The 144,179-nt window shown below is 37.1% G+C and overlaps 3 protein-coding genes across 4 annotated transcripts; 1 reads left to right on the top strand and 2 right to left on the bottom strand.

Moving 5' to 3' along the window:
- Window positions 1-31,218: 31,218 nt before the first annotated feature.
- plxdc2b (plexin domain containing 2b) lies at window positions 31,219-90,732 on the bottom strand. 2 transcript variants are annotated; one of them, XM_077509452.1, is made up of 15 exons: window positions 90,648-90,732; window positions 90,278-90,450; window positions 66,213-66,454; window positions 58,549-58,695; window positions 56,581-56,650; window positions 50,800-50,922; window positions 47,488-47,606; window positions 46,725-46,824; window positions 44,643-44,738; window positions 44,449-44,530; window positions 40,512-40,572; window positions 39,463-39,601; window positions 37,451-37,489; window positions 33,572-33,738; window positions 31,219-33,494 (listed from the first exon to the last, which is right to left on the bottom strand). In XM_077509452.1, the coding sequence occupies exons 2-15, from the start codon at window positions 90,357-90,359 to the stop codon at window positions 33,375-33,377; spliced, it is 1,587 nt and encodes a 528-aa protein (XP_077365578.1). In that variant the 5' UTR covers window positions 90,360-90,450; window positions 90,648-90,732; the 3' UTR covers window positions 31,219-33,374. The 2 variants fall into 2 exon arrangements, with proteins under 2 accessions (XP_077365578.1, XP_077365577.1); XM_077509451.1 differs by having other exon boundaries at window positions 90,278-90,653.
- Window positions 90,733-94,798: 4,066 nt separating this feature from the next.
- malrd1 (MAM and LDL receptor class A domain containing 1) lies at window positions 94,799-143,786 on the bottom strand. The gene is made up of 34 exons (XM_077509711.1): window positions 143,739-143,786; window positions 142,976-143,246; window positions 139,266-139,397; window positions 139,108-139,196; window positions 138,526-138,684; window positions 137,248-137,338; window positions 137,049-137,186; window positions 135,614-135,766; window positions 135,191-135,296; window positions 134,456-134,823; window positions 132,820-133,268; window positions 131,317-131,404; window positions 131,069-131,248; window positions 129,951-130,107; window positions 117,262-117,418; window positions 117,081-117,191; window positions 114,095-114,308; window positions 113,780-114,024; window positions 112,103-112,394; window positions 110,384-110,629; window positions 109,982-110,139; window positions 106,990-107,170; window positions 104,477-104,605; window positions 104,232-104,393; window positions 101,776-101,933; window positions 101,188-101,389; window positions 100,232-100,510; window positions 100,022-100,147; window positions 98,335-98,401; window positions 96,617-96,711; window positions 96,458-96,554; window positions 96,305-96,365; window positions 95,183-95,263; window positions 94,799-95,098 (listed from the first exon to the last, which is right to left on the bottom strand). The coding sequence occupies exons 1-34, from the start codon at window positions 143,784-143,786 to the stop codon at window positions 94,988-94,990; spliced, it is 5,601 nt and encodes a 1,866-aa protein (XP_077365837.1). The 3' UTR covers window positions 94,799-94,987.
- On the top strand, window positions 126,753-128,882 carry LOC144009143 (uncharacterized). The gene is made up of 3 exons (XM_077508690.1): window positions 126,753-127,009; window positions 127,442-127,505; window positions 127,588-128,882. Exons 2-3 carry the CDS (start codon window positions 127,469-127,471, stop codon window positions 128,250-128,252), a joined length of 702 nt encoding a protein of 233 aa, XP_077364816.1. The 5' UTR covers window positions 126,753-127,009; window positions 127,442-127,468; the 3' UTR covers window positions 128,253-128,882.
- Window positions 143,787-144,179: the final 393 nt, after the last annotated feature.

Raw genomic sequence — 144,179 nt, 5'->3', positions numbered from 1 at the left:
TTTTTTTTCAAAAATAAAACGCCTTACTATACATGGTCGTTTTTTTTCCAAAAATAAAACGCCTTACTATACATGGTCGTTTTAAAAAAAAATAAAACGCCTTACTACACATGGTCGTTTTTTTTTCAAAAATAAAACGCCTTACTATACATGGTCGTTTTTTTTCCAAAAATAAAACGCCTTACTATACATGGTCGTTTTTTTTTCAAAAAATAAAACGCCTTACTATACATGGTCGTTTTTTCCAAAAATAAAACGCCTGACTATACATGGTCGTTTTTTTTCCAAAAATAAAACGCCTTACTATACATGGTCGCTTTTTTTCCAAAAATAAAACGCCTTACTATACATGGTCGTTTTTTTTTTTTCAAAAATAAAACGCCTTACTATACATGTTCGTTTTTTTCCCAAAAATAAAACGCCTTACTATACATGGTCGTTTTTTCAAAAAATAAAACGCCTTACTATACATGGTCGTTTTTTTTCAAAAAATAAAACGCCTTACTATACATGGTCGTTTTTTCCCAAAAATAAAACGCCTTACTATACATGGTCGTTTTTTCAAAAAATAAAACGCCTTACTATACATGGTCGTTTTTTTTCCCAAAATAAAACGCCTTACTATACATGGTCGTTTTAAAAAAAAATAAAACGCCTTACTATACATGGTCGTTTTTTTTTCAAAAATAAAACGCCTTACTATACATGGTCGTTTTTTTTCCAAAAATAAAACGCCTTACTATACATGGTCGTTTTTTTTTCAAAAAATAAAACGCCTTACTATACATGGTCGTTTTTTCCAAAAATAAAACGCCTGACTATACATGGTCGTTTTTTTTCCAAAAATAAAACGCCTTACTATACATGGTCGCTTTTTTTCCAAAAATAAAACGCCTTACTATACATGGTCGTTTTTTTTTTTCAAAAATAAAACGCCTTACTATACATGTTCGTTTTTTTCCCAAAAATAAAACGCCTTACTATACATGGTCGTTTTTTCAAAAAATAAAACGCCTTACTATACATGGTCGTTTTTTCAAAAAAATAAAACGCCTACATGGTTTTTTTTCTTCCAAAAATAAAACGCCTTACTATACATGGTCGTTTTTTCAAAAAATAAAACGCCTTACTATACATGGTCGTTTTTTTTCAAAAAATAAAACGCCTTACTATACATTGTCGTTTTTTTTCCAAAAATAAAACGCCTTACTATACATGGTCGTTTTTTTAAAAAAAAATAAAACGCCTTACTATACATGGTCGTTTTTTTCCAAAAATAAAACGCCTTACTATACATGGTCGTTTTTTTTTCCAAAAATAAAACGCCTTACTATACATTGTCGTTTTTTTTCCAAAAATAAAACGCCTTACTATACATGGTCGTTTTTTTTCCAAAAATAAAACGCCTTACTATACATGGTCGTTTTTTTTCCAAAAATAAAACGCCTTACTATACATGGTCGTTTTTTTTTCCAAAAATAAAACGCCTTACTATACATTGTCGTTTTTTTTCCAAAAATAAAACGCCTTACTATACATGGTCGTTTTTTTTCCAAAAATAAAACGCCTTACTATACATGGTCGTTTTTTTTCCAAAATAAAACGCCTTACTATACATGGTCGTTTTTTTTTCTCCAAAAATAAAACGCTTTACTATACATGGTCGTTTTTTTTCCAAAGATAAAACGCCTTACTATACATGGTCGTTTTTCCCAAAAATAAAACGCCTTACTATACATGGTCTTTTTTTTTTTTTTTAAATAAAACGCCTAACTATACATGGTCGGTTTTTTTCAAAAAATAAAACGCCTTACTATACATGGTCGTTTTTTTTCCCAAAATAAAACGCCTTACTATACATGGTCGTTTTAAAAAAAAATAAAACGCCTTACTATACATGGTCGTTTTTTTTTCAAAAATAAAACGCCTTACTATACATGGTCGTTTTTTTTCCAAAAATAAAACGCCTTACTATACATGGTCGTTTTTTTTTCCAAAAATAAAACGCCTTACTATACATGGTCGTTTTTTCCAAAAATAAAACGCCTGACTATACATGGTCGTTTTTTTTCCAAAAATAAAACGCCTTACTATACATGGTCGCTTTTTTTCCAAAAATAAAACGCCTTACTATACATGGTCGTTTTTTTTTTTCAAAAATAAAACGCCTTACTATACATGTTCGTTTTTTTCCCAAAAATAAAACGCCTTACTATACATGGTCGTTTTTTCAAAAAATAAAACGCCTTACTATACATGGTCGTTTTTTTTCAAAAAATAAAACGCCTTACTATACATGGTCGTTTTTTCCCAAAAATAAAACACCTTACTATACATGGTCGGTTTTTTTCAAAAAATAAAACGCCTTACTATACATGGTCGTTTTTTTTCCCAAAATAAAACGCCTTACTATACATGGTCGTTTAAAAAAAAAATAAAACGCCTTACTATACATGGTCGTTTTTTTTTCAAAAATAAAACGCCTTACTATACATGGTCGTTTTTTTTCCAAAAATAAAACGCCTTACTATACATGGTCGTTTTTTTTCCAAAATAAAACGCCTTACTATACATGGTCGTTTTTTTTTCCAAAAATAAAACGCTTTACTATACATGGTCGTTTTTTTTCCAAAATAAAACGCCTTACTATACATGGTCGTTTTTCCCATAAATAAAACGCCTTACTATACATGGTCTTTTTTTTTTTTTTTAATAAAACGCCTAACTATACATGGTCGTTTTTTCAAAAAATAAAACGCCTTACTATACATGGTCGTTTTTTTTCAAAAAATAAAACGCCTTACTATACATGGTCGTTTTTTCCCAAAAATAAAACGCCTTACTATACATGGTCGTTTTTTTTCAAAAAATAAAACGCCTTACTATACATGGTCGTTTTTTTCCCCAAAATAAAACGCCTTACATGGTCGTTTTTAAAAAAAATAAAACGCCTTACTATACATGGTCGTTTTTTTTTCAAAAATAAAACGCCTTACTATACATGGTCGTTTTTTTTCCAAAAATAAAACGCCTTACTATACATGGTCGTTTTTTTTTCAAAAAATAAAACGCCTTACTATACATGGTCGTTTTTTCCAAAAATAAAACGCCTGACTATACATGGTCGTTTTTTTTCCAAAAATAAAACACCTTACTATACATGGTCGCTTTTTTTCCAAAAATAAAACGCCTTACTATACATGGTCGTTTTTTTTTCAAAAATAAAACGCCTTACTATACATGTTCGTTTTTTTCCCAAAAATAAAACGCCTTACTATACATGGTCGTTTTTTCAAAAAATAAAACGCCTTACTATACATGGTCGTTTTTTCAAAAAAATAAAACACCTACATGGTTTTTTTTTTTCCAAAAATAAAACGCCTTACTATACATGGTCATTTTAAAAAAAAATAAAACGCCTTACTATACATGGTCATTTTTTTTCCAAAAATAAAACGCCTTACTATACATTGTCGTTTTTTTTCAAAAAATAAAACGCCTTACTATACATGGTCGTTTTTTTTTCCAAAAATAAAACGCCTTACTATACATGGTCGTTTTTTTTCCAAAAATAAAACGCCTTACTATACATGGTCGTTTTTTTCACCAAAAATAAAACGCCTTACTATACATGATCGTTTTTTCAAAAAATAAAACGCCTTACTATACATGTTCGTTTTTTTCCCCAAAATAAAACGCCTTACAATACATGGTCGTTTTTTTCCCAAAAATAAAACGCCTTACTATACATGGTCGTTTTTTTTCAAAAAATAAAACGCCTTACTATACATGGTCGTTTTTTTTCCAAAAATAAAACGCCTTACTATACATGGTCGTTTTTTTTCCAAAAATAAAACGCCTTACTATACATGGTCGTTTTTTTTCCAAAATAAAACGCGTTACTATACATGGTCATTTTTTTTCCTAAAATAAAACGCCTTACTATACATGGTCGTTTTTTTCACCAAAAATAAAACGCCTTACTATACATGATCGTTTTTTCAAAAAATAAAACGCCTTACTATACATGTTCGTTTTTTTCCCCAAAATAAAACGCCTTATAATACATGGTCGTTTTTTTTTCCAAAAATAAAACGCCTTACAATACATGGTCGTTTTTTCCCAAAAATAAAACGCCTTACTATACATGGTCGTTTTTTCAAAAAATAAAACGCCTTACTATACATGGTCGTTTTTTCCAAAAATAAAACGCCTTACTATACATGGTCGTTTTTTTTCAAAAAATAAAACGCCTTACTATACATGGTCGTTTTTTCCCAAAAATAAAACGCCTTACTATACATGGTCGTTTTTTCAAAAAATAAAACGCCTTACTATACATGGTCGTTTTTTCAAAAAATAAAACGCCTTACTATACATGGTTGTTTTTTTTCCAAAAATAAAACGCCTTACTATACATGGTTGTTTTTTTTCCAAAAATAAAACGCCTTACTGTACATGGTCGTTTTTTCAAAAAATAAAACGCCTTACTATAAATGGTTGTTTTTTTTCCAAAAATAAAACGCCTTACTATACATGGTCGTTTTTTCAAAAAATAAAACGCCTTACTATACATGGTTGTTTTTTTTCCAAAAATAAAACGCCTTACTATACATGGTTGTTTTTTTTCCAAAAATAAAACGCCTTTCTTTACATGGTCGTTTTTTTCCCAAAAATAAAACGCCTTACTATACATGGTTGTTTTTTTTCCAAAAATAAAACGCCTTACTATACATGGTCGTTTTTTTTTCAAAAAATAAAACGCCTTACTATACATGGTCGTTTTTTATCCAAAAAAAAAACGCCTTACTATACATGGTCGTTTTTTCCCAAAAATAAAACGCCTTACTATACATGGTCGTTTTTCCCCAAAAATAAAACGCCTTACTATACATGGTCGTTTTTTCAAAAAATAAAACGCCTTACTATACATGGTCGTTTTTTTTTTCAAAAAATAAAACGCCTTACTATACATGGTCGTTTTTTTTTTTAAATAAAACGCCTTACTATACATGGTCGTTTTTTTTTCCAAAAATAAAACGCCTTACTATACATGGTCGTTTTTTTTTTTTAAATAAAACGCCTTACTATACATGGTCGTTTTTTTTTCCAAAAATAAAACGCCTTACTATACATGGTCGTTTTTCCCCAAAAATAAAACGCCTTACTATACATGGTCGTTTTTTCAAAAAATAAAACGCCTTACTATACATGGTCGTTTTTTCCAAAAATAAAACGCCTTACTATACATGGTCGTTTTTTTTCAAAAAATAAAACGCCTTACTATACATGGTCGTTTTTTCCCAAAAATAAAACGCCTTACTATACATGGTCGTTTTTTCAAAAAATAAAACGCCTTACTATACATGGTCGTTTTTTCAAAAAATAAAACGCCTTACTATACATGGTTGTTTTTTTTCCAAAAATAAAACGCCTTACTATACATGGTTGTTTTTTTTCCAAAAATAAAACGCCTTACTATACATGGTCGTTTTTTCAAAAAATAAAACGCCTTACTATACATGGTTGTTTTTTTTCCAAAAATAAAACGCCTTACTATACATGGTTGTTTTTTTTCCAAAAATAAAACGCCTTTCTTTACATGGTCGTTTTTTTCCCAAAAATAAAACGCCTTACTATACATGGTTGTTTTTTTTCCAAAAATAAAACGCCTTACTATACATGGTCGTTTTTTTTTCAAAAAATAAAACGCCTTACTATACATGGTCGTTTTTTATCCAAAAAAAAAACGCCTTACTATACATGGTCGTTTTTCCCCAAAAATAAAACGCCTTACTATACATGGTCGTTTTTTCCCAAAAATAAAACGCCTTACTATACATGGTCGTTTTTTCAAAAAATAAAACGCCTTACTATACATGGTCGTTTTTTTTTCAAAAAATAAAACGCCTTACTATACATGGTCGTTTTTTTTTTTTAAATAAAACGCCTTACTATACATGGTCGTTTTTTTTTCCAAAAATAAAACGCCTTACTATACATGGTCGTTTTTTTTTTAAAATAAAACGCCTTACTATACATGGTCGTTTTTTTTTCCAAAAATAAAACGCCTTACTATACATGGTCGTTTTTTCAAAAAATAAAACGCCTTACTATACATGGTCGTTTTTTTTTCAAAAATAAAACGCCTTACTATACATGGTCGTTTTTTTTTTCAAAAATAAAACGCCTTACTATACATGGTCGTTTTTTCAAAAAATAAAACGCCTTACTATACATGGTCGTTTTTTCAAAAAATAAAACGCCTTAGTATACATGGTTGTTTTTTTTCCAAAAATAAAACGCCTTACTATACATGGTCGTTTTTTTTTCAAAAAATAAAACGCCTTACTATACATGGTCGTTTTTTTTTCCAAAAATAAAACGCCTTACTATACATGGTCGTTTTTTCAAAAAATAAAACGCCTTACTATACATGGTCGTTTTTTTTTCAAAAATAAAACGCCTTACTATACATGGTCGTTTTTTTCCCCCAAAAATAAAATGACTTAGTATACATGGTCGTTTTTTCAAAAAATAAAACGCCTTACTATACATGGTCGTTTTTTCAAAAAATAAAACGCCTTACTATACATGGTCGTTTTTTCAAAAAATAAAACGCCTTACTATACATGGTCGTTTTTTTTCCAAAAATAAAACGCCTTACTATACATGGTCGTTTTTTTTCCAAAAATAAAACGCCTTACTATACATGGTCGTTTTTTTTCCAAAAATAAAACGCCTTACTATACATGGTCGTTTTTAAAAAAAATAAAACGCCTTACTATACATGGTCGTTTTTTTCCCCAAAATAAAACGCCTTACTATACATGGTCGTTTTTTCAAAAAATTAAAACGCCTTACTATACATGGTCGTTTTTTTTCAAAAAATAAAACGCCTTACTATACATTGTCGTTTTTTTTCCAAAAATAAAACGCCTTACTATACATGGTCGTTTTTTTAAAAAAAAATAAAACGCCTTACTATACATGGTCGTTTTTTTCCAAAAATAAAACGCCTTACTATACATGGTCGTTTTTTTTTCCAAAAATAAAACGCCTTACTATACATTGTCGTTTTTTTTCCAAAAATAAAACGCCTTACTATACATGGTCGTTTTTTTTCCAAAAATAAAACGCCTTACTATACATGGTCGTTTTTTTTCCAAAAATAAAACGCCTTACTATACATGGTCGTTTTTTTTTCCAAAAATAAAACGCCTTACTATACATTGTCGTTTTTTTTCCAAAAATAAAACGCCTTACGAAACATGGTCGTTTTTTTTCCAAAAATAAAACGCCTTACTATACATGGTCGTTTTTTTTCCAAAATAAAACGCCTTACTATACATGGTCGTTTTGTTTTCTCCAAAAATAAAACGCTTTACTATACATGGTCGGTTTTTTTCCAAAGATAAAACGCCTTACTATACATGGTCGTTTTTCCCAAAAATAAAACGCCTTACTATACATGGTCTTTTTTTTTTTTTTAAATAAAACGCCTAACTATACATGGTCGTTTTTTCAAAAAATAAAACGCCTTACTATACATGGTCGTTTTTTTTCAAAAAATAAAACGCCTTACTATACATGGTCGTTTTTTCCCAAAAATAAAACGCCTTACTATACATGGTCGGTTTTTTTCAAAAAATAAAACGCCTTACTATACATGGTCGTTTTTTTTCCCAAAATAAAACGCCTTACTATACATGGTCGTTTTAAAAAAAAATAAAACGCCTTACTATACATGGTCGTTTTTTTTTCAAAAATAAAACGCCTTACTATACATGGTCGTTTTTTTTCCAAAAATAAAACGCCTTACTATACATGGTCGTTTTAAAAAAAAATAAAACGCCTTACTACACATGGTCGTTTTTTTTTCAAAAATAAAACGCCTTACTATACATGGTCGTTTTTTTTCCAAAAATAAAACGCCTTACTATACATGGTCGTTTTTTTTTCAAAAAATAAAACGCCTTACTATACATGGTCGTTTTTTCCAAAAATAAAACGCCTGACTATACATGGTCGTTTTTTTTCCAAAAATAAAACGCCTTACTATACATGGTCGCTTTTTTTCCAAAAATAAAACGCCTTACTATACATGGTCGTTTTTTTTTTTTCAAAAATAAAACGCCTTACTATACATGTTCGTTTTTTTCCCAAAAATAAAACGCCTTACTATACATGGTCGTTTTTTCAAAAAATAAAACGCCTTACTATACATGGTCGTTTTTTTTCAAAAAATAAAACGCCTTACTATACATGGTCGTTTTTTCCCAAAAATAAAACGCCTTACTATACATGGTCGTTTTTTCAAAAAATAAAACGCCTTACTATACATGGTCGTTTTTTTTCCCAAAATAAAACGCCTTACTATACATGGTCGTTTTAAAAAAAAATAAAACGCCTTACTATACATGGTCGTTTTTTTTTCAAAAATAAAACGCCTTACTATACATGGTCGTTTTTTTTCCAAAAATAAAACGCCTTACTATACATGGTCGTTTTTTTTTCAAAAAATAAAACGCCTTACTATACATGGTCGTTTTTTCCAAAAATAAAACGCCTGACTATACATGGTCGTTTTTTTTCCAAAAATAAAACGCCTTACTATACATGGTCGCTTTTTTTCCAAAAATAAAACGCCTTACTATACATGGTCGTTTTTTTTTTTCAAAAATAAAACGCCTTACTATACATGTTCGTTTTTTTCCCAAAAATAAAACGCCTTACTATACATGGTCGTTTTTTCAAAAAATAAAACGCCTTACTATACATGGTCGTTTTTTCAAAAAAATAAAACGCCTACATGGTTTTTTTTCTTCCAAAAATAAAACGCCTTACTATACATGGTCGTTTTTTCAAAAAATAAAACGCCTTACTATACATGGTCGTTTTTTTTCAAAAAATAAAACGCCTTACTATACATTGTCGTTTTTTTTCCAAAAATAAAACGCCTTACTATACATGGTCGTTTTTTTAAAAAAAAATAAAACGCCTTACTATACATGGTCGTTTTTTTCCAAAAATAAAACGCCTTACTATACATGGTCGTTTTTTTTTCCAAAAATAAAACGCCTTACTATACATTGTCGTTTTTTTTCCAAAAATAAAACGCCTTACTATACATGGTCGTTTTTTTTCCAAAAATAAAACGCCTTACTATACATGGTCGTTTTTTTTCCAAAAATAAAACGCCTTACTATACATGGTCGTTTTTTTTTCCAAAAATAAAACGCCTTACTATACATTGTCGTTTTTTTTCCAAAAATAAAACGCCTTACTATACATGGTCGTTTTTTTTCCAAAAATAAAACGCCTTACTATACATGGTCGTTTTTTTTCCAAAATAAAACGCCTTACTATACATGGTCGTTTTTTTTTCTCCAAAAATAAAACGCTTTACTATACATGGTCGTTTTTTTTCCAAAGATAAAACGCCTTACTATACATGGTCGTTTTTCCCAAAAATAAAACGCCTTACTATACATGGTCTTTTTTTTTTTTTTTAAATAAAACGCCTAACTATACATGGTCGGTTTTTTTCAAAAAATAAAACGCCTTACTATACATGGTCGTTTTTTTTCCCAAAATAAAACGCCTTACTATACATGGTCGTTTTAAAAAAAAATAAAACGCCTTACTATACATGGTCGTTTTTTTTTCAAAAATAAAACGCCTTACTATACATGGTCGTTTTTTTTCCAAAAATAAAACGCCTTACTATACATGGTCGTTTTTTTTTCCAAAAATAAAACGCCTTACTATACATGGTCGTTTTTTCCAAAAATAAAACGCCTGACTATACATGGTCGTTTTTTTTCCAAAAATAAAACGCCTTACTATACATGGTCGCTTTTTTTCCAAAAATAAAACGCCTTACTATACATGGTCGTTTTTTTTTTTCAAAAATAAAACGCCTTACTATACATGTTCGTTTTTTTCCCAAAAATAAAACGCCTTACTATACATGGTCGTTTTTTCAAAAAATAAAACGCCTTACTATACATGGTCGTTTTTTTTCAAAAAATAAAACGCCTTACTATACATGGTCGTTTTTTCCCAAAAATAAAACACCTTACTATACATGGTCGGTTTTTTTCAAAAAATAAAACGCCTTACTATACATGGTCGTTTTTTTTCCCAAAATAAAACGCCTTACTATACATGGTCGTTTAAAAAAAAAATAAAACGCCTTACTATACATGGTCGTTTTTTTTTCAAAAATAAAACGCCTTACTATACATGGTCGTTTTTTTTCCAAAAATAAAACGCCTTACTATACATGGTCGTTTTTTTTCCAAAATAAAACGCCTTACTATACATGGTCGTTTTTTTTTCCAAAAATAAAACGCTTTACTATACATGGTCGTTTTTTTTCCAAAATAAAACGCCTTACTATACATGGTCGTTTTTCCCATAAATAAAACGCCTTACTATACATGGTCTTTTTTTTTTTTTTTAATAAAACGCCTAACTATACATGGTCGTTTTTTCAAAAAATAAAACGCCTTACTATACATGGTCGTTTTTTTTCAAAAAATAAAACGCCTTACTATACATGGTCGTTTTTTCCCAAAAATAAAACGCCTTACTATACATGGTCGTTTTTTTTCAAAAAATAAAACGCCTTACTATACATGGTCGTTTTTTTCCCCAAAATAAAACGCCTTACATGGTCGTTTTTAAAAAAAATAAAACGCCTTACTATACATGGTCGTTTTTTTTTCAAAAATAAAACGCCTTACTATACATGGTCGTTTTTTTTCCAAAAATAAAACGCCTTACTATACATGGTCGTTTTTTTTTCAAAAAATAAAACGCCTTACTATACATGGTCGTTTTTTCCAAAAATAAAACGCCTGACTATACATGGTCGTTTTTTTTCCAAAAATAAAACACCTTACTATACATGGTCGCTTTTTTTCCAAAAATAAAACGCCTTACTATACATGGTCGTTTTTTTTTCAAAAATAAAACGCCTTACTATACATGTTCGTTTTTTTCCCAAAAATAAAACGCCTTACTATACATGGTCGTTTTTTCAAAAAATAAAACGCCTTACTATACATGGTCGTTTTTTCAAAAAAATAAAACACCTACATGGTTTTTTTTTTTCCAAAAATAAAACGCCTTACTATACATGGTCATTTTAAAAAAAAATAAAACGCCTTACTATACATGGTCATTTTTTTTCCAAAAATAAAACGCCTTACTATACATTGTCGTTTTTTTTCAAAAAATAAAACGCCTTACTATACATGGTCGTTTTTTTTTCCAAAAATAAAACGCCTTACTATACATGGTCGTTTTTTTTCCAAAAATAAAACGCCTTACTATACATGGTCGTTTTTTTCACCAAAAATAAAACGCCTTACTATACATGATCGTTTTTTCAAAAAATAAAACGCCTTACTATACATGTTCGTTTTTTTCCCCAAAATAAAACGCCTTACAATACATGGTCGTTTTTTTCCCAAAAATAAAACGCCTTACTATACATGGTCGTTTTTTTTCAAAAAATAAAACGCCTTACTATACATGGTCGTTTTTTTTCCAAAAATAAAACGCCTTACTATACATGGTCGTTTTTTTTCCAAAAATAAAACGCCTTACTATACATGGTCGTTTTTTTTCCAAAATAAAACGCGTTACTATACATGGTCATTTTTTTTCCTAAAATAAAACGCCTTACTATACATGGTCGTTTTTTTCACCAAAAATAAAACGCCTTACTATACATGATCGTTTTTTCAAAAAATAAAACGCCTTACTATACATGTTCGTTTTTTTCCCCAAAATAAAACGCCTTATAATACATGGTCGTTTTTTTTTCCAAAAATAAAACGCCTTACTATACATGGTCGTTTTTTTTTCCAAAAATAAAACGCCTTACTATACATGGTCATTTTTTCCAAAAATAAAACGCCTTACTATACATGGTCGGTTTTCCCAAAAATAAAACGCCTTACTATACATGGTCATTTTTTCCAAAGATAAAACGCCTTACTATACATGGTCGTTTTTCCCAAAAATAAAACGCCTTACTATACATGGTCTTTTTTTTTTTTTTTAAATAAAACGCCTAACTATACATGGTCGGTTTTTTTCAAAAAATAAAACGCCTTACTATACATGGTCGTTTTTTTTCCCAAAATAAAACGCCTTACTATACATGGTCGTTTTAAAAAAAAATAAAACGCCTTACTATACATGGTCGTTTTTTTTTCAAAAATAAAACGCCTTACTATACATGGTCGTTTTTTTTCCAAAAATAAAACGCCTTACTATACATGGTCGTTTTTTTTTCCAAAAATAAAACGCCTTACTATACATGGTCGTTTTTTCCAAAAATAAAACGCCTGACTATACATGGTCGTTTTTTTTCCAAAAATAAAACGCCGTACTATACATGGTCGCTTTTTTTCCAAAAATAAAACGCCTTACTATACATGGTCGTTTTTTTTTTTCAAAAATAAAACGCCTTACTATACATGTTCGTTTTTTTCCCAAAAATAAAACGCCTTACTATACATGGTCGTTTTTTCAAAAAATAAAACGCCTTACTATACATGGTCGTTTTTTTTCAAAAAATAAAACGCCTTACTATACATGGTCGTTTTTTCCCAAAAATAAAACACCTTACTATACATGGTCGGTTTTTTTCAAAAAATAAAACGCCTTACTATACATGGTCGTTTTTTTTCCCAAAATAAAACGCCTTACTATACATGGTCGTTTTAAAAAAAAATAAAACGCCTTACTATACATGGTCGTTTTTTTTTCAAAAATAAAACGCCTTACTATACATGGTCGTTTTTTTTCCAAAAATAAAACGCCTTACTATACATGGTCGTTTTTTTTCCAAAATAAAACGCCTTACTATACATGGTCGTTTTTTTTTCCAAAAATAAAACGCTTTACTATACATGGTCGTTTTTTTTCCAAAATAAAACGCCTTACTATACATGGTCGTTTTTCCCATAAATAAAACGCCTTACTATACATGGTCTTTTTTTTTTTTTTTAATAAAACGCCTAACTATACATGGTCGTTTTTTCAAAAAATAAAACGCCTTACTATACATGGTCGTTTTTTTTCAAAAAATAAAACGCCTTACTATACATGGTCGTTTTTTCCCAAAAATAAAACGCCTTACTATACATGGTCGTTTTTTTTCAAAAAATAAAACGCCTTACTATACATGGTCGTTTTTTTTCCCAAAATAAAACGCCTTACATGGTCGTTTTTAAAAAAAATAAAACGCCTTACTATACATGGTCGTTTTTTTTTCAAAAATAAAACGCCTTACTATACATGGTCGTTTTTTTTCCAAAAATAAAACGCCTTACTATACATGGTCGTTTTTTTTTCAAAAAATAAAACGCCTTACTATACATGGTCGTTTTTTCCAAAAATAAAACGCCTGACTATACATGGTCGTTTTTTTTCCAAAAATAAAACACCTTACTATACATGGTCGCTTTTTTTCCAAAAATAAAACGCCTTACTATACATGGTCGTTTTTTTTTCAAAAATAAAACGCCTTACTATACATGTTCGTTTTTTTCCCAAAAATAAAACGCCTTACTATACATGGTCGTTTTTTCAAAAAATAAAACGCCTTACTATACATGGTCGTTTTTTCAAAAAAATAAAACACCTACATGGTTTTTTTTTTTCCAAAAATAAAACGCCTTACTATACATGGTCATTTTAAAAAAAAATAAAACGCCTTACTATACATGGTCATTTTTTTTCCAAAAATAAAACGCCTTACTATACATTGTCGTTTTTTTTCAAAAAATAAAACGCCTTACTATACATGGTCGTTTTTTTTTCCAAAAATAAAACGCCTTACTATACATGGTCGTTTTTTTTCCAAAAATAAAACGCCTTACTATACATGGTCGTTTTTTTCACCAAAAATAAAACGCCTTACTATACATGATCGTTTTTTCAAAAAATAAAACGCCTTACTATACATGTTCGTTTTTTTCCCCAAAATAAAACGCCTTACAATACATGGTCGTTTTTTTCCCAAAAATAAAACGCCTTACTATACATGGTCGTTTTTTTTCAAAAAATAAAACGCCTTACTATACATGGTCGTTTTTTTTCCAAAAATAAAACGCCTTACTATACATGGTCGTTTTTTTTCCAAAAATAAAACGCCTTACTATACATGGTCGTTTTTTTTCCAAAATAAAACGCGTTACTATACATGGTCATTTTTTTTCCTAAAATAAAACGCCTTACTATACATGGTCGTTTTTTTCACCAAAAATAAAACGCCTTACTATACATGATCGTTTTTTCAAAAAATAAAACGCCTTACTATACATGTTCGTTTTTTTCCCCAAAATAAAACGCCTTATAATACATGGTCGTTTTTTTTTCCAAAAATAAAACGCCTTACTATACATGGTCGTTTTTTTTTCCAAAAATAAAACGCCTTACTATACATGGTCATTTTTTCCAAAAATAAAACGCCTTACTATACATGGTCGGTTTTCCCAAAAATAAAACGCCTTACTATACATGGTCATTTTTTCCAAAAATAAAACGCCTTACTATACATGGTCGGTTTTCCCAAAAATAAAACGCCTTACTATACATGGTCGCTTTTTTTCCAAAAATAAAACGCCTTACTATACATGGTCGTTTTTTTTCCAAAAATAAAACGCCTTACTATACATGGTCGCTTTTTTTCCAAAAATAAAACGCCTTACTATACATGGTCGTTTTTTTTTTTCAAAAATAAAACGCCTTACTATACATGTTCGTTTTTTTCCCAAAAATAAAACGCCTTACTATACATGGTCGTTTTTTCAAAAAATAAAACGCCTTACTATACATGGTCGTTTTTTTTCAAAAAATAAAACGCCTTACTATACATGGTCGTTTTTTCCCAAAAATAAAACGCCTTACTATACATGGTCGGTTTTTTTCAAAAAATAAAACGCCTTACTATACATGGTCGTTTTTTTTCCCAAAATAAAACGCCTTACTATACATGGTCGTTTTAAAAAAAAATAAAACGCCTTACTATACATGGTCGTTTTTTTTTCAAAAATAAAACGCCTTACTATACATGGTCGTTTTTTTTCCAAAAATAAAACGCCTTACTATACATGGTCGTTTTTTTTCCAAAATAAAACGCCTTACTATACATGGTCGTTTTTTTTTCCAAAAATAAAACGCTTTACTATACATGGTCGTTTTTTTTCCAAAATAAAACGCCTTACTATACATGGTCGTTTTTCCCATAAATAAAACGCCTTACTATACATGGTCTTTTTTTTTTTTTTAATAAAACGCCTAACTATACATGGTCGTTTTTTCAAAAAATAAAACGCCTTACTATACATGGTCGTTTTTTTTCAAAAAATAAAACGCCTTACTATACATGGTCGTTTTTTCCCAAAAATAAAACGCCTTACTATACATGGTCGGTTTTTTTCAAAAAATAAAACGCCTTACTATACATGGTCGTTTTTTTTCCCAAAATAAAACGCCTTACATGGTCGTTTTAAAAAAAAATAAAACGCCTTACTATACATGGTCGTTTTTTTTTTTAAAAATAAAACGCCTTACTATACATGGTCGTTTTTTTTCCAAAAATAAAACGCCTTACTATACATGGTCGTTTTTTTTTCAAAAAATAAAACGCCTTACTATACATGGTCGTTTTTTCCAAAAATAAAACGCCTGACTATACATGGTCGTTTTTTTTCCAAAAATAAAACGCCTTACTATACATGGTCGCTTTTTTTCCAAAAATAAAACGCCTTACTATACATGGTCGTTTTTTTTTCAAAAATAAAACGCCTTACTATACATGGTCGTTTTTTTCCAAAAATAAAACGCCTTACTATACATTGTCGTTTTTTTTTCAAAAAATAAAACGCCTTACTATACATGGTCGTTTTTTTCCCCAAAATAAAACGGCTTACTATACATGGTCATTTTTTTTCAAAAAATAAAATGCCTTACTATACATGGTCATTTAAAAAAAAAATAAAACGCCTTACTATACATGGTCATTTTTTTTCCAAAAATAAAACGCCTTACTATACATTGTCGTTTTTTTTCAAAAAATAAAACGCCTTACTATACATGGTCGTTTTTTTTCCAAAAATAAAACGCCTTACTATACATGGTCGTTTTTTTTCCAAAAATAAAACGCCTTACTATACATGGTCGTTTTTTTCACCAAAAATAAAACGCCTTACTATACATGGTCGTTTTTTTTTTAAAAATAAAACGCCTTACTATACATGGTCGTTTTTTTTCCAAAAATAAAACGCCTTACTATACATGGTCGTTTTTTTTCCAAAAATAAAACGCCTTACTATACATGGTCGTTTTGTTTTCTCCAAAAATAAAACGCTTTACTATACATGGTCGGTTTTTTTCCAAAGATAAAACGCCTTACTATACATGGTCGTTTTTCCCAAAAATAAAACGCCTTACTATACATGGTCTTTTTTTTTTTTTTAAATAAAACGCCTTACTATACATGGTCGTTTTTTCAAAAAATAAAACGCCTTACTATACATGGTCAAAAATAAAACGCCTTACTATACATGTTCGTTTTTTTCCCAAAAATAAAACGCCTTACTATACATGGTCGTTTTTTCAAAAAATAAAACGCCTTACTATACATGGTCGTTTTTTTTCAAAAAATAAAACGCCTTACTATACATGGTCGTTTTTTCCCAAAAATAAAACGCCTTACTATACATGGTCGGTTTTTTTCAAAAAATAAAACGCCTTACTATACATGGTCGTTTTTTTTCCCAAAATAAAACGCCTTACTATACATGGTCGTTTTAAAAAAAAATAAAACGCCTTACTATACATGGTCGTTTTTTCCAAAAATAAAACGCCTGACTATACATGGTCGTTTTTTTTCCAAAAATAAAACGCCTTACTATACATTGTCGTTTTTTTTTTTTCAAAAATAAAACGCCTGACTATACATGGTCGCTTTTTTCAAAAATAAAACGCCTTACTATACATGTTCGTTTTTTTCCCAAAAATAAAACGCCTTACTATACATGGTCGTTTTTTCAAAAAATAAAACGCCTTACTATACATGGTCGTTTTTTTTCAAAAAATAAAACGCCTTACTATACATGGTCGTTTTTTCCCAAAAATAAAACGCCTTACTATACATGGTCGGTTTTTTTCAAAAAATAAAACGCCTTACTATACATGGTCGTTTTTTTTCCCAAAATAAAACGCCTTACTATACATGGTCGTTTTAAAAAAAAATAAAACGCCTTACTATACATGGTCGTTTTTTTTTCAAAAATAAAACGCCTTACTATACATGGTCGTTTTTTTTCCAAAAATAAAACGCCTTACTATACATGGTCGTTTTTTTTTCAAAAAATAAAACGCCTTACTATACATGGTCGTTTTTTCCAAAAATAAAACGCCTGACTATACATGGTCGTTTTTTTTCCAAAAATAAAACGCCTTACTATACATTGTCGTTTTTTTTTTTTCAAAAATAAAACGCCTGACTATACATGGTCGCTTTTTTTCCAAAAATAAAACGCCTTACTATACATGGTCGTTTTTTTTTTTTCAAAAATAAAACGCCTTACTATACATGTTCGTTTTTTTCCCAAAAATAAAACGCCTTACTATACATGGTCGTTTTTTCAAAAAATAAAACGCCTTACTATACATGGTCGTTTTTTTTCAAAAAATAAAACGCCTTACTATACATGGTCGTTTTTTCCCAAAAATAAAACGCCTTACTATACATGGTCGGTTTTTTTCAAAAAATAAAACGCCTTACTATACATGGTCGTTTTTTTTCCCAAAATAAAACGCCTTACTATACATGGTCGTTTTAAAAAAAAATAAAACGCCTTACTATACATGGTCGTTTTTTTTTCAAAAATAAAACGCCTTACTATACATGGTCGTTTTTTTTCCAAAAATAAAACGCCTTACTATACATGGTCGTTTTTTTTTCAAAAAATAAAACGCCTTACTATACATGGTCGTTTTTTCCAAAAATAAAACGCCTGACTATACATGGTCGTTTTTTTTCCAAAAATAAAACGCCTTACTATACATGGTCGCTTTTTTTCCAAAAATAAAACGCCTTACTATACATGGTCGTTTTTTTTTTTCAAAAATAAAACGCCTTACTATACATGTTCGTTTTTTTCCCAAAAATAAAACGCCTTACTATACATGGTCGTTTTTTCAAAAAATAAAACGCCTTACTATACATGGTCGTTTTTTCAAAAAAATAAAACGCCTACATGGTTTTTTTTCTTCCAAAAATAAAACGCCTTACTATACATGGTCGTTTTTTCAAAAAATAAAACGCCTTACTATACATGGTCGTTTTTTTTCAAAAAATAAAACGCCTTACTATACATTGTCGTTTTTTTTCCAAAAATAAAACGCCTTACTATACATGGTCGTTTTTTTAAAAAAAAATAAAACGCCTTACTATACATGGTCGTTTTTTTCCAAAAATAAAACGCCTTACTATACATGGTCGTTTTTTTTTCCAAAAATAAAACGCCTTACTATACATTGTCGTTTTTTTTCCAAAAATAAAACGCCTTACTATACATGGTCGTTTTTTTTCCAAAAATAAAACGCCTTACTATACATGGTCGTTTTTTCCAAAAATAAAACGCCTGACTATACATGGTCGTTTTTTTTCCAAAAATAAAACGCCTTACTATACATGGTCGCTTTTTTTCCAAAAATAAAACGCCTTACTATACATGGTCGTTTTTTTTTCAAAAATAAAACGCCTTACTATACATTGTCGTTTTTTTTTCAAAAAATAAAACGCCTTACTATACATGGTCGTTTTTTTTCCCAAAATAAAACGGCTTACTATACATGGTCATTTTTTTTCAAAAAATAAAATGCCTTACTATACATGGTCATTTTAAAAAAAAATAAAACGCCTTACTATACATGGTCATTTTTTTTCCAAAAATAAAACGCCTTACTATACATTGTCGTTTTTTTTCAAAAAATAAAACGCCTTACTATACATGGTCGTTTTTTTTCCAAAAATAAAACGCCTTACTATACATGGTCGTTTTTTTTCCAAAAATAAAACGCCTTACTATACATGGTCGTTTTTTTCACCAAAAATAAAACGCCTTACTATACATGGTCGTTTTTTTTTTAAAAATAAAACGCCTTACTATACATGGTCGTTTTTTTTCCAAAAATAAAACGCCTTACTATACATGGTCGTTTTTTTTCCAAAAATAAAACGCCTTACTATACATGGTCGTTTTGTTTTCTCCAAAAATAAAACGCTTTACTATACATGGTCGGTTTTTTTCCAAAGATAAAACGCCTTACTATACATGGTCGTTTTTCCCAAAAATAAAACGCCTTACTATACATGGTCTTTTTTTTTTTTTTAAATAAAACGCCTAACTATACATGGTCGTTTTTTCAAAAAATAAAACGCCTTACTATACATGGTCGTTTTTTTTCAAAAAATAAAACGCCTTACTATACATGGTCGTTTTTTCCCAAAAATAAAACGCCTTACTATACATGGTCGGTTTTTTTCAAAAAATAAAACGCCTTACTATACATGGTCGTTTTTTTTCCCAAAATAAAACGCCTTACTATACATGGTCGTTTTAAAAAAAAATAAAACGCCTTACTATACATGGTCGTTTTTTTTTCAAAAATAAAACGCCTTACTATACATGGTCGTTTTTTTTCCAAAAATAAAACGCCTTACTATACATGGTCGTTTTAAAAAAAAATAAAACGCCTTACTACACATGGTCGTTTTTTTTTCAAAAATAAAACGCCTTACTATACATGGTCGTTTTTTTTCCAAAAATAAAACGCCTTACTATACATGGTCGTTTTTTTTTCAAAAAATAAAACGCCTTACTATACATGGTCGTTTTTTCCAAAAATAAAACGCCTGACTATACATGGTCGTTTTTTTTCCAAAAATAAAACGCCTTACTATACATTGTCGTTTTTTTTTTTCAAAAATAAAACGCCTGACTATACATGGTCGCTTTTTTTCCAAAAATAAAACGCCTTACTATACATGGTCGTTTTTTTTTTTTCAAAAATAAAACGCCTTACTATACATGTTCGTTTTTTTCCCAAAAATAAAACGCCTTACTATACATGGTCGTTTTTTCAAAAAATAAAACGCCTTACTATACATGGTCGTTTTTTTTCAAAAAATAAAACGCCTTACTATACATGGTCGTTTTTTCCCAAAAATAAAACGCCTTACTATACATGGTCGGTTTTTTTCAAAAAATAAAACGCCTTACTATACATGGTCGTTTTTTTTCCCAAAATAAAACGCCTTACTATACATGGTCGTTTTAAAAAAAAATAAAACGCCTTACTATACATGGTCGTTTTTTTTTCAAAAATAAAACGCCTTACTATACATGGTCGTTTTTTTTCCAAAAATAAAACGCCTTACTATACATGGTCGTTTTTTTTTCAAAAAATAAAACGCCTTACTATACATGGTCGTTTTTTCCAAAAATAAAACGCCTGACTATACATGGTCGTTTTTTTTCCAAAAATAAAACGCCTTACTATACATTGTCGTTTTTTTTTTTTCAAAAATAAAACGCCTGACTATACATGGTCGCTTTTTTCAAAAATAAAACGCCTTACTATACATGTTCGTTTTTTTCCCAAAAATAAAACGCCTTACTATACATGGTCGTTTTTTCAAAAAATAAAACGCCTTACTATACATGGTCGTTTTTTCAAAAAAATAAAACGCCTACATGGTTTTTTTTCTTCCAAAAATAAAACGCCTTACTATACATGGTCGTTTTTTCAAAAAATAAAACGCCTTACTATACATGGTCGTTTTTTTTTCAAAAAATAAAACGCCTTACTATACATGGTCGTTTTTTCCAAAAATAAAACGCCTGACTATACATGGTCGTTTTTTTTCCAAAAATAAAACGCCTTACTATACATTGTCGTTTTTTTTTTTTCAAAAATAAAACGCCTGACTATACATGGTCGCTTTTTTCAAAAATAAAACGCCTTACTATACATGTTCGTTTTTTTCCCAAAAATAAAACGCCTTACTATACATGGTCGTTTTTTCAAAAAATAAAACGCCTTACTATACATGGTCGTTTTTTCAAAAAAATAAAACGCCTACATGGTTTTTTTTCTTCCAAAAATAAAACGCCTTACTATACATGGTCGTTTTTTCAAAAAATAAAACGCCTTACTATACATGGTCGTTTTTTTTCAAAAAATAAAACGCCTTACTATACATTGTCGTTTTTTTTCCAAAAATAAAACGCCTTACTATACATGGTCGTTTTTTAAAAAAAAAATAAAACGCCTTACTATACATGGTCGTTTTTTTCCAAAAATAAAACGCCTTACTATACATGGTCGTTTTTTTTTCCAAAAATAAAACGCCTTACTATACATTGTCGTTTTTTTTCCAAAAATAAAACGCCTTACTATACATGGTCGTTTTTTTTCCAAAAATAAAACGCCTTACTATACATGGTCGTTTTTTTTCCAAAAATAAAACGCCTTACTATACATGGTCGTTTTTTTTTCCAAAAATAAAACGCCTTACTATACATTGTCGTTTTTTTTCCAAAAATAAAACGCCTTACTATACATGGTCGTTTTTTTTCCAAAAATAAAACGCCTTACTATACATGGTCGTTTTTTTTCCAAAATAAAACGCCTTACTATACATGGTCGTTTTTTTTTCTCCAAAAATAAAACGCTTTACTATACATGGTCGTTTTTTTTCCAAAGATAAAACGCCTTACTATACATGGTCGTTTTTCCCAAAAATAAAACGCCTTACTATACATGGTCTTTTTTTTTTTTTTAAATAAAACGCCTAACTATACATGGTCGGTTTTTTTCAAAAAATAAAACGCCTTACTATACATGGTCGTTTTTTTTCCCAAAATAAAACGCCTTACTATACATGGTCGTTTTAAAAAAAAATAAAACGCCTTACTATACATGGTCGTTTTTTTTTCAAAAATAAAACGCCTTACTATACATGGTCGTTTTTTTTCCAAAAATAAAACGCCTTACTATACATGGTCGTTTTTTTTTCCAAAAATAAAACGCCTTACTATACATGGTCGTTTTTTCCAAAAATAAAACGCCTGACTATACATGGTCGTTTTTTTTCCAAAAATAAAACGCCTTACTATACATGGTCGCTTTTTTTCCAAAAATAAAACGCCTTACTATACATGGTCGTTTTTTTTTTTCAAAAATAAAACGCCTTACTATACATGTTCGTTTTTTTCCCAAAAATAAAACGCCTTACTATACATGGTCGTTTTTTCAAAAAATAAAACGCCTTACTATACATGGTCGTTTTTTTTCAAAAAATAAAACGCCTTACTATACATGGTCGTTTTTTCCCAAAAATAAAACGCCTTACTATACATGGTCGTTTTTTTTCAAAAAATAAAACGCCTTACTATACATGGTCGTTTTTTTTCCCAAAATAAAACGCCTTACTATACATGGTCGTTTTAAAAAAAAATAAAACGCCTTACTATACATGGTCGTTTTTTTTTCAAAAATAAAACGCCTTACTATACATGGTCGTTTTTTTTCCAAAAATAAAACGCCTTACTATACATGGTCGTTTTTTTTCCAAAATAAAACGCCTTACTATACATGGTCGTTTTTTTTTCCAAAAATAAAACGCTTTACTATACATGGTCGTTTTTTTTCCAAAATAAAACGCCTTACTATACATGGTCGTTTTTCCCATAAATAAAACGCCTTACTATACATGGTCTTTTTTTTTTTTTTTAATAAAACGCCTAACTATACATGGTCGTTTTTTCAAAAAATAAAACGCCTTACTATACATGGTCGTTTTTTTTCAAAAAAATAAAACGCCTTACTATACATGGTCGTTTTTTCCCAAAAATAAAACGCCTTACTATACATGGTCGTTTTTTTTCAAAAAATAAAACGCCTTACTATACATGGTCGTTTTTTTTCCCAAAATAAAACGCCTTACATGGTCGTTTTTAAAAAAAATAAAACGCCTTACTATACATGGTCGTTTTTTTTTCAAAAATAAAACGCCTTACTATACATGGTCGTTTTTTTTCCAAAAATAAAACGCCTTACTATACATGGTCGTTTTTTTTTCAAAAAATAAAACGCCTTACTATACATGGTCGTTTTTTCCAAAAATAAAACGCCTGACTATACATGGTCGTTTTTTTTCCAAAAATAAAACACCTTACTATACATGGTCGCTTTTTTTCCAAAAATAAAACGCCTTACTATACATGGTCGTTTTTTTTTCAAAAATAAAACGCCTTACTATACATGTTCGTTTTTTTCCCAAAAATAAAACGCCTTACTATACATGGTCGTTTTTTCAAAAAATAAAACGCCTTACTATACATGGTCGTTTTTTCAAAAAAATAAAACACCTACATGTTTTTTTTTTTTCCAAAAATAAAACGCCTTACTATACATGGTCATTTTAAAAAAAAATAAAACGCCTTACTATACATGGTCATTTTTTTTCCAAAAATAAAACGCCTTACTATACATTGTCGTTTTTTTTCAAAAAATAAAACGCCTTACTATACATGGTCGTTTTTTTTTCCAAAAATAAAACGCCTTACTATACATGGTCGTTTTTTTTCCAAAAATAAAACGCCTTACTATACATGGTCGTTTTTTTCACCAAAAATAAAACGCCTTACTATACATGATCGTTTTTTCAAAAAATAAAACGCCTTACTATACATGTTCGTTTTTTTCCCCAAAATAAAACGCCTTACAATACATGGTCGTTTTTTTCCCAAAAATAAAACGCCTTACTATACATGGTCGTTTTTTTTCAAAAAATAAAACGCCTTACTATACATGGTCGTTTTTTTTCCAAAAATAAAACGCCTTACTATACATGGTCGTTTTTTTTCCAAAAATAAAACGCCTTACTATACATGGTCGTTTTTTTTCCAAAATAAAACGCGTTACTATACATGGTCGTTTTTTTTCCAAAAATAAAACGCCTTACTATACATGGTCGTTTTTTTTCCAAAATAAAACGCGTTACTATACATGGTCATTTTTTTTCCTAAAATAAAACGCCTTACTATACATGGTCGTTTTTTTCACCAAAAATAAAACGCCTTACTATACATGATCGTTTTTTCAAAAAATAAAACGCCTTACTATACATGTTCGTTTTTTTCCCCAAAATAAAACGCCTTATAATACATGGTCGTTTTTTTTTCCAAAAATAAAACGCCTTACTATACATGGTCGTTTTTTTTTCCAAAAATAAAACGCCTTACTATACATGGTCATTTTTTCCAAAAATAAAACGCCTTACTATACATGGTCGGTTTTCCCAAAAATAAAACGCCTTACTATACATGGTCATTTTTTCCAAAAATAAAACGCCTTACTATACATGGTCGGTTTTCCCAAAAATAAAACGCCTTACTATACATGGTCGCTTTTTTTCCAAAAATAAAACGCCTTACTATACATGGTCGTTTTTTTTCCAAAAATAAAACGCCTTACTATACATGGTCGCTTTTTTTCCAAAAATAAAACGCCTTACTATACATGGTCGTTTTTTTTTTTCAAAAATAAAACGCCTTACTATACATGTTCGTTTTTTTCCCAAAAATAAAACGCCTTACTATACATGGTCGTTTTTTCAAAAAATAAAACGCCTTACTATACATGGTCGTTTTTTTTCAAAAAATAAAACGCCTTACTATACATGGTCGTTTTTTCCCAAAAATAAAACGCCTTACTATACATGGTCGGTTTTTTTCAAAAAATAAAACGCCTTACTATACATGGTCGTTTTTTTTCCCAAAATAAAACGCCTTACTATACATGGTCGTTTTAAAAAAAAATAAAACGCCTTACTATACATGGTCGTTTTTTTTTCAAAAATAAAACGCCTTACTATACATGGTCGTTTTTTTTCCAAAAATAAAACGCCTTACTATACATGGTCGTTTTTTTTCCAAAATAAAACGCCTTACTACACATGGTCGTTTTTTTTTCAAAAATAAAACGCCTTACTATACATGGTCGTTTTTTTTCCAAAAATAAAACGCCTTACTATACATGGTCGTTTTTTTTTCAAAAAATAAAACGCCTTACTATACATGGTCGTTTTTTCCAAAAATAAAACGCCTGACTATACATGGTCGTTTTTTTTCCAAAAATAAAACGCCTTACTATACATTGTCGTTTTTTTTTTTTCAAAAATAAAACGCCTGACTATACATGGTCGCTTTTTTTCCAAAAATAAAACGCCTTACTATACATGGTCGTTTTTTTTTTTTCAAAAATAAAACGCCTTACTATACATGTTCGTTTTTTTCCCAAAAATAAAACGCCTTACTATACATGGTCGTTTTTTCAAAAAATAAAACGCCTTACTATACATGGTCGTTTTTTTTCAAAAAATAAAACGCCTTACTATACATGGTCGTTTTTTCCCAAAAATAAAACGCCTTACTATACATGGTCGGTTTTTTTCAAAAAATAAAACGCCTTACTATACATGGTCGTTTTTTTTCCCAAAATAAAACGCCTTACTATACATGGTCGTTTTAAAAAAAAATAAAACGCCTTACTATACATGGTCGTTTTTTTTTCAAAAATAAAACGCCTTACTATACATGGTCGTTTTTTTTCCAAAAATAAAACGCCTTACTATACATGGTCGTTTTTTTTTCAAAAAATAAAACGCCTTACTATACATGGTCGTTTTTTCCAAAAATAAAACGCCTGACTATACATGGTCGTTTTTTTTCCAAAAATAAAACGCCTTACTATACATGGTCGCTTTTTTTCCAAAAATAAAACGCCTTACTATACATGGTCGTTTTTTTTTTTCAAAAATAAAACGCCTTACTATACATGTTCGTTTTTTTCCCAAAAATAAAACGCCTTACTATACATGGTCGTTTTTTCAAAAAATAAAACGCCTTACTATACATGGTCGTTTTTTCAAAAAAATAAAACGCCTACATGGTTTTTTTTCTTCCAAAAATAAAACGCCTTACTATACATGGTCGTTTTTTCAAAAAATAAAACGCCTTACTATACATGGTCGTTTTTTTTCAAAAAATAAAACGCCTTACTATACATTGTCGTTTTTTTTCCAAAAATAAAACGCCTTACTATACATGGTCGTTTTTTAAAAAAAAAATAAAACGCCTTACTATACATGGTCGTTTTTTTCCAAAAATAAAACGCCTTACTATACATGGTCGTTTTTTTTTCCAAAAATAAAACGCCTTACTATACATTGTCGTTTTTTTTCCAAAAATAAAACGCCTTACTATACATGGTCGTTTTTTTTCCAAAAATAAAACGCCTTACTATACATGGTCGTTTTTTTTCCAAAAATAAAACGCCTTACTATACATGGTCGTTTTTTTTTCCAAAAATAAAACGCCTTACTATACATTGTCGTTTTTTTTCCAAAAATAAAACGCCTTACTATACATGGTCGTTTTTTTTCCAAAAATAAAACGCCTTACTATACATGGTCGTTTTTTTTCCAAAATAAAACGCCTTACTATACATGGTCGTTTTTTTTTCTCCAAAAATAAAACGCTTTACTATACATGGTCGTTTTTTTTCCAAAGATAAAACGCCTTACTATACATGGTCGTTTTTCCCAAAAATAAAACGCCTTACTATACATGGTCTTTTTTTTTTTTTTAAATAAAACGCCTAACTATACATGGTCGGTTTTTTTCAAAAAATAAAACGCCTTACTATACATGGTCGTTTTTTTTCCCAAAATAAAACGCCTTACTATACATGGTCGTTTTAAAAAAAAATAAAACGCCTTACTATACATGGTCGTTTTTTTTTCAAAAATAAAACGCCTTACTATACATGGTCGTTTTTTTTCCAAAAATAAAACGCCTTACTATACATGGTCGTTTTTTTTTCAAAAAATAAAACGCCTTACTATACATGGTCGTTTTTTCCAAAAATAAAACGCCTGACTATACATGGTCGTTTTTTTTCCAAAAATAAAACGCCTTACTATACATGGTCGCTTTTTTTCCAAAAATAAAACGCCTTACTATACATGGTCGTTTTTTTTTTTCAAAAATAAAACGCCTTACTATACATGTTCGTTTTTTTCCCAAAAATAAAACGCCTTACTATACATGGTCGTTTTTTCAAAAAATAAAACGCCTTACTATACATGGTCGTTTTTTTTCAAAAAATAAAACGCCTTACTATACATGGTCGTTTTTTCCCAAAAATAAAACGCCTTACTATACATGGTCGTTTTTTTTCAAAAAATAAAACGCCTTACTATACATGGTCGTTTTTTTTCCCAAAATAAAACGCCTTACTATACATGGTCGTTTTAAAAAAAAATAAAACGCCTTACTATACATGGTCGTTTTTTTTTCAAAAATAAAACGCCTTACTATACATGGTCGTTTTTTTTCCAAAAATAAAACGCCTTACTATACATGGTCGTTTTTTTTCCAAAATAAAACGCCTTACTATACATGGTCGTTTTTTTTTCCAAAAATAAAACGCTTTACTATACATGGTCGTTTTTTTTCCAAAATAAAACGCCTTACTATACATGGTCGTTTTTCCCATAAATAAAACGCCTTACTATACATGGTCTTTTTTTTTTTTTTTAATAAAACGCCTAACTATACATGGTCGTTTTTTCAAAAAATAAAACGCCTTACTATACATGGTCGTTTTTTTTCAAAAAAATAAAACGCCTTACTATACATGGTCGTTTTTTCCCAAAAATAAAACGCCTTACTATACATGGTCGTTTTTTTTCAAAAAATAAAACGCCTTACTATACATGGTCGTTTTTTTTCCCAAAATAAAACGCCTTACATGGTCGTTTTTAAAAAAAATAAAACGCCTTACTATACATGGTCGTTTTTTTTTCAAAAATAAAACGCCTTACTATACATGGTCGTTTTTTTTCCAAAAATAAAACGCCTTACTATACATGGTCGTTTTTTTTTCAAAAAATAAAACGCCTTACTATACATGGTCGTTTTTTCCAAAAATAAAACGCCTGACTATACATGGTCGTTTTTTTTCCAAAAATAAAACACCTTACTATACATGGTCGCTTTTTTTCCAAAAATAAAACGCCTTACTATACATGGTCGTTTTTTTTTCAAAAATAAAACGCCTTACTATACATGTTCGTTTTTTTCCCAAAAATAAAACGCCTTACTATACATGGTCGTTTTTTCAAAAAATAAAACGCCTTACTATACATGGTCGTTTTTTCAAAAAAATAAAACACCTACATGGTTTTTTTTTTTCCAAAAATAAAACGCCTTACTATACATGGTCATTTTAAAAAAAAATAAAACGCCTTACTATACATGGTCATTTTTTTTCCAAAAATAAAACGCCTTACTATACATTGTCGTTTTTTTTCAAAAAATAAAACGCCTTACTATACATGGTCGTTTTTTTTTCCAAAAATAAAACGCCTTACTATACATGGTCGTTTTTTTTCCAAAAATAAAACGCCTTACTATACATGGTCGTTTTTTTCACCAAAAATAAAACGCCTTACTATACATGATCGTTTTTTCAAAAAATAAAACGCCTTACTATACATGTTCGTTTTTTTCCCCAAAATAAAACGCCTTACAATACATGGTCGTTTTTTTCCCAAAAATAAAACGCCTTACTATACATGGTCGTTTTTTTTCAAAAAATAAAACGCCTTACTATACATGGTCGTTTTTTTTCCAAAAATAAAACGCCTTACTATACATGGTCGTTTTTTTTCCAAAAATAAAACGCCTTACTATACATGGTCGTTTTTTTTCCAAAATAAAACGCGTTACTATACATGGTCATTTTTTTTCCTAAAATAAAACGCCTTACTATACATGGTCGTTTTTTTTTCCAAAAATAAAACGCCTTACTATACATGGTCGTTTTTTTTTCCAAAAATAAAACGCCTTACTATACATGGTCATTTTTTCCAAAAATAAAACGCCTTACTATACATGGTCGGTTTTCCCAAAAATAAAACGCCTTACTATACATGGTCATTTTTTCCAAAAATAAAACGCCTTACTATACATGGTCGGTTTTCCCAAAAATAAAACGCCTTACTATACATGGTCGCTTTTTTTCCAAAAATAAAACGCCTTACTATACATGGTCGTTTTTTTTCCAAAAATAAAACGCCTTACTATACATGGTCGCTTTTTTTCCAAAAATAAAACGCCTTACTATACATGGTCGTTTTTTTTTTTCAAAAATAAAACGCCTTACTATACATGTTCGTTTTTTTCCCAAAAATAAAACGCCTTACTATACATGGTCGTTTTTTCAAAAAATAAAACGCCTTACTATACATGGTTGTTTTTTTTCAAAAAATAAAACGCCTTACTATACATGGTCGTTTTTTCCCAAAAATAAAACGCCTTACTATACATGGTCGGTTTTTTTCAAAAAATAAAACGCCTTACTATACATGGTCGTTTTTTTTCCCAAAATAAAACGCCTTACTATACATGGTCGTTTTAAAAAAAAATAAAACGCCTTACTATACATGGTCGTTTTTTTTTCAAAAATAAAACGCCTTACTATACATGGTCGTTTTTTTTCCAAAAATAAAACGCCTTACTATACATGGTCGTTTTTTTTCCAAAATAAAACGCCTTACTATACATGGTCGTTTTTTTTTCCAAAAATAAAACGCTTTACTATACATGGTCGTTTTTTTTCCAAAATAAAACGCCTTACTATACATGGTCGTTTTTCCCATAAATAAAACGCCTTACTATACATGGTCTTTTTTTTTTTTTTAATAAAACGCCTAACTATACATGGTCGTTTTTTCAAAAAATAAAACGCCTTACTATACATGGTCGTTTTTTTTCAAAAAATAAAACGCCTTACTATACATGGTCGTTTTTTCCCAAAAATAAAACGCCTTACTATACATGGTCGGTTTTTTTCAAAAAATAAAACGCCTTACTATACATGGTCGTTTTTTTTCCCAAAATAAAACGCCTTACATGGTCGTTTTAAAAAAAAATAAAACGCCTTACTATACATGGTCGTTTTTTTTTTAAAAATAAAACGCCTTACTATACATGGTCGTTTTTTTTCCAAAAATAAAACGCCTTACTATACATGGTCGTTTTTTTTTCAAAAAATAAAACGCCTTACTATACATGGTCGTTTTTTCCAAAAATAAAACGCCTGACTATACATGGTCGTTTTTTTTCCAAAAATAAAACGCCTTAATATACATGGTCGTTTTTAAAAAAAATAAAACGCCTTACTATACATGGTCGTTTTTTTTCCAAAAATAAAACGCCTTAATATACATGGTCGTTTTTTTTTTAGAAAAAATAAAACACCTTACTATACTATGGTCGTTTAAAAATAAATAAATAAAACGCCTTACTATACGTGGCCTTTTTATTTTTATTTTTTTTATAAAACGCCTTACGCAGACCAAGAGAAGCTTATCCATGCTTTTATCTCCAGCAGACTAGATTATTTTAACGGTCTTCTGACTGGACTCTCTCAAAAGAACATGAGACAATTGCAGCTCATTCAGAACGCTGCAGCTCGAGTTCTGACCAAAACAAAAAGATCAGAACATATTACTCCAGTACTTAAGGATTTACACTGGCTCCCAGTCAGCTGTAGAATCGATTTTAAAGTTCTGCTACTCGTCTATAATCACTAAATGGTTTGGGTCCTGAATATATCCAAGAAATGCTGATGGAGTACAAACCCAGCAGGGCTCTGAAATCTTCAGACTTGGGCCAACTAGTGGAACCCAGAGTTCGAAGCAAACATGGTGAAGCTGCATTTAGCTGTTATGCTGCACACAGATGGAATAGGCTGCCAACAGAAGTGAAGTCAGCCCCGAGTGTAAATGCTTTTAAATCCAGGTTAAAAACTTTTTTCTTTTCCGTTTGATTAGGGACTTTTAAACAGCTTTAATTAAGTGTTTTTATTATTTTAAACTTCCTTATGTTATATGTTTTAAAGTTTTAAAGTGTTTCCGGTGGAGCTCCACTATCCCATGGTCCGAAGCCAGACTCCTCTCAACTTTTGAGCACCATAATTTGGACGAGGAGAATATTCAAATGCTTAATTTCGCAACAACCTCTTAAATTAGCACAATTGTGATAACCAATTTCAAGCTATTTATTAGACAATGGTTAAATTATGTGACAGGTTTAGCTACACGTACACAAGATGGTCTTTGGTCATGGCAAAAGTTTTCAAAAATGGGCGATTTCTTTCATTTGAACATTAAAAAGTGTTACATTGCACATATTGTCAGTAGAATTTCAGCTTAGTGAGTAGGCTGATTTCTGAAATCCGTGTTAAAAATAGTACATATATACCCAGAAGCTGATGTGTGAAAATAAAGACTGGAATTGTTTCACGCAGTAGAAAAGGACACTTATAAAAATATTCTTCCCCGTCTACTGTGCAATCGTACTTAAAATGTTTGCCATGAATTACCTGAATCTGCAAATGTTTTGGCGGTGGTATATGTGTATTGTACTGTACATTTCATGTGTGAGGAAGTACTGCATTCATGCTGTCCAATCAGAACGTAGGAAACGAACACTCCACCCAATTAAAACAAAGGAAAACAGCACACTGTCCAAACAAAAGCATCGGAATCAAAAGCAAGGACCAGTGCGTTCATCAGGCTATCAATGAACAATTGATTCATCTGTGCACAGACATCTGGTGGAAACCCAACTGCAACTAGAAACCCTCTTTTTGTTTTTCGTTTTTTTGTTTTTTGTACACAATCACACACACAATAAGAAAATAGATTGGTCATACACACTCACAAGCGCCTGTCTTGTCGTTCTTTTCATTAGTACCACATGTTTAAAAAAAAAAAAAAAAAGATGGAAAAAAAGTGCAAACTTCTCAGACACAAAATGGCACGATAGCAAAGACGTACAAAAAAAAAAAAAAGTACATAAATGCAACTTTATCCATTTGATTGGATTGGAACCAATTTCAAATTATTTCAAAAAGTGTATTGGGATCATGCTGAAAAGAAGAAAATTGTACCTACAAAGTACTTTGAGAAAGTTTTTTTTTAAATTTTTTTTAAAATTGTAATCTTATGAGAATGACGTCCTATTTTTTAGGTTGAGGTTAGACTCTCATAAGAAGGGAGAGAGAATTAAAGCTGTTTTTTTTTTCCCCAGCAAAAGTTTTACTTTTTTTCAATTGAAAAATACCTGCCGGGTTGTTCGAAAAATGAAACGGTATATTTAAAAATACTAATAAAGTCTGTGTCTCTCTCTCTCTCTCTCTCTCTCTATATATATATATATATATATATATATATATATATATATATATATATATACACATATATATATATATATAGTCTGATTCCACATTACTTACAGTATTTGCAGAATTCAACATTTAATATCAACTTTTCCCCATTCATTTTCAATGGGACAGTCATTTAACTTTTTCTAAGTCTCACTTTCCACGCCCACTTCCATACATATAACTTATCATTATTACCAGGTGTCCGATACTGCTCGGTGGCACAGTTGGTAAAGCGCATTGTCCAGTAACCAGGAGGTTATAATTTCATAATTTATCTCTCAATTTACTTCATAAGCATTCCACATGCATTCAACTCTTAGCATTAAGCTATTAGCATTCAGATTTCTACAGAAATTGCACTGAGTCTAGTTACTATTACAATAGTAATAGTCACCATTCCCCTTAAAAATTGGACTTCATTCTCAAAGTATTGTAAGTTTTATAGCGAAAATGTGGCTTTTTAATTTATCGTAACATTTACTACCTTATTTTGTAGCGTAATTATTATTGTTCAGCATTACCAGAGTAAAAACTAAACAAAACAAAAAAAAATCAAATGAAATCATGGTTCTCTGGACTTGGGTGTGATAGATGATGTCGGCTGTGCAGGTTAATTATGCAGATAACCGCTGGAGAGACATTAAAAAGCAGTTGGGGGTGGTGATTTAAAAAAAACACACAAAACAAAACGTGAAAACATGCAGTGCAAAGAAAAAGCTAATAAAGTCAGAACCGGATGGACATTCAAAGCCTATTATTGTAGAACCCCAGCAACAATAAAGAGTCAACTCATTCACACATTGTTGTTGAAAACACGTCTCTATGGTGTCACTCCCTCCTGATGCAGTCAAGGCAGCCATGTTGTCCTTCCGTGGCATCCGCCTCCTCAGTTGCTCGGCAAAACGAGTCCGTTCTCCGGATCCGGGATGGCCCCGGTGCATGACGACGTTGGCCCCGGAATTTGGCCCTCAGCATTGCTCGGACACGATGAAACCTTCCTTCTCGTGGCCCGCCGGCTCCACCTCGGCGTAGGACGGGTGGCCCGAGCCGCGGCGGAACTTCATGGCCGGCCACCTGCTCGGCCGTCTCTGAGGAGACATCAAATTATGACGATGACTAATTCTGGCCGCAGTTCTGGATAGAAAATATCGATTTCTTTCGTCACCTCGATGAGGAAGAGGCTGGCGGCCGACGTCGGGTGATGGTAGATGTAGACGGTGACCATCACGCCCGCCACCATGATGAGCATCACCAGCAGGACGCCCAGGATCAAACCCGTATGCAGGGGGTGCGCGCCCGTCGTGCGGTCCGCCATGCTGTCTGCTGGCATCACTGCAAACACGCCAAACAGGAGTCATTGCAACTGCAAGGAGTGTGAGGCGATTAAAATGTTCAATTTAAAAAAAAATATTAATTAATTAAATAAATACAATATAAAATTACATTAAATAAAAAATATATACAAAAAAAAAAAAATGAATACAATAAAAAAATAAAAATAAAAACAAAAAATACATTGAAAAAAATTAAATAAAATGTCGTAATTAATTCCCTAACTTCAATACCTAACTCACAATTAATAAAAAAATAAAAAATAAAATAATAATATAAAAAAAATATATAAAAAGAAAAAAGAAAAACATAAACCAAATAAATAAATACGATAAAAATACATAAATAAATAAAATGTCGTAATTGCATAACTTCAACACCTAACTCACAATTAATTAATAAATAAAATAAAAAATTAAATAAAATAAAAAATTAAATGAAAAATATATACATAAAAATAAAAAAATAAAATAAATAAATACAATAAAAAAATAAGAATAACAAAAAATTAATAAAAAATAAATAAATAAAATGTAATTAATTGCATAACTTCAATACTTAACTCACAATTAATGACAAATTTTATATCCGTTCTAAATGTACAATAAAATAAAATGTACAATACATGTTTTTTTTTGTTTTTTTAATAAGTTTCATACGCTTATATAAAGGTGGAAAAAAGTTAAACTAATAGAAATTTGGCTGCATCTTTTAGTCACTGATACAGCAATTTCATAATGATTCATAAAATTGAGTTAAAAGATATACTGGACAGTAATAAGTAAATAAAAAAAAAAACATGCTTTTAATGTAAAAAAAAACCAAATGTAAATGCAAAAAGAAAATATATGATGAATGAAAAAGCATTTCTAATAAAGTAAAAATCATACCAAAACAAAAAAAACAAACGAAAAAATATATATAATTGACGGGAATTTTTTTTTTTTTTTTAACGAAACATCTGCGATAAACGAGGGAACACTGTACTGTAAAAAAAAAAAAAACGACTTTGATATTGATTTGTGTCTAGATCATTTTTCTGCCACTAGATGGCATAATTGTATTTGTAATACGTTGGCGACAGCTCAATGCATTTTTATTTTCATAATAAGAGCTACCTAATCTTGAACATAAAGTAACTTGTGAAATTCTGCTCATTTTTTAAAATTGTAAATTATAACCCCAGTCTCCACAAATATATGCATTATTATTACATTTGTCTGGAATTAATTGTGTGTTGAAAAAAACTATTAGGGTTAAATTAACTAAAAATTTACACTAATTTTGACACCCCTAATTGGTAGTAGCAAAAGTAGAAGAATTGCTAATTCATTTCATACAACTTTATTTGAAACAGAGAAAAATAAGTATGAACAAAATAGGTTGTGGTGCTGTTCTCCTGTCAGCCAGCTGGGGGCACTCGGTGTCCAACCTTACTTGTCTTGTCAGGCTCAGATAAGATCAAGCTGGATTTTCACCATAATAAACATGAAAATTAATTGACCTCATTAAAAATAAGAAATTCAAAGTAATTTGCAACGATTGAATGGAAACGTTGTGGTGGTTTGATGTCCTTTGGGATACTTTTTTTTTTTTCAAAAGGTCACATAGAGGATGCTTGGCTTAACGCAAACGGGCTCTCGTTAGCGATTCATGAGCTGCAGCGCTTCCGCACGTGTAAGCAAGAACGAATGTCAAGTCAAGTCAAGGTCAACGCTATACATTCCACACAAGAGGAGGATGAGGAGGTGGGGCTCTCCTGGATGCTGACAAAGATCTAAAGTCAGCCTTGCCCCGCTTTTGAAATTCCCTCATGGAAACAGCATTCAGGATTGTGACTGTTTAGCGAGCACACCTTGAAAAAGCAAAACATGTTGGAAGCAATCAGTATGGAATATTTCTCCTCCTGTTGTGCTTTTAATTAGCAGCTACAGTATAGCCTCCACGGAGATCGCCATTAAATCAGCCGGTTTCATTGATTTCCGGCCCACTTAACAATCAAAGCTGTACAACAGGCTCTTGAATTGCATTCACATTTAAAAGCGATGCTACAGGCTGTTAGCAGCCGGGCGGGGCTGATGGGGATTCCGACGACGGAGCAGCTGTCCAACCTGCAGGAGGTAAATGTGCTCTGCTTCCTTTAAACGAGCAGATTGATACTGGTTCCCATTGCGGGATCTTGACATCTGTGAAGACGAATGCCAAGCAGCGCTAAATGGGTCCTCTCTTCCTTATTACAAAGTAACATGTTGGAACGTATTCACAGCGTGTCTCTTTTTATACATTTTGTTGTGCTGAATCCAAAAAATAGAGAGAGAAAATAAATAATAAATACTTTCTACATTTTGTGCAGAATTAACGAACATTTAACACCCCCCCCACACACACACACACACACACACATTTTGTTTTGCTGAATTAAAAAAATAAAAATTCCCACACATTTTGGTGTTCTGGAAAAAAAATAAATAAATCACAAATTTTGTTGTGCTGAATAAAAAAAAAAAAACATTTCCCACAATATATATTTTTGCACAGTTTGTTGTGCTGAAAAAAAATCCCCACATTTTGTTCTGAATTTAAAAATCTTTTTTTTTTCACATTTTGTTGTGCCGGATTACAAATATATAGATATATTTTTCCGTATTTTGTTGAGCTGAATTAAAAAAAATACATTTTTAAAATATATTTTATTCCCCACATTTTGCTGTGCTGAATAGAAAAAAATATATAGATTCTTCCACATTTTGTTTTGCTGAATTAAACAATTTTTTTCCACACATTTTGTTGTTCTGAATTAAAAAAAAATCCACATTTTGTAGTGCTGAATAAAAAAAAATTATATATATATATATATATATATATATATATATATATATATGTTTTAAAAATATTTTATTTCCCAAATTTTGTTGTTCAGAATCAAAAAATACTTTCCCCCACATTTTGTTGTGCTGAATTAAAATATTATATATATATATATTTTTTTTTTCCTCCACATTTTATTGTGCTGAATAAAAAAAATATAGATGTATTTTTCCACATATTGTTGATCTTAATTAATAAAAAAATCTTTTAGAAAATCCTTAAGATTTTACACACAATCTCATAATGTCTACAACTTTTTAAAACAAGTAAAAAAAATAAAATCTAATGAGACGCCAAAGAATGAATATATTCACAAAAATTAATTGCTGTGAACACTTTCCAGATGCACCGCATTTCCTGAGACACATCATTTGTGCTTGTAAAGCGTCAAAGATGTCCTCTTAAAATGCTTGCAGATTAATTTCGCCCTGATGTGAGTCTCATGCGGCCTTGAGCCTGAAGACACAGTAAATGGCGGTGGACTCAAATGAATCCAATAAAAGCAGTGCAGTGTTGTGCGGCGGCGCCGCCATGTTTTAAAGATGAGCCTTCTTTAAATGTGGCCGATGGGATTCCAAGAACGACTCAAACTGAGCAGTCTGAAGGTCATAACTGCGGCATACGTGGCGCTGATTACTTCGATTTACAAAGTACTCAAGTACTTGTAGTACCACTTGGAATATTGTTCCTAGCTACTTGTGTATTGAGTGATAATGTCGGAAAAGGCTTCTCAGCAGCCGGCGTCGCATCCTCCAAGAAAAAAAACCCTGCTGACTCGGGTAAAAAAAAAAACAAAAAAAACGAAGCATCCATAAACACTGCGGTGACAACATGAAGCACATACCTTGATTTTCTCTGAGATGCAGCGCAATCTTGGTATCATCTGCGAGGGCACAAACAAATCAGTCAGACAACATAATCAATATTTCTCTCTGTAGTTTGTTTTTCCAACGAATGGCTCCCCCAAGGTAATAATTCACACTTGATTAAAAATGTATTCTTCAACTATAAAGGTCCAACATGTATAATTCAGGGTATTATGTTAAATGTACGTGTGAAGTATGGAAATGTGGCGCGACCCACTTCTTCACGCAGACACTTAAACACACATAAGGATTCACCCGTATGCAAATGAAGCGCCACCAGACGTGTTTCGCTCAACAAATTAATTCAAAAGGATCGCTCATGTAAATTTCCAGACACGCTTTGGTGCATCTGAAGTTAGAAAATGAGACGGGCTCATGTAAACAAGCAGCTAGTTAAAGCCAATCCAAAGCTCGATTAAGCGAGCATGAATATGGATAATGGACGTCTGTGGAACGGGACAGAAGCCACTCGGGGAAAAAACAAATAATTCTGTTAATTTCGAAAAAAAAATTGTACTAATGTCTGGTGAGAGGATAGGCATTACGAGATCAACAACCTAAGTTATGGTTGTGATTATCGGGGTTGATTAAACACAGAAGATAATCTTTCATGAATGACTACAGCAATCAGTCCACAATTACTCTTGATATGCTGAAAATCAGAGGATTTGGACAATTAAAATAAAAAAAAAGGCTCCAAACGATAACGGGATTCTTAAAATTGTTGTCGATTAATTTTATAACAGCTTACTAGTCAATTAATCGATTAATTTTGACAGCTCTAATCGGGGTATTGCTTCTGATGACCTGTCTCAAACCATCCCCCACATTTTAACAGTTACTTCCAAGTAGGGCTGTGTAATTAATCATAATTAAATTATAATTTCAATTATTTGTATAATTATTTTTATAGCTTATTTTTATAAATACACTCCATAATTACAAAATCAGCATAATTGTAAAAAATATTATTCATACTAATTTTTGACTTGTTGATTTATACATTTGCACATTTAAAAAGAAAAATAATAATAATAACTAGTTTAATAAATTTTGTTTCATCCAAAAGGAACTTGTATAATTATAGTTTTTCAAATAATTTTATTTGTTTTAATATATTTGATTTGTTTTTTTTGCACCTTTAAAAACAAAACAAAACAAAAACAAAAAGAAAAAAAAAATAGTTTGATACATTTTGTCATCCAAAAGGAACTTGTATAATTATAGTGTTTCGAATAATTTTATTTTACTTAATATATTTGATTTGTTTTTTGGTTTTTATTTGTATTTTTTTATGTTTTTATCGTTCTGCACAGTGCACATGCTGTACTCCAACTTCAAGTTGTTTTTGCCAACATAAATAAATAAATGAATGAATAAATAAATAAATAAATAAATATTATTACGAATACATATTATTATAAATTCTGTTTGGTCCATACGGAACTTACATAATGATAGATAATGTTTTAATTGGTCTTAATATTTTTAAATGCTTGAACATTTTCTTTTGTACCAAAAACGAAATCATCGTTTGAATAATTGTTTTTTCAATTATTGCCAAAATAATTTTAATTATCATTTTTATTATTTTTGAGCAACTCTACTTCCAAGTACTGAAAGGTCAGCAGGATTATTGACCCAACTTTAACTTCTACGGACACCGAAAAAAAAAAAGAAAAGAACAAACTTTGGAGGACACCTTGTCCATTTTACTAACATCAGCAAAAGAATGTGCCTTTCACACTGGATTTGCATGAGAGAGAACCTCCCGCCGGGGTGCGGCGGATCATCACACTTAACGCCGCAATATCAAAGCGTGACCCCCGTAAACCTTTCACTCAAAACTCTCTCAGAGGGACATGCGAGAGTTTTAAGGGGAGAAGATGTGAGACAAAAGACACACAGCAGATTACCCAAATGGAGCTTGTGTGCAAAACATGACTAGCAATAAGGAGGATGTCCGGTAATCATAACAAGGCAAATGCACCTTCAGTTGGAGCGCTGGTTGGGGGCTGTGCAGTGGACGGTGGGGCATCTTTGCTTCTGGGCGTGGTCTTGGCGCCAACAGATGTGGTGAAGGGGTACAGATACGTGGTGTCAATCATGTCGCACATTTTGTCCTTTGTCTGCAAACACATTAGACAAGAATTACTAGGATTTTACCAGGTGCTTTTCCTGACAGTCAGGGTATCAAAGATTGCTTGATTATTGTTGTTAAAGTGGAAGACAACCTTAAACATTTCTTGACAAGAATATGTGAGACTAACATGACATTCCGTATATTCATTTGTGGAATATGAGTTATGAAGCAAAATCCAGCCATTTTTATTCAACTCAGGGGCGGCCATTTTGACGCTTGCTGTCGACTGAAGATGACATCACAGTTGCTCAGGCAACCTGTTTTCTGAAGCTGAGCTGTGATTGGTTGTTGAGCAACAATGACGGTCATCTTCGGTCGACAGCAAGTGGCAAAATGGCTGGATTTTTCTTCCATAACTCATATTCCACTAACACAAAATTAACCAGAATACATATTTAGACTAGTGGGGCTGCATGGAACATTATTGTCAAAAAAAAAATAAAAAATAGGGTTGACTCCTTCTTTTACTCCTTGACCGCCAAAAACGTTTAATAACAATTAGTAAATTCATGATGTATGCTGCCATAAACGTTAAATGACGACAACTATTATTTTTTTTTTTAATCAATGGGCAGTGCAATGTCTAAGTGCACCGCTGCCTGGTCAATGGGTTGTGGAATCAAAAACACTAACTATGGCCAGCAGATGGCAGCATTCGATTTTCATTGGGCTGCCGGTGTATGAAATTACAATGAAACATGACAAAATCTGAGCAAATATAAGTGGTCAAGAAAATGGATGGATTGATGTAAATGATCAAAGCCTTTGTCATGTTAAAGTTTTTTTTGTGGCAATAAAAGAGTTAACTATTAGTATATTGCAAGTATTGTCTCTGGCTAACTTCTTATGATTCTTGATGATGAATTTTGTTTAAAATATTGATCCCATTCTCTGACCTCATCTGGGCAGCTGTTGTCCACCCAGTCCTGCCGATGGCGGTCAAATCCACTGGAACATCTAAGTGAAGAGGACAAGCTATCAGTGAAAATGAGTCGATTTCAGAGATTTAAAGGCCATACTTGAAGCAAGCAGTTGAAAATGAACCTGGATGTGTTTGCATTTTTTTTTTAAATCAAATAATCCTCTCTTTTCTTCCAGTCTTCCCTCTGCGAGGAGGAAGCGCAGCAGGCCATGGAGGTCGGGATAAAGGTGGTCTCGGGTGGATTTGCGTGACTTTGACTTCAAAAAAAGCTTCAAAAGTCAGACGGTATTGGAGGCGGCAGCTTCAAATCCTCCAGTAGTTCAAATATAATTCCCCCCCGTGGTGAATTGAACCCTGCTGACATCCCATCCCCCCCCCCCCCCCAGCTCCACAATGCAGTCCAATAGAACTTTCGCATTTCATTCCCTTCGTCGCCATATTATGATGGAAGAAGTTTCCTACTGCTTTTTTCCCCACACCCCTCCCAATTCTGAACATAATCAACCTCATCAGATCAACCAGGCGAGACAGATTCCTCGCCTTAATCCCACCACTTTTCCGCCGCAGACTGTGCGATGGCATGAAATGGAGCGCAGCAGGTGTGGTGCGAGCAGCCTTTTGTTACGTCTGAACGGCAGCGCCAAAAAATGGGCCAATATCAATAACTCATTTGGGACCAGAGTGTGCAGCAGCTTACGTGAAGAAAGCACGATTTTCGTGTTTTGTTTTAAATATACAGTAGCTGCAATGTTAAAGGTGCATTGTGCCGTTTAAAATAGTAATGTTAAAGCTTTTTCTACGTCATACATGCTCCACACCAATGCTCAGATGAGTACAAAGAGCCCTGACTGTTTTACTCTGAATGCATCTATCAGCTTTTATCTTCCCTTTATAGTAGAGTCCACAGTTTCTTTGGTGAGGGGAGGGGCGGAGTTTTTTTCACCTCATCTGACGTCATGTCTTCGTTTGTCAACTGTGGCTCTTGCGTTAAGATCGGATACGTACTCACGTGTACCATCAAGGAGCCTAACACAGATGCTGCAGTTACACTTTGGGCCAGAGGTGGCAGTCGTGAGTAAAAAAGTGACAAACTGCACAATGATCCTTTAAAAAAATTGTAATATTACAGAATTGTAGTTTTTATTATAGTTTTTCGTTATCTTAAAAATGTAATATAATTATAAAAATAAACTGATTTGACATGGCAGCTGTAAAATATCATGAAATCAATGTAACTGTAAAAACACATTTCTTTTACAAAAAGCTCCATTAAAAATACATATATTGATTGTTAAAATACGTTCACAAATGTATCGTAATTTCACAAATATTTATCTGTTATTTAATGGAATAAAATGTAAAAATTTAACTTTAAAACACTAAAAAAAAAATATATATTTTTTTATATTTACTGAGAAATTAACTGCAAAAATTTGCAAATTTACCATAATTTCTTTGTCAATTTGACAAAAAATTTTTTAAGTGAAAATAACTACAAAAAGCACAGTAATGTGCTAGATGGGAGCGTTCATTGTATTAACATTTATTTTGAAAGGATATCTAATGAGAAATAAAAGGTAAAGGGGAGAGCTTGAGAAGGTATAAATAATACGCCATGTTTTGAAAGATTAATCATCACATTATTTTTTTTGTCATATACTGTTATATTCCATGCAAACTTGTTAAAATTACAGTTAAATACTGATCTTTAGTTATCAAAAAAGAAAGTTTTCACGAGAAAGTCATTTTCTGTTATTTTAGAGAATTTTTCTGGCGCCACAGTTGCCGGAAAATTACAGTTGTGTTTTTTTTTTTGAGATTTTTTGTTTTTATTTACAGCATATCTTTTCTCAATTTGAATTTTAAATGAATCTTTGGCATATTTCAGTGATTTTTTTTTTTAAGTCAATGTTTTTCTGTTCGTTCAATTTAAGTATGTTGGCCCGCACATTGGCCCCACTGAAGGCACCTGGCCTATTTTTTCATGGCGTTGCTCCAGCCTTGGCCGGCGCGAGTCATGTGCCTCTTAAAAAAATGTCAGCGCCTCACATTATCCGCGCATCCGAGGAGGCCGGGCGTACTTTTTAATTAGCGCAACCTGCAAGGAAAGCAAGCATACGGATACAAAAGGGCGAACCATGCCGAGTTTTCGTTTTAAGCACACTTGGGTAGCTAATTAAAATGCGGCTTAATGAGATGGCAGCTACAGGCAAAACAGCATCCGTCCACGAATTAGCCACGTTATTTATTTTATTTTTTTTTACATAAATGACTTTGCCTCTGTTTAAAAAGCCAGGCCCGAGGTGAGTCCTAACTAACGAAACTCGTGGGAGCCGCTCACGTAATCAAAAATAAAAAGATGAATATTTCACACGGAAGCCATTCAAAGTGCACGAGACGGATAGAAACAATCAATTGACTTCTGAACTGTTTCTCAGCTGTTCCATTTGATTGTTTTCTCCGTCAAGGGGAACTTTTTCCGAGCGAGCAAAACAAAACTTGTCCCGCTTCAGCCGCCAGGAAACACCTACGCCTCTTGAGCAGTTGTAATATTGACTTTTGAGGTTTTGAGTGGTGCGGAATGGGGGGGAAAAAAATGGCAACGAAAAAATGTCGTCACATAGCATTCCGTGGCGGAGGTAATCATCGTGTGCTCACCACTTCACTGTGTGTTATCAAAGCAGGTCGGAAATTTGGGAGCGTCTCAGAGGTCCATTTGAGCATGAACGAATTTTAATGCAGATGAAATAAGCAGTGGGGTGCATCATAATTTGATCCCCTGCTGAATGTGGAAGTTTGCTCACGTTGTAATTGTCATTTTATTGATAAAAATAGAGAGAATATCAGAATTACGAAATAATCCCATAAAGCTCCGCCAAATTTACTGACGCTGAGGCCAGTGAGCATTTAAATGATTTAAGGAAGACTTGGGAGAAAGTGCTGCGGTCAGTTGTAACCAAAATCTGTGCCGGACATTGCAAATCTTTGACATTTGAATAATTTGGGGAAAGAGGAATGCCAGACCTTTATACGGTCTGGAGGAAATAATTTCTTTTCCAGATCATTAGCAGGATGTACAACCAGTTTGATTTGTGGACGGTGTGCTAGTCTGCAAAAGTGCACGTGCCGTATGTATTTACACAAAAGAGCCATAAAGAGCAAGTAAAACATCCATATTAATAAAAGGGCAATCCAGTCAATGCGCTTTGTTTAACATCCTGCCTGAGGAGATCATCCATCACGGAATATTACGTTTATTATTTTCACTTTCAAGGACATCACATGTTTAAAAAGTTAAATAAATATTAGCCATTCAACTATTTTAATAGCGCTTCTCTTTATTAGGGTGAACTTAACATGCGTGTTTTAGAAACGCGGTACCTTGATTCGAACCTTAACCACAAAATAGTGAGACACCCTTAGGTTACCGTGCTGCTCAATGATCATATTTGTAATCGTTTTAATTAGGCGTGTTAAAATTATTGCGTCAATTTTGAGTTAATTTAAAGTTCCTTTAACGTCACGATTTTTTTTTAATGTGCGATTAATGACTGCCCCTTACTTGGAAGGCCTGTACTGGGGGAATTCCAGTCGCAACGCAAATTTTGCAGTAATAATTTTAACTAGACAAAAGTGACATTTCTACAGAAATTCCGTGGGAATGCTGAAAGCTGAAAGGTAATAAAATATTTCCCAGACGAGATTTGAACCAACGCACTTACATGTCTCCGTAACGCCAGGCGAGTAGAACTGATATAAATTTTGCAATTAATCATGAGTTAACTATTGAAGTCATGCGATTAATTATGATAAAAAATCTTAATCGCCCCAAGTTATATTCCCTGTTTCAATCGAATTGGCCAAATTTCTTTCCATCTTTCCAAACAAAACCTGTAGCTCAACCAACCAACCTGTTGAGTCGATGGCACCAGCTGCAGTTGAAGTTAACCTGGGAGGCGACGCACGTTCCGCAAGTGGTGAACTGAAGACACGCTGGAATAGAAGAAACATTCTCTCAAATCCAAGACATGGACAGATAAGACCAAGTGGTCAGGGCTATAGAAATAGACTTGACTTGACTTGATTTGACTTGACTGTCTCTTACTGGGCAACGGTGTGAATTCCACGGCGGAGGAGTTGGTGATCCTCGTTTTAGTCAGTTCCACACGGTGGTACTCGTAGATGGTCCGCCGTCTCACGTCTACATTTTGGAGAAAGACGAGGCAGGAAGTGAGAGAGGAAAAAGGGGGTAAAAAAAAAGAAAAGAAAAGTGGGACAAACAACCCCCGAAGAAAGAGGAAAAGACAGCATGAAGCAGAATGAGGTCAAATGGGGGAGGCCCACTTTTTGCACTTTATGTCTCCCTCTCGCTTTGCTAAGCGTCGCCAACTGGAGGCGGCAATTTTCTGCCGGATAAATCAGAGGCTGTTGACGGGCATTCGCACTAACAGCGAGGAGTCATAAGTCAAAAATGGTGGAATGCATGCGATCCATCACCGACGCTCATTGCTTTGTGGCCCTAATAACTCACAATCTCAGGACGGTGTATAACGGGAGTCCCCCTTATTTTTTTATTTTTTTTACTAGCCTTGCATTTTCACGACGGGTATTAACTTAAGAGGAGACAGATGGAATCGATCCTTTATGTTAAAATGCTCAAAGCCCTGGAGAACCCTTTTAGGGGATTGATTCTATTGCCTTTAACTCATTTTGCTCCCAAAGACGTATTTATACGTTTTTTGTATTTTTTTTTTATGCTAGAGCATACAAAAGGCTTTCATGCAGCCTCTGAACTGAAGAGAACGCTTGAATCAAAAGTAGTTATTACAAAAACGGCCAGCAGTTGGCAGCAGAGTATAAGAGATCAACCGGGGCCATGTTGCAAAAAACACTTTTCCCCACTGTTTTAAACAGATTGGTGAATAATGATTAAACTTAGCTATATTCTATGCTAATTGCTGCAAAACGGAAACATAAAAATATTTTTTTTTTCCTAATGAAAGAAGAGATGCTAAGCCTTCTTTTGGTAGATTCCATGTTTTTACAACAAATAGAACACAATATTCTGTGGGCCTTTGCAAAATCAGTCAAAATCCAGTAAAACAGCTGGGAGTGAATGAGTTAAAAAGGTATCAGGAGTTAAAGGTAGGCCACACATTGCCAGTTACTGAAAGCGGTTAGCAGAGAAATGGCTGAATTTTGTTGACATAACCAAAATTTGTACGCGTAAACTGGGACGGGCTATCACTCAGACGTTGCGGTAGTTGCGGCAAAACGAAGTTTTCCGTCACACATCGATGATAAGTGCAAAGCATTCAATCCTGCTGTCGCGAAAAGGGTTGTAACTAATTACAAATAGATTTTCTATAGTATCTATTTATTTTATTTTGCTGTGAATTATGTAGAAATACTGCAGAAGCAGGTGTAGAAAAATACATTTTGAAAAATATTGTGTAATATTGCATTTTTGAGACGTTATTCTGTATTTTTGGAGATAACACTTGGCAGACAATTTGCACAGTCTAATGAGACCATCCAATAAAAGAATTGTATCGGAAATGTTTCAACTAGTCTCGATAAGTTTTCTATATAAAGAAGTACAAAAAATGACATCAGGCACGACTCCATGGGCCGTTATTCTGAACAACAGCGAATTTAGTTGCTTGCCCATGCTCAATTCAATGTGCTTGTGGGTATTTTATTGAGAAAACATTTTAGCCTGTTTCTAAATACTTGTTACACCCTCACACAAATGGATTGTTAAAACAATTACCCCAACCGTGAATGTGCAGAAAGTGGAAAATGTTGTTTTTGATGTTTTAGTCTGAAGCAAATGGCAACAACCGCAAGCATTGACAAATAGAAAACACAAACATGCTTTGAAAAGCATCTGTCCTCATTGCCGCAGCACTTCAAAATGGCAGCTGAATGATGGTAAGTGTCGTCTTTTTATATAAAACAGAAACTCTAGTGGCTCAACACTTCACCCTGTCTGCTCGCATTTATAATTTCGACTTTTTTTTAATGCTTTTCATCTCTTTAAATGAATCAGCTTCCGCTTGGCATCGTTTTTCTTTGCTTGACGAAACTGATTCTGGCTCCAAATTTCTTTCCACAACACCAAAGTGACGCCGGTTACTAGATGTTAAAAAGCAATCCCACAAAGTGTGATCGATCGAATACTCACTGGGTATCTGCTGTATTTTGTGGACCACCACAAAAGCGTCCGAGAGGCCCACCTTCACCGGGTGGTTGACCGGACTGATCTGCGACAGTTCGACGGGGATCTGCAAGACAAGGAAAGGCAAATGAAACAGCAGGAATGAGTGCGCCGTGGCCTTTTTGTCCCACTTTTGTTCCTGTTATTTCTATTTCTTAAGTCAAGTCAAGTCAAGTCAAGTCAAGTCTACCAAACTTAAGTATGCATCACACACTAGAAAGACGTACTGGATCCTTTTTTTTTTTTTTTTTTTTAATCCCCTTTTATTTATTTAACTATTTTAATCTATATTGTTTTGTAGCTTTGTTTTGATTTATTTATTTTTTCTATCGTGTTTAACTGTTTTCTTTTAGTGTTTAAATGTTTTTATTTGGTAGTTATTAAACTTTTAACTCCAGTGTTTTCTCATGGGGGAGCCTCCACAGTGAGAGGGATGGCTGGTCTTCATCCATCTCACTGTGGATGAACTCCTCCTGGGTGCCTTTCCTTACAGGGTACTTCTGTGCCCCGCCATGTTGTGGTTTTCATGTGTTTGTTGGATTTTGGGTGTGTCTGTGGGTAAGGGGGGGGGATTTAAAAAAAAAAAATGTTTTATTGTATTATGGATGTCCAGCACTTTGAGTTGCATTTTGAATGTATGAAAGGTGCTATATAAATAAAGTTGATTGATTGATTGATTAAGTTAGACAAACACAGACCTTCGTAGACGACTGAAGCTAACTGGATGTACCTCTTTGTAAGCAAAGACGATGCGACCGGTATCGTGCAACGTGGCCTGGAACGTGAAGCTACCCAGGTTGTAGTTGTCCTGCAGGTGGACGTGGTCCCACTGCACCACTAGAGCCGTACCTGAAGGGGTCAATAACACACACCCGGTGCTCATAAAGCTTCACATGCAGTGGAAAAATCATGTTTTTTTTGTTTTTTTTCCCCTGGCAGACAACCTCGGGCCTCTGCTGCAAGTTTGAGCTGATTGACATTAAAAAAAAAAAAAAAAAAAAAAAAGCATATGAGCTGATATGAAAGCATCGCACCGGTGCAATAAAAACAGCAAGCCGGGGGAGAGCGAATGAAGGCAGGGCGGTTATGATGATGGATTATATAGCTCTGGCACGTTTGAAATCAGACCAAATGACATGAATGATTTTTTCTTATGTCGGGAAAAGAACAACTAATATCTCCACTGACACACTCGCATCAGACTAAATCTTGGAACAATTATTATAATTTGAGTAGATTGCCTCTTTTAACACGGATGACATGATAATCTGATGCTGGTTAAGTTCCATACACACATAACACAATATTAACAGACCTCCAACAAAGCCAAATATGTCTGACTGAAAATTCATGATGTTCCGTGGTGACACAGTTTCATTCCAATGTGCTAACTGCCACATCGAGCAGTTTTTGACACACTAACAAGCCAACTAAACAGACAGACACTGACGAAACAGCAGCACAAATCATTCAATGAACTAACCAACTTAACTAACAAGCAAAGTAATCATTTAGTCAACCAAAAGTGATCAAGTGACAAGCAAGCAAACCAACAAAGAAAACTAACTACCGATCAACGTAATGAATTAGATAATAATCTAATTTAGTCACTAACACCAACCAACCAACTGATGGATTGACTAACTAGCTTACAAAGCCAGCAAACAAGCGAATTAACCAACCAACCAACCAACCAACAGTTGAACAAATGAACTAACAAACTGATTGACTTACACATAGACAAACTAGCCAGCTAACGAACAAAATAACATATGCACTAAATAACAATCGTGATCAAACAGACCTCCCAGATTCCTGCTTAGTGAATGTAATAAAACTTCATATACCATAAGTGACTCACTGTAAATAAGAAGTCCAATAATTTGGCCATTAGTAGCAGGCTCATGAGGGATTTAGTAGGAGCCCTCAGGCATTATCTTTGACGCTATTTAGTTTTACTGCAAACTGTGGACAACCTATTGATGTGACAGCCATTCTCCCCACGGAGCGAGCGCCAAGGTTTGCCAACACTCTCATCATTTTTTACAGCTGGAGGGCTTCTATCTAACGTAAAAGCAAGCTTTCCGCTGACAGCTCCGGAGAGACAGGAAAGCCGGTAATGATTTACATGTGCGGAACGGGGGACTGCGAGCCCTGAAGGACGAGGTCAAGATGGTTAAAAAACGGGCTCCAATGTGGCGCCGGTTGTTTGCACCTCCACGACGAGGAAGAGGCCTGTCAGCGACTTAGATCTGATCCAGGTCCCGTTCGGCAGGGGAGGGCCGCCGTTCAAACTGGGCCGAGGGGAGGGGGATGAGAGAGCACATGTTGGCCTTGTTTCTATTTCCACTTACCAGCTCAGCAGGCTGCGCAAGCTCCAAACAAACAAAAGCGAATCCACAAACTACAAATTGCACTACCGCAACCTCATTTTAGTTAAATTATCCATGGCCAAGGCTTTAGTGTTTAAATGACATCAGCTTACTAAGCAGACACAAATCCCCCTCACACTTTCATCTACTTCATGATTCTTTTACAAATCACTTCAATATCTTTGTACTGTATAAACTATGCCTTATCACTTATTTTTCTCATGCCACTTATCCATCAGCCTTCACCCACAACATTTTTCGTACTATGCACCTACTTCAACATCATGACAGAGTGCAACAAAGATTAACCCTAACCCAACCCATACACTCTTGAATTAAACTCAGATGAGTTTAATTATGTTGCTAATAATACATACACAAGTAGAATGAACTAACTAACTAACTAACTGATGGAACTAAAACTGACTAACTGATGTGTGTTAGTCTACGATTAGCTGGCAACCAGTCCAGGGTGTACCCTGCCTACTGCCCAAAGCCAGCTGAGATAGGCTCCAGCACCCCCCGCGACCCTTGTAAGGACTAAGCGGTCAAGAAAATTGATGAATGGATGGATGGATGGATGTGTGTAAGTATGAACTAAGTAGTAACTAACTAATGAACTTACAAACTAAGTAACTAACAGACAAGCAGAAAGATCAACTAACTAGTCAATGAACATCATACTAACTAACTAACTAACTAACAGATGGTACTAAAACTGACTAAGTGATGTGTGTACGTATGAACTAAGTAGTAACTAATGAACTTACAAACTAAGTAACTAACAAACAAGCAGAAAGATCAACTAACTAGTCAATTAACATCATACTAACTAACTAACTAACTAACTAATAGACAGATGGTACTAAAACTGACTAAGTGATGTGTGTAAGTATGAACTAAGTAGTAACTAATGAACTTACAAACTAAGTAACTAACAAGCAGGCAGATTAACTAACTAACCAATGAACATGATACTAGTAACCACCCAACCAACCAACCAACCAACCAACCAAGTAAGTAAGTCTAGCTGGCGATCTCAACAAACTAAGTAAGGAACTAACTAACTAATTAACTAACTAGCAAAGAAACTAGCAAAAGATGCTTAATAAATTAACTAATTAACAAACAAACAAATGGACAAACTAATTGCAAATAAATGAAGTACCTACTGTAGCTTGCTAGTAAATAACCAACTGCTTTACTATTTTATGAAATAAATATATTCTTCTTCATATCATAAACTGCTAACTTTAACCAAAAATAAGACCAGCAGTTTGTGGCTGGTCTCAGGGCTAATCCCAACTCTTTCCCTCGGTTTTGCACGTTCACGTCTCGTGTCTGTCACTAACAGACCGTGAAACTCTTCTTCGATACTGGCGGCGCTCTGAGAATGGATTAGTGTGGTTCTAGTCGGGTGAGATCCGCTTTGAAGGTCACACAGACTGGCCTGGGATGAGATGACGACGAATGTGATGGATAAAAAAAAAAAAAAAAATCCTGATGGCATTCATTCAGCCAGCGTGAGTGAAAATTTATGAGAGCATTACGGGGGTCGAGAAGGTTTCACACCTTCCCATAAAGAAGAGCTGTTTGTTTAAAACTCGATGAGGCAACATATCACAGTAAAACAGCAATACAGAAGAAGAAAAATAAAACAATGTTGCTACCGTTGTCAAAGTAGATGACGGTTGAGTTTCTGGACACGCTGGGGTCAAAGTTGGCCATAAGGGGGGCTATGTACTGCGTGGCTGTTAGCATCCGGTGCACCACGTCGCCCGTGTAGATGAACCCTGAGGGAGATCAAGCACATGGCAATTAGTACAGTTTTGCGCCTAAAAAGACACAAGAGCATGTCTTCAAGCTGCTTTGGTGATGGTTTTAATTAGCGGTAGCATCCTCTATCAGAAACTGAAGAGGCAAATCGCAAGGGGCCTTGAGCAAATGTACGCCGAGTGACTCATCTATCACATGAGGTCACGGGCAACAGGAATACGAGCTGCAAAACAAACACATGGCAACTTTGGTTGGCGTCCTCTGAGCAAACAGATTTCTCCTCACACGTGCCTCGAGCTCGACACCAACCAGATCTTTACCGCTTAGCGGCCTGTAAACACGCTTATTAATTATCCAGCACAAGGGAGAAACCACCCATTAGTCATCATAAGGGAGCGGCAACGAAAGTTTGAAGGGTCACTTTTGGCTGCAAGTCTTTTGGGACTCTGTGGATTATTTGTAGTACTGTAGTTCTAAATACTGTATTTCTATTTCGTCTGCACACTCGGTGTATCATGGATACAGGCAATTAGCAGAGAGATTATATAACCTATTTTTGGTTGAGAGGAGGAATCTCATTGCGACTACGTAACTAATTATTTTCGTCAACTAAAATTGGATTAAATCAGATGACTAAATTCTGACTAAAACTTCAATTCATTTTAGTCAAAAGACTATATAACTAAAAATAGATTAACACTGCCTACAAACACATCTATCACAGCAAGAAGAGGGAGCAGAACATGCCGTGAGGGGAATCAATCTTTCCCTTAAGACCTCCCTGTAAAGAATTCTCCATATTGAGCACTGTCAGCACAAAGGACACGAGAGGGAGGGTTGGAGAGTGAGAACCATGTGACTTCATTTAGTGGTGTCAAACTCCACCGACTCGCTTACATTTGTATTCCCACCCCCCTGAAAAAAAGTTGTGTATTTAACATTTCTGCAAATCACACAAACGAACAGCGACAAACGCGGCTTCTGGAAAAGAAATCCAGCCGTTGAATGCAAATGAAAGCAGACGGCGAGATCATTGGAGCATTTCTATCCAAGCAGCCGAGCATAAATCAAGGAAGAAGTGCAAAAGCTGCACATTTGAGGAATCGAGATTCTGATTTCATCGCCAGGATTCAGTTAGGAACCTCAGCAATAATCCCAACTATGCGCCGTTTAGGACGTCAGTAGAGTTTAGCCAAGTGCCACTAGCAGGATACATTTCCATTCACTTGCTCTCAATCCAATATGTTCCCTCTACACTATGAAAACCATATTAAACGTTGAGATTCTTAAATTCTACAAGCTGTGTGTCCAAGAGATTTATTTCACATCAGCTACACCTGCAATCTATCCGCTCATCCATCTTGTATTTCGATTGCTGACCAGTGGTGCGTGAATGTGTGAATATGACGGATTGTAAAGAATTCTGAGCATCATGTGGTGTCGACAGCATGATATAAGTTCCGTCCATTTACCATTTAGAGAGCTTCAGAAACACCACCGTAGTGGAAAGGGAGGAAAAAAATGGAGCAATAGAGATCCGGACGTTGACGTCGCGCGACCCAAAATGGGTGTTAGCACTTAGCGCAGCCATTTTGGTGGCATAGAAAAGTTTGCCACTTTGAGTAAACGGCAAACGCCACACTTGAATAATGATTGACAGCTGTTGTGGACCAGCTGCCATGACGAGAAGAGGCAAAAAAAAAAGAAAAAAAAAAAAAAAAAAAAGGATCAGCATGCTCCAGGCTACCAGAAGAGGAACCAATGCTAGCCAATGTTGCACTTTGTACATAGTGGCTGAATCAGCAGATGCTAACTGTTAGCACACACAAAATGTGGGGGAAATTGTCATGTTTCAGTTTGTCTTGGGTTTTGTTTTATTTTGGTGAGTGTGTTGTGTTTGTCTGGTGTTCTTGTGTGTTTCCCCTGTGTCGTTATGTCTGAGTATGTCCACCTGTGTGTCATTCCCCTTCCCAGTGTGTGTTGACCTAATTAGTGCCTTCTGCCTGCTGTGTTTCCCAGGTGTGTCTTGTTAGTGTCTCATTAGTGTTATATTTAGTCAGTGGGGTTTGTTCACACGTCGAGGGAGCATTGTCTTGTCTTGTCTTGTCTTGGTGCTTTGTTGTTTTTGGGTCAAGTTCCGCTACGTTCTGGTCAAGTTCCTCTACGTTCTGGTCAGGTTTCTCTACGTTTTGGTCAAGTGTTCTCTCAAGTATTCTCTCGTCCACGTTTACTCAAGTCTCCCCGTCGACTCCTCTCTCACTTCATGCCAAATAAAGTGTTCCTCTCTCACACCATGCCTGCTAAGTTGCGAACGTACCTAAATAACACTGCAAGACTTGCGTGAAACTGCTAACTTCGATGGCATTTTGACGTGTTCTGAGAACTAGTCACATCACATGACGTCCGGATCGGATCTCTATTTAAGAACAGTAATTTCATCCCATGTGGTCAAAGAAATGTAAAACATTAAAAAATAGTATGTATAGTACGGTAATTGTGGTATTTTACGGCCAAGGGCACGGAACGAATTCAATTCATAAGTCAAGGTACAACTGTATGTAGTTTTTATGATGTTTTTGTTTGGTGGTTGTGTCGTTAGATTTTGCTAATATGTGCCTTGGCTCAGTAAAGGTTGGGAAAAGCTTTAAAGCAACCACCGGAGTGACACTCTTTTCAACCCTTTTCACTTGATAGTAGTGTAACCAGCCCCAAAGTGCATGCGTGTGTGTGTGTGTTTGTGTAGAGTGTCAGGGGGGATCGAAGATTTGGAAATTAGAAGACACTATGCGAAGCAATCGGCATTTTTCCACCAGTCTTTCTTGACGGCAAAAACCACAACTGCCCAGCCAAGCTATTATCACATCAAAGACGACTCTTGGCCAAATATTCCGAAGATGCTCCGTTACATGTGAGTGGAATAAAAAAAAAAAATGTAAATCAAATCCCACGCATCTCTTATCGTGATCACCACTCGCTGTTTTCTTCCCCGGTGGCAATGTCAAGGTGGCGTTTTGAAAACGGCATTTGGGTGGTGGCGAGTCGATAAGAAAGGATTCCTCCAGACAAAGATGGAGGAAGGAGAGAGGAAGAGAAGGATGTGCAAGCAACTATCTTCTGCCTGCAAGCCCTCTCAGGCTTTGACTTCTCATTTCCGTTTCTCCGTTTCAGTTTAGCGTCTGTCACCAATGGGTGTACATATTCATTAATGTATTCTTCATTCGTCAAAATGGGAAATTATGAGAAACCTGCTTGTTGGTAGTTTTGTACATTAGCAGTTCAAAGACTGAGGCTTTAAACTGACTCTGAAACAAATTTTACGTTTAAGAATGCAAGTCAATGTATTTACTAAACGATTTTGGTTCAAGGCTGTTTTGGCAAACTCTTTATTTTTGGTGTTGCTTTAATACATTTGAAAAGCACTTGTGTTGACCTGGTAATGGCTGCGCACTACTGTGATTATTTCAAAGGCTACAAGGTGATGAGGTCTTTCTGGCTCTAAAATGGCGTATTATTATTATTATGGGCCACTTAATGTGCTCTATCAATTAGAGATGTGTGCACATGTCCGCTGGAAAGCACTTAATGGACTGTATGTGTTTTCTATCAATTAGTAATGGAAGACAGCTTGAGTAAACACAAAAAAAACCTCTTGGCCATGCGTGCGATCACTCTGCGGCGACCCCGAGCAGATGCGATCGACGCCGAGTATCGGGCAGAGAAGAACAAAAAGCGCTTGTGTAAACACCAATAAAGTGAAGCTCCAGTCGAGCGGGCGCGCTAATTCCCGCTTGATGTTTTCTTTGGACGTTCCCGAAAAAGCAGTCCTCAGGACGGTGCGCGTAAACACAGCTTGTGGGGGTGAGAATTATTCGTCTCTCCTATGAACTTTTGGCTTCATCCTGTCCTATTTTCTAAACTCTTTCCCGTCGTTTCAGCTCATATCCGTCATCTGTACGTCCCTCAAATATCTGGTAAGAACCGTGCTGGACATCATCAGTTAGTACACCAAACCTACACAGATATGAAGTTTTCAATTCACAAATTGATCTACTGTATTATTATTACTATTTTCTTCTTCTTCTTCATTTATGATATTTTTATCAAGTGGTTTATTATTATTATTATTATTATTATTATTATTATTACTTGCCCTGCGATTGGCTGGCAACCAGTCCAGGGTGTGCCCCGCCTACTGCCCAAAGCCAGCTGAGATAGGCTCCAGCCCCCCCCGCGACCCTTGTGAGGATTAAGCGGTCAAGAAAATGGATGGATGGATGGACATTATTATTACTACTATTTATTTATGATTACTATTTATTTATTATTACAATTCATTATTATTATTATTATTATTATATTTTTACAAGTGTATTATTATTATTATTATTATTATGTATTTATTTATTTATTATTACAATTTATTATTATTATTATTATTATTATTTCTATTTTTTACATTTTTATAAGTGTATTATTATTATTATTATTATTATGTATTTATTTATATATTATTTATTCTTATTTATTATATTTTTTATCAAGTGGTTTATTATTAATATAATTATAATAATAATTATTATTATTATTATGTATTTATTATTTATTCTTATTTAATATATTTTTTATCAAGTGGTTTATTGTTATTATTATTATTATTATTATGTATTTATTATTTATTCTTATTTATTATATTTTTTATCAAGTGGTTTATTATTATTCTTATTATTATTATTGTTATTATTGTTGTTGTTGTTCTCATTATTATTATTATTATTATTATTATGTATTTATTCATTGATTGATGAATTATTCCTATTTATTATATTTTTTATCAAGTGGTTTATTATTATTATTATTATTATTATTATTATTACTACCTATTTCAATAACTGTTTATTTATTTATTTATTTAATTTTTTTTTTTTTTTTTTATGGAAACTATTAGCGGGTCTTTAGTTGGCAAAAGACCTGTGAGAAAAATCCTATTTAGTGTTACATTCCAAAACTGTCATGGCTAACTTCTGCCTATCATGTTTATTAGGGCGGTTTCGGCTACTTTCCTAAGTCTTTACGAACGGGGAAAAAAAATTGTTCCCAGGCGGCCGTGTCAACCCTTAGCCTGAGACACACATACACACCCGCCTTCTGATACCGCCGCCGCCTTATCAATGACGGCGAAGCCACTTGGCAGAAACACTCTCGCTTCCAGTCCAAACCCACCGCCTGCTTTTCCCCTCCAGTTCAGTTTGTCACGTAGGTGGTGGGGAGTTTGTTTTTTATCCTCTGTTCCGAGCAGACGTTCCCGCCGAGGTGAGAACTGCAAATGGTCAATGTGTCAGAACAACTACTTGGAGCCTTTTGAGGCCCAAATCTTTTCAGATTTACTCTTCAACTTGTCAGAAACGCCTTTGCTGTTGGATGCTTTTCAGCGCTTAAGGGGCTATGATGTCGCCGTACCGCAGCCGCGCACTAAAAAAAACACAATAATGGCACGCTCAGGCACTCATATACGCAACGCTGTACATTTCATAAATGCCTCGGCAGCTTATGAATCCCGACCGCGTTCCGCCGCCAAACCACATCGCAGTAAAATGTGTCTGCGCGCACCCGGCTAGCATCGACAGCATATCCAATAACAATATTTAATAGTGAACTACTGACTTATGTTGACTTACCGCCAGTTGCCACGGTGATCTCACGCAGAAAATGTCCATAGAAAGGGAAATCGAAGGACAGGTTGACTCTCTGCGAGGAAAAAAAGCAGACAAGAAGAAAAGCCAAATAAAATGCTTCAGATCGGAATCAGTGGATAAAAAGCTTATGTTTATTAGACATGAATGTGCCAATGCAACTGAGCGTAAAAGTTTAGATATAATAAACCTATCACCAAAATAATATATACACACCTGTGTCTGTCCAAACACCAATAAAGACTTTAAAAGCACGCAACTATCGTATTTTGCTATTTCTCTTTGTTAGCATAAGGCTAAATGGACTTAAATAAATGCGTAGTTCTTTTTATTTTAGTTTAGTTTGAATGTAAATGTCAACTAGTGCTGTCACTAATGAATATTTTTTTAATCAATTAATTAATCAATTAATTTAATCAACGAATGGGATTCATTTTTATTTTGCATTACCCTGATTACTGTTTATTAACCAGTGATTGGTGTTTATTTTGTACTTGTATTCGTATAGTGATTAAAAAAAAAAAAGAGGGATTGATGTTGAACTATGTGTAAAATGTCTGATTTTGATTAAATACAGAAGATAATCGGTCTTCTTTCATGAGATCAGTGAACAATTACAGTTGATATGCTGAAATCAGAGGATTTGGAAAATTTTAAAATAAAAAGTGCTCCAAACGATTACTCGATTATGAACTCATTTGCTCCCAAAAACGTATAAATACGTTCTATTTTAAACATTACCATGTTCCCACAGACGTATTTATACGTTTTTTTATTTTTATTTATTATTATTATTATTATTTAAATGCTAGAGCATACAGAAGACTTTGATGCAGCCTCTGTACTGAAAAGAATGGTTGAAGCAATGGTAGTTTTTACAAAAACGGCCAACAGGTGGCAGCAGAGTATAAGAGATCAACCAGGGCCATGTTACAAAAAGCTCTTTTACCCACAGTTTTAAACCGATTTGTGAATAATGATAAAACTTAGCTATATTCTAATTCTAATTGCTGCGATGAAACGATGAAAGAAGAGACGCTAGTCTTTCTTTTTGTAGGTTCCGTGTTTTTAGAGCAATAGATTCTGTGGGCCTAGCAAAATCAGTCATAACTTGCCAATTAATCGATTAATTTTGACAGCGCTAATGTCAACTCACGAGTGGCAATAAACAACCTTGAATCGTCGGATATGTGTCACATGAAAAGTGCATGAAAACGGAATTACAGCTCTAAAGCCTGCCTTAGAAACCCGATTAATTGGAAATGCAACACTGCTGGCGAAATGGAGGCACGTATAGTTTCACTTCATCTCAAGACCCCGGGGCCAGATGCACTTATCGATTTTCCCCCAGGACAAAAGCCAAAGTCAGACCCCACTTTGCTCTCGGGAAGAGAATCCGCTCAAAGTCAGGCCCCATTGTACCGAGGCGAGGCTCAATCCATCACCACTTGAAAGGAAAACGAGTCGAATGAACAATGCAGAAAACTCTTTCATGGCTTTTTGTACTTGAATATCACTGGGAAGCATTTCAGCATGTCCAGTATTATTATTTTTTTTTTTGGTGATGAAATCCGATCAAACAGTTCACCCTTCCATCGAGTCCATACGGCAACTTGTGAGTGACTCGAGTTTCCATCAATATTTGACTAGGGAAATTTGATATTAGCGTTCCACCACAAACACCAAATTGCGTTAATGATGACTTCTTTCATTTGATAAATGTAAATCATAGTTGAACTGCAGGCCACACATGGAAAGTACGACTGAAACTGATGATTATTTCCAGCTAGTTTGATACTTTATTGACTAATTGAGACTTCTCCCAAAGCCCAAATGTCCTCAAATATTTTTTTTTTCCTGTCCATGACCCAAATGTATCTGGATAATATCAAAACTGTCGGAAAATTAATTAGCAGCTGACTCGTTTATGTAACGTGTCGTTGGGCGACTTACCGCTGCTTGTCTGTGCGTGTTGGACAGAATCCCGTGAATCTTCACTTTCTCCTTGTCCATCTGCTCGATGTTTACCCACAATCCCTTGCTGCTCGGATCCGTCGGGCTGTACATTTTGGATGTGTAGTAGTTGTGATCCGTGTCCTCCTAAAACAACACAAGATAATGACCCGGCTTGTGTGTGCAATAGAAACACCAAATTAGAAATACATAGCAACCAACATTTTCATTTTTTGTTTGCATTTTTGTTGTTTTTTATTGGGATACAATATACGCCTCAATTGGTTTAGACGGCGACATCTGTTGGAGGAGCGCCAGATGGAGAACTCACCATAAAACATAAATCTCTGATTTTATTGCGAGTCGTCTGCCTACACGCAATGACGTAATCGAAAATTATACTCCATTTAATATTATCTGTCTGTCGAGTTAAAAGGAGACAAATGGAAAATTCTTTTTTTTAATGGTTATTTTACAATTTTGAAAAGGATGAATGAATTGACCTTTACTCCTCCTCAGACCATCTCCAAAAACATCCGGTGCTTATCGTCTGGATGCTACGACTGGAAAAAGTGCTGACTCAGGCTGCCTCCCGGGGGGGGGGGGTTCTTCTGACTTGATTTGTCTGCGCTCGCGCTGATGAAAGGCGCCTGGCTGTGTTGGCTTAAATCAAATCACTGAGAGGAACGCGTTCGGAATGAGATATTTCTCATATTCCAAGGCTAATATTATGTCGAGGCGCGTAAAGGGAAGATAAATCACTGACTTATCTAAAGCAAGTTTTTTTTTTTTTGCTTTAATTAACGTTTGTCTACTGGGCTTTTATACGTTCGTTATCTTTGAACAAACACCATCCTTGTGTCAAAATATCAACGACGCTGTGGTTGTTCTGATAAATGACATCCCGCTTAAAAGTCCAGTCCCTGAAACACAATCTTTTTAACAAGGTTTTTGTGCTAAAAAGGCGCAGCTGTGAGGCGTCTTATTAGACCTGCAAGCTAGGAAGCCCCGTGACAAAAGCACGTCTTCCTAATTCTGTGCAGGATACAATAAAAGTGTGGGAGTTTTTACAAGCACTGCTCCGATGTTTCTCTGATGAGAGACAATCCCGAAATGGCAGCCGGATTTTTAAGGGCTTTTTAGACCGGCTTGATTTGTGACTTGCTTTGCCAAAAGGGATCTTGAAATTGTTTTGTTTCTGGCGGGCATGTCTATCGTGTGTGGGGACATACAAAAGTCTCAAGAACCTGAAGAGATACACGACATCTGACATATTCATTTGAATTTGAACTGATACGCTCTAAAAACAGTTGGGTCAAAAATAACCCAAATTGGGTCAAAAACGTTTTTGTTGATTTATTTAAACCAAAATGAATAACCTATCTTTCAATTTTTTTTTTAACAAAATCATTTTTGGGGGACTAACCCACCATTTAAGGTTGTGCATGACAAACAAAAATTTGAGTAAAAAAACCAAACAAAAAAAAAAAAACCCAAACTGGTTTATTTATTTAAACCAAAATGTTGTGTCAAATGGATAACCCAGAAAAAAACCAATTTTGGGGGAATCGACCAAATTTTGGGGGTTATTTATTTATTTGTAAACCAAAAAGTTGGTCAAATGAGTAACCCACTAAACAGCTTTTGGGGTTTGTTTGTTTGTTTTTTAGACCAACACGTTTTTGGTTGTGCATGACAAAAATTTGGGTAAAAAAAAAATAAACCAAAAATGAACAAAAAATTGGGTAAAAAATAACCCCAAAACCCAATTTGGTTTATTTATTTAAAACAAAATATTGGTTCAAATGGATGACCCAGAAAACAACCCATTTTGGGGGATCAACCAAATTTTTTGGGTTATTTACTTTGTAAACCAAAAAATTGGTTAAATGAGTAACCTACTAAACACCTTTTTGGGGTTTGTTTGTTTGTTTGTTTGTTTGTTTGTTTTTTAGACCAACACAACGTTTTGGGTTGTGCGTGACAAAAATTTGGGTGAAAAAAAAAATTGGTTTATTTATTTAAACCAAAATGTTGGGTCAAATGGATAACCCAGAAAACAACCCAGTTTTGGGGGCCCGACCCAATGTTTTGGATTATTTATTTACTTCTTTAGACAATTTTTTTTTTTTTTTTTTTTTTTTTGAGACCAACCCAACTTTTTGGGTTACACAGTTAAAGAAAAAAGTTGGATCAAAAGAATAACCCATAACCCAATTTTTGGGGGTTGTTTTGTCTGTTATTAATTTGACCCAACTTTTTAGTTGAAATGACTAACCCAAACATTTGGGTCTGTCTCTTTTTGACCAAATTTGGGTTATGTTTGACCCAACTGTATTCACAGTGTACTACAAAAGCGAAATGGTTGTCTCTCCATCAACAAGTAATGCATGCAACCCAAACTAACTCCACTTTATCTGCCAGTTGCACCTTGCATTTGCCGGCCTGTTTTACAGCTGAAGTGCGCCGAAGGTAAAAGAGCAGCATTGGCAATCCGAGCAATGGGAATTCCCCCCCCTCGCCTCAAAAGAGCCTCTGTGCGAGTGGCCGCAGACATGAAATCTCGCCACCGTAAAGCTCCCCCCCACCCATTACCGCACATTAGAACGAGCCACACAATCAGATCCCTGGTCGGACCCCACATACTCCCGTTTGCTTTCCCTGGCAAACTGTCACGTCTGACATCGGTTAAAGCCTCAAGACAGGCCGCACGCAGTGTAAATATGAGCAGCAGGGTGTGAAAATGAGGCCGCGGAATGCACGCGAGTGCGCACAGGGAGGAGTATGTCTGTCCGGGCCCTCTTAAAGCGGTGCCGACCGACATGTCGCATACGATGCCGTATTTGGAAAGGAGAAGGGTGTTGAATGTAATGCCCAGCAGGGAGCGGCCCGCGGCATGCGCTCGGCTCATCGGCCCGTTTGTGTGTTTACGCCGCTTGCAGGGGTGACGGACAGATGCGAGCGGCTTTTTCAAACCGTTTACCAGGCCCGACCGAGGTCAGCACCCCGCATCGGATCGTTCAGTATGGACACTAGCAGATGTGAAGAGATGGCCGGTCAGCCCAAGTTTGTTCAGATTATACTCAATGTTATATTTAGTCGGGGTGTAACGTTACGCCCCAAATCCCGCTTCAGTACTCGTCTACCAAATGTTCCATAAAAATTTTTTTAATGAGTACATGGACCATTTCACCCCTAATATTTACACATCATGGTGAGAGATTTTTGTTGTTGTTTTTTAACTCTGATTTAATGTGGAAAAAAGACTTATTTAGATTAAAATGCCTTCTGTTCAGGACTGGCATTGCGAAACTGCACATTTCAACGGAATTATTAGTTTCTTCTTTAATGATTTCAAACTTGCTACAGACACACATAATCACAGAAACTAGTCCATAATTTACTAGGGATGTAACGATATCCAAACATCATGATACGATATCATCACGATATGAAGTTCACGATACGATAATTATCACGATATTGTGGGGGAGTTGGCGATATTTAAAAAAGATCACAATATTGTAAAAAAAAAGAGCTCATACTAAAAAACAAACAAAAAAACCCCACAATATTATGCTTTTGTACATAACAGCAATGCATATAAACCACCTACAATCTCTAATAACAATATTGAGGCAATTACTTGATAATGTAAGCAAATTAGGTTCCCCTTCATCTGAGAATTAGCATAGATTTTGAACATTGAAGGCCAAAACATCCCTAATGAAAATTAAATTGCACTAATAAACTAGCCACTAGAGGGTGCTACAACTGCACAAATGGAAATTGACCTGACTTTTTTAACAAATGTGTTCCTTTTAGGTATTGTGAACATGACGACCACGATATTGTGGCAGTTTTAATATCACGATATTGCCCTTATCGTGACATCCCTATAATTTACCATCTGTTTATATGTATTTATGTATTTTTTGTTAGTTTGCCTAATTTCGGGATCTCTCACACTACAAAAATATGTTACGTTAAAACTCAGCATGGAATATTGTAGAGCTTTCAAAATTAATCGATTAATTGACACGTAATCGATGATCAAAGTAATCAGCAACTACTTTTTCAATTTTTCATCGAAAACTGTCGAAACGATCTGATTTTAGCATCTCAACAGTAATTAATCACTGATTTCTGTAGTCTTTCATGGGAATATTATGGGGAAAATATCTTCTGTGTTTAGTAAAAATAAGACAAAAACAATGACGAAAAGGTTGACAAATACATTAATCCTTGCCCTTTTTTGTTTGATCACTATAGGAATATGAAATAAACAATCACTGGTGAAAAACAGTAATCAAGGGGAGAAAAAATGCTTTTATAAAACACTAATACAAAATAAAAATGTATCAGATTGTTCGATTAATCGATAGAATAATCAATTGTAAAAATAATCTATAGTGACAGCACTAGAATATTGGAATGTTACTCTCAGCGCATCTGAACACGGACGCTATCAGTCTCCAATTGCATCCTGCCGACTCAGGCTCACAATTGATCCTTCTTGCGCTATTCCTCTAATGTCCGCCATCTCGCCATCGGTTTCCATGGGGGTTAATGAGCTGGAGAGTGAGTGATTCACAGCCTCCGGGGCGCCACGCCGTCTGCTCCCACGGTGCCACCGCTGTTATAAACGCGCATTTCCAGGTGAGAGGGATCCGAAAGCTGGCCGGGTGGCACCAGTTAGCCCAAACACAACCTCCCACCGTAGCGCATAAAAAAGATGGAGGGATTTCTTCAGTGCTGTAAAGTGGCTATAAAGGTGATGCAGGGGAGAAGTGGAATAAGTGATTGTTAACCGTGATGCAGCAGATCCAAACAAACTTGAACTCGGTGTTGGGCGCCGTCTGGTGTAAACCTGTCAGGCCTTCATCCCGCCAGTTGCTTGAAAGTGACTCTGGATCTGTTTGTAATTTCCTATATATTTAGTTTAAATTGTAAATATAACACACAAACTATTGTAAAATTGTAAAAGCCAGTATATTTTACTATATCTTATCGTTTTCTTGAAATTTATTGTTCACATGAATTTAAAAATATTTTCTTACATTAAAGAAAGACCCGACTTATTGCACTTTTAAGACAATTCAGAATCTTTTTCATTTATATTTATAATTAAAAAATATTTTCATCTCAACCTTGCTGATGTCAATATTTGTGTAACACTTAAGTGATTATAACACATTTTGCTTTCATTAACTCATTTGCTCCCAAAAACGTATAAATACGTTCTATTTTAAATATTACCATGCTCCCAAAGACGTATTTATGTTTTTTTTGTTTTGTTTTTTTAATGCTAGAGCATACATAAGGCTTTGCTGCAGACTGTGAACTGAATAAAATGCTTGAAGCAATGATAGTTATTACAAAAACGACCAGCAGGTGGCAGCAGAGTATAAGAGATCAACCAGGGCCATGTTGAAAACTTAGCTATATTCTAATTACTGCAAAACGGGAACAGATATAACTATACTTTTTTTTTCTTTATGAAAGAAGTGAATCTAATACTTCTTTTGGTCGGTTCCATGTTTTTATAGCAATAGAATACAATATTCTGCGGGTCTTGCAAAATCTGTCAAAATCCAGTAAAACAGCCGGGAGCGATGGGGTTGTTTCAGTGAAAATGGCTGCGAGTGAATGAGTTAATTAGCTAAATCGTTTAACGAATTACTGCCTCTGCAAAATTTCATTAGGAATTTAATGTTTGTGGAATTTTCAACATGTCCTTGACATTTAAGAAGAACTGATTTTCCACAATTAATCAATATCGGATTGAATTGAAATGAATTGAATCTGAAAAAAAAAATCAAAATCGATCGAGGAAATTAGAAACGATACCCAGCCCTACCCGCTTCCGTCACCAAAATATGCCAATCACGTTACAACTCGATGATGAAGTGTGCGATCAAGTGTTTTGCACTACTTTCCCATTTCTTTTAAGTAGAGGACGTGTTTTTACAGTGTGTACAGTATAAATGTGTTTCAATGACGGAGTTTACATGTGCATGTGTTGCGTTTGGTCCTTTACAGCTGACGATCAAAGTTCCCTCTCCCTCCCTCAGTGGGAGACACGGGCTTGTGAACCCATCAAGATTAGAAACCGTTGAAAAAAAGAAGAAAAAAAACCCCCAACGCATAACGAGCTGCCTCGACCCCCCTGAGGGAGGCCGGCGTCATTACAGGCAGAAGGCGTGGATGCCGCGCGCAGACTGTGGCGCCACAGCGGAGCGTACATGGCACCTTTCATTTACATCGGCTCATAAAACAGACCCCAACCATTCATCTCAAGTAGCTTCACCAGCTTCTTGCGCCTCACTGGGCTCATTTCCTGCTCTGCTGTCTGCTTCCAATTTGGAAACCCACCCCCCTTTGCATAAAGTGGGTGAACAAATGAGGCTCTCTAATCTTAATTTGGTATAAAATATTAATCCATGCACTTCATTTGCAAACATTTAATCGTCTGGAGCGATTCATAGCTGCTGAGAGGACTTTATGGGTTAATTTTCAATATAAGAGCTCCGCACTAGGCAGTGAGGTTTTTAATGGAAGTTGCTCGACTCCATAGAAACAGTTAGATTGGATGTTATCTTAATTGTAAACACATGGCATATGTTTTTGCTACCCCCTATCATGCGAGGATCAGACCTTCATATATTTAAAGTGGAAGTCAATCTTAAACATTTCTTGACAATAATATGTTATATGTGACCTTACTAGTCTAAACATGACATTCAAATTTATATGACATTTGTGTAATGTGAATTATGCAGCAAAATCCAGCCGTTTTTATCCATCTCAGGGGGCGGCCATTTTGCCACTCGCTGTCGACTGAAAATGACATCACAGTCGCTCAGCTCAGGTAACAACCAATCACAGCTCACCTGTTTTCTGAAGCTGAGCTGTGATTGGTTGTTAGAGACCTGAGCAACTGTGATGTCATTTTCACTTGACAACAAGTTGCAAAATGGCCGCCTTCTGATAGTGATAAAAACTGCTGGATTTTGCTGTTTATATTCCAAATATATAACACAATATCATCCAGAATACTATATTTTGACTCGTGGGTTCCACAGAACATATTATTGTCATAAAAATTTGTTTGGGTTGACTTCTCCTTTAATCCTATAAAACCTGACGCATGAAATATATGAGAGAAAATTCTGATTCTTTGTAAATAGAGTATTTATTGGTCCTTTTGAACAAACAAATTGAAAATCAACTTCCACGTGTGACTTTTGATTTGTATCATATTTGATACATCTGGTCACAATGCTTTAAATTCACACATTTATTACTGCCAAAAATATAACAAACAAGAGATGTCAAACATATTAGCAGTTCCAAAAATCAGAAAGAACATTTCCCACTATTAATAAGTATTTATTTAAGTGTTTAAACTTTCTCAATTGGGGCGATTTTGCAAGTCAGCTGTGTGATACTGCCCTCTAATGGATTATCCGTGCAATGCATGTGTCAGATCATATACGTCAGGGTGTTAATAAAAACAAAACAAAACATTATACTCATGAAATAGAGGGCTCAAAATGTCTTATATTAAATATGTTTGGCTTTATATGGTTAAATCATATTTTTTTAGAACGATCCTCATAGGAATAGCATAAAATCAAATAGATGCGAACACAGCCACCCACCTCAATTTGTGAACTGTTGCCAACGTCCTCGGCTGACATCAGGCCCGGGATGCGCTCGGCCTCCGCCTCCTCCTGCGTCGCCGCCTCCTCCTCCTCCTCGCGTTCCTGCTCCTGACTGGCCCTGTTACTGTCCATGTTCCGCGGGCTGTTCGGAAGCCATCGCCTCCAGCGGCGTGCGTGCGTCTTCATGTCCACGACCACGTCCTCGTTCGCCACTTGTCCACCGTAAGAGTAAGAAACCCCTGAAGAGCAGAAAAAAACATTTTCAATTCATTTTGATGGAATGAAGTCAAGTTTATTTTGTCAGGAGAAAAAAAAGACATGATTTTTTTTTGGGCATCTGCGCTGGCGTGCACTGCTAACACGACCACCGCGGCTGCTAACTGAGAACTAGTTGGCAAAAGCACAGTCAGTGTTGCCAACTTTTTCCGATCCCTCCAGCGTCAAAAAAAAGAAAAAAGAAAAAGAAAAGGCGACTTTAATTTCCTCTAAGAAACAGGCAACATGAGTGGAATCATTTTCACGTTGTTTTCCATATGACGAGAAAAAAGCTCCGTGGAAGGCAATCAGGGTGTCAACCGAGCTGAACATTGCCAAAGACACGGGCGGCCATTTACAGCATGTGTTGCAAAACCAGAAATTTATCCACGTTGGAAACTTTGGCCCAAGGCTTGTTCTCCCAAACCAAAAATATTTTGCCGAGTTTGCCATACAACTAACTCTTCATGAAACAAAGAAAAAGAGTGTGTTCGATTTGGAAATGTTACATGCATGCATGCAGGGATGTCAGATGAATGTGAGACTCGACAATCAAATCAGAGATTTTAATTGGCCCAAAGCTAAGGAAGGGAGGAGTAATTGGTTTCGTAGATTTATTTTACTGGTGTGCTGTGCCATATGTATGAGTTATGAGTTATGTATGAGTTTTTTAATCATAATTAATAGCATGACTTCAATAGTTAACTCACAATTAATCGCAAAGTTGATATCTGTTTTAAATGTACATTAAAATGTACAATAAAATATTTTTTAAATATATAAAAATAAAATATAAAAAATAAATAATAAAAAATAAAACAAATAAATAAAATAAAATACTAAATACTTAAATAAAATACGTTTTCATACTCAACATAAAAGTGGAGAAAAAATGATAACTAATAGGAATATGGCTGTATCTTTGAGTCATTGATTGAGTAATTTAATAAAAAAAAAATTGAGTTAAAATTAAAAATATGTACTGCACTGTAAAAAAATGAATGTGACATTGATTTGTATTGAGGTCATTTTTCTGCCACTTGATGGCATAAATGCATTTATAAGACATTGGTGACAACTCAGTGCATTTTACTTTTCATATTAAGAGCTATCTAATTTTGAAAATGAAGTAACTTTTTTTTCTGCACATTTTTTAAAATTGTAAAATACAACTTGACTCCAGTCTCGACAAATATATGCATTATTTTTAAATTTATTACTGCTAAATTTTGACATGGACATGTCCGCTGCGTTGCGACTGGAATTCCCGCAGTACAGACTTTCCAAGTAAGGGGTGGTTAATTAATTAAATTAATTAATTAGGTAGGTTAATTGATTAGTATATTACTTAATTAAGCAATTGTTTAAAAAAATTAAATAAAGAATTATAAATTAAGTCAAAATTAACGCACTAATTTTGAAAAAAAAAAAAAAAAGAAAAAAGTTATGACTGATGGACCATCGGGGGGTCGATTTGAGAGCCACTGCTTGCAGGGTCACGCTAATGATAAACACCGTGCACAAGTAACACCGATCAGCTGTTCACAATGATACGTATAGCTTGAGGCCGATAGAGAACATATGAATGAGAGACAGTGATGACTGATGAACAAACTCCAGCCAGGACCACAGACTTTATCATAAATCCTGGCACATATAGCGGCACAGAGATTAAGGCGATATGACAAAACAATTATGACAAGACGACGAAATGAAAGGTAAGTTGCCCTGTCATTAAATCATAGATTTTCCCATATCCGTAAACGATAAATCCCTCAATGGAAGCCAGCCCGGAGACTTTAATGTGCTTTACATATGCATTACAACATCCATATGTCTCCATGCATGTCATGCACCGCAAAGTGCTGTTATATGTTAAAACCAGCCCAAAGTGATAACTCATTAGAAGTGTTTTGTCAAGCAAAATTCTGACGCAAGACCGTACTGCCAATGCTTCATTAAATAACATCTGTAAAGTGCTACTTGACAATACACTAAAAGTATATTGTGTCTTTTTTAAAAAGATTAAAGTGGTCAGCATGTTTGCATCATGTTATAGGCATATTAATAGTTTCACCATGAATATACAACAAACTATGATCCCCAAAACACATTTGTATCATTTCTACCCAATCTTAACTAATCTGAAAAAAGGAAAACCTGCTAAGCCTGGTGGTCTGGAACGGACTGGGAACAACATTTGGCCCAACCTGAACGGCAAATAACAAGAAAGGCCTGGCGGGCCGCCAGGAAAAAAAAGCGCTAGGGGAAACCCTGATATGATTTGACAAGGATTTTCGGTAATTTCTGCTAACAACTCAGGAACAGAGATGCATCACTTCAGCAAACTTCCTTGATCATAATTACTACTTTCCTATTAGCCAGGGATTTGGTGGCATGTAAGGACATTCCAGAAAGGGCAGGATCGGTTCACGTAAACATTTAGTGTGTCACGTTTTCATAAATTTCACACTCCTTAGAAACGAAAAATGGCCTGGGCAAAAATAGCCGGTCTGTTTTAAAAGATCATCGTCACTTCATCAGTGTAGGATGGAAAGCTGGCAAACAGCAGGTACTAAAAAAAAAAACGTCATTATACCGTAGCAAAATGACAACATTTTTCCCAGTAAGTCACTCAGAGTGGTCCCCTATGACTCACCCTTGACAAAAAAAAAAAAAAAGGACAAACCTGCTTCTCTTTTCTTTGATTTACTCACATTTTCGATTATGACAGCGTTTGTGTCATTTGTCATGCTTGTAAGACCACCGAAGGACACGGAAAACGAACCCCCTGCAGGGGATAAAGTGCCGCCTCGGTGTGGGGGACTATTCCTCAGCTGGAGCGTGAAAGCAAATCTTTCCCCTTCTTTACGTCTCCTTTCAGGGCCCCCGCATAGCTTCGCAACCTTGTTGGCCGGACCCTCGCCTGTCAACGCCACTGATTCACGCCACACGGCGGCCCACCGTAATTTTCTTGCACCTAAAACCTTTCAAGGACATTTAGCAGGTCATAAAATTGCAGAATGGAGGTCCTGCCTGCCCCCTTTTTTTTTTTTCTGTGCTCGTTTCCCACCTGACTCACCGCCGCTGGCGGGAAGCTGACACGCAAGAAGGAAGAAAGGAATGCTGTTGCTGCATTGCATCGAAAAGAGCTTTTCTCAGCAGCACAAATACAAATGACGCTGATGTAAGTGTTGCTTGAGCCCATTCTTTTTCTTTGCCTCTTTTGCTTCTCCTCACTGTAAATTCTGATACTTTGAGATGAAATTCTAGTCATCTACTTTCCAAAAGTAAACAGGCAAGACTTATCAAGTGATGGTCTGAAACTTGACATTTTAGCCAGGCAAGTCCTAAAATTGACACCTGAATTCTTACTCGTCAAAACATGTGACCATCCCCAGGAGTCTTAAGAACATCACTGACATGTGGCTAAGTGTGAGACAGTTACACTTCCTGTCCATTTTCACTCCATTTAACTAACAAGTTCCATGTGGGAACTGGGTACAACTCTGCATCAGACCAAATACACGCACTGTTACGTTCCTAGTACTTAAACAGGAGAGCTTTTAAGTGCATTTATGAAGTGAGCGGAGACGCTGCTGACGGACAACTGTCACAAAGGTGAGCTTTTATAACGTGCTGTAGCTCGCTTTTATAACACATCACACACATAAAAGTCTACTCCATCATTAGGCGAGCACATAAAGGGAAAGTTAAAGAGCAGGTGCGGAGTGAGGCGGCACCTGCACAAAGCCCAAAATGTCTGCACATCGACAGTAGTCATTCAAAGCATTGTCTTAAAAAAAATCTTGTGTGACTCTTTTGTTGTCTTACAGAAAACAAATCTTAATCGTAATTAATCAAATGACTTCAATAGTTAACTCACGATTAATCGCAAATTTAATCTGTTCTAAATGTGCAATAAAATATTTTTTCCAAGTGTTCATACTCTTGACTCTTTGACCGCCAAAAACGTTCAATAACGACGAGTAAAATTACGATTTATGCCGCCATAAACGTTAAATGACGTCAACTACGTTTTTTTTTGTTTTTTTTCTTCTCTCATCAATGGGCAGTACAACGTCTTACGTGCAGCGCTGCCTGGTCAATGGGTTGTGGAATCAAAAACACTAACTATGGCCAGCAGAGGGCAGCATTGTATCTGTTTTCGTGAATGATCAAACAGTTTTTTTGATAACGCGTGACAGTAAAAGAGTTAATAATTCATTCATAAAATCGAGTTAAAATAAAAAAAGATGTACTGTAAAAACCACTGTGATATTTATTTGTGTTGGTCATTTTTCTGCCACGAGATGGCATAATGGGGTATATGCCACAGAAGAGGCGGGACTGTTTTTGCACATCAGCTTTGGTTCCGGTTCGGTTTGCGACGTGTGGGCTGTGTCAAAATACTTGTGCTTCCGACTTTGTGCCCCTTGGTTGCACGTTTGCAACACGGACCAGAACCAAAGCACATGTGCAAAATCATGGAAGTCGGAAGTCCCGCCTCTTCCGTGGCATATACCCCACTGCATTGTAAGATGTTGGTAGCATTTTTCTTTTCATATTAAGAGCTATCTAATCTTTAGCATGAAGCAACTTGTGAAATTCTGCCCTCTTTTTCCATCCATCCATCCATTTTCTTGACCGCTTATTCCTCACAAGGGTCGCAGGGGGTGCTGGAGCCTATCTCAGCTGGCTTTGGGCAGTAGGCGTAGTACACCTTGGACTGGTTGCCAGCCAATCGCAGCTGCACTTTTTTAAAATTGTAAAATCCCCCAATCTCAAAGTAAGTGGCGGCCATTATTCACGCATTTAAAAGAAAAATGGCAGCATTAAAGGAGCTTTACCTTAACACACTTATTTTGACACCCCTAGTTATACGTTTAGCGTCAACTACGTCCTAACAAATATATTTGAATTCCCCGCTTTACTCACTGAACGCGCAGACAATTTAAATTCCTGGTGGTCTCTACACGCTCGTTTCTGTTTTCATGGATGATTAGTCACGTTTTGTCCCAGTCAAAACACTCCACCGCAGACCTCCTCGGGGCTCCAGATTGGAGCGGCAGATAAAGGCTGCTGCTTTCTCCCACAGAAGAACACACTTGCGGTGGATATCGCAGTGTAAATATTACACATTATGCAACAGCCACAACCAAAACGGGGTTGAAGACAAGACCAAATGCATGTAAACAGAAGCTTTTTCCTGTATATTAGATTTGGAGGTAGTCAATTCTGCCAAATTTTGAATCACCATGGGCTCTAAAAGCTAAAAAAATGATCAAAACTGTTATGATCTGACCAGCGTTGGGTTATTTTTAACAGAATTTTAAAACAGGTAAACATTTCATTGGACCCAAAACACTTCCCATCGCAAGCGGGGGAAAAAACCCCCCAACAAAAACATCCTAAACAAATGTTCCACTTAATGTTTTTGGCTTTTCAGAGTCTCATAAAATAAGCAACTATTTTTCATGCCAAAATGAAGACACTCGTGCTTCAGTTGAGCCAGGAAGAACCCTGTGTAAACAATACTGTTGACCTTAACACCTGCCGACGCAATCAGGATCATAAATTAAATGTAAGCAACATAATAATCCTGACCTTTGGAATATACCACACTGTGCCCCCTCTGGCATCACAGCAAACTCATCTGGAAAAAATGAGCAAGGAAATAGAGGAACATTTATCAGCGTGGAAAATGTTAATTACACTACAAAGAGCATGTCCAATTTTATAAAGAGTGCGTTCGCAGTACCTTGGGAATAAGTCATGCTGCAAAAAGGGAGCCTCGACACATTAGATAAGATTGATAGGTAAAATAAAAAAATATATATACGTAGTATGAACCGACAAAGTGGCTTATGTTAAACTATTACAGACTTTTTAGAGATTAATGGACAATAATCTAAATGGGCATTGGTGCGTAAATTTGGAGAGCACCACAGCTGTAAAACTCCGGTCCAGTGATTTCTAATTATGACTCTGGCTTGAGTCATGATATTTAAAAAGCATTAGCAAAAGAAGTACCTCATTTCGAAATAATGGGAGATGCTGCGTAACAGCCAACACTTGATGCATTTGTAATTTCTTTTATACATTATTTAAGTACAGTGCTAAATAAAAACATTTCAAAAGTAATTTAACTAAAATGTCTCGTAACTCATTGTGATGTTTTTGGATCATTTTCCGAGTGGTTGTCGAATTGCATAATTTGCTCTGATCGATTGTTATTTGACAAGAAGGTGCTTTAATGTAATTCCTACTAACAAACCAGGCTAAATTTAACTCATCCTCGACATGCAAAGGTCTTAAAACGATTTATCACTTTGACAGGTATTACTACTTTCCTATTAGTCAATAGCCATGCCTTTGGCTGCACCTTAAAGGGCAAGTCAACATTAAACATTTCTTGACAAACATAACGTTCTGATTAATATTAAATTTGTGTAATGTGAGTTATGGCGCAAAATAGAGCCATTATTATCCATCTCAGGGGGCGGCCATTTTGCCACTTGCTGTCGACTGAAGATGACATCACAGTTGTTCAGGGCTCAGGCAATGACCAATCATATAATCACCTGTTTTTTTTAATTGATTGGTCGTTACCTGAGACCTGCGCAACGATGTCATCTTCGCTCAAAAGCAAGTGACAAAATGGCCGCCTTCTGATATTGGTAAAAACTGCAGGATTTTGTTCCTTAACTCATATTCCACTAACATAATATTAATGAAAATACTGTATTTAGACTAGTGCGGCTGCATTGAACATATCGTCAAGAATTTTTTTGGAGGGTTGACTTCCCCTTTGAGCATTTTTACGCTCTTTTTTTTTAATGCCTTAAAGTTAGGTGAGCTGAAGAAAAACACAAACGGGTAATATGCAAACATACATTTGACCTCAAATCGTGACCAGGAAAAAGAATTATCCACGATCCTGCTAAACAAATTGTATTCCAGTCGTGAAGTTTTGTAATAAATCACAAAGGATTTCTTTGTCAGCTGCATGATTTATGACTATGTCGAGCAGTTCGCTAAAACAAGCCAATGTGCTGGATACAAAGTCAAGCAGGCACGTGGGTGAAAGAAACCCAAAACACGGGCTTCGGCGGGCCGGACGAGGAACCCGCTGTCACCACTGCGGCTTTCCTCGTGTAATTGGTGGTTAGCCACTTGGTCAGCGCAGCAGGCTGAAAATGTTCAGGGAACGACACCAAACAACAGGGCGAAAAGGACACAGGCTTTTCGGAATTTAGGATTCCAGTCAGGCACGTCGTCTTTCTCATATTTCAGAAGATTGAGTGATTGACTGCAGGACCATGAAGCGCTACTGTTGGCTCGGCTCCATTTTTCTACTGAGCCGTACAATTCGGCGTCAAGGTACTGAAGCAATGCTTCATTGGACAATCCTGAGCTTGCTCTATAAGAGATTATTCTTTCTACTGCCCACAAACCGGTGCGCAATATTACTCTTTTCTTGAAGGTCACAGGCTAACTGAGCTCTAAAATGGCATTAGGACAGGAGGACAGGGGTGGCTGTAGCTCAGTCAGACTTATATCTAACCATGAACACACACACAGTCACACATCTGTGCATTCAGCGTTCCCACAGTCTGCTTATAGTCTTGCTCAACAGAGCTGAAAATTGGAAATGGTCTGGAGGATGTGTCTTGCACAAAAGCCTGCACATGACCTCGGATACTCAACATCAATCATCCGATTACTGCTACAAGTGCTAACGACTGGGGATAAGGAACCTACAGTCATGAGCAGATGATTGACAATAACACGCTGGCCCGTCACGTGACACATATTGACAAACAACCATCATTTATGGACAATATAGTCTTCAGGGACTGTTTGAAGACATCTAAACTCTGCACAGGAAGACCGGAGCTGAGATAAAAACCTCCAATGTGCGAACCACTCGTCAACCGAGCTGGCCATCTAATAACGATATGTGTCCCTCTATCCAACCTGTTTTCCATGTCTCCGTCCTTCAGCACAGCTGAATCTAACGATCAGCTAATCAGCAAGCTTTGCAGAAGCCTGATAACGATCCCGATCATGAATCAGGTGTGTTAGTGGAGAGAAACATGGAAAACAGGCTGGATAGGGGCTCTCGAGGACCGAACTTGGAGACCCCTGCTCTAATAGCAATTTTTCAAAGACCAAAAGAATGCCTGTTCCCTGCTGTTCTGACAAGCTTGCTCTTGTCCTGCAGGTGGAGATTGATTGACCAGACGGTGTATTAACTGTGTCTTTTTTGGCACTTCTGGACTGGGGTGGTGGGACAGGGCTCCGGGCTGAGGGATTGGGGGGGCCGAGGCTTATCCATCAGCAGCATGCAGCTTCTTAGCTGCCAAACGTGTCCGCACTCCAGTGTGTTGTTAAGTCGAGCGGAACACACTCAGATGGATCCGGCTACTTTCCCAGAGGTCTTGGCGTTTCTGGGCTTATGAGCCTCCAGAGCAGGCGGCCTCTGTCAATATGAATACAAACCAGGTGTAATCAGTTCGTCGCCAGGTGTGCTTGCATTCTGGGACAAAGCCAAGGGGGAAAGTAAGTAATAAGAACTAGTGCAGAACTCTTATCTTTCTTCCTGTATGTAACGTACTTGTTTCTGGCGCACATTACTGTTGTTTTTTTGCCCCGTTAATACCTACCAATTTGCAGCTTATATCCTTCTTTTTTCACTGTTGGCTTTTGAACAGATCCCTGTACTGTTAGAAACAGTTGGAGTCAATTTTGTCCCTCAAGGCACAATCCACACTAATACACCCCAGTGGTTGTTTTATGAGTTTAAAGCAGTAGATTTGAACTCCGTGAGCGACTACCACGCAGGTTTGAGGTTTCATATTCTGCCAACAAAGATGACCTAGACTTGGAAGAACCATTTGTTTGTGGGGGGGAAGCAGTGGCTCAGTCCAGCTCAGACCTTATTTGATTGGATTCATTTTCAGTTTTGGACCAAAAGTGTCAATTGATTAAAAAAAATGTGAAGGTGGATGGATGAATGAATGGGACTATGTTAGACACATGTCAAGTGTTGTGTAGAATTAGACTAAATAGACCGTTTCCCTAAAGTTCTGGTTGGTCTTGGCTTCTTACCATAGACACACTGTGGACTCTTCCGTTTTAGTGGCAAGAAGAAACAGTTCAGATATCAATGTAGAATCCAGGCCTTAAAGGGTTTAAGTTAGGGAGTGAACAAGTCTGGGGTTGACTATCCATCCATCTATTCTGCTTATCATTGACTTCATTTATTATTCCTTTTGCAAATCGTCATAGTTTTTGACTGATGAGGATATAGAACTGCCTTATGGGGGCTGAACATGGGCACGCCGAGTCTTTAATGAAAAATGACAGCTGAAGAGCTCTCCGACAAACAAACTAAAAGACACGGAGCTGGAATGCAAATGAGCTTGTTCTCAAAAACCCTCCTTGCCTTTTTGTTTATCTCTTCATACTCTGCAGACAGTCAGCGCAGATGAGACTTAGCTGCAGGTCCCTCTGCCGGTGATGATGAAGGAGGGGAAGAGGAGCAAGCTTTGTTGGCATTGGCGTAGGGGGGGATTGATGCCTGTTGGCAGTCTCAGCCTCCACTTACAAACCGTCCAGATTTTTCCCAGGGGGAGGACGACGAAAGGCGGAAAGGCTGCCTTTGCGTTGGCTCTGAGTCAACAAGGCCCCTTTAATCACCCCGTTAAAGATTCATACTCACGTGTAGTTGAGGCTTTCCTGGTTCAGACCAAAGAATCAAAGAAATCAGCTTTGATAGTGCAAAGTCCTGTAGCTTTTTTTCTTTTTTACTTCTACTCAGTTCATCCAAAGTCCCTAAGACTTTACCCACTATGGCTTTCAGCATCCAGTTTTGGGGACTTTCGTTACCTCCCTCCCCACTGTCGCTGCCATGCCTCCGGGCAGCCTGCCATCGGCACCCATGTTCTTCCTCTCCAGGCTCCCATTGATCAAACTCAGGGGCCCCGGAAGCGAAAGAGAGCCAAAGACGAGGCAGATTTCAGACTGAGTCGGATATTTTTAGAGCAAATACTTACAGACAACAATAAAAATACTATAAAGGGGGAGATAAAAGGGGTACTGCCTGCAGCAAATGAAGTCATGCATTCGTCATAAAAATAAATAAACATACTGCTTGAGTAAATGGCTGTTAAAACTTGACAACTGCTAAGTAAAGCCTCAACATAGAGCTCACAAAGCTGTCCATTACTGTCTGGCAAGCAGACCACAGACCAACTCAAGTTTGTGATGCAGTGTCCTTCTGCAACCCATTTCCCATCATGCTTACCTAACTGTCACAGTCAAAGCTAGTTACCCCCTCCGTGTGAAAGGTTTAAATCAACTGCAGTTTTTTTTTTTCCCCGAGTTTGGCAGGTGAAGAAAAAGAAGCAGCCCCTTCATCCCAATATTGTTAAAAACAAGATCGCTATCAGTCTGTACAGATTCCAGATTCTCAGTCATTCAAGTCATGGGAACCTACACAGGTTGAAACGAGGCAACTGGACTTGTTCTTGTTTGTTGAAAGATAGCTATCAGTTTGTTGGTGAAAAAAGTGATCATAATCGAATGCAAGGCGGCAAACTGCAACTCTGATGTGGCCTATGATAAATAACACGAGTTTGACACCCTTGTTAACAGAAAGCAATGCGAGACAAGTCAGTTGAAGTTCCGTAGAGACTTGTCCTTGTCGCGTTAAGTGGGCGAAGCAGAAGAAAAACAGCGTTAAATAACACCCCGGCTCCTTTGGTGGAGTCTGTGAAGACACTTGAGTCGCGTGCTCCGCTGTCGTTCCCTCTAATCAATCTCTGCCACGCCGTGTTTACGACGCCGTCTGCCAGGACTCCATGTAAAAACCTGCTCCAGCACGCCCAGCTTCTTGATCTTGTCACTGAACTAGATGACCTTGACCAGCAAATTTCCAAACACTAAGATATTTCGTTCTCAATTTGAGTGACGAACTTACATCGGCAATCATAAATCGAGGCTGATAAACAGTCGAATATGGACTCGGTAAAGAACGCAGACACACAGGAGGATGCCAGACCGTTAGGTGTTGTTACACTCTGTCCTTGCGAGGTATTGGCAGACACACTTAAATCTAAGTCAAATAATTCACCGTCGACACACTCAAGGAGCATATATTGTGTGCAGGAGACAACAAAAGCTGTGAGATTCACTGGCTGTCAGTCAGTAAACACTGACCCACTTTGCGAGGAAAACAAGAGCTATAATACCTTTAAGATGACAGTCTGAAAAGGAAGAAGGATTTTTTTATTTACAACTGATGTGGTAGCATCGTTATGTGAAGGGGTGAAAGAGGTGAGCACTGATCTCGACATTATTGAAGCTAGTTTGCTGTGTAAACAGATTTCTAACATCATTTTTTAAATGTAAAAGACGCCACACATAAGCTAAAAATTGTGTCTACCATAGATATCTCCATCGATAACTGCTTGGCTCCTACACTGAACCAGAAGTCTGTTGTAGTACCAAGATTGACATGTGAGGGGCAGTATGGTGCTTCAAGACATCAACACTGCCATAAAATGCAAAGAGGAAGAAACACTAGTCGTATAAGAAATAGAAGAAGAAGAAGGTTAGTCAATCTAGTTAGCCAGTTTCAAGCTAGTTTCTGTTTAGTCAATCCCTTATGAAGACAACATAAAAACTTGCATGAATGATCATTTTAATTTTAATTGGACTAAATTTATTTATTTATTTATTTATTTTTAAAAAAAGGCTAACAACAATAAAACAGTGTATTTGGAAATTAATATTTAGTCAGAATGAGAGCATTTTCTCCACTGTTATCCCTGCTAATTAGCACGTACAGCAAGACGGACGCTACAACAAATGTTTTTATTATTATTATTATTATTATTATTATTATTATTATTATGTAATCAAACTTGTAAAAAAGGTTAAATGACGTGTAAAAAGAGATAAACATTGTGTATTCCCTTTAGAGGGCTCTATAGATGGCCATTTTCTTCACCTTAAACATTGAATCGTTGCAAAAGAGCTGAAAATGTGAAGGGGGAAAAAAACAACATGGTCCTTTTAACCTCACCTTAATCCAACTTCATTAGTGTTTAGGACGAAAACAACAAATAAATGATTTCTCCATTCATTTTTAAGATTAATATTGTTTTCATACATTGTAAAGAATGGTTAAGATTATATATACTACTACCCTAGAGCAGATACATTGTTTATTTGACTTTGTCTTGAATAAGAACTCGCCCTCCAGGACAAAAAAAAGCACCTTATCTATAATGAAACACCATCTGCACTATTCAATACAACAATAAACGGCAAAGGTGACTGAGCAGCTAAAAAAAAAAAAATGGACTAACAAAGGCCCACAATTCCCATGAGGACAAGCAGACGAGAAGGGAAAGACGCACGCGATCGTCTTTCCAAGAATTTACAAGACACGGCTGACACGAGATAAATGTTGATTGTTGCCCTGTGAGCAGATTTATGTGCAATAACAATCTCGACACAGCTTGACGATTACCGTTGACCTTTAAAAACTCGCGTCCCATAATAGATGTGCAGATGTGTGATATTACCTCAGCTGAGTATTAAAAGTGGATGGTAAGACTTCATATTTAATCGTTAGTTGGCTAGAAAGATTAAGTAGGGAGGAACAACTCATTAGCTACTTTAAGTTTCACTTTTTGCCTTTGCAGACCGCTGGAATCGGGCCCAAGAGATCAAGTTAGATCCAGCTCTGGTCAAAAAATATGGCATGTCATGATTTTTCCTTTTCACGTGTGGGTCTTTCACATTGTAAAAATCTGTATGCTGTGTTTATGTAATGCGTGTCCAAGCTCCTTCCTACGAAACGCCAGCTGTTCACCTGGCAGTCTTTCTCCATTATCCCCTTTTGTGCATTGTCTTCTTGACAAGGCCGGACTTGTTTATGTCTTCAGGACAGATGTGAAGTCCCACATGGTATTCCCATCACTCGTTCCTCTCATTCCGTTCTTTTGCAGCGGGCCAGAAATGAGACAGTGGACACTAAGTGCTATGGAAAGCCAATCTCGAGCAAGTGTTTCATTTTCTAAAAGCTCAAATAGTTGATCTAAAAAGTAGTCAAAATTAATCAACGGTGACATTTTCAGCAGAAGCGGGAAGGAGGCTGTGCTGTGTGCCTTTGAAGGTTACATCCACCAATATCAAACCGACACAAATAAAGATTAAGGCGTACAATGTCGAGATATCAAATGCTTTTAGTCACGAAACTAGCTGTAGCGCAGATGATTTCAATCACCCCGGTTAGACTCATGCGCCTAAATGGTTGAACTATAAGTTGGAAATGTCACGAGCACATTCAATCGTGGATTTGCTTCCATTCGGACCCCCTTACTGGCCCGTGCCCGTCTTTGTGTTTGCAAACTAGCCGCGCTGCATGTCCGAAGCTTCCTGGCAAGTGCTGCTGTTGGCCGCCGGCCGACATCGCCCGCGTCGGTGTTTATCGCCCATGCAGGGGTACGGCAGGAGGTGGTAAGTGCTGGTTCTAGTTCATAATAATTGCTTGCAACATTTAGAGAGGCTTTCCCAGGGGCTCATAGAACAAGATATTATTTCAATCAAATAAAGTCCTAATCACAGCAGATTTGACTTGAAATTACTAGATAAAAAAATGCATTTATTTTGCATTTATGTGGTGACCAGTCCAGGATGTACCCCGTCTCACCGGTAACCCTAATGAGGATTAGGTGGTATAGACATTGGGTGGCTAAAATTCAACAGAGCTAAGTTTATTGCATCGTAGATGTCAAATTAAATCCAGGTGACTGTTTATTTCTGTTTGGATTCACCACAATTGGCAGTGTGCAGCTTCCTAATGCGATGATGCACAAATGCCAGAGGCCCTTTGGGTAAACGGTGAGCTGGCAAGACATTTAATCGATAGTTCCACATGCCTGCTTTCGATCGCTGGGGTGGGTGGGGGACACCGGTGAAATGAAACCCCTCCTTTATCTCGTACAAAATGAGACTGGAGAAAATATTTCATACACTGTCATTAATGATTCATAAGTCCACTACACTTTATCATGATGACATTCACACCCTGGCCTTGTGGTACGAATAACATACGCACCCTAATGAGGATAAGCGGTATAGAAAATGGATGGATGGGTAATTAAAGAGCTCACGCTAATTTTGTTTGCCGTCGGAGTAAGAGCGATAGGAGCAAAGGCCTTCAAACGAGAGTCAATTAGTAGTTTATAATCGTCAGCAGCTGACAAACAGGCACGCAAATGCCTCTTAATGACCACAAATAAGCAATTCCATCACCAACAAAGGCAATTCGTCACATTACTTGGACGGCGTATGGGTCATCATTTTCACAACACGGGGTAAAATTATTATTCGATGCCCTGAAGTTGAGGATGAAAATGTTTTGTTCACCCTGACTTGTTCGTTTAAGGCAAATAATAATAATAATAATAAAAAAGCTTCAGCTCGGAACTGAACAAGATATATTAATACTTGAGTCATTAAAATGCTTTTGCAAATGTCAAAAGCAAATTTAGTGAATGTGGGTGAGAGAGTCGGGACAAAGTGAGGAATAACAAGGGCATTACTGAGATTATTCAACACAATCGGAAATATGACGATAGCCAGGCTTGTTGTCAAGCATCATTTAATGCTGAACTAATAATTAATTCATTTAAAAAGAATGTCAATAGTATGCAAAAAATATGTTGTATCATATAAATGTATATTTTTTAATTTATATATATATCTACATATTTTTTTTACTAGTTCCTCCCGCTAGCTGCTCTTGTTAACCACTCCAGCCCATGGCTCCGATTAACTCCCGCTAGCCACTCTTGTTAGCTGCTCCGGCTAATTCCGGTTCGCTCCGTCTTTCGGCGTTGCTCACCACGCTTCACAACGGCTGCCAAGTCGCCCATTGAGATCCTCGTTTACTCGCGCAAAATAAGAATTTGTGGTAGGCTTAGTAGTGTGCCTGCTCCTGCGTGCTTCTAATGCTATACTTTGACCACTAGATGGTGCTAGGTATCACTGAATGTCCCTTTAAAGAAATAACCGGTAAAAACGCCAATCCAGTCAGGTTCTTCCCACTGCAGTTTTAGACTCCACAGTTTCTATTTTGCCGCAGTTTATTTTATTTTATTTTTTGCTGAAAATCTGTCACTGTACAGCCACATCTCACAGCAAAAACAAGAGTTCTATGAACAATGATTTTCGTAGTGAAAACCAAGCACAGATGAGGAAAGAAAGAATATACTCTAGTCTTGGTGGCAGTTGAGGTTTAAATAATCCACTCATGCTGAACCGTAGAGGTAATGCAAATAATATAAAGCAAAACTGGTGAAAGCAATATGAAGCAATTGTCGGATCTAATGCCAGTCGAGACTCCTTGACAATGACTGTGCACTTGACTGAAGACAAGTTTACAGTCCTAAATCCTGTTGTCTCCACTTTGTGACAGTAATCTGTTGTCTCCCGTACTGAGACCAATCTAGGCATGGTGTGTCCATTACATTATTAGTCTCCACTTTCCTACATTAGTCAGTTTCTTTCTACCCACAAACTCCACTTGGATAAAACCGAAGACCAGTCCAGACATAGTGTGTCCAATACAGTACTAGACTCCATACACTTTGCTACAGTGGTCGATTCTCTTCCTGACCAGTGTCCTCTGAAATAAAATTGATTGAAGACCAACGCAGACAGCCTGTCGCCCGCCTTTTTCCACAAGTCATTTAGGATGGGCTCAACTGTGCCCCAAAAAATGATGAATGAAACTGGTAAGACTCCAAGAACTTCTCAAAATGAGACTTAAGGTGAGTCATTGGCGAGTGGGCGTTAGTAGGTACTGTTCCCCAACCCAGTTAGCAAATAGCTGGCGTTGCCGGAGATGCCACATGCAGCCAGGCCCAAGCTTGCAAACTTGCCAAATTACAACTCCACCGTGCCAGACCGCAGATGTGATCTATGGAGCTCATTAAAATGATGTGAGCCTCCTGATTCACTGCTACCACACCCGGGCCTCCAATGATATCACCTAGCATTAAAGAAACAACATGGACTCGTGGCAACACACCCACCGGGTATGTTCAAGTCTGGAGAAGACGAGCAGTGAAACCGGACGTATTCGCAAAACAAGAGAATTGCTTGTTGGTTTGCTTTGGACATCTGTAACGTGCTTGGACTTGCGTTGTCAAGGTTGATGGATTCAGTGGTAAACAGGATGAAAGCGAGCTGCCAAAGTTCTACTTTTTGCAGCTGTAGCTCTCATTTAGGAGACACACAGTCAAGCTTGTGCAAGGTTCCGTGCAAAACAAAACAAAAAAAAACTCCTGACCCCGGCAATCTTCTGACGGGCCTCTGGGATTCCTCCTTAATCCGCCCCTCCCTGGCAGCCCTTCATCCACACGGGTCAAACGATGAACAGGCCGAGCCTCGCAGATGTTCAATCTTCATAACTCATCCACGGACTGGAGTCACACAACAATGTTGGCGTTCTCTTACAAACACATAAAATGACAGATGACGATGTCCACTGCTAAATTCTCCCCGGGGGGATGCAGGACCCATGAATCTGAGCTGTTTCTTTGTGTGGCACTCTGCCCGGCAGACAGTGACACATTCTTGAGAAATGCTGTCAAGTTAAAGCAGCGAGCATGTGCTGCATCAAAGATAAATTAAAGATGCTGGGGTTGCTACGAGACCGTATATTCTCCGTCATACTTGAGAACATTACGGTCAGAATTGCATCCAATGAATCATAGTGATAGCTAACATCTTTTACCGAATAAGGGCATATCGATCGAGGCGCATCCATTATGATTGAACCCAATATGGTCAAATAAAAGGCTTTTCTATGAGCTGAGAGAAACATCCATCTATCCTTATTGTGCCCGTTAGGGTTGCTGGTGAGGCGGAGCCTATCTAAGATGACTTTGGTCCACCCAGGATTGGTTCCTTGCAAGGGGTAAGGGTTCAGGCTCCTCAACCACAATGGACTCTCAGAGGGGTTAATAGTTGAGCTGAGATTTGACGGCTTTTACTTGTCGTTTCTGGCACCCGGATATTAAGGGTCCATCCATTAGCAGCAGCTTGAGCAGGGAAGCCCAGACTTCCCTCTCCCGCTCCTCTGGAGGGATCCCAAGGCGTTCCCAGGCCAGCCGAGAGACATAGTCTCTCCAGCATTTCCTGGCTAGGTCCCCAAGGCCTTCTGCCGGTGGGACATGCCCGGACCACTTCTTCATAGAGGTTTCCAGGAGGCATCCAGATTCCCCAGCCACCTCAAAGGGTGGAGCAGCGGCTCGACTCTGAGTCCCTCCCGGATGGCCGAGCTTCTCACCCTGGCTTTTATGGGTAAACAGAATAAACATGGCCGTCTGGCAGAAACCTGTTTCAACATCTCAAATAAGAAGCAATGATGCGAAACCCAGATGGAGTGATCTCACGCTTGATACTCGCTCGACCTGTCGCAGACCAAGTATTTTATGTCTAAGAGAAGGATGGGATTCGCAAATGACTTGCAGACGTTAAAAAGGCAGTCGTGGCAGGCTAACTTCAGAAGAAATGGCCCTAATTGGGAAAGTCAACTCTCATTTCATTAAGATGGTTTTTATGTTTGTAATAACGTCAGTGTGAGACTGTGAATAAGATGACTTGAGTGTGTTTAAGGAGCGCCTATCATGTCAACATTAAGTGTGCAAATAATGACCAAATACGACCATCGTCTGTGTTTTATTCTCTGACTGCACCTGCTCCAAGAGGCGGGGCACACCCTGGACTGGTTGCCAGTCAATCACAGGGCACAGTGGACGTTGGAAAACCAACACAACCACGGGAGATTTTGCAAATTTGCAATTCGAACCCCGAACCTGATCAAAGACATTGTAAACAATTCTATTTCGCAAAACCCGTGCATGCGCATTGTAGCTCAAAGCATCACTTAATGTGGAAATAATCCTCCTCCTCCACACTCGGCCTGAAGAAGCCGCTCGATGAAGGGGAACCAAGTGCTCCATGCCTTGTTGCCATGAAACGGAGGCATGCTGAAAGAAGATAACGCACTGCGCCGTATAGCCGAGAACCCCACCCGCCCCCCTCCCGCCACTCATTTAGACTTCATATCCTGAACTCGGCAGGAGGGGGGGGGGGGGGGGGGGGGGGGTGCTCGGGTCTATGCACAAAGCAAGTTGTTGGCCACGAGGTTTACGGCATGCCGCGACATGCCTGTGCAGCAAGTTTGTGTGAAAGTTCTTCGTTTGTGTACAACTGCTTTCACTGCTGAGTGAAGTGAGGGACAACGCTACATAGGAGCATCACCTTTATCCTCAGCTCGGTCCTTTGGGGTTTTTATATTTAATTAGTCCGGATTTAAGATAAACCTATTAAGAAGATTAACCCTTCTCTTGTGATCCTCTCAACAGGGTTACATTCAGTATCACAGTCTATTCAAAAATGACCTCTAACTGAGGTTATAATTTCACCCTCAGTGGGTCACAATTCTAGGTACACCTGCACGATCCAATCAAACGTGCAATATGAGGCCTTCTTGAAATTACCCGCAGCCCGAGGAGTCAGCTTCTCTTGGCAACATTAGAATTTATAGGCATGTTAAATATTATTATCCATCCATTTTCTTGACCGCTTATTCCCCACAAGGGTCGTGGGGGGAGCTGGTGCCTATCTCAGCTGGCTCTGGGCAGTAGGCGGGGGACACCCCAGACTGGTTGCCAGCCAATCGCAGCAAATTATTATTATTATTTTTTAATTAGTTCTAATTTTGACGCAAATTTCTATTGTACTGCAAATTAATATGCGCTTGAAATACCGGTTTTCGACCTCCTTGACTACTAATAATCGATATCGGCCTTGCAAAAAAACATGTCGGTCTATCCCTAACAGGAAGTCTACCATTTTGTTTTGGAGAGGCCATTGTTGGGTCATTTTGGACAATCCAAGTGTCCTACAAAGAAAAATCAGCCCCAGAAGCCAGTTTCTCAGAAGTAGGCTAGCTTCTGTGTTCTCTTTGTTTATATCTTCTCAGGCTATTCTGAAAAACACATAAAGGTAAAGTGTTTTTTGTTGGGTTTTTTTTTGTTACAGAGAGGTGTCCTTATTAATGGTGGCGCTATCATATGTGCATGGTACGATGTGTGTACTCCAATTAAGTAGGCTATAATCTTCCCCCAAAATGTGACTGCTCTTCTTCTCCAGCCAAAAATGAAGCATCGAGTGCTGCAACAGCCTGACTGTGGGCAAGGTGGCCGCTTTCCAATCATTTGTGGGGGGAAAAAAAAGAAGATGTTTATCAGTGACGGAAATTGCTTGTCATTTCTCACTGAACTCTTATCCATCACCAGCCTCCCTGCTTGTGACCTTTTCGAGCGGGCCTTGAAAGTGGACTGCAGCGCTGAGCGCATCCCGCAACCGCAGCAAGATGAGGATCTGGCGGGCCCACATGAAAAGACGATGATGCAAACTTGAAGAGGGGATTAACTGCGCCGCGTTTCATTAACTAGTGGCCTCTTGGCTCTTTGTCTCGGGCGCCTATTGAACCCCAGCGCGCCACTCATGAGCTCTAAAGCCGGCCCCTCCGTATGAGTGGGCGTGGAGGGGAGCGTCAAGGTTCCAGGGCGTGACTAATGCGCCGGCCTGGTGCTGCTGTTGCATGCTGGTACGGGTGATGACCCCGGTCCTGGTTTGTATGGCGAAAGCCCGTCGGGGCTGCAAGCGGAGGGCGGCACAATGAAGCGCCCCCTCCCCTGTCCTGGACGTGCATCCCCCAACTCTCAAAGCACCCAACCCCCGAGATGCATTCTCCCTTTCAGTTGTTCATTCAGACCGGCAATAAAGAAGCAGACTCCGGCTATGTCTGTGAAATTTCAGAATGTGCTATACCAGGTCATCTTATTTTCCAGAAGTGCCTTCCAATTGCATTCCATTGTCCACTAGGGTGGACAACGTGCATTTGAGCAACTGATGAAATATGTTTGTAAGGAAAGAATAAATAACAAAACAAAAAATAATGGAAACACTATCGAAAATGTCTTAGATTTTTAACATTGTGTTCACAAATTTTTAACATATTACAAGACTAGTACATGTATTGCAAAAACATTTATCCAAATAAAAATAACTTTCTATGAAGTACAGATACTAATTTTCTTTTTTCTGGCAACCAGTTATCATCAGTGCCGCTGTCATCAGCCCCACTTGAGTCAGATGGTATATCTGGTTGACTATCCTGTAGGTTTTGCTAGCATGTTCTGCACCGGACCACTAAAAAACATAATGACCAGGATCCTTACTCTCATATGAGGACTAAAATCCATAAAATATTTCTATATTAAAAATTAAATGATGATTTAAAGCAAAACAAAAAAAAGTATTTTCAAATGCAACAAAGTTACAGGCAGCACTAAGTTGTCGTCACAATACAGCTAATGATGTCCAAAGTTCAATTTAGCAGACTCATGATCAATTGTCATTTCCTCAAATTACACAATAAATACTTGGATATTTTAACAAATACATTACTCCTTAGTTGTTGCTTGATGTCTCAATATATTTTTTCCTTGCAAGGGCCTCCTGGAATAGAAGGAACAGACAACGGATGGCAACGTATGTGAAGTCTACAGTAGTGTCCACTGGAGTGGCTAATGGCCAACTGTGGCAAAATGATTCATTTATATAGGAGAAAACATTTTAATAGCTATCCACTGTAGTATCCACTATCCATGTTAAAAATCATGTTGCTTTCGGCAGGTTTTTCTCAGTACGGACCCGACTTCTTCCGCAGTCACTTAGCTGGGCAGTGGTCGAAAGCATCCCTACTCTCGTGCATTACAGTAGTTTGAAGTCACACAGTGTCCGGGTGTGCTCCACACGCTGCCACAATCTTAGCACATTAACAGCCTTGAGCGCAGCCATTAAAAGCAAACCACATCATTACACTGGTCGCTATCTCTCCCGCTCTCTCTCTCAATCGAACGACACCGCTGCTCTCACGCTCATCGCAATTCCAGGCCCGAGAGGAACATCTCTTTTTTTCCATCCGGGGTGCAAATTATCTGGGAAATCAGCCCCAATTTTGTGTGCCACTGCTGAGAATCACATCTTTGAAAAAGCAAAAAAAAAAAAAAAGTGTGCGTGCAGGATGTTGTGTAATTCCGCCCAGATGTTCACCACGGTTTCCAACAAGATGTACTGTGTGATACCACGTTTTGTTTTCCCATGGTACAATGCTTGGCACCCTTTTGTTTGGGCACCAAATTCAGTGGTATGATGCATAAAAGGTGGTGCAACATACAACCCTAGCCGGTTGATTGGCCAATACTCGGAAACAAAGTTTTAACGTCTACAAATATTTGTCTTCACTATAATAGTTTTTTCTGCTCACTTTTTAGTCTTACATTTGAAAACAGATCTGTAGTTTCTACATATTACTTTCTCAAAATGGCTCTACACGTTTTCAACTGCCGTGGCGAATGAGAGATAAAGTTAACTGCGGTTGACGTTTCAATTGTTTTATTGAGATATTTGCACTCTTCAGTCACGATTTAACATGTCAAAAGTTGGCCTCAAAGCCCTAAAAGTAGAGCTGTGTGACTAGCGCACACTCACGGCCGACTATGAGGCACTCTAAAGTAGCCACGCCAGCTCATATTGGTGGTCCACTTCTGATTATCAAATCAAATATTTTATTTACCGGCCCACGTTGTGCTCCTCGTTTCTATGCGTGACATCCGCACACTTGCGACAGACAACGAGGCACTCTAAAGTAGCCACGCCAGCTCATATTGGTGGCCCACATCTGATTGTCAAATCGAAAATTATTTTATTTCCCACCCCACGTTGTGCTCCGCCTTTCTTTGTGTGACATCCGCACACTCATGGCACTACGAGGCACTCTAAAGTAGCCGCGCCAGCCCATATTTGTGGTCCACGTCTGGTTGTCAAATCCAACATTATTTTATTAAACCCAAGACTTTGTGCTCCGCCTTTCTTTGTGTGACATCCACACACTCGCGACAGACAACGAGGCACTCTAAAGCAACCACAACAGAGGACTATGAAAAAGAAACATGTATCTTTTGGTAATAGGCATAGTTAATCAAGCAACTGTAACTGCATGTCCCAACTGTGGCTGCATTACCGTTGATGCTAACAAAGCCGCTAATGTTTTTATACAGTAGAGGAGGGGTGATTCTGGACCCCATTTTAGCCACACCTAAAAAAAAAAAAAAAAAAATCAGGAAAACTTAACTGGTGTGCACTTTAACGCTATTTATCCACAACTGGGTACTCAGTCTTCCCTTTACAGGTTCTTAAATAGAAAGGTGTTGCACCTCTCGACCATTAATAAACCAACACACGGAGCGCCACTCCAGATATGAGGAAGCACCTCGGTCAGATATCTAAAAATATTGTCCTACATACAAACAAGGACAAGCCACAGAAGGAAAAAGAAATGCAGTCAAGAATGATTTTTGTTTCAATCAGTCCATCTCCCTCCTGCAAGGACGTTCAAATGCGCTCCACATGCAGACTGACTGAACTGTCAAACCATGCTGGCGCATAAATACGGCACACGTGCCACCCGATAGTATCACTCACAGAGAAAGCAAAGGGTGGGTTGAGTTGGGGGTTGCACACAAAACACACACTGCTTTAATTTACAGTCACTGTCAGCAGCTGAACATATTCACCGAACCGCTGTCTGGTGAAAATGCACTGGCAGCAATAAACGCTCCAGGATGGAGGGAGGGAGGGAGGGAAGCGGGTGGGGGGGCAAGGCTGTCGTGTGTGGAGCGTGCTGATGTTGGGATGACGACTTTTCTCCGAGGAATACAACTGACGTGACCTCTTTGTCTCAAGTACAGTACAGGAGGAGGTGTGCTCGTTATGCCACACACGGAGAATTATTGCACACCAGAAATTGGACATATCATTGGGAAAGTGATTTAATTGCAGAGCCGCAGTGTGGTCGGAAATACATAGGAGCACTATCGTGTCAACACCAAAACCTAAGCAGAGCTGCAGTGTTGTTGGATGCATATTTGAGTGCAAATAAAACCTCAGGGGGGAAAAAAAACATCCATCATATTTTATAGTGTTATCTCAACTCACTTTTGGGATGAGAAGTGGGAGAACATGCAAACTCCACACAGGAGGGAATCAAACCCAGAACCTCTTGACTGCAGGGCAAACGTGCTCACCACTATTTCACGATGCTGCAACAATAACCACATTCAAATCTCTGGACAATTCAAAGCATTCCATGAGCCTGACACGCATGTGACAGCAAGGAAGGATTCGAACCAGGAACCTCTCCACTGCGATGCGAACATGCCAAACACTAACAACCGTGCTGCCAAAAAAACTCATAACACATAATTAAAATGTTTTTAGGAATTTTGCACACGGAGGACCAAGCCAGTTAATTGCTTAGTGCTCGCTTAGGGTGATTACGATGTTATGATTATCACAGCTTTTTTTTCTACCATTATTATTATTTTTTTAACATCTAATTCCGCTCCATATCTTGTTTTGCTTTTAAATATTTAACTAGACCACAAAGAGAGGCTAAAACACTCAAATGTGGACTGTAAAATCTTTCTAGTAGCTTGGAAAATAGTAATAATAATAATAGCATGACAGCCCCCCCACTTACACGTCATTTAAAGTCAACAAAGTGCAAGAGAAAGAAAATGAGAGCAGGTCTCCATGTGAAAGGTGTGCGGTTGGGATGGTGTTGTAATGTTGCTTCTTACCGGTCTGGGCTCCGGCGTCGTACACGCACTGCACAAGCAAGACAAGTCCGAGCAGCATGTCCAGTCTCCTCCCCAGCTCCATGGCCACGGATATCCAAGAGGTCGTCTTCCTAGCCCCCCACTATCCGCCGCTCCACTCCGAGGCGGCGGAACCCCGCAGCTCTCTCCTTCGTCTTCCCGGAGGAAACAGAAACGGAGAGAGAAATAAAAACCTGCTTTGTCTTCAGCTCGCGGAGGTGCTTTCGTTCGTTCCCCACACAATTGCGCGCCCCCCCGCTTCCAAAGTGAACCAACAAGATGCGCAAAAAAAATATGAGAATGAAATATTCAAATATGACAAGAGGGAAAAGTTGAACGCATCGGAGCTCACCCGGTGTGCTTCGGCGTGTGTGTGTGTGAGGTCCAATGTTGCGCTCCTGGAGGAAAAGAAAGTGCGCGTGTGACGTCACCGCCCCCTTGCAGCCAATGAGATGGCGTCTTTTGGAACACGAACGTTTTGCCGCCTTTTCTGTATCGCGCTATCGCTAAGCTAGCTATGCTAAAGAAATATCAAATTAAGGAAAATGTCAATGTTATAAAACATCCATCTGCTTACTCTTTGTATCGATATCTACCTAACAATTGCTAAGATAGCTAACTAAGGTAGAGACAAAGATTATTATTTTCTCAATTAAGAAACAAAACACTATCTCACTAAGCTAGTAGCTTGCTGACTACCACAGGAAAGTAAAATATTAAGGGAAATGTCAAAAACTAATCAACATATCCTCAATATCGTTTACCTACATGTCAAACTATCAAAAATCGCTAAGCTAGCTACATGTTTAACAAGCTAGCTAGCTAGCTATGTGCAATGGTAAGAGAAATTACATTTAATGTCGCTCTGAAGTTACACTCATGAAAGCAGCTTTTATTTGAGCTTAGCTGGAGACGTCCTAAGTTATTCAAAATTTAAAAAACAATAATAAAACAATAAAAAAATATTAAAAAAAAAAATGATAAATACCAATATTACCTTAGTGCAAAAGTGCTATAAAGAAGTAAAAGAATGTATTGTTTTGTACATTCTTCATATTTGTGGTCACCTTTAATTTCAACAAGTACAAACGCGACAGTGTTGACACCATGACATCACCATCATGTGTGTTTTCCTCACAGGCGGCCAGACCTGGGAGGGAGGTGGTAGTCGGGTTTTTTTTTTCTCCCACGGTGTTCCCTTTGCTGCCCATACAGGGAAGAGGACTCAACAATTAAGACGCCACCCGCTGTGGGAATTTCGGGAGCGGTCACGGAAAAGCTGAGGAAATGAAGGAGTGCTTTTATAAGTCTCGACTGCTGCCATCAAATATTAACACTTGAGAGGCCCTTAAAATACCTTATGTGGCTAACCACGAAAAAATGTCACCTTCCCCAAGAACAGCTAGAAAAATAAACAATACGTTGTTTTTTTGGTCTTATTTAAACAAGTCAAGCTACTTTAGCCTGAATCATACTGTACGTAACAATTATTATTTACACTTTAGCTAGTAATTGGTCCCAGAGACCTATAGCAATGCATGTAGCTGAAATGGTTTTGCTGCATGCTTTGAATGGGGAGAAAATAGCTCCATATCATGTTCGATTTCAATGGGACATTTTTTGTGTAGCCTTGAATGACTATCCTCAAGCAGATTTGATGGTTAGTCATTCACACAGTAAAAACAAACAAACAGATAAAACCTTGAATGAATATCCTCAAGCAGATTCGACGGTTATGCATTCACACAGTAGAAAAGTCTTAAATATAAAACCTTGTATGCAACAAAAATGAAATGATCCCTTGGAAGTCGACACTTCACAATGTGACACTTGAGTTTGTGCATCATCGTGATTGAAGTGAGTAAAGTTTCACCCAGCATTTGCACGACCTTCACGAGTCTTCGTTTTTTTTTTTCATCATCCACTTTCTTGCGTAAAATCTCACAGCTCGATTTGATCAGCGCCCACCTTGTGGCAAAAACGTATCTGCGGCGAGAACAATGATGGCGAGGCGTGTGATGTATTTACCTCACAGGGGCAGCTCATCACTCAAGGGAAAGCTTCTTTCGTCTCTTTTACAATCCGTTTTCGACTCAGCCTTCCCATCTCGTCTAATCACGGTCAATTCATCTTCTTCTATTGAGGCAATCAGAGCCCAAAGTGCACTTGAGCTCATTTAGCCCAGAGCGAACGCTTGTACAAGGTCGTCCGCTCGGTGTATTTAGGTTCGTGCCAGCAGGGATGACACTGAAGCGTCAATTATAATTTTTACAGCATCACTTGTCCTATTGGTCCCGCTTTCATGAAAATTTTATGCGAACTTTGATGACGATTTGGAAGAAATTTTAGAAAAAGTGTAGTAGCTAGCTGTGTTTTTGGCACAAATATTCTTTAGGGGTTAGGACAATTCTTATTTTATATATTTTTAAAGAAAAATTGGGATAACAAATACAGGTAACTAAGACAATGTGTTTTTTTTTTTTTAAATAAAGGAAATATTAATTAAATATTTATAACAACAATGCTTTTTCTAATAAGAAGATATGATAGATAAATGTTCCAAATAAAAAAAATGTTTAAATAAACAAAAATAAGAATTACATTAATTATTAATAATAATTAATAAATTAGTAAATAAGTAAACTATTGAACTAATATGTTGACATATAATTGTAACAAAAAAAGAAATACACCAAAATTCCAAAAATATAAATTCAAATAAGACCCTAGTACAAAATCATAAATATATATTTTGTATTTTGGAACGTTAAAAAAAAAAATAATTAATGAGAATAAATATAAATGAGAACTAAGCTTTGCATGTTAACTAAAAAAATCAAGTGAGTCAAAGAAGACATAATTCTTATTTTACACAATTTTAAAGAAAAATTGGGGGAGCAAATATCGGTACCTAAGACAATGTTTTTGTTTTGTTTTTTTAAATAAGGAAATATTAATTAAATAAATATTTCTAACAATAATGCCTAGCTTTTAGAATAAAAAGATGATAGATTCTAAATGTTCCAAACAAGAATTTTTTTTTTAAACAAAAATAAGAATTACATTAACGATTAATAATAATTCATAATTAAAATATGTAAATAAAAAACAATTGAACTAATATGTTGGCATAGTTGTAACAAAAAAATAAATACACTAAAATTAAAAAATATATATTATATAAGCATAAATATATATGTTGTATTTTGGAACATTTAAAAAAAAAAAAAAAAAAAAAAACTAAACGTCACATTAAAAACAAAAATAAATTCATGAGAATAAATAGAAATGAGAACTAAGCTTTGCATGTTAACTAAAAAAAAAAATCAAGTGAGTCAAAGAAGACCGTTCCTACTCCAATTTATATAATATTTTCCCATTGTTTTAATCTTCATTACGATAGGGTAAATAATTTCCCAACAATGGTAAATAAATATTTTCCCAAATGAAAAAAAATAAAAAATAAAAATAAACATAGTGTCCAACTAAATATAGCAAGTTGCTCATTCTAACACATCCCAATTGGTTCTAATTAGTTGGACAAGCGATGTAAATCCTCCCCCATTGGGGTGAGCTGATCCCACCAACAACACAAAAAAACAACATCCACAAAGAGCTTGTGCTCGCGCGGCACGCCATTCAGCGGCATGAATACCGAAGCTACGAGAGGCGCACAAAAACAAACCAAAAACCAATGACGGCTTCAAAATCTCTGCCCACGACTGTGCAAGCTTGGCATAAAGGTGCATAAAGTGCTATTGTTTTGAGCAAAGGTCGTCGGTTCGAGTGTCACTGGGTTGATGCAAAAGAGCACTGAGCTGAGTTGGTCGTTTTTGGAGGGTTTGGAATTTTTGTCTACCTGTTGCTAACCCGCCAGCTGGGATTTATAACTAATTGCGCTATAGATCTACTTTAATGTTGGCCATTTAAAAATGGAAATTAAAATCAGAAATCTTTAAGATATGGATTTTTTTTTATCTTGCCCATGTAGTGTGGTAGTATTAAAAGTAAAATGCTAACAGTCAGTATGCTAACATATAGCAAGATAGCAATCAGCGTAGAGAAAGTGTTAAGAAAACAAATGGGAATAGATACAGTGCTAACATGCTAACATGCTATAAAAGAAAACCAAATCAAAACAAAAGGATGTACGTCATTTTAATACATGTCTAATTAAATATCAAATATGTTTATTATAAAATGTCAGACAGTTAATGACCAAGCCGCTCATGTGCAAAGCAAGTGTGATGCTACATTATTATAACAACATAACAATTTGCAAATAAAAAAGGAAAGAATAAGGATTAACAATGTAGCTTCGCTATGCTTTCATTGGCTGGTGAATTAGCGCTGTAAATTCTGCCTAGCAACAACTGACCAGAAAATGACCCAATGAGTTCTGTTGGTATATACTGTACCTGTTTTTTGTTGTTGTTGTTGTTTTGTTGTCCCAACCCCCCCCCCCCCCCCCCCCTACCCCCCCGCCCCCCCCCCATTGGCCTTTGGGGCAGTTATGTTCAATCCCTGAAAATTCTGCCTAGCAACAAGTGACCAAGAAAAAAAATGGAGCAATTCTGTTTATCTACGTTTCTGTTTCTACTCACTTTCCCTGAGGAAAAAAAAAAATTCAAGGTATGTTCGCATACTGATCCACAGCAGGCGTCCATGTGCACAGTCCATCTTTTTTGGAGCTTACGCCTGGGAGCTTCGACATTCATCAGGGTTCAGATGATGATGATGATGATGATGATGATTGTACAGCGGGTTGGCAAAGGACAGCCTGGCGTCCCTCCAGGACGAGCTCTGCCGAGTGAGGAACACGAGGCGCTCTATTTGACATCTGCTACTTCGAGAAGGGGTTAAAAAAAAAAAAAAAACTCCTCTCACCTCTGTCTCCATCCTCCAAGGGTACACGCTGATGGAGAGGCCCCCACCGTCGTTACTGCGCCTAATTGCACGCCTGCGAAACTGAAATTATGCATAAAAAAAAAAAAAAAAGATTTAAATGTCGATGAGAACTTGATGAGGAGAGGTCAAATCAAATGGCTGAAAATGTAACATCCCATGAATAACTATCATTATCCTCATCATACATCTTTTGTATTTAAAGACATTTAAAGGCATCCAGTGATAGAGCTGTATAAAAAAAAAAATAGAAATGTGCTGCATCATATTGACATTATTTGGAAACTTTAATTAGCTACATAAGAAACAACATAATAGAAACACATACTTACTTTAATCACAAAATTAAAAAGAGCAAATGACTGATGGAAAATTGAGATAAGCAAATTAAAAATTGAAGAAAGTCCAAATTTAATTTGAGATTAAATACAAAGAATATAAAAAATACATTTAAAATGTACAAAAATGTATTAAAATTTAAGAAAATTAATATTTTTAAATGAAATCATAGAATATAAAAATAGATTTTTTTTATAAAATATAGTGAATGAACAAATAAATATTTAAAATTATAATAAAAAAAATAAAGGACAAAAATGCTAAACTAAAATTTGAAAATTAAAATTAAATATTGTTAAATTGGAATATTAGAAGAGAAAATTATTTTTTGAAATGTGACAAAATGAAGTGAATTAATAAAAATGTATTTAAAACTAGAATAAAAAAAATATATATATATATAAAATTGCATTAAAAAATTTAATCTTCAATTACAAAACAAACATATTTTTCTATATAAATCTAAGTTTAGCCTAGGTTGTTAGCAGAAAAAGTTGCATATATATGTAATTGCCCACTTGAATTTTTTTGGAACTTAAATCATCTATAAGCCATTAATTATATGGGTAATGTTGGAAATGGAATTATATTGAAGTGTTTGGTGCTTTATTTTTTTTTGCAGTCTGTGTACAGTTTAAATTATAGAGCCCATTGTAAACGTTAGCTTGGATAACGAATAGCCAGGGCTTACTGTATTGCAATTTGTATGACTGTGGACACTAATGATGCCCCAGAAGAATTGTCTAACGATGGGTCGGACATCACCTCTGCCTTCCAGTCAAAGGTGGGGCGATCCATCATCCCGTAGCCCGTCGGGCTTCGCTTCCTGTGGAGGCGGAGGCAAAAACGAGCTCATCATCATTATCGGCAGACAAAAAACAAAACAAAAAAACACGAGTGTCATAATAGGCGACTCACGTCACGCGGCATCGCTTACTGCACAGAGCCAAGACGCAGACGGCCACGCCGGCCACCAGCAGCAGCAAGCCGATGGCGATGCCGGCGTATACCGCATCTGAGCGACATGGTCAGTGTCAAATTAATTTGTTATTTACGAATTGGACAGCGAAATGTTACCCAGTTGCGTGTCTTCGAGCCCGTGTGGTGTAGGATTAGTGAGTGGCGGCTTCATCTTCACGTGGCAACGGTTGCCGGTCCAGCCTGGATCACACCTGTGGACAGGGAAACACTAACGATCCAGGCAAAATGGACATTTCTACGATGCTAACATTTAGCATGCTAACTGGCGTGGACCTGTAATGTTAACTTCTCATGCCTCAATGGACGCGATAAAGCCACCTGTTCGAATGCTAACATGCTAAAAGTCGACATAGCAAAATTAGCAATTCTGATTCCACAGCTGCGAAAGATTTTGGCCTGTTTGTGTGTGTTCTTTCCTTCTCGAAAGAAATCTCGTCCAAGTCGACATCTGTTCAATATCAGCTGGCTTTCCCGGTCGCTTGGTCGCGCTTATCATCCAAAGCAGGGGTGTGACCACACGTCATGCGTGTGGTCATGGCGGCGGGCCTTCAGCCTTGGACGGGCTGCCAGGCACATCGCTTTCAAAGATCCGGAGAGAGGGGTGCGCCAACTTTGTCAGGTTGCCGAAGAGGGTGAGTGGCTTCAAAGTATTATTCAAACAAAACCTTTTGGATACTTTTAGTTTTTGGAGTTGGTGCACCCCTTCAACCTCTACACACATACAGTATCTAATTTAATGTATCGGGGACTTAAATACAGACATCCCAAGCTCGATACTATGGAGGACCAAAACTGCTAAAATTAAAAATAAATACATGACTAAATAAATAAATAAATGACTAAAAGTGAAAATAAAAGTGAATATTATTTGTAAATTATATCCAAAAACAAATATAAATGGAAATAAATCAGTTTTTATTTTCGCTTTTAGTAATTTATTTATTTAGTCATTTATTTATCTATTTATTTTGTCATTTATTTATTTATTTAGTCATTTATTTATTTTGAATTTTGGCAGTTTTGGGCCGTGCTGCCAAGTCGAAATGTTATTCAGATGAGATCGTCGTCCATTGCTGGAGCTATTCGTTGCAAGCCGACAAGACTTCCTTGTTCGCCGATCTGCTCTCTCGACCAATGACAGTCAGTTCGCAACGGCGGAGTCCAACCCAAGACACGCTTAGGACCGCCCCCTCATCTGAATAACATTTCGACTTGGCAGTACGGCCCAAAACTGCCAAAATTCAAAATAAATGACTAAATGACTAAATAAATAGATCAATAAATGACTAAATAAATGGATAAATAAATAAATAGATAAATAAATCACTAAATAAATATATAAATAAATAAATTAAATAATCAAATAAATTACTCACTAATTATTTCCATTTATATATATTTTTTTCGATATAATTTTCGAATTATATTTTTCTATATTGATTTTTATTTTCACTGTTAGTCATTTATTTATTTATTAATTATTTAGTCATTTATTTATTTTGAATTTTGGCAGTTTTGGTCCTCCATACGATACAGCCATATAGAATCTCCATCATCCTGGTTTGTAACTACAAAGTTAGAGTGAGCCAACCAGACGGATACATGGTGTTTAAATATTGACCAGCAGGATACATCAACAATTCCGCAGAGGCGCCGTTGAGATATATAAAGGCGAGAAGCCGTGCATTCTGGCAGAGGAAGAAAGCGAGTTGAATTTACAGGTTCTAACATGCTTCGCGGAGCGAGACAGATAGAATTTTTTATGTCCGACGTCTCACCATGCGAGATAAGGTGAGCGTGCGTGTGCGGCTTACATGCAAACAGGTCCGTGCTCCTCCACATGACACGGGCCTCGACCCAGGCAGTACATGGGAGGACAAGCTGCATAACAAAAACAAAAAATAAAGAATAACAAGTGAGAGTGACAACCTGGTAATATTAATAATTCACATGTTTATGTTATTACCATATGGTAAGCCCCGTCTCGCTAAAATGAGTTTTTCTCCCCCCTCTCACCTCCTCAATAATAATGAGTCGCGAGTTGCCACGGAAATGGCATCGCATTAGCATGTATATTAGAAAGTCAGCCATTCATTTCTCTGATATTGCAAACATGAAAAACAGGTAGCAATAAGAAACTTTTTTTTTTTTTTTTTTATTCCATGTAACTCCAGGGCTCCCCCTAGACTTGTGAAAGTGACTTTATACTGAAATAGACAGAATCCCTGAGTGTTACGTGAGACAAAGCTCAATGAGCCAAACCAAATTAAAATAAATTCGTCTTATTTTATTTTATTTTTCCCCACCTGCATTAATACAAAAAAAGGACCTATTTCTAGTGTTGTTCCAATACTGTTTTTTGGCCCCCGATACCGATACCCAGCTTTGCAGTATCGGCCGAAACCGATACCATACCGATACTTAAGATTTTTTTTTCCTCAACATGAAAAAGCTGTCCTGCCATTGGTTCGGAGCATTCAAGGGCCAATAGGATATCTTAGATCGGCATGCAGTGAACATGTCACATACCAGTGAATGTCGTGCATGAGCAAGACACAAGATGCTGCATCCAAAATCCTATATTAGAGTTGGATTTAATGGTATCGGCATGTTACTTGTGAGTAGTCACCGATACCGATACCACTGTTTTAATGCAGTATCGGCACCTCTGCCGATACCAGTAACGGTATCGGAACAACACTACCTATTTCTCCTGATATTTATTTTGTTTCTCCTTATGAATATCCTTATTTATTTGTTTTCATTGAAGATAACATGAAGTTAATCACAATCACATTGTAGACATTTTTTTAATGTGGTTAAAACAAAACAGCGACAGTGTTACTGTTGTTAAAAGCTGAACAAAAAAATATAAAACAACACAATTAACTGGAATTAATTTAAATAATGCTACATCCTGAATTCATCCAGAGTAAACATTGTTCAAATTGCTTTGGTTTCTGAACACGTAGCAACCAATACAACAGCTAACAACCCGAGAAGCGTCATGGCTCATCCACCACTATATTATATTAAATAGCAGATACGGGATCACCTTGGCAACAACAGAAATGCCGGCGAATGCCGTTATTTTAAGGTCAAATTGGCATGTAGTACTTAATGGAACATTTGCTCTCTGGAGATGAACGCATTTTAAGCTTCCATATCAAACGTCAGAACGGCAAATAAGGACCGGAAAAGGGGAAAATGCTGGAATTTGGCAGAAAGCTGCCAGATTCTGACACTCAAACAGTAGATATGCGCTCTAACAAGCACCCACAGAGATACAGTGTGAGGGTCTATTTGGCACAACTTCACTCAAAGACGTCAAGATAAAACTTAAAGCTACTTTGAGACACACCCTAAATTTTAAACTCATAAATTGGCGCAAGGTAACACTGAATGTGAGTAGAGATTTGGAAAATACTGTATAAAAAAAACTAAAAATGAATGGATGTCTTGTTTAGGTTGATGTGAAAGATGTGTAAGACATCACATTACCGTCACAACTGGACTCATCTGCGTGGAAAGGCAGACAGTCTGCAATGCGGTCGCAACGCTTCTCAAGAGGAACGCAAGCGGACAAAGTATCACACAGGAGTTCTCCCAGTTCGCACTGCAGCACGGCTGGACACACAAAAAAGGCAGCACGATCTCCAATATCTTATCAAAAATATGATTTATTTATTCCATCAGCGACACGACACTTACGACAGCCGTGCTCGTCCTCGCCGTGAGGACAGTCGGGGACGCCGTCGCAGCGCAGAATGGCCGGCAGGCAGACGTCGTTGGAACACCGGTAGTGCCCCGCGGGGCAGCCACCCTGCGGGGGGAGAGTGCCCGGTACGGCCGTCGGGCAAAATTCTTCATCTGACTGGTCGAAGCAGTCCAATTCGCCGTCGCATTTCCAGCTCTCGGGGATGCACTGGAACGAGTAGACGCACTGGAAGTGGTCCGAGTTGCAGGTGAGAGGCTGTGGAGTCACCGGTTCTGAGGGTGAGGGAGACTTAAGTTAGATAACTAGCTAGCTAGCTTGACTCCTTCGCTCCCAACTATTTTCACAGAAGCAATCCCGTTTGCTCCCAGCTGTTTTACTGGATTTTGACTGATTTTGCAAGGCCCGCAGACTATTGTGTTCTATTGCTATAAAAGCATGGAACCTACCAAAAGAAAGATTAAAGTCTCTTCTTTCATCAGGAAAAAAAAGTATGTTTCTATCTGTTTTTGTTTTGCAGCAATTAGCATTAAATTAATTTAGCTTTTTTTCTATATGGCTCTGGTTGATCTCCTTTGCTCTGCTCCCACCTGCTGGCCGTTTGTGTAATAACTACTATTTCTGCAACCGTTCTTTGCAATTGAGAGGCTGCATCAAATCTTCTGTATGCTCTAGCATAAAATCAAAACAAACAAAAAAAAACCCGTATAAATACGTCTATATATACATATAAAAAAAAAAAAACAAAAACAAAAAAAAAAAAAAACGTATTTACACGTTATTGGGAGCAAATGAGTTAAGGACGTTTATGAGGTCGGTAGCTAGGTAGATGGAAAGGTAGGCAGGCATTTCCAAAAAAAATAAATAAATAAGTAAAACTAACAAAATTTAGAAAAAACAAGTCAAACAAACAATAACGAAAAACACCAAACCAATAATAAACCTAAGTCACCTCCGACCAGGCACTCTGCCGTGTACGTGATGTCATCCAGGGCCACGTCGGTCCACATGTCTCCGCCCACCTCCGCCTGGAAGCTGACTCGAAAAGGCGCCGTGTTGGACAGGATGACATTGGCGTACGTCCACCCCTCGGCTTGGTTTCCAGCCAAGGCCCACATCAGCAGGGGGGTGCCGCTCGGTCCAACCGTGAACACCTAAAATGCAAAATTAATGCAATGATTATTTGGATTTTAAAAATAGCACTGTATAGCGCAAAAAAAGTTGAAAATAATAAACATAATTACAAACTGTAGTTAAAAAAAGAAAAAAGAAGACCCATGAAAGGTGAACCATACCTCCCTTGTAGTGTCAGTCAAAGTGGGATTTTTTTGGTTTATTATTCAAAATCATTCCCAAAGACACCCCCCCCCCCCCCCCCCAAAAAAAAAAGACATGAATGGATAAAAATGACAACACTTTGATCAATTATTTCCTGCCACTGTCTTTCATTCTTCCCAGCGGGTACGAGTCGATTGTTAAAAATGGAGTCTTCCGCTCCAAAATGACAGCACAGCGGCAATATTTATAAAACTGCAGCCACCTTCAGCGTTCCCATCCTATCCGAGCCGTGCATGTAGAGCCAGAAGCGCAGGTGACACAGGCCCACGCTGGCTGGGAAGGCGCTAATGGTGGTCACCCTGGCAACGTCACCCTCTCGCTGAGCGGCTGAGTGGATGTAGAGGAAGTTCCCCCCGTCACCTTTGTGAGAGAAATGCAGCGTGGTACGGTGTAGAATTCGGTAAAGGACAGAGCTGGAGAAGAATCTTAAAGGGATACTTCACTTATTTAGCCCATTATAGCAATAAAAAGTTAATATTTTGTCGAGAATTAATTTGATACTTTCATTATTTTTCGCATACAATTAGTACCTTAAACTCATTCACTGCCAGCCCAGTAAAAATGGATCTTTGACGTGTATAGCCGTCAATGGCACTGAAAGAGTTAATCACGTCTTAGAATTTCGATTAGTCACCTAATCAAAAAGGCTTTTTCAACATTTTTTTGAAGAACACCTGTTGTGTGTTAATTCTTTCTACCTTTATGAGCATATCTTGAACATTTTTTGATCCCACTGCACACTCGCTCATCCTCCTATTTTAATCAGTTAATTACTTTAAAAATTTGATTTTCTTTTTTTTATAAATTTCCTCCATAAAACAATAACAGATCATTTTAAATGAAGACATATATCCCAATATAGTATTTTACCTTAAAATTGCATGAAGTTAATAGCAATTTTCTGCTTCTAATTTATATTTCCTGTAAAACGGCCACAAGGGGGTGGAAGAGTACGTATACTTTGATTATTTTTATTTATTTTTTAACAAAAATTAGAACTGTCAAGTGATTATTTTTTATAACCATTAACTCATTCACTGCCAGCCCAGTAAAAATGGATCTTTGACGTGTATAGCCGTCAATGGCACTGAATGAGTTAAAAACACATTTTGCAACTTGCTGTCGACTGAAAATGACATCACAAAGGCTCAGGTAACCAATCATAGCTCCGCTTCTAAATGTCACATGACCAAACCTAGAAAACAGGTGAGCTGTGATTGGTTACCTGAGCCTTTGTGATGTCATTTTCAGTCGACAGCAAGTTGCAAAATGTGCTTTTAAAGGTATTAATCGTACATGAAAAATAATGAAATTATCAAATTTATTATAGGCAAAATATTAATGTTTAACTGCCAAAAATAGCTAAATAAGTAAAGTATCCCTTTACCAATCTGTAGGTAGTTCAAAACCTACTAATTAATTAAAGAATTTATATGGTAGGTAGTTTGGTATGTAGGTAGTTAGATACTTGCTGACGACCCAAACAACTAACCTTACATACCAATCGAATTATAACGACCTTTATTAATTTACCTAACAACCTCGTTAATATCTGACTAGGTAGCTAGCTAGCTAAAAGCTAAAACACAAGTTAACTAGGTATAGGGCGGCCACTTCCATAAGGTCAAAAAGCAGGACATATTTTTAAAAATTAATAAGTGTTCCCTCGCTATAACATGGTTCACTTTTCACGCACTCGCTGTTTCACGTTTTTTTTAGTGCAATTTTGCATTAATTTTTTTTACAGTAACGTACCTATTTTATAAAATTTATGAAGCTTTGAACATCGAGAATGTTTAAATGAGAGAAATGTGAGAAAATATAAATGCTTCGATGAGAAAAGTGTATACATTTTTTTTTGTTTACATTTATTGAACCAATGATATACGAGATTTTTAACTGAAGCCACCCTTAGCCAATCACAGAAGAGTTATGTCAAACGTGGGGTGGAGCTAATGTTGGGTTACTTTTTTTTTTTCTTTTAAAGAAGAGGACAAACGAGCGTCCTGCTTAGGTTTGCGCAGGACATATCACTGAAAATTAGGACTGTCCTGCCTAAATCAGGACGCCTGGCCACCCAAGTAGCTAGCTAGCTAAAAGCTAAAACCGAAGTTAACTAGGCAGCTACCTATATGCTAGCTACCTATCTACCATGAATTATTCTACCTAGCTAGGTCGCTAACAGCTAAATAAAACACAAGTTTCCTACATGCTAGCTACTTAGCTAGGTAGAATAATTCATGGTTAATAATGTATCGTATGTAGTAAGAAATTTCTGTCATTTGAAATGATACTTTATAATATCACGTTGAAGACTGACTAAGCAATAAGCAAAGAACATTTGTCTGGATGCTTGTCAGTATTCAATGAGTGCGTGCGACTGTTTACGAGTCGCCTCTGTGTGACCTCTCTCGTGCTGAAAACTTTATTGATCCGCTGCCCTGTGATATCAACATCAATGACACAGTCAATAAATCCAACTGGCCAATCAGAGAGGTTGGATGTGAAGTCACACACATAAACAGCAGCCCACAGGGGAATTATGTGTATTTAATCAATCTGCACATTGGCAGAAGCTGAAAATGGAAATATTTCTCGGTATTTATAGCACAGTTGGTTCAGTGCTGAAATTCGAGCCCCTCTCGAGGGCCCGCCAACCTGGACTGTGGTCTGACGTTGGTCCGGCCCCCGCTGTTTCGCTGCTGTGATTGATCCTCCAATCAAAGTCGTCGTCGGTATCCTGGGCGAGCTGGCACATTTCCTCCCATTGGCCGTCGTCCACGTCGAAATTACATGCTCCCGGCATGGCGGCCACGGCGCCTGAAAGTTTGTGTAAAAGTATAAAATTGATTCACTGGCCAATTAAAAGGGAGCTGATTCAAAGTTGCCTCACGACTGCTCACCGCAGTCCGACTCATCTGATTGGTCGCCGCAATCGGGCTTGCCATCGCACACCAGGTGGGACTCGACACAGTGGCCGCTGTTGCACACAAAATCAGAGACTGCAGGACAGCTCATTGGCTCAGCAGGACCTGGTAGGAAGAGCATGGTGGTAAATGTCACGATTTTGGCGTTTCAGCTTAGCTACAATAAAGCACAGCAAATCTTCATAATTGCGGGATATTTAGGAATTCTCTTATTTACATTTTTAGCACTCTTTCTGAAATAGGATTGTGCCAAATACATGTCTAATAGGAAAATAATTACTAGGAAAATGAAGTACAGTACTTGACGAACATTGACGCGCAAAACAACCCTTTAAAATGAATTGTAAATTATTTAATCCAAACTGCTTTCAAAGCCAAAAGGTAAGCAAAGCTGCAATGTGGAGGAGCCAAACTGGAACAAATATGGACTCTAAAAAATTACACACATGACACTAAGGTGCTTTTGAGCACCCATATATCTCACGACGAATGAATTTTGGATATAACACACGTACGCGCACGTACACAGCCATCTGTTCATCATTTAGAAACAAAGACTTCTCCCGTTCCGCACGGAAGGATGCGAGCGATGGACAAAAGCCTGTCGAGAGAGCTCGGAGCATCTTTCCACTCGTTGCGCTTCATTTAAGACGGAGGAGGAAGACAGCCTTGTAACAGGCAGCACATGCGTGTTGCTGAGGAGGGAGGAGGGGTTCGCGGCGGCATGAAGGGAGTGAAGGAAGTAATGCAGAGAAAGTTGAACAAAAACAAGCAAGGAAGGAACGAGGACATAAAGGAAAGAAAGAAGGAAAGAAGCAGCAAAGAAAGGAACAAAAGATGTGAGGATGGAAGTCATAGTGTAGCACACACGAAGTTGATTGAAGGGAAAGGGAGGAAGGTAATTTTATCACTAGGGATGTAACAATATCCAAACATCACGATATGATATTGTCACGATACGATAATTCTCACCATATTATGGGGGCGTTGGCGATATTTAAAAAAGATCACAATATTGTAAAAAAAAAGAGAGCTCATACTAAAAAAAAAAAAAAGCACAATATTGTTCTTTTGTACATAACAGCAATGCATATCAACCACCTACAATCTCTAATAACAATATTTAGGCACTTATTTGCTAATGCAAGCACACATTGATCGCTTCACAATCAAATTAGGTTCCCCTTCATCTGACAATTAGCATAGATTTTAAACATAGAAGGCCAAAACATCTCGAATGAAAATTAAATTGCACTCATAAACTAGCCACTAGAGCAGGGGTGTACAAACTACTAAATTTGCGGCCCGCCATACATTTTTTTGGTGGCCCGCGGCAAATACTAAAAATAATTTTTCAATGCTGTTCACCCCCCCCCCCCCCAAAAACAAACAAACAAACAAAAAAACAACAAAAAAAAAAACAAAAAAAAGAGGGTGGATTAAACATTTCTAGCTACGCAAAGACACAAATTTGCTGCTAATAATTCAGTTCCAGAAATAAAAATTGTTTCATCCACTTGTTTCTTAGTCTCAACGTCCAATTTGTGAAAACATCACATTAATTCATGGGTAATTATTAATGAAAATAAAATTGAAAACATCACATTAATGGTTGTTAATTGTGCTCAGTTGACGACCGATTGTTCTTGTGGTTCAGAATGTCAAGTTGGGATTCAGCTGCTGCTCAGTGGAGAGGAATATCTATTACAGTGGCACACAGGGGTCACTATTCGCCTTGTGACTGTTAGCAGTTTTCAATGAGTAACTGTACATTATATCAATAATTTATAATTGCTTCATTGATTTTTACCATGTTTAACTCATTCACTGCCATTGACTGAAAAAGACGTCAAATGATGCATTTTTTTGCTGGTCTGGCAATGAATGTGTTAATAAAAAACTAAAAAAAAAAAATCAAAGTGGCCCTTGGAGCTTTCTATTTTTCTGTATGTGGCCCTCAGAGGAAAAAAAATGGACACCCCTGCACTAGAGGGTGCTACAACTGCACAAATGGAAATCAACCTGACTTTTTTTAACAGATATGTTCCTTTTAAATATTGTGAACATGACGATGACGATATTGTGGCAGTTTTAATATCACGATATCACGATATTGCCCTTACCGTGACATCCCTAATTATCACATGGGAACCTGAACAAAAAAAGATGCAAAGATGTCATGAACAGAGCAGGAAAATAAGGAAGAAATGAGGGTCCTTGTAGCACACAGGAAATTAAAAGAATAATTAAGGAACATCGAAAGGAAAACTGGAAGGAAAAATAACATTAGCACCCAGGAAGTTGAACAAAAAGATAAAAGGAAGACGTAAGAAAGTAAAATTAAAATGCGTGTTCCAATTCCTCATGCAGCATCAAACATAAACATCAAAAACATCGCTTATCCCTCCCCCGTTGAGTCCCATTAACTAATCGCAGTGTGAGAGGAGAACCGCAAACACAATTTCATCACTCACGCCGTCGTCACTCACCCGGTGCGCAGTCTTTGAACTCCAGGTCGTCCAGGGCGGCGCCCCCGCTCACGTCGCGCCAACGCACGCCCTCGAATATCACCCGGAAGTTCCGCAGCCTCCTCAGCGGCACCTCCGCTCGCTTCCACTCGTTCCCCTGGTGGCCCGTTTTGTTCCACGCCTCCCACATGGCGTTCTCCGTCTGCGTGGGTGGAGAACATCATCAGCAAGATGCATCGCAACCAACGAAGGTTCTCATTCACGTCATTTGTCATTCAAAGCTTCCCGCCGCTTCTCAGACTGTTTTTTTGACTTCTTGTTGCCTCTCTCGCGTCGCATATGGAATATATTAAAAGGCACGCCAAGTATGTAATTCCTCCGCAAGTCTTTTCCCATGGCAGCAGCCAGGCACCACATGGTGACTAATGCGGCGTTCAAACGAGCAAATGTGACCCGGAGTGGAGCTTTGAGGGAGCCGCCATCAGACCCAGAATGCATCATGCGTCTCGTCTCTTCCCGGTGTCACCTCGCAGTCCACGGGATGAGGAGAGTTATTATCAAGATGGGCAGCAAAATAGCGTAATTTGGCTGTATTGATTAATTTGGGAAAAACAGTCATACGAAATGGAAGAAAGAGTGGGATAATTATTTACAAACAAAATATGGTGAAATATAGATTGAAGGCAAGACAATCAAAGGTAAGATGAAAGCTTGAAAATTGTGCTGAACAAAAAGAAGTAAGTAAAGATAACAGTTCTGCACAACAGGAAGTTGAACAAAAAGCTGGAAGGAAAGAAGGGATGGAGGGAGGAAGGGAGGGAGAGAAGAATAAAGGGAGAAAAAAGAAGGGGTGAAGGACGTAAATACTGAAAAAAAAGTGGGAGAATGCAAAGACGTTTGTAAAGAACGAAATAGCCACAGGAAGTGCTGCAAAAACGTAAAAGGGGCGGCGTGATTGACTAAGGAAAAAAGCAGTAAAGAAGGTAATAGCATAAAGGAAGTCAAACAAAAACAGATAAAGGAAAAAGGGAAGGAAAGAGAAAATAACATAATGAAGGTAATATTAGGACAAAGGAGATCAAACAAAAAGCTGTAAGGACTGAACAAAAGAAGAGGGATGACAAATGAAGTAAAAAAAGAAAAGAGAATGAAGGCAATAAGGAGAAAAGCACAGGAAGTTAAACAAGAAAATGGTCAAATTGAAAGAAGGAAGGACAGAAGGAAGGAAGGAAGGAAGAAAAAGGACGGTAAAAAGAAGAGAAAGTGTAAGGGAAGGCATGAGTAAATAATAAAAATGAGGAGGTAAATGAAGTCATATCAGCACACAGTAAGTGGAACAAAACAATTGACAGATCAAATGGAAATATCAGTACACATGTGGAACAAAAAAAACAAAAAAAAAACGGAAAGAAGTTAGGGAGGAAGTAATTGAAGGAAAAAGGGATGTAACCAGAATAAAAGTAGTGCACAGGAAGTGGAACGAGAAGATGCAAGAAATGAAGGCAAAGTAAGCAAGCAGCAAATCAGAGAGTAAGTTGAATACAAATATGGACAGAAGAAATTGAAGATTAAAGGAATTACATCACCGGCAATTACTGAAATAAATGAGTCCTGGTTGGAGGACTTGATGAGGTCAAGGGTCATCAAGGATTAATCTTACACGCTTGACTTCTATGAGAACAATGCAACAAATTGCAGTTGGCTTCATTTCTCATTTTTTCCGACACAAAGATGGTAAGCAGTAACAAGGACACATCATTTTCTTATTATAAAAGGCCTCCAAAGGATGACAGCTTCCTCTTGACCGGAATATTCTACGTACGTTCGCCACAAAAGTACATCTGAGAGGAAGAAGGATAACTAATTGAATATTGCCACAATCAACCACAAGCATTCACGACAGCTGTCTCCATATTTCCCTTTCACGTACAATCATGTCCTGAAAAACGTAACGAAAACCATGTGAACGTTTTTTATGTTCTTCACAGCTGTGGTCGATAACGCAACATACTACATGTACGCACAAAAACAAGCTGCCGTGTAAAAAGCAAACATCCATTAGTGACAATGGCTCCTAAGCACTTTATTGTTAAAACATGCAAAACAAGACAAACCCAGTGAGATCTAATTAGGAGAGTGGGACGAATAAATCTGACTTCACAAGGACAAAAATGCCATTTTGGCTTGAAACGAGCATTTTCGCGTCCTTCAAAGGAGAACTCCTCCTAAAAATTCCTACCAAATTTCAACCATGCACAACCAAAACAAAATTATGGAAGGAAGAAAGCGTGGAGGAAAGGAAGGGAAGAAAGAACAAAAATAAAATGGCAATGGAGGGAAAGGAAAGAAACGCAAGGAGGAAATAAAGGAAATAATAGCGAACAAGAAATGCAATGCAAAAATGGAATACAGGAAGAAATGAAGAAACAGGGATTTGAATGAAGGTCAATAAAGTACCGTATTTTCCGCACTATAAGGCGCACCTTCAATGAATGACATATTTTCAAACTTTTTCCATATATAAGGCGCTACAGTAGAGGCTGGGGTTACGTTATGCATCCATTAGATGGTGCTGCGCTAAAGGGAACGTCAACAAAACAGTCAGATAGGTCAGTCAAACTTTATGAATAGATTACAAACCATCTTTCTGACAACTCCATTCACTCCCAAAATGAATAAACAGCTGTTTTATTATTATTATTACGGCTCAATATTGATCCATATATAAGGCGCACTGGATTATAAGGCGCATGGTCAGCTTTTGAAAAAATTGAAGGCTTTTAGGTGCGCCTTATAGTGCGGAAAATACGGTAATGGTAAGAGATAGGGAAGGAAGGAAGGAAAGAAGGAAGGAAGGACAAAATAAAGTGAGAAAGAATTACAGTTGAAGGAAAAAAGGACAGTAGCAGCAATGAAAGGAAAAAAGGACATAAAGAAGGTAATATTAGCACGCAGTAAGTTGAACGATAAGAACCATTCAACCTTCACGCTTTGATTTCCATGCGGCGCTCACCTTGACCAGCAGGCGGATGGTTCCCGAGGCCTTGTGGGAAATGTAGTACCAGAAGGCGAGCTTGCAGATGGAGCTGGACTCCTTCCACAGCGAACTACTGATGTGAGCCTTGTCACCTTTCAGTCCCACCGGCGTGGCTTCCAGATACAGGAAGTGACCTGACCAAGACGACGCCAGAAAAGACACAGGAAGTGCTCCCGTTTTGGTTTCAAGCAGCCATTTTAGGGTTGATGTGATCTTTTTAAGTGCTCATTCAAAAACAAACTACTGTGGAATTAAGGGAAGTAAGATGGATGGAGCAAACAAAGATAAGAAGGAAGTAAAAAGTGACTAGTAGGACACAGGAAGTGGAACAAAAAATGTCTACAATACAACAAATCAGGTGGTAGCCGAGCAACAAACCTCTCTCATCCTTCAACGTGTGGTCGTACGGCGGACGTATGCTCTGGACCGAGCCGGTCCCCAGCAACCAATCGAAATTGTCCGCCAGGGAGTTCTTCCAGCCGCAAGGCCCGTCCTCGAAGGAACAGGACGTCCCGCAGCGCTCCTCGTCGGAGCCGTCGCCGCAGTCGTCTCGGAAGTCGCAGCTCTGGCTGGGGGAGAAGCAGCGGCCGTTTCGGCAAGGCAGCGAGCCCGCAGGACACCTGCCTGCAAAGAACATGCACAAGTCCACAAAATGGATTGAGTTCACCATTTCACACATTGGTTTTCCGTTGTACTTTTTTTGTGCTCAGCTATATGCTATATGGCCTCAAAACTTTTGTAAAGGTGAATTCTATACATAAACGATTAAAACAAGTACATAGGAGAAAAATAAAGTAGTAAAAAAAATATATATATGAAAAGATTGAGCAATAATTATTTTAAAGTACAAGTAAATAATTGGCCAATAAAACCTATTAAAATATTTTTTCATACAATTATACAAAAAATAAAGAATTAGGAGAAAACCAATAGAGTTATTAAAACGGGTATAAAATAAAGTAGTAAAAAAATAAAATAAAATGTGAAAAAATTGACTACTAATTAAAAAAAAAAGAGAGTAAATAATCAGATAATAAAACTAATTTAAAATGTTTTTTTAATACTATTATACAGAAAAATATAAAGATTAGGTGACAACCAATAAAGTTATTGAAATTGATATAGTCAAGAATATTGGATTATTAATCAAATAACAGATAAAAAAAAAAACATTACAAAATTTAACATAAAATAATTGTTAAAAAATGTAAATACTATGTATAGTATACTGCACAATTTTTTTTTTTTAGAAAAATCTAAAATAATTAACTTTAATTAGTCATTAATAAAAATTAAAAATGTGGTATGTATAATATAAAAATATTAGATAAAAAAAAATAAAAAGGTTAAATAATTTAAAACTAAATACTCTTTAAAAAATGAAAAGTAAATTAAAATGTAAACGTTTAAAAAGTTATAGAAGTTATAGTTTTTAATAGCCATAACAATACATAAACTAAAAAGTACTATGAAACCAAAATTACATATTTATTTACTAAAAAGTGCTATTAAGCTGGATTTAAAATCACAACCGACCAACAATTATACAAATCGCCCATAAAAGTGTTGAAAGAAAACTGTCACCAAGCAAGATGCCAGCAGGGGGCCCCAAGAGCAAGTCTTGTTAGTGCTGACAGTTCTGATGTGTTTACATTCTGATGGTTCCACTCAGTCGTAGCAAACAGAAAAGGCAGTTTGACTACCGGTAATTTATTTATTTATTTATTTTTTATTTTTCTAAAGGGAACAATACAATCTCCCCTTGTTGCATTTGTGGTCCTGCTGCGGCCAGATGTTTGGATGTTAATAAAATGCTGGAGCGGACAGGATGATAAACCATGAATAATTTTATAGATTAATTGGAATTCCTAGTGTTGCTCAGCAAGGGTCGCACACTGGCCAAAGAAACAAAATGACAACACAAAACAAAAGGGAAATTGTGAGAAACTTTGTGAGACGTGTCCTTGTGCTACTTGGACAAATGGAGGGTGGCAGAAAAGCAATTACAAACCTGTGTAGGGCGAATATAAGAAGTCAAAAAAGATAAGGGGAAAATGTAGGAAGTGCAGCTTTCGAAACAACCTCTGCAAAGTGTACCTTCGGGAGGAGGAGGAGTGGCGGCGTCCTCTATCACGACCGAGGAAGCGAGCAGGCACCCTGACGAAAAGGTGATGTCGTCCAGGCAGATGTCCCCCTTGGGATTTCGGCCCACCCGTCCTTCCAACGTGACTCGGAAGTCCTCGGGGTGGCTCAGCGGGACCTCCCTCATCTGCCAGTAGTTGCCCTGGTCGCCCGTCAGGTTGAGGAGGAGGCGAAGACCCCCTTGGCTACTTTGGAACACGCCCAGCGTTCCGATGCCATCTCCGGACATATGGATGAAGACACGCATCTAAGGGAAATGTCACAATTCTCCAAATTAGTGGGGAGGTGTTAATTTTTATTTTTATTTTTTGAAGATGATGTAACCAAAAAGAATAGTCCATATTTCCGCAAATAGTGTCCTATCGATTTATTGTATTTATTCAATTGCAGAAAAGGGGAGGCATTTATTCGTTATGTAACCAAGAAAAAATAATTGCTTGGCTGTTTATTTTTTAATTACTTGTATTTGACATGATTTAACAACATCAAAACCTTTACTTGTACAAAATGAGCTGTACGCTACGTTTTATGACAAATTCAAGTGGCATTTAAAAAATAAATCTTACTCATTATTCGCAAGTCATCTAAGAGACGCAACAAAGTAAATGCTTCTGTTTTGGTTAGCAACAGAGTTTAAATATGCTCAGCAGTTTTTGTGTGGGAAATCAGTGTCTGTTGTTGTTGTTTTTAACAAAAAAAAAGGAGGTGCCTATTTGAGGGAGGTGCTTATTTTTCTTACGTGGATGATGTAATTTTTTCCAGCTCATTATAAGTTTAAAGTGGGGTCAAAATGGCAAAAACTGTTCTTGAAAGGTCATTTAAGATACAAAAAAAAACAAAAAAAACATGTTAACTTAAGCATTAAGATGTATATATACTTCTAATTTCATAGAAAGTTTGTTTCTCTCAGAAGAGACGATACTACATCAGCCTCTGTCATCCTCGTTTGCCGCACCCTCCCACTAATTTAGCCACTGGCATGATTGACGGATTGACTGACAGGTCGGTGCGTGGGAGACGACAGACGAACGGGGCGGTCGATCACGCCCGCCAACGGGCTGACAGCCACGATGACACAAGCAGGCAAATGATGCTGACTCATACAGTTTGTGTACATTTATTTTTTAATAATAAATATCAGATTTATCATACAAAAATGTTTTGATATTATAGTTTAATTATAATATTAATAATGAATTAATTAATTAAATTATTATTATTATTTATAATATTTATTTATTTATTTATTTTATATAATTAATTATAGCCTGGGCTGGACTGGCCACCTGGCAAACAGGGCATATGCCCGGTGGGCCGGCCTCTTTTGTGGCCGATGGAGTGCTTATTAATTATTATTTTCCTACATTTTACCCAAAGAGACTGGCCCACAATTTGGAGGGACCAGTCCCATTAATTCATTGCGAATGTAGATAGCAAACTGAAACATAATCATTAAACATCAGTTGCCAAACTACACGCTAGGCGAGATTCGGGCTGGGCTGGGCTGGGCTGGGCTGGGGCGGGCCTAAGACAAAATGCCTGGGCTGATTTTTTTTGGTGCCAGTCCAGCCCTGATTATAGCTTCCACTAAACAAAAGGTAAATGAATAATGAATTCAAAATTCTGCCTGACCTTGCATTGTGAACTCCTGTGGCTCAGCAAAGGCCCCGAAATGCGGGCGGCATTTCCGGCCTGAGGGAAGGAGCTCTCCAGGTAGAGGTAGTGCCCAGAGGGGTCCCTCAGGGTGTGGTCCGTGGACGGGCCCGTGCCGAGGGTGGGGGTGCTGCCGGCTTTGATCTGCCAATCAAAATAGTCCTCCGAGCTCTGGCGCCAGGAGCACAGATCGAACTCAAAATCGCAGCGGCCGCTAAACCCTTCTGAAAAACGACGACGGAAATCAATTATTTCCCAAGATAGTTTTGGGTTTAGGTTTAGATGCCCACTTACGGCAAATGTAGGGTTCCTCGTCCGAGTCGTCCCCACAGTGGTCGATGAAGTCGCACAGGTTGTCCTGGGGGACGCAGCGGCCGTTGGCGCAGGCGTACTCCTCGGGGGCGCAGGGCGCTTGCGAGGGCGTCGGAGGTGCGCAATCCACAAAGCTGACGTCATCGATCACTACGTCGCCCATGTAGCTGATCCCGCGCTTGGCTCGGAACACTGCCTGACGGACAACAACAAACCGAACATTCATTTTTATGAGCAGACTGTCATATCTGGGGTCACGCCAGGGTTAAGTTTGAGTTCATGACCTGTTAAGTTGGGTTCATGACCGTGAGGTCAAGTGTCTGTTATGTACTGATGTAACAAGTGTCTGTTTTGAACTGATGTAACTAGCATCTAGTTTCAACTAGTTTTAGGCTATGTGATGTTTTGCGATGTCAAGAATCTTTAATCCCTTTACCTCAGTGGTATCCAAACTACGGCCTGGGGGCCATTTGCGGCCCGCCGTCCATTTTTCAGTGGCCCGCGGCACATGCTAAAAATGTCATTAGACTCAGTTTAAATAAAAAACAAAACAAAACAAAACAAAAATGTTTTGAGATGGTCAAAGTAAGAAGGGAGGGTATCGAAAAAGAGGTTATTATGGTAATAAAAGTTTATTTTAGTTTACTAAAACTAATGAAAAAGCTAAAACTAAAATTCAAAAACAATTTCATTAACAAAATAAAATAAAAAGGAAAATGTTTTTAAAAAAATGAACACTAACTGAAATTACACTTTATGTTTACAAAACTAACTAAAAGTATAATTCTAGCAAACATGTCCGTCGTTTTAGTGTTTGGTAATTAATTTAATGCATGAGCCTTTGGGGATTATTTTAAATGTGATTTTAGTAGATTTATTTTGATATAAACCGGAATAATGACGTTTGACAGTATGTCACACAGAAGTGACATCATATAGCAGCGGCCAATAGAAAAGCACCTTCAGATGACATTGTTCCCATGGTGTTTTTTAAATATTGCGCATAAGTAATGCACATTTAAAAAACAAAAACAAAAAAAAAAACATAAAACCTAATACTAATACTGAAACTAACAAACTAAACTATGCATTTTTAAATAACTAAACTAATAAAAACTAACAGAACCACCCTGAAAACTAATAAAAACTAAAATGAAAAATTCCAAAACTATAATAACCCTGCTGCCATATTACAAATAAATTGACTTATATACTGTAGCATTTTTTTTAAATTATGCAAAAGCACAAATTCATTATTTGTACAATTTTTAGGAGTAAACACAATTTCTCTTCATAACATTATGTGGCCCTTGCGTCCTTTTGATTTTCTGCATTTGGCCCTCAAATGAAAAAGTTTGGACACCCCTGCTTTACCTGGTCAACAACCAATCAGATAATTCCATGTCAGTCCTGTTACCCACATGTCTAGCCACAACCAATCAGATCGATTCCTTGTCTCTATAAGCCTCCTGAGAATGTGTGTCTTTGTCGGATTATTACTTCTGTTACCGCTGTCTCTCTGTGCAACTCTCTTTCTTTCTCGTCTCGTCAAGTTTGTTCCACGCCTCTCGATGTGAATAGTTCAAATCTTATTTGTGTCTGCGCTTTGGGATCCAACCTCAGCACATGACACAGACAGACTGGATTGACTGACGACACGCACTGAGCATGCTCACTGTTTATGAGTCATTTGAAAAGGCCACTCGGACTCTCTCCAAAAACCAGGCGACTCATCAACTTGGCGACCGGGAGCGTCAGCGCGGACGCGACGGCCGACATAAAGGTTAATGGCTGTCGGCGATGTCGCTCCAAGAGACAAATCAAACCTTTGGCTGACACGCGCTCAGTCGGTTGACTGACCTCGGCTGGCAGACGCCACCGGAGGACTCATTAGTGCCACCGTCACAACTTGAGCCTGTTTAAGGGCGGACTTGGACTTGATCGATTCAGCATTGATCAAGTCCATCAGCTAATGAGCTGCTCCGGTGTGTGAGGGAAATGGCACAGAAGGCTAATAGGCTATTTGGACAAACATATTCAGGCATGGCTAATCAATCGTTATGATTCTAATCTTATGCTAAAAAAAATTAGCCCTCAAAGCGAGTTTCACTTGGCGACTTTTTGGTAGGCGTGTCTGTCTTAACCCCCTCAGATGATTGCAGTGGACATAACAAAATTGAAAATGCATAATTTGGATGATGTCAACACTTCTAGTTCATGATTGAATCCTAGCAATCACAACTGCGAGTTGATTAGCTTGATGTACATGTTAAAAATGTAACATACAAACTTAAGTTAAGTTGACAACATGTTACAGCCATATTATCCTGGCGTCCACTATAACAAATAAAAACATGAGATAACCCTAAAATGTTTTTTTTCCCATGTTATTATGTGTGTGTGTGGGGGGAAAGAGAGTCAAAATCAGTCCAAAAATAAAAACAAAAACTCTCCCAGCAGAATAAATGCGGGTTTGAAGAGGATAATAGACTCACAAATAAATCTCAAGTTGCCATTCTGGCTTTGGTAATTTTAGCCACAGACAGTTTTGGCGAAGCTGAAACGATCAATTTTCATAATTGTGTGTGGCAGCAAAGTTGAATAACTTGCTGATGAAAGTTTTAATAACTCCAAAAGGCGCTGAAGAATTTGGCAAATTCAGCTCCCTAAGCCAGTTTCAGGAACTTGTACCTAAAAAGATACAGGTTGTCTGCCATTTTGGTTTGGTCAGTGGACATTTTAGGCAAATCTTCAGAGCTACTTCAAAGATCACCTACTCCTAGATTAGCTTGTATCCCTATTTTAATATCACATTGAACAAAAAAATCTGGATTTCCGAAAAGTTTTCATGAAAAACAAGAAACTGCCGACTGGCAGATATATCGGCGCAATAAATCCAAGCATGTTAGTAGAGGGCGAGATTTTGAATAAATTATGACACCATGTTAGAGTAAAAGCATTTCCAAACCTGAAAGTCATTCGACAGCCCCAAGAAGACTTCGCCCCGTCTCCACTTGTTGCCTTGGTTACCAGTCTGCGACCAGACCTCGTGAGTGACGTTTCCGCGCCTGAGCAAAAGCTGCGAAAGAGATCAGCGTGTCGACAGGTGGGATTGTGACTTTTCACAAAGGTTCTCTGCACGGTCTCACTTGCAGGGAGCCCACGGTGAATCCGCCCATGTGGTACCAGAAGACCAAAGTGCAACGCGGGCCGGTGGATGAAATGACGGGCGTGTGGAGGTCGGTGGCGTGGCCGTAGCCGCCGTTGGAGCTGTCGGCGCACATGTACCAACCGTCAGGGCTGCCCCTGTAAACACAACGGATTGAAGTGCAGATGTTGCTTAGTTTCTTGTCGAATTTTTTTCATAATTTGGCTTTCGAGAGTGTTATAGCAGTTTTTTGTAAATTATTTGCTACAGAGAATTTTTAGCGCTCATTTCATGTTTTTTTCCATTTAAAGAAAATTCCGCAAAGTTGGTGGCTGATTGTCATGTTGCTATTTTAGTATGACCTTAAGTGACTTAATTGATCAATTACAGACTGAAAGAAAATTTTAAATTGGTAAAATTCCTCTCGTGATCAAGCGCTAAGCAGTGGCAAACAATTGACTTCAAAAGACAAAAAAGTGGCAGTTGAATATTTCGCCTCAATACGGATTTGACGTCAGTTAAGGGTCAAACTCATTAATGATGATTACGACACAGCCGGGATACGATATAAAACGGTGGTGGAGGATCAACACCAACACAGAATCCATAAAAGCTCCACTCAGGTCCTTGACAGCGGACTTGATTGCGCGTGGTGAGTATAACTTATATACAGGGTGTTCCAAAATGGTTGACCCCATTCTAAATGCCCATATCTCGGAAACTACTTGATGGATCTTAATGAAACTAAATACACTTTATGTTGAAGATCACAAGTTTTATTGGTTAAACTTTCAAAGAAAAGTACAAATATTTGTTGGTTCTATGACAGATTTTCATAAATGTTCAACATCAAGTGGCAGGCTATATTTTGGAATTGCAGCCCAAGTGCTTTTTAGGACGTTCAGAACTTCCTTTGCTGTGTTTTGTGTAAGCTTGATTTTGTTACACCCTGTATAATAATAGATTTTGACAAAAGTGGAAATATTATGGGAAATAAGCTGAATTTCACTTTAGGATATTTTTCCGTTTTCTGTTATATTTTTTTCATTTTTACAGAAAACACAAAATTTGCTTCGTGACATCAGAGAAGGGAGAGGCATCAGAATGGCGATGAAACTGGTTTGTGTATTTCTACTTTTTGGTAAGTAATCTGACGCAAATATTTCAATCTGGGGCTCGATGTCATCGCGTATCTGATCAAACTCCTCCACTGATTCAGGAATCCTTGCTGGGGGAAGTCAACAACTCCAGACCACTGCGACAACAGGCACTTCAACCGTCTCACTGCCTCCGCCCCCATCCAACCATACTCTAGTTCAGGGGTGTCAAACATACGGCCCGCGGGCCGGATCAGGCCCGCAAAGGGGTTTAATACGGCCCGCGAGACAATTTTGTAAAGTGAAGAAAAAAATAAATAACAATATTGTCGGACCAATTAATCAGCCAGCCACAATAAAATATATAAATTTGTAATTTCACAAGCAGTCCTAAGATGAGTAATGTAACTTACTGACTCGCCCTGGAAGTCATTATTTTACATCCAACTTAATTAAAGTTGTGGTTTGTTTAAAAAAAAATATATATTTTTTTTTAATCATGGACCAACATAAACGTTTTAAATATGACACAAATTCAATTACTGGTACCACAATTACATATGATAAGGATTAACATCTTCATTAACTTCATTAACTGTGCCACACAATGCATTCTGGGAACTATATATATGCAAAACAGATTTAACACGTCCGGAACTCATACAGGCAAACTGCTGCTGCGTTTCGTTTGCATTTGTGTTATTTTTTTTTAACAATAGATTACAGTTGAGCTCCGTAATTTGCCCAAAAATCGAAAAAATCTTCGTATAATTGACGGCAATTGTTTTGAAGTTATATACCATTATTTTACCTATCCGGCCCACTTAGTAATATATTTTCTACCATGCGGCCCCTGAGCTAATATGAGTTTGACACCCCTGCTCTAGTTGCACCAATCGACGAATTACATGCCAACATGAATGGGTCGCAATATCCTACTGAATAAATGTTTGTAAACAAAACATTTTCAAATGATTACGTGCAAATGCTGCAATTAAAAGTTGAAAACAATTGAACTGTACTGAAACGTACTGCACTGGCTTTAAAAAAATAAAAGTTGAAACCTCTACCACTTGATGCAGTTTGAACATTTCATTTAGTGATTCTAACACGCACCATAACACACAACATCTCCACTAGCGGATTTCAAGATCAGGAAGACTGGGCTACCCTCCATGCTAATGGCAAATTTCGACTATACTTTTACGCTGTGGCAAAATATACATAATTCTAGTTCTACTTTAATAACTTCCTTTTAAATATAGTTGATTTGTCTTTTCATTGTCGTCTGTCAACGAGTTGAGGAGTAACACAATTGTGCAACTAGGCTAAGTGTAATTTCGGGAGAAATTGCGTGGGAATGCTGAAAGCTGAATGCTAATAGCTGAATGCTAAGCTAAATGCTAATGAAGGAAATAGAAGGATACACTCTGTAATATTACTAAAACTAGTAGTAGTAGTAGTAGTAGTAGTAGAAACAGTAGTAGTATTACTAATAATTATTAAGTAGCCGCTTGTAGTTAAATGACAAATGCAAAGCCATCCACCCATTCTCAGTCAGTAGTCAGCAGAAGTCACCTACCATAAATTACTAGTACAGTAAAGTTTTTTCATTCATCTATTCAGATTAGAAGCAATGCCTATACTCCTCATTCACTTCTTTGAGTGCTGGTGCTGAAAAAAAAAAGGGATTATCAGAAAACTTTAGCTAAAATCAGCACAAGAAAGTATTGCCATGTCAGTCAAATGTGCCTGAAATAATACAAATAACATATATAGTTTTTCAAGAAATGCGAAAATAAAACTGAATGGAAACTCTAAAAATTAAAAAAAATTAAAATAAATAAAAATTTGCAAAAAGGTTTACGCTTGGAGGTCAAATATGGTGGCCACTTGTCACGTTACTGCATTTAGCATGTCAGCCACTCAACTGATCAATTACAAATGGAAAAAAACGAACATTTACTTGTCTCCAAAACGCCAAGAAATGTTTTGAGTCTTTGTGGCAGGCGTGACTCAGGAGGTGCGGCAGGTCGTCCTCCAGTGCCAGTCACACTGGGGTATGGCTGGGACGAATGTTTAAGTGGTTGTGGTTGGACTGGCACGCTGGTGGCCACGCCTCTTGTCAGCCTGCCCTAGGGCAGCTGTATAGCTACTTACCCAGCTAGTTTACCACCACCATAGTTTGACCGTGTGAGTATGTGAGCTCTTGGTGTGCAAAAGCAAAAGAGGAACTGCCATATAAATCTAATGCATGATAATTATTGTACGTGGCAATTGAATAATTAATGCATCGGCTCAATGGGGATTGGACGCAAGTTGATTCTTTTGTGACGATCATGTCACGACTGCTATGCAATATAAATGGAGGACCAACAACCACACAGACTCCATTTGAGATTCTTCACAGCAGACTTGATTGAGCGTGGTGACTGGTGAGTACTTCCTAAATAATAATAATAATAATAATAATAATAATAATAATAATAATAATAATAATAATAATGGCGGCATGGTGGATGACTGATTAGCACGTCCGCTTCCCAGTTCTGACGACTCGGGTTTGAGTCCAGGCTCTCTTCCTGGGTGGAGTTTTCATGTTCTCCCCGTGCCTGCGTGGGTCTTCTCCGGGTACTCCGGTCTCCTCCCACATTCCAAAGACATGCATGGCAGGTTAATTGGGTGCTCCGAATTGTGCCTAGATGTGCTTGTGAGTGTGGATGGTTGTTTGTCTCTGTGTGCCCTGCGATTGGCTGGCAACCAGTTCAAGGTGTACCCCGCCTACTGCCCAGAGCCAGCTGAGATAAGCTCCAGCACCCCCCGACCCTTGTGAGGACTAAGCGGTCAAGAAAATGGATGGATGGATGGATAATAATAATAATAATAATAATAACAACATGCCCTGTAATTGGCTGGCAACCGGATCAGGGTGTACCCCGCCTACTGCCCAAAGCTAGCTGGGATAGGCTCCAGCACCCCTGCGACCCTTGTGAGGAATAAGCGGTTAAGAAAATGGATGAATGGATAATAATAATAATACATTTTGGCACTTTTCATCACTTCTGAAAGTCTGTGTAGCTTTTGACAGAAGAGGAACTATTTAAAGCTGCATTTCATAATAGAAAGTTTTTCTGTTTTCTCTTCAGGAAATACCACATTTGAGGATATCAATAATGATGATCAAAGCTTTTATTTGTGCACTTCTACTTGGTAAATAATCTGAAGCAAATATTACAGTATGTGGGATCTTTTTTTTCCCCCATCATGTATCTGATGAAACTCCTCCACTGATTAAGGAACCCTTGCTGGGGCAAGTCAAAAACACATCGGCAGTGGTAGACGACTCCTCCAGACCACTGAGGATGACGACACTACAGCCGAAACCACCACAGACACCGAAACCAGCACAGACACCGAAACCACCACAGACACCGAAACCACCACAGACACCGAAACCACCACAGGCACCCTCTCATTTATTTATAATCGAGTTGCACTACTACTTCTAACTAGTATTTTTCCGATACGGCTTTTTGGCTGCCGATGGCAATACCGATACGAATACCGATTCCGATACCCGGCTGTGCCTCATCAGCCGATGCCAATACGGTACCGACACCACCCCGTTTGAAAAAACACGTTTTATTCTAAAAAGTCTTGAAACAGGAAATGCATGCATTGAACACCTGTGATCACACATCAGTGAGTGTTGGGAAGAACAGAAAACTTGCTCTGAAAAAGTCATTTGTTAAGGCACTGTTGTTGTCGGACCTCGTCACAATAAAGGTGTCTTGACAGCTGAAATGCGTGTCACGGCATGTCTTCCTTCTGGAAATTCACAATCAACATATTAGCATTTTAGCAAGAGTCCACGTCTCTCGCCTGGGCTGGAACTCATTCAGGTTTGGCAACTTTGACAAGAGTGACATTTATCAAAATAACAGGAGAGATTTGCTGAAAAACGGCCGCCATGAGGAGCGATTTGTTGACAATTCTGTTCCACCAAGAACCATTAACACCGCGACTCCACACGCACCATATGACAGCGATAAAGAAAAGCTAGCAGTAAGTCATAGCGTCACACGCGCCTGGCGCAATCAATAGCGCCAACAATTGTATTTATCTTATTTCTCCAGTGCTAAACACGTGAAAAGTGTTGAAAGAAATCTCGGCAAATAACATTGGCAAATTTCTTTTATATACTAGACGAAGTGCAATTTCTGGAGAAATTGCGTGGGAATGCTGAATGCTAAGATTTGAATGTGGAATGCTTATGAGGTAAATTGAGAGAGAAATTATGAAATTATGATCTCCTGGTTACTGGGCAATGCACTTTACCAACTGTACCACCGAGCAGTATCAGACACCTGGTAATGATAAGTTGTCATTCCTATTTACAAAAGTGGAGAAAGACATACATTCACTAATTATAGACCAATATCACTATTGCCACAGTTCTCAAAAATTTTAGAAAAATAGTTTTTACACCGACTTGACAACTTTATTGAGAAATATAAGCTCTTAAGTGAAAATCAATATGGTTTAGAGAAAAACGGACCACCTCAATGGCCGTCATGGAACTCGTAGAAGCAATATCTACTAACATAGATAATAAAAAAAAATACTGTTGGGATTTTTATGAATCTAAAGAAAGCATTTGACACGATAGACCATTCTATATTAATGAGTAAATTCGAGAAATACGGTATAAGAGGTTTAACATATAAATGGATAAAAAGTTATTTGTGTAATAGATATCAGTATGTGCAGTTTAACAACATAAATTCAACTCACTTGAAGATTACTCATGGAGTTCCCCAAGGGTCTGTTCTAGGCCCTAAATTATTTATACTGTACATAGATGATATCTGTTGTGTCTCAAAAATATTCAAAAGTGCATTATTTGCTGATGACACAACTCTTTACTGTTCAGGAGTAAACTTGAAGCAGCTTCTGACTACTGTGGAGTACAAATTGAATACAATAAAACATGAACAAATTATCATTAAATCGAACTAAAACAAAGTTTATAGTTTTTAGTACTAGTCAAATCACTCATCAAGTCAAAATTCTGGTGAATTCAATTGAAATAGAAAGGGTGTATGAAAATAAATTTCTTGGAGTAGTTATAGATGATAAATTATGTTGGAATTTACACATAGAAAATGTCAAAAGGAAAATGTCAAAAATCATCGGGATACTCTACAAAACTAAGGGTGTTCTGAATATGAAATCATTATACACATTATATTGTTCATTATTATTACCATATTTGACTTATTGTGTGTAAATCTGGGGAAATGCATATAACACATATACTAACTCGTTGCAAAAACGAGCCATAAGAATTATTAATCGCTCAAAATATAGAGAACCAACACATTCACTATTTATTAAATTAAACGCAATGAAATTTTATGACTTAGTTGAGTTTAAAATAGCACAAATAATGTATAAAGTTAACAACAATCTACTCTGCCACAGTATTCAGAAGCTATTTGAAATTAGAAACAGTCCTTATGAGATAAGTGTCTATAAAAAATAAAAAAAAACAAGAACAAATATTCAGCAAAGGTGTGTTTCTGTAAGAAGTGTTCATTTGTGGAATAGTTTTGGTAATGACCTGAAAAGATGCAAGTCAATCGTTGAGTTTAAAATTTTTTTCAAGAGTATTATTTGGATCAGACATGAACCGGTACACTTGCAGGAATGAAATGAAATGTTCTTTTGATTGCATTGTGAGGGTGATGAGGGTTGAATGTGCGAGTACAATGATGTATTGTTACGGTGTGCGCCTAGCGGGTTCATGCACCTGCGCTGTTGGCAATTGTGCGTGTGTTGAAGTGGGGTTGTCCACATGAGTAGAATTGCACGGTTTTCTTTTATTGTGATGTTAATTTTGTGTTGAAAGAGGAAGTGAAGAATAAGGGGTAGGATTAGATAACTTCTTCCAACTCCTTTTTGGCATGTAAACCATTTTTAATGATTGTTATGTTTTTTTTTCTTTTTCTTTCTCTTAATTTTTACTTGCTATTTGTTTATGTTTATATGTTATGTTACATGTTCAATAAAATTCAAACTTCAGAAGCGAATTGACAGAGGTACAATAAGCAAGCATGAATAAAAATAAACACACCTGCAAACCCACCATGACCTAAAACCAAAAGGTTCTAATATAGCTTCCGCAACTAGCTTAATCTGAGAACTGACTTCAGGCTTTTACATTAGATTTCACAATTATGTATATATCAAAGCATCTTTTGTTTCCCGGATTTGCTTCGTGACATCAGAGCACGAAGATGCGTCATAATGATGATCAAAATTTTGCTTTGTGTATTTCTACTTCTTGGTAAATCCTCTGAAGCAAATATTTAGACGACGACTCCAAATCATGGGGACTCAAGGCACGACCACAACCTCAATCGATTATGATTTGTTTGTAATGCTTATAAAAATATGCCATTGTGCAAGAATTTGTTGAAATATTGCTGAACAAGCGTTTGAAAACAAACATTTCCAAATGATTACGTGCAAATACTGTACTTAAAAAAACACAATTGAACTGCCCTGAAACGTACTGTATTAGCTTAAAAAAATAAAAGTTGAACCATTAACACGTTTGAACCACTCAGTAAGTCTAATTTCATTCTGTGCCCAGTTTTTTTTTCCCTCATGGAATGTAGTCAACCAGGAAGTAACCTGACTCAGGACCAATCAATCAAAAACACACCTGTGAACAAATAAGCAATTACCTGAAAGAGAAAGTAGGTGTGTTTCCATTACCCTTTTTCGCAATAATAAAAGCGATATTGTACTATTTCGATAAAGTACAATTTCGAATTGTCGGCGTTTCCATTGAAGAGCGTTTCGCGGGACCTCGTTCTGTAGGAGACACTCAATATGTTTACGATAGACATGCCTGGTGTAGTTATATCACTTTAAAAACACTCTCCCCTCATCGGACGGTTTCGGGCATTTAGTGTTGGTGTTGTTGTGCGTGTGTCTCGGCAGTCGACGAAGCAGTTCCGAGAAGAAAGCGAGTGTTTGTTCCCAGAGGCTGGGTAAAAGGCGGGTTACAAATAGTTAAACGTTTCTGATGTATTCTGGCGTCCTCTCTGAAATACCCGACATAGCAGAACAGGATTTCAAGCTCTCGTCTCCTTCGGCTTCTTCAAGGAGGCTCGCTCGGTTACACCTCTCTCTCTTTTGCGCTCACGACGTGCAGTAGAGTGTTACAAAACACTTCTGCATGTAAAACTAAAAATAAAATTCCAAAATTAATAATTCTCAAAACAAATATTAGGCCATTGCAAATAAAAAAATAAAAATAAAATACACATTAGCTAACAACGTGTTACATTCCTTACCTCCGTGACTGGGCGGGTGTCACATGACTACTAATGCCCCTTTTTTGCGCAAAACCGAGGGTAATGGAAACGCACGTTGTGACAGCGTCTGCAAGTACCATATTTTCCGCACTATAAGGCGCACCGCATTATAAGGTGCACCTTCAATGAATGACATATTTTAAAACTTTTTCCATATATAAATGCGCTACAGTAGAGGCTGGGGTTACGTTATGCATCCATTAGATGGTGCTGCGCTAAAGGGAACGTCAACAAAACAGTCAGATAGGTCAGTCAAACTTTATTAATGAGATTACAAACCAGCTTTCTGACAACTCCATTCACTCCCAAAATGAATAAACATCTGTTTTATTATTTTCTCTGAGGTAAAGTATTAGTATTAGCTAGCGATCCAAGATGGCAGGATCTTCTGCGCATCGTGCAGTGTCACCGATAGCGTCTTGACAGCGAGACCTGTTGCGGCTCAGTATTGATCCATATATAAGGCGCACTGGATTATAAGGCGCATGGTCAGCTTTTGAAAAATTTGAAGGCTTTTAGGTGCGCCTTATAGTGCGGAAAATACGGTAGCCTAATTTGAGACCTCATTTTGAGCTTATACGATAAAGTCCACATTTCTGCCATGGAGAACGAGATTTTGGATGGCAGCAAATTCTTTGTGTGCTATGTTGTGACTATCTGCGCGCACCAAACACACGTCGGGTTTGTTAACAGATAAACAATCTCATAAGATTTGAAGAGTCTAAATCTCCGCATTTGATCATACTCAAGTTGTATTGCTTGAGCATGTAAGCCACTCAACTTATCAATTACAAATGGAAAAAAAAAACATTAACTTGTCTCCAAATTGGCAAGAAACGTTTGAGGCGGCCGTAGCTCAAGTAGGTAGGGCAAGTCGTCCTCCACTGGGGTATGGCTGGGACGATTGTTTAATTGGTTGTGGTTGGACTGGCATGCTGGTGGCCACGCCTCTTGTCAGCCTTCCCCAGGGCAGCTGGAGCTACTTACCTTGCTGGTTTGCCACCACCACTAGAGTGTGACCGTGTGATTAAGTGAGCGCTTTGGGTGTTGCAAAAGCAAAAGAACTGCCATATGAATGTAATGCATGATAATTATTATAAGTGGCAATTGAATAATTAAGGCGACGCCTCAGCAGTAATTGGACAAAAGTTTATTCTTTTATGACGATTATGATACGACTGCTGTGCTGTGCAATATAAATTGTAAAATGCAGAGTCCATTTGAGCTCCACTCAGATTCTTGACAGCAGACTTGATTGAGCGTGGTGAGTACTTTCTACATAATAATAATAATAATAATAACTACCATTTTTCAGTTATCATATATGGCAAGTTGCAACTTTAAAATATCAAATTTTTCGCCAGGCCCGATGTGTGTGTAAAGTTTGGTGAATTTTCGTTCACGTTTAGTGTCTCAAAAATGCAATTGTTTGCGGAGAAGAATAATAACAAAGAAAAAGAATAATAATAATAATAATAAGAAGAAGAAGAAGAATTCCTTCAGGAACAATAGGGACCTAACAGCGGTCGCTGCTCAGGCCCTAATAACAATAATAACAATAATAATAATAATAATAATAATAATCCATTGTGACCCTTTTTATCACTTCCCAAACTGAGTAGCTTTTGACATGAGAGGAACTATTTAAAGCTGCATTTCACTATAGAATGTTTTTTTTCTGTTTTTTTTTTTCCAGGAAATTAACACATTTGAGGGCATCATAATGATGATCAAAGCTTTGATTTGTGCACTTCTACTTGGTAAATAATCTGAAGCAAATATTACAGTAACTAAGATTTTTTTTGTCATGATATATCTCATCAAACTCCTCCACTGATTAAGGAACCCTTGCTGGGGGAAGTCAAGGACACAGCATCGGTGGTAGACGACTCTTCCAGGCCACTGCCGAGGATGACACAACCACCACCTCAGCTACCGAAACCCCTTCAGGCACCGAAACTCCCTCAGTGACTGAAACCCATTCAGGCACCGAAATCTCCTCAGTTACCGAAATCTCCTCAGTTACCGAAACCCATTCAGGCACCGAAATCTCCTCAGTTACCGAAATCTCCTCAGTTACCGAAACCCATTCAGGCACCGAAATCTCCTCAGTTACCGAAATCTCCTCAGTTACCGAAACCCATTCAGGCACCGAAATCTCCTCAGTTACCGAAATCTCCTCAGGCACCGAAATCTCCTCAGTTACCGAAATCTCCTCAGGCACCGAAATCTCCTCAGTTACCGAAATCTCCTCAGTTACCGAAATCTCCTCAGTTACCGAAATCTCCTCAGTTACCGAAATCTCCTCAGTTACCGAAACCCATTCAGGCACCGAAATCTCCTCAGTTACCGAAATCTCCTCAGTTACCGAAACCCATTCAGGCACCGAAATCTCCTCAGTTACCGAAATCTCCTCAGTTACCGAAACCCATTCAGGCACCGAAATCTCCTCAGTTACCGAAACCTCCTCAGCTACCGAAATCATTTTGGGCACCGAAACCCCCTGAGGCAACTCCCCCATTCGATCATACTCAAGTTGTACTACTTCTAAGTCGTGTTGTTACGATACCACTTTTTGGCTTCTGATTCCAATTCCGATTCTGAAAACGCTTGACAATATGTCTCTGCAGCCCCACTAGTCTAAATATGGTTTCATGGTTAATATTGCATTAGTGGAGTATGAGATAAGCAGCAAAACCCAGTAGATTTTATCAACATCAGAAGGCGGCCATTTTGACACTTGCTGTCAAGTGAAAACGACATCACAGTTGCTCAGGTCTCAGATAACAACCAATCACAGTTCAGCTTCAGAAAACAGGTAAGCTGCGAGTGGCCATTGCCTGAGCCCTAAGCAACTATGATGTTACCGTCAGTCGACTACAAGTGGCACAATGGCCGCCCCCCCTGAGATGGATTAAAAAAAAAAAAGAGGCTGGATTTAGCTTCATAATTCATATTCCGCCAATGTAATATTAATTAGAATGTCATGTTTAGACTAGCGAGGTCACATATAACATATTATTATCAAGAAATGTTTATGGTTGACTTCCCCTTGATTTTGCAGCATCTGATTGTTAAATATTGCTAATAAATGTTTGAATTGCAAATGTGTTGTACTTAAAAGTTGAAAATGTACTGTTCTGGCTTAAAAAAAAAAAAAAAAAAAAAACTCCACTCCACCACCTACCCTCCAGGCTCATGGCAAAATCAGTATGCTTCTGCACTGCAAGAAAACCACTGCAAAATTCAGCTATGCAATAAAGAAACAAAAATTAATACCTATGGAAGTGGAATTAATTAAAAAGTGTTGTTTTTTTTTTTTTTTTTTTTTTTTTTTTTGCCCAGTGGGATTGTGATCCACATAGCAGTGAAAGGAAATACCATATTTTCTCAAGTTAAGATAGAATCACAAGGTAAACAGGAGGAGCCCTAAAATAGAACCCTGCGGAACACCATATGATAAAGCGGGACTCAGAGTAACCAAGGCAAGCACAAACTCAGCCAAATAGAATCTTAATCAGTCCAGATCGCTACTAATGTCCACTTGCGTGGCAAACGAGCTCACAAAATACTGTGTTGCACCGCATCGGACTCTGTAGTAAGATCCAACAGAACAAGGCAAGTCTTCTTCAATTGAATGAAGTCCGCCAACAATCGACTTGATTGACAAACAAGGAAGTATGCATGAATAAAAACAACAATAGAAAATTGCAATTAGCTTCATTTTAGAACCACACAGTAAATAATTAAGTCCCCTTTCATTTTGTGCCCAGTTTTTTTCTTCGTGGAATGTAGTCAACCAGGAAGCAACCTTGACTCAGGATCGACCAATCAAAACTCACCTGGAAACAAACAAACACGTAACATGTTCCACCGCTGAGTGTGAACCAGAGTGGACGCCATTGTTTCGTACATCTGGAGATCAATGGCAGGACAGTAACGTACAATCAAAACGAATAGGGCCTAAGACACTTCCATGTGGGATTCCTATCATGATGGTTCTGTACTGATTTGTCTTATATTTCACGATGAAGATTTTTTTAGCTTGTTTCCTTTTTAATTTTGGCGAGCCCAGATGCTGTGGAATGTTCTTGGCTGCTATTTGCTTTCCATTTTCAGACTGATAAGTGGTGAATAGCGGGTAATTAAATAGGCGAGGTAGACGTAACAAAAGTACAACAACAATACTTTTTTCCGTTACTCACAGTGTGTGGTCGGTGACAGGGCGATGATACTGCTCTCCGGCATGAATGCTCTCCCCTTGGTCAGGTGACCAGCGGAATGCGTGCATAGAGACCGTGGGCGGTTCAATAGTCACCCAACCGCATGTTTTACCACCTTCAAAATCACACCGCTCAGACACTACATGAAAAAAACAAGGGAGTTGGGATTAGGATTATATGGAGCCCCTAAAGTGACATGGGAGAAAAAAAAAATTAAATATGTTTCTTGTCCAGACGAGAAAGTTTCTTACGTATAATATATATATATATATATATATATATATATATATATATATATATATATATATATATATATATATTAGGGGTGTGAATTGCCTAGTACCTGACGATTCGATTCGTATCACGATTCACAGGTCACGATTCGATTCGATACCGATTAATCCCGATACGAATTTATAAGTCGATTGTTGCGATTTTTTTCATTCAAATTTAGAAAATACTAATCAGTAAGCTTGTAGAGTGTAAGATTTATATGAAAATGTATTATTTATTTATCTGAAATTTCAGTCTTATAGAGGTTGTAATCTGTTTCATGTTTGAACAGCATTAAAATAAAATATTAAGGCTTAATGTTCCGTTCATATAACATTCTTCCATGCTCAAGGTGTGAATCCTAACCCGAAGTCAGACGTTTTGTTGGATATTTTTCCATTAAAAATGGAAGTTTAAAAATCGATTCACACACACACACACACACACACACCCCCACACACACACACACACACACACACAAAAAAGGCAATGATGATAAGACGTTGAATCGGTAAGACTACTGAATGAACAATTCTGAGCGCTTTTAAAAAAAAAAAAAAAAAAAAAAAAAAAAAAGATTTTTTTTAATCGATTCGAGAATCGCGCGATGTAGTATCGCGATATATCGCCGAATCGATTTTTTTAACACCCCTAATATATATATATATATATATATATATATATATATATATATATATATATATATATATATATATATATTTTTTTTTTTTTTTTTTCTCCTCCAATGTCACTTTAGGGGCTCCATAGGATTAGATGACATACATTGTTTATGTTTATAAAAAGGTGTTGTCATTGCTCGTATTTACCACAGTCGCTTTCATCTGAGCCATCCGAGCAGTCCCGCCTGAAGTCGCACACTTTGTCACGAGCGACACACTCCCCAAGCGAACCGCATGCAAACTCCCCTTGAGGGCAACGGTGGGGCTGAACGGAGGGGGCCGGCGTGGTCACGGTGGGTTCCGTGGTGTTCGCCTTGGGGAGCTCACCTTCGTCAGCAAATGACACACATCTTTAAATGCTCAACTGGAAAACATACCATGACCTCACGACGCACCTTCATGCAGGATGCAGCCCAGGAAAGAGAGGTCGTCGATGGCGATGTCCCCGTTGAAATCATCTCCGACTGTACCTTCGATTACAATCTAACCACGTGGGACATAAACACAATTTGTTTAAGATATGGGAAACAATGTGAAAGATTGGAGTCTCATCTTTCATCAGGAAAAAAAAAAAAAAAAAAGAAGTATGCTTCTATCTGTTTCCGTTTTGTATCAATTAGCATTAGATTGTCGCCAAGTTTCATCAAGTCACATTTCTGGTGAAAACACGGTCAAAAAGACCTTGTTGCATTATGGCTCTGGTTCATCTCTTATACTGTGCTGCCACCTGCTGGCTGTTTTTGTAATAATTACCATTTTTTTCAACCATTCTCTGCAGTTCAGAGGATGCATCAAAGCCTTCTCTGTGTTGTAAGATAAAAATAAAAAATAAAAAAAAATATAAATACGTCTTTGGGACTTAAATAATTTAAAATAGAACGTATTTGTACGTTTTTTTGAGGGGGGAGCAAATTAGTTAATCTAATCTCTATTTAATTTATTTTATTTTTAGATAACCTATTATTACCAGATTTAAGCAAAAATATGTGTATTTTTTAATTTTTGAACTGTAAATAAATATTTTTGGTGCTTGAATTTCTCGTGAATTTGTCTGCTTTATCTTCAGGTGAGATACGTTTTGCATGTGGGTTTGAGAAGCATTAAATATTCATATTTTTTAATAGAAATGCTCGAGCATAAAAAAACCAAAAAAAACAAAACATAAAACCATATAAATACGTCTTTGGGACTTAAACCATTTAAAATAGAACATATTTCTACGTTTTTTGGGAGCAAATGAGTTAATCTAGTATAATCGCTATTTGATTCACTTTATTTTTTTGCTAACTCATTTTAACCAGATTTAAGCAACAATATGTTTATTTTTAGTTTTGAACTGTAAATAAAATATTTTTGGTGCTTCAATTTTTCATGAATTTGTCTGCTTTATCTTCAAGTGGGTTTGCATGTGGGTTTGAGAAGCATTAAATATTTAATAGGTTTTAATAGGTTATTTTTAATAGGTGTAGGGCATTGAAAAGATTTGGAATGATTCATGCATGGTATAATAGTAATAGTAAACCACCTATTTCTGTTCAATGTCCGACCATGTAAATGCAAATACATCAGTGTGGTATGCGTGGGCCATGAAGTTAGTTCATCTCATAAAAGGGCTTCCTGTTATCAATAAAACTAACCCTGATGGAGGAGAATTCTTTAAGTGCCTGTCAGGTTATATTTGCTCATGAATTATGGCATCACAAGTTCAACATCCATCTTGGAGAGATCGATGTTGAGGTTGTTAAATAGAGATTAGTAATGGAACTCGGCAGGGCCACTTTCTGTGTTGGGTGAAACTTCAGGATGAACCTAGAATGCACTTCACAGGTGAACCTAATTGAATCTTTTATAAACTATTTGTGCAACTTCTCTAACAAAATTCACAGGAGGACTCTAACCTGGAATGGTCGAGCGCTGGTGAGGTAAAGAGTCTTTCTGTGCCAAATATTTCCTTGGTCTCCGTATCCGACCCACAGCAACTGGCCTCGCCCCGTCGACGTGGTCCTGAGATAGACGGCGAGGCAGAAGACGTGCGAGCCGAACATGTGGTAGTGGAAGCGTAAGACGCACGGGTGACGCGAGTCGAAGGGGTCCTCGCCGCGCCGGTGGGTGGGCTGGAAGGCCCGGCTCAGCAGCACCGCCGTGTCCTTGAACTCCTGGGGGACGGACGACTCCATGTACAGGTAGTGGCCGTAGCTGGTGCCCAGCGTGTGGTCCTTCCAGGGCCCCGTGTTGAAGGAGGGGGTGGGGCCTCGGGTGCGGGTCCAGTCGAAAACGTCGCCGGCGCCGTTCCGCTCCTGTTTCCAGCTGCACAGGCCCTGCTCGAAGTTGCACTGCAGCTCGGGGGCTGTGAAAAGGGATGAGAACAAAAATGTAACTCAATTAATACGGGTGTCAAAATTAGTGAGTTAACTCATTTGCTCCGTTAAAAAAAAAAAAAATAAATAAATGAAAAAAAAAAAATAAAAACGCATCAAAATGTACAGAATTTCACGTTACTTCTTGTTCAAGATTAGATAGCTCTTAATATGAAAAGAAAAATGCATTGAGCTGTCACCAACATCTTACAAATACAATTATGCCATCTAGTGGCAGAAAAAATTATCTCAATACAAATCAATATCAAACTTTTTTTTTTACGTAAATCTTTTTTATTTTAACTCAGTTTTATGAATTATTATGAAATTAAGGTATCAATAACTAAAAGATGCAGCCATATTTCTATTAGTTTAACATTTTTCCACTTTTGTTGGGTATGAAAATTTAGAAAAAAAACAAGTTATTGTACATTTAGAACAGATATAAAGTTTGTGATTATTCATGAGTTAACTGTGAAAAGGGCCAAGAACAAAAATGTGACTTAGAGAGGTGTAAAAATTTTAGTTAATTAAAAGTTCCTTTAATGCCACAAAAATTTTTGATGTGCAATTAATGGAAAGCCTGTGCTGGGGGAATTCCAGTCGCAAAACAGCAGACACATCCACGTCAAAATTTAACAGTAATAATTTAATAATAATGCATATATTTGTGGAGACTGGGGTCAAGTTGTATTTTACAATTTTAAAAACGTACACAGTTACTTCATGTTAAAGATTTGATAGCTCTTAATATGAAAAGAAAAATGCACTGAGCTGTCACCAATGTCTTACAAATGCAATTATGCCATCTAGTGGCAGAAAAATGACCTCAGCACAAATAAATATCACACTCGTTTTTTATAGTATAGTACTTTTTTTTTTTTAAACTCAATTTTATTAATTGTTATGAAATTACTGTATCAATGACTAAAATATAAAGCCATATTTATATTAGTTTCACTTTTTTTTCACTTTTGTTGGGTATGAAAACCTAGGGGTGGAAAGTTATTGTACATTTAGAACAGATGTAAAATTTTATTACCTACTGAACTTTATTTGGTAAATAAGTCAGTAGTCAATTTTTTGAAGGGCCCCTGAAATGGCCAAAATGACCCCAAAACAGCTGCTTTGGACAAAAATGGCCGATTTCCCAAATCTTTTCAAAAACGCCACTCACAGCATCCCTCTTCATCGGAACCATCCCCGCAGTCGTCCACCAAGTCGCAGAGCAGCAGCCGCTCCACGCACGCCCTGGTGCGGGCGCAGTGGAAATGCGTGAGCGGCGGGCACTCGGCGGCGGCGGGCGGCATGGAGCAGTTGTGGAAGGACACGTCGTCCAGCGCGGAGATGCCGTCGAACACGCCCAGGCTGATTTTAGCCAACGCGATCTGGAAGGGCCGCGTGATGCGACCCAGCTGCACGCTGACCCGGTTCCAGCGGCGTCCCTGGTCGTGCAAGGTCCTCCATATGATGGTGTTGTTTTGGACGCCTCGGATGCGGAGGTACATGTCGGCGGCGCCCACTGATATGCCAGAGTTGTAATGCCTGGATTGGGGGAGAAATGGGATGAAATATGGCAATATGGCAAAAGAGAATCTCTCGGTTTGACTTACCACAGTGCTTCTCAATGATATTCTGTCATGCCCCCCCCCCCGCCCCCCCAGGAAGACGAAAATATCTCCTGCCTGCTCAGTGCAAACAAAATCCCTACACCATCGAGCGAACGCTCCCTGCGCACACTCTGCCAATGCGAGCGCCACTGCCCCCTAATGTAGTGGAGGTGCAATTGCACTTTATTCTAAGACATTAAAAAAATAAAAACATTTTTTTTTAAAAACATGTTCCCGAGGTCAAACGCGCCCCCCTTGGCCCTGGGGGGGCCCACCCCACTATTTGAGAAGCATTGACTTACCAAAAGGTCATGGTGCACCCGGAGGCCGACTCCTGGAACCAGGGTCCTCTGAGAACCGCCCTCGGGTAAAGACTGCTGCTGTTCTTCAATATGAACATAAAGTGTCCTGTCATGGAGCCACAATCCAAACAAACCCATGAATATCATTTGTGGTGTTCCTCAAGGCTCTGTTCTTCGACTTGGCCTATTTAAGCAACACAATGTGTTTGATTGTTACTGAGAACTTCACATCTGTGTGCACATCATATTTCATTATAGGCGAGTAGATGTTCCCCTCAGGAAATGTGTCATGTCTTGCAAGCTTGCCACTCAACAACCTCATGGGACCAAAACGCACACTTCACTCAGTCGTCGGAAAACAGAGCACACGGGGACCAAAACAACAGATGGAGGAATATTTCGTATTCATGGATATGCTCATACCCGCTGTGCTGTTGTTGGAGTGGTCCGGAGGCGGGGGCCGACCGTAATACTCCGGCGGTACGTCGTCGGACGAGCCCCTGACCCAGTCGAAACCGTCGCCAAGGGTGAGTTCGTACCAGCCGCACGAGCCGCTCTCAAAGTCGCACTCCGAAGCTGAATAAAGACATATTGATCCGGCAAAATTAATCAAACACGAGTACAGTAATATACACAATGTTGTTTTATTTAAAGGGATACTTTACTTATTTAGCCATTTTTGGCAGTCAAACATTAATATTTTACCTATAATAAATTTGATATTTTCATTATTTTTCATGTACAATTAGTACCTTTAAAAACACAGTTTGCAATGTTTTGCAACAATTTTGCACAAGCTCCGCTTGTGAATGTCACATGACCAAACCTAGAAAATAGGTGGGCTGTGATTGGTTACCTGAGCCCTTGTGATGTCATTTTCACTCGACAGCAAGTTGCAAAATGTGTTTTTAAAGGTACTAATTGTACGTGAAAAATAATGAAAGCATCAAATTAATTATAGACAAAATATTAAGTTTTTATTGCTATCATGGGCTAAATAAGTGAAGTATCCCTATAATTTTGTATGTAGCTTTTTTTTGTTTTTTTTCATTTTGACAATTCCAAGCTATATTAAATTGCTTTCTAATGGAAATTGGATTTAATACAAAGATTACTCAAAGTGTTTTACATTATGGTTTAAAAAAAAAAAAAACTGAAATAATTATTTGACTGGAATTGTTTAATTATACTATTGACTTGCGTTTTGTTTTCATTATATTACTTGTTTTTCTACTGTACTTTTTAGCAATTTAAAAAACATTCTTTCAAAATTACTTTCATTTCATTATTATTATTATTATTATTATTATTATTGAGTCTAGAGCTAATTACAATTATTTTTAAACATAACATTTTATATTTAACTGCAAATGTGTATTTATAATAAATTATTTCATTAATTCATTTATTTATTTTATATTTTCAAAGCCATTCTTGTCAGTTGTTTTTATGGTAAATGTGCCATTTAATAAATGTATTTAGTTACAGTTTTTATTTACCAGTAGCTTTTATGCGCAACGTCACAGTGCCTTACAATATTAAAAAATATTGAATTAACTCAACTTATTTTTATAAACGTTTATTAATTGAATTTTTTTCCTGTATTTTAATTTTTTTTATTTGTTTTTCAATGTTATTTAATGTTCATTTCTTAATCTCACTGACATTTTACTATCATTTATTCAGCTTTGTTTAAGCCTCATTTCTCCCCCATTATTAAAAAGTTATTTTTTTCATATAATTTAGTGTAACTGAAAAAAATGTGCACCGGATTCTGACATAAAAAAATGCAAGTTGAATGTATTGAAATAACACGCTGTCTATTTATTATTATGTACATTTGAACCAGAGCGCTTACGGCAGTTGTTTTCGTCGTCGCCATGGGGACACTGCCGGGTGAAGTCGCACACTTTGTCATCTTCTATGCACGGCCCACCGCCCTCACAAGCGAACCAGGATGGGGGGCAAGCGCTGGTAGGTGGGGGAGCACTAGGAACTAAAACATGTTCAAATGTTTTTATAGGTGTGAGTAATGCAAATGTTTTTTAAAATAGTACCTGACACACAACGGGGACTAAAAGAAACGTCATCGATGGCCAGCACCTCTGATGCATCACTTTCTGCTGTTAGAGTCCCTTGAATTACCACCTGGTGGACACAACACAAACACCCACATTTGTGTTTCAATTTTCAGTTCAATATTAATTTGGATTTTTCTTTTGATTCATTTGTTTCTATTTGCCAAAATTAAACAGTTGTTCTTTTTTTTCTTCTTCATTCCATGAGGTTTGCTCAGCGTAACATAGTGACAAAGTCCACAGAGCAGCTTAATCTGTAACTCTGGATTTTTATTACCCGTCATTTATGGTACGTCGTCGTGGGGGAGGGGAAACTGGACTCATCTTATATTTTTTTTAAATTACTGCATTTTCATGCTCACATTGTTTTTCATGTATTTTTCTTCGTTTTTCAAGTTCTTTTTCTTATTTTTACAGAATGTAACTTTTATTTAATTTTATCATATTTATTTCTCAACTATTAACTCTTTGACTGCCAAATATTATCCCAAAAACAACCCCAACAGTGCCAGCCGATTCCAAGCATTTTCACTCATCTTTCAAGGAAAACAAAATATTGTGCGCTACGACTACATAAACATAAAAAAATAAATAAATAAAAAGTCTATTTCTACCTTATTCTGTTCTTTAGTAATCACCATTGGAAAATAGGCAATTTGAGTGACATTGAAAAAGATACATTTTTTGCACAACAGTGACTTAGACACTACTTTTTTTGTTTATTTGACGCTCTGTGAATTAGATTTAATGTGGCAAAGGCTTTGATCATTCACGTCATCCTTGAAAACGTTCAATTTCATCATATCAGTCATGTTTCATTGTAATTTCATATACCGTGAGCCGATTGAAAAGAGATACAATGCTGCCATCTTCTGGCCATAGTTAGTGGGTGTTTTTGATTCCACAACCCATTGAGCAGGCAGTGCTGCACAAGACATTGCACTGCCCATTGAGAAAAAAAAAAAAAAAAACTTAGTAAACGTCAATTAACGTTTATGGCGGCATTCATTAGGATTTTAGCATACGTCATTAAACGTTTTTGGCAGTCAAAGAGTTAAAAACAAAATCAATTTACTTTATTTAAAAAATATGTTATATGTGTACCAAAAAATCCAAACATCAAAACATCTATTGTTGAGTTATATGTTTTTGGGCTACACAAGTATTAGGACAAAAAATATAATAAATACCTCTCAACACTATTATACAAAATAAGTCCATTTGTAATAATACGAACAAGAAGAAGAATGTAAGCACCTGAAAAGTATTGTTGCTGGAAAGGCGTACGACAGCCCGCTGCCACGCTTCCGCTGGAGTGGACTGCTTCCAGAGCGCAGTGCTCCGACCCAGCGGACCAGTCTCCATCAGAACCTGAAGAGCTCCGTGTTGGGCCGAGATGTAGTAGTAGAAGCTCATCTAATAAGGACAAATTAGTTATTAATATTATTCGCCCACAATGAATTTCTCCACCCATGACATTATGAGCTAGGCTGGGTGAAGATCCAGAGACACTTTCAAGGGGTCGCTGCTCTCAGATCAAAGTTAAAAGGTAAGCAGAGCTGCATTTTGCTTTGTGAGATGCACAGATGAATGCTAGCTCACAGCATTAGCTTATAGCTAATAATGATTACTCAATGAAATAAAAACATTAAAAAATAGTCTACATATCCCTGATCAAATGCCTCTTTTTTTGTGACAATAAAAAAAATTAGAATAAAATAAATTATTTCAACACTTTTTCCACCATTAATGTGACCTGTACAACTGAACTGATTTTTATCTATTAAAAAAATATATATTTTACAGATGTGAAGTCACAGATGTTATGCTTGTTGTTACCTGACAGGTGTCAGCAGGTCCAAACAGCGGACTCATTAGCTGCGCAGTGGTCGCGTTTCCTCTTTGAGGCACAAGTGACAGGAAATACCCTGAAGAATTGAAAATGTGAATCAAACACATTCCGGTTTATTTCATGTCTATAAAACGAGGTCTCGAACCTGATTGCTTGCCGGTGTGGTCCCGCTGGATGGGCGCAACCGCGGTCGTTCTGGTCCATTGAGAAAATGCTTGCGACGGTTGGATCAGGTCACAGAAGCCTTCGTCAAAGTCACATCTTTTATAGTTGGAACCTGCAGAACAGAAAAAGATTTTGTTGTTCCTACTGGTGTCTTCCAGAGTTTGCCTCTTTTTCTCCCTTCAATCTTTAGTGTTGGATGCATCATTCATAAAGCTAATGTTTAACCCCATTATATTTACATTATTTTTTAGTAAAGGTGTGGGATATATTTTGACTCAAGTAACAAATGTGGTTCCTTTCCTGTAAATACAGACACATACATTGTATTCAGTATCGCGCGTTCTACTCTCTTACAGTGTCTCTCGTCGCCACCGTCACCGCAGTCGTCCGTGAAGTCGCACAAGCCATCCTCTGGTACATGTTCGCCATTAACGCAGGTCAACAAGTCCAAACTCAAACAAACGTCAGCGAAGAATGACAAAGTCAAAGAAAGCAGCAACAGTCGCTGAAATTCCCACGACGACATCACGGACGTCCACTACATGATTTTTTTTTTACAAATGACTCAGTGAGACTGTGAGCTCGGCCTGTCGTAAAGAGTCATAAATGGCTTTTATGGCACTTACTCAATATGCTTGCTTGGTTGATTCGAGGCAAAGTATTGATCCATATTTGTGATGGGTGAAATCCCACAACTATAGTGTAAATGTGACTTTTTAGGCTACAAATGCAACTACTATAATAGGTATTCATAGGCCACAAAAGATTTCACTTGAACAGCTGAAAATAGAGAAAGGTGTCTTTAGTTAGTGCATTTTTTTGTTTTTGTTTGTTTGTTCCAAACACAAGTCACAGAGAAAATAACAATATTGCAATGTTATTAGTAACAAGCCTACAGTTTTTCTATCTAAGAATAAATAAGGTGTAATAGTGCAAATTTAAAGTTGTATTTTCAAATTTAAAAAAAGGGAAGGGGAAAATGCACTATTGGAGATTAAACTTGGATTTATATTTTCTCAATTTTAAAGTTGTAATATTAAGACATTAAAATAGTATTTTATCCCCACCAACAGTCATAGTATTAAGAATAAAATTTGAACAAAAACAGAAAAAAATGCAGAAGACAGACAAAAAAATGGAAAAACAGACAAAAGGATTAAGAAGACATTCCAGAAGCAAAATAATAATAATAATAAAATAAAGTAAAATAGGGCAATACAGGAAATTAATATTTTTTCATGTGTTAAATTTGCAGACTAAATCTGTATTATTTGCCTAGTTAAAGTTGGATTTGGTCTAAGGAGAAAAAACAAACAAACAACTTAAATGACCCGATAGGAAAAAGTTCCCCAGCCACCACAGCCCACGACATAAACGTATAAAGCTTAAGACTTTGCTGCCCTCTCGTGGTAATTTAACGTCGTTACGTTCCCTTTTCATACTTTTTAGGATGTAGTAGAAAACTTGATTAGAACAGCTTGGATCTCATTGAGAATTGATCAAAACCTGCATTTCAGATTTTTTTTTTATTTTTATTTTTTTATTTCAAATATGAAGACTTTACATTTCGTTTCGGAGGAAGATGAAAAATCATTTGTGTCATCGTCCAGCCATTGCACTTTTAGGACATTAGGCTTATCTGGGAAGTTTCATCAACGTCTGTTATTTAAGAATAAATGAAATATGCATATGTGAGTAAAATCAAAGCGTCACTGGAAATACTTTCTGTTGCCAATGAAAAAAATTACTTTTAGGAAGTAGCCAACCACACAATAACAAAGTGTCCAACATGTTTCTTGAAGGTCAAATTAAATTCTGCTTTGGACAGCGTAAATTCAGAGTGCCATTAAACATTTTATATTGTCATTGAACCATTCCAATTGCAATTCAGTCAAGTAATAGTCTAGCCCATACAAGGGTTTTCACACAGTTTCATCAACGTAAGATAATTTCAAGTTTCCACTCAGTCTCACATTATTACTCACATTATTAAGAAAGTCGAGTTCACCTAATTTTTAGAAATTTATATTGATCAATCCATAAATTTTAAAAAAAATTAGCGAAACTTGGTGGTTTATTTTTTAGATTAAGACAATGTCTCCCATTAGAGGCATTGCTATGTTTGTATCAGTCATTGTTCGAACCTCATTTGACCTATTGCAATATTATCTGGAATAATACTTACCCTACATTTACTGCCAAATTACTTATTCTGCAAAAAAAAGCCATAAGAACAATATCCTGGTCTAAATATAATTCTCCTACAGATGCTCTCTTCCATGGATATGGTCTGCTGAAGCTTCCTGAATACAATCTTTTTTATAATCTATGTATTATGTATAAGGTGGTTCATAAACTAAATGGCCGTTGGTGTGAACTTGTTCCTTTATTCTTTTCATCTCATACTCAAAATACCAGATATAGATTGCTGTTAAAAGGGAAATACAGAAAACTAACCTGTACTCGTTTTAGTGTATGTTATAAAGGTCCACAAATGTGGAATGACCTGGACAATGATATCAAACATTCTTCTTTTTTTCCCATATTTAAAAGAAAACTGAAACATAATTTATTTATGAGATATGCATCTACCGGTAATGATTTTGTGGCCTAGTTTCTGTTTAGTTTCTCGTTTGAAATTATACATGTAACATGAATATAGTTTTTCACATCTGTCAATAGATTATTTTGGTATTATTCTTTTCTTGTAAATATGATGGGTATATCTTTTATTTACAAGTAGGAAATATGCGATATTAACCTACATGTGTTTGCAATGTAATTTATGTGGTGGTGGGTTGTTGGACCCCATTGTATAAGCTATGAGCTTCTGAGGGTGTCCATTTACCACAGTAAATAATTGTATCACTAGGTTCTTGACTGTATTCGAATGTATTGTGGAAATAAACAAACAAACAAACAAACAAACACATAGCCTACTTGCCAGGTTGTGCGGTGTAGCAGGAAGACGCGTGTACCCCTTTCACCTCGCCTCTGGCAGCAAATAAACTCGTCTCTCAAGTGGCTGGCGGTCAAAGAATAGTTTTACTGTGGTATCCTTTAATGTGTCGTGGCTTAAACTGGGCGGCCATGACAGCGACTGGTCATCAATTAAGATGTTTTTGTTTTGTTTTTTTAACTCACTCATTCACACACAAGCTCACTTCATGTCAGCCACATGGGTCTCCCAGGCTGAGGAGCGAACCCACGCCAACCGGCACCGAAGGTAAGTGACGGTTCCACTCCCCCACCTGGAGCCCTCATCAATTAAGATGTACTTTTAGGTAAAGGAGTGGGCGAGGGGCGTGTCCCTGTCTAGAACTGTATAGGCAAAAATTGTACAACCGGTAGTAAAACTGTTGTTTTTCCAAAATTCCTTTTAAACTATTGCTCACCAATTGAAACAACGGTGGGAAATTTCAATATTATAAAATTATCAATCGTATCAAGGTTGAATAAAAACAAAAGACACAACGAGAAACAGGCCAATCCGCTGTTTGACGTTACGTCTGGCGCATACGTCACAAGAATGCGACAGTGTAAACAGATGCTGCAGGAAAAAAAAAAGAAAAGCTTCCTCACTCGGTCGCTTACATGAAGGATCAAAGATTAGCTTCTCTATCGTACTTGTTAACGTGCTGTTAATAATCTGACATTTAAAAACATTTTTGTCAATGTCTAATGCCTTACCAATGATGCCGCTTTCCCTGTTGAGCTTGTGCGCGAAGGAGGTTGTGAGCAACCACAGCTCGTCGCCCCTCTGGCTGCGCTGGGTGCCGCGCGAGCTGTACGGCCCGCTACTGGAGGCCTCGTTCGACGGATGCAGACCGCTGGCGGTCGGGGAGCTGGTGCAGAAGTGGCCCGAGCGACGGCTTCGCGTCGGCGGGTGCAGGAAACGAGGGCAGCGGCCTCCGAGTCGGATCTGTGTGCAGGCTCTGTTGCTCGCCGTCGTTCGGGGACTCTCCGATCACAGGTTGGTTATCGACTGTTATGCGCTGCATAAAGTGTGTGATGTAATATTTAAAATAATTTGAAAGGGAGGGGTAATTGGTTTGGGGAATGGATACATTTACGTAACTATTAAACGTTTTCTTTCATAATGAACAACAACATTTTTATTAACATTTTAAAAAGTGGATTCTATTTCGTCCCTCCCGACCGCCAGGTGGCGGTGCTGTAACCAGCACGGAATTCGTTTTTAAACGTCAAGTTTACGAAAAAGAACAACGGTTTTAATTGTGTGTTTAGTGTTATACAATATCATGTCCATCCATCCGTCATACGTATGACACATTTTGGAAAGATGAAGGTGGTAAAATTATACAAACAATTTTTTATTTATGTTTTAAAGTAATTAGTCAACGTTTTTTGTAAGTTCCATTTGTTTTTTTGCAACTAGATGTGCTCTGCGAGTCCTGGACCTCTGCGGGCTGCAAGGGGATGAAGGTCAGACGGTGGACTCGATAGGGGGCTGGTCCCTGACCATAGCGCTGTGCACCATGGTAGTCCAGGCCCGAGCCGGAGAAAGGAAGAGGGTCTGCGCTCTGGAGCGAGACAAGGGCGTAAAACGAGAGCGGGGCCAGCGAAAGAGAGTCAAGGAGGCAACTGGCAACAAGAGCGACCACAGGGAGGGGTCCACGGGGGTTTTAGGGGAAGTGGATTTGATGAAGGGGGTAAGGAGGAGGACGGAGACGGAGAAGAGGCGAGAAAGTTCAGGAACGGAAGGAGATGGGAAGGAAAGTCGCGCGCCGTTGCAGGTTAGGGCGGACATTTTTGTCAACGCCCGCTCTTGGGAGCGTGTTTGCGTGGCCCTGAGCGGGGCGGGGCCCCTGGAGCTGCAGTGCCGATACCTACACGTGGAGGAGGTTTCCGTGCCCAGCATCGGGACCTTACT

This window comes from Festucalex cinctus, chromosome 20, assembly GCF_051991245.1.
Source record: "Festucalex cinctus isolate MCC-2025b chromosome 20, RoL_Fcin_1.0, whole genome shotgun sequence".
NCBI classification, from domain to species: Eukaryota; Metazoa; Chordata; class Actinopteri; order Syngnathiformes; family Syngnathidae; genus Festucalex; species Festucalex cinctus.
The sequence above is the reverse complement of the archived record's forward strand: the minus strand, read 5'-3'. Positions and strand labels throughout refer to the sequence as shown.

Bases quoted from the DNA above. Each gene is read 5' to 3' on its own strand.
- plxdc2b (XM_077509452.1), bottom strand. From the start codon at position 90,359: ATGGAGCTGGGGAGGAGACTGGACATGCTGCTCGGACTTGTCTTGCTT. The intron at 50,923-56,580 runs GTAAGTCAACAT...GATCTCCCTCAG, and splicing joins GATCACCGTGGCAACTGGCG to GGTTCATCTACACGGGCGAC. The intron at 37,490-39,462 runs GTGCATTTGCCT...GTGCCCTCGCAG, and splicing joins AACCAGCGCTCCAACTGAAG to ATGATACCAAGATTGCGCTG.
- LOC144009143 (XM_077508690.1), top strand. From the start codon at position 127,469: ATGATGATCAAAGCTTTGATTTGTGCACTTCTACTTG. The intron at 127,506-127,587 runs GTAAATAATCTG...CCACTGATTAAG, and splicing joins GATTTGTGCACTTCTACTTG to GAACCCTTGCTGGGGGAAGT.
- malrd1 (XM_077509711.1), bottom strand. From the start codon at position 143,786: ATGGTGCACAGCGCTATGGTCAGGGACCAGCCCCCTATCGAGTCCACC. The intron at 104,606-106,989 runs GTGAGTGACGAC...TCTTCCTACCAG, and splicing joins GTTCAAAGACTGCGCACCGG to GTCCTGCTGAGCCAATGAGC. The intron at 101,934-104,231 runs GTTGGCGGGCCC...TCTCTCACAAAG, and splicing joins AACGTCAGACCACAGTCCAG to GTGACGGGGGGAACTTCCTC.